General features: G+C 32.9%; 14 protein-coding genes, 1 long non-coding RNA gene and 1 pseudogene across 25 annotated transcripts; 10 read left to right on the top strand and 6 right to left on the bottom strand.

The window, feature by feature from the left end:
* The first annotated feature begins 2,765 nt into the window (after positions 1-2,765).
* LOC125423736 (uncharacterized) lies at positions 2,766-3,191 on the top strand. The gene has a single exon (XM_048478868.1). The coding sequence runs from the start codon at positions 2,766-2,768 to the stop codon at positions 3,189-3,191; it is 426 nt and encodes a 141-aa protein (XP_048334825.1).
* Positions 3,192-5,015: 1,824 nt separating this feature from the next.
* Positions 5,016-5,766, top strand: LOC125423889 (STS14 protein-like). The gene has a single exon (XM_048479669.2). It carries the CDS (start codon positions 5,060-5,062, stop codon positions 5,582-5,584), a length of 525 nt encoding a protein of 174 aa, XP_048335626.2. The 5' UTR covers positions 5,016-5,059; the 3' UTR covers positions 5,585-5,766.
* A 725-nt stretch (positions 5,767-6,491) lies between these two features.
* Positions 6,492-7,224, top strand: LOC125423845 (STS14 protein). The gene has a single exon (XM_048479435.2). The coding sequence runs from the start codon at positions 6,595-6,597 to the stop codon at positions 7,180-7,182; it is 588 nt and encodes a 195-aa protein (XP_048335392.2). The 5' UTR covers positions 6,492-6,594; the 3' UTR covers positions 7,183-7,224.
* A 799-nt stretch (positions 7,225-8,023) lies between these two features.
* On the bottom strand, positions 8,024-13,475 carry LOC107408428 (uncharacterized). Its single transcript, XM_016015821.4, has 12 exons — positions 12,831-13,475; positions 12,641-12,716; positions 11,709-11,781; positions 11,433-11,513; positions 11,223-11,339; positions 10,566-10,991; positions 10,033-10,436; positions 9,800-9,899; positions 9,626-9,685; positions 9,462-9,548; positions 9,100-9,228; positions 8,024-8,569 (listed from the first exon to the last, which is right to left on the bottom strand). Exons 2-12 carry the CDS (start codon positions 12,712-12,714, stop codon positions 8,264-8,266), a joined length of 1,857 nt encoding a protein of 618 aa, XP_015871307.3. The 5' UTR covers positions 12,715-12,716; positions 12,831-13,475; the 3' UTR covers positions 8,024-8,263.
* Positions 13,476-22,723: 9,248 nt separating this feature from the next.
* On the top strand, positions 22,724-33,907 carry LOC107424821 (histone-lysine N-methyltransferase SUVR5). Of its 7 annotated transcripts, none has more exons than XM_048478722.2 (12): positions 22,731-23,460; positions 26,136-26,684; positions 26,918-27,220; positions 27,415-27,525; positions 28,065-28,175; positions 28,862-31,666; positions 32,022-32,186; positions 32,298-32,414; positions 32,541-32,644; positions 33,193-33,330; positions 33,429-33,516; positions 33,612-33,907. In XM_048478722.2, the coding sequence occupies exons 2-12, from the start codon at positions 26,202-26,204 to the stop codon at positions 33,717-33,719; spliced, it is 4,533 nt and encodes a 1,510-aa protein (XP_048334679.2). In that variant the 5' UTR covers positions 22,731-23,460; positions 26,136-26,201; the 3' UTR covers positions 33,720-33,907. The 7 variants fall into 7 exon arrangements, with proteins under 7 accessions (XP_060674775.1, XP_048334679.2, XP_048334680.2 ...); XM_048478723.2 differs by having other exon boundaries at positions 22,733-23,460; positions 32,025-32,186; XM_048478724.2 differs by having other exon boundaries at positions 22,734-23,460; positions 26,232-26,684.
* A 138-nt stretch (positions 33,908-34,045) lies between these two features.
* On the bottom strand, positions 34,046-35,291 carry LOC107424829 (uncharacterized). The gene is made up of 2 exons (XM_016034704.4): positions 34,894-35,291; positions 34,046-34,788 (listed from the first exon to the last, which is right to left on the bottom strand). The coding sequence occupies exons 1-2, from the start codon at positions 34,982-34,984 to the stop codon at positions 34,373-34,375; spliced, it is 507 nt and encodes a 168-aa protein (XP_015890190.3). The 5' UTR covers positions 34,985-35,291; the 3' UTR covers positions 34,046-34,372.
* A 3,162-nt stretch (positions 35,292-38,453) lies between these two features.
* LOC107424853 (BTB/POZ domain-containing protein At3g50780) lies at positions 38,454-43,027 on the top strand. Its single transcript, XM_016034737.4, has 3 exons — positions 38,454-40,264; positions 41,510-42,452; positions 42,584-43,027. The coding sequence occupies exons 1-3, from the start codon at positions 39,620-39,622 to the stop codon at positions 42,676-42,678; spliced, it is 1,683 nt and encodes a 560-aa protein (XP_015890223.2). The 5' UTR covers positions 38,454-39,619; the 3' UTR covers positions 42,679-43,027.
* A 5,027-nt stretch (positions 43,028-48,054) lies between these two features.
* Positions 48,055-48,588, top strand: LOC125423792 (uncharacterized). Its single transcript, XR_007242439.2, has 2 exons — positions 48,055-48,490; positions 48,534-48,588. It is a non-coding gene; the product is annotated as an uncharacterized LOC125423792 (long non-coding RNA).
* LOC107424833 (BEL1-like homeodomain protein 2) lies at positions 48,299-55,737 on the bottom strand. 2 transcript variants are annotated; one of them, XM_048478966.2, is made up of 5 exons: positions 55,345-55,737; positions 53,532-55,011; positions 51,897-52,282; positions 51,188-51,248; positions 48,299-49,534 (listed from the first exon to the last, which is right to left on the bottom strand). In XM_048478966.2, exons 2-5 carry the CDS (start codon positions 54,948-54,950, stop codon positions 48,821-48,823), a joined length of 2,580 nt encoding a protein of 859 aa, XP_048334923.2. In that variant the 5' UTR covers positions 54,951-55,011; positions 55,345-55,737; the 3' UTR covers positions 48,299-48,820. The 2 variants fall into 2 exon arrangements, with proteins under 2 accessions (XP_048334923.2, XP_048334924.2); XM_048478967.2 differs by having other exon boundaries at positions 53,532-55,006.
* Positions 55,738-78,442: 22,705 nt separating this feature from the next.
* Positions 78,443-84,402, top strand: LOC107424849 (protein DA1-related 1-like). Its single transcript, XM_016034727.4, has 12 exons — positions 78,443-79,075; positions 80,072-80,217; positions 80,443-80,533; positions 80,975-81,221; positions 81,854-81,974; positions 82,112-82,195; positions 82,514-82,633; positions 82,825-83,037; positions 83,143-83,205; positions 83,292-83,410; positions 83,499-83,557; positions 83,670-84,402. Exons 2-12 carry the CDS (start codon positions 80,110-80,112, stop codon positions 84,005-84,007), a joined length of 1,563 nt encoding a protein of 520 aa, XP_015890213.3. The 5' UTR covers positions 78,443-79,075; positions 80,072-80,109; the 3' UTR covers positions 84,008-84,402.
* Positions 84,403-85,360: 958 nt separating this feature from the next.
* Positions 85,361-87,784, top strand: LOC107424854 (pentatricopeptide repeat-containing protein At5g66631). The gene has a single exon (XM_016034738.4). It carries the CDS (start codon positions 85,568-85,570, stop codon positions 87,518-87,520), a length of 1,953 nt encoding a protein of 650 aa, XP_015890224.2. The 5' UTR covers positions 85,361-85,567; the 3' UTR covers positions 87,521-87,784.
* Positions 87,785-88,233: 449 nt separating this feature from the next.
* On the top strand, positions 88,234-91,150 carry LOC107424856 (serine/threonine receptor-like kinase NFP). The gene has a single exon (XM_016034739.4). It carries the CDS (start codon positions 88,990-88,992, stop codon positions 90,871-90,873), a length of 1,884 nt encoding a protein of 627 aa, XP_015890225.2. The 5' UTR covers positions 88,234-88,989; the 3' UTR covers positions 90,874-91,150.
* A 739-nt stretch (positions 91,151-91,889) lies between these two features.
* On the bottom strand, positions 91,890-96,645 carry LOC107424852 (lysM domain receptor-like kinase 4). Of its 4 annotated transcripts, none has more exons than XM_016034733.4 (4): positions 96,184-96,645; positions 95,538-95,645; positions 95,369-95,439; positions 91,890-95,255 (listed from the first exon to the last, which is right to left on the bottom strand). In XM_016034733.4, the coding sequence occupies exon 4, from the start codon at positions 94,020-94,022 to the stop codon at positions 92,118-92,120; it is 1,905 nt and encodes a 634-aa protein (XP_015890219.3). In that variant the 5' UTR covers positions 94,023-95,255; positions 95,369-95,439; positions 95,538-95,645; positions 96,184-96,645; the 3' UTR covers positions 91,890-92,117. The 4 variants fall into 4 exon arrangements, with proteins under 4 accessions (XP_015890219.3, XP_060674913.1, XP_048335631.2 ...); XM_060818930.1 differs by having other exon boundaries at positions 91,890-95,186; XM_048479674.2 differs by lacking the exon at positions 95,538-95,645.
* Positions 96,646-98,248: 1,603 nt separating this feature from the next.
* LOC107424823 (probable calcium-binding protein CML41) lies at positions 98,249-99,179 on the bottom strand. Its single transcript, XM_016034698.4, has one exon. The coding sequence runs from the start codon at positions 98,937-98,939 to the stop codon at positions 98,367-98,369; it is 573 nt and encodes a 190-aa protein (XP_015890184.2). The 5' UTR covers positions 98,940-99,179; the 3' UTR covers positions 98,249-98,366.
* An 8,207-nt stretch (positions 99,180-107,386) lies between these two features.
* LOC132804460 (uncharacterized) lies at positions 107,387-111,124 on the top strand (annotated as a pseudogene).
* Positions 111,125-116,556: 5,432 nt separating this feature from the next.
* Positions 116,557-118,099, bottom strand: LOC107424818 (probable galacturonosyltransferase-like 1). Its single transcript, XM_016034689.4, has one exon. It carries the CDS (start codon positions 117,892-117,894, stop codon positions 116,815-116,817), a length of 1,080 nt encoding a protein of 359 aa, XP_015890175.1. The 5' UTR covers positions 117,895-118,099; the 3' UTR covers positions 116,557-116,814.
* Positions 118,100-121,896: the final 3,797 nt, after the last annotated feature.

Below are 121,896 nucleotides of genomic sequence, written 5' to 3'. Positions count from 1 at the left end.
ATATAGTAATTTCTATGAAAGTTCCTATCATCATTTTCAACAAATTTTTTATTGATTTGGTCCTCAAGTTGATTGAAAAGTTATAAAAGTCTTGTTTATTAATATTGAATGGATGTGGTTATTGCACATAAGAATTTCGCTTTCACATTCTCCTTTGCATAGACCCACCGGTGTATGATGGCTGTTGAGCATTATTATTAGCTATATATATATATATATATATATATATTTTTTTTTTTTTGCGGATTATTAATAGCTATGTATATACATATAGTCTTTTAATAATGCATATACCTATAAATTTTATTTTTTATTTTTTACTTTTACATATTATTTGATATAGACAGAAGCAAATTAAAACATGCAGATATCTGTAATATATACAAATTATATATATATATATATAGATATGTTTTATTATATATAAATAAAATTTTATTTGGATTTATTTTTTTAATTTCGATTAATTATACGGTTAATTAAAAGTAAGTATGTGTATATAATTACAAAAGTGTGACATATATTGATGAAGTGGGTGTGACAAAGAAGGAGAATATTGGCATTAAATAATTTAGTTAATGCTTGAGACATCCTAAACAAATGATAATTTGGTTCCTAACATGACTTATGGGATCGGAAAATATAATTATAAATGATGCCTATTAAATAATTTTAAGGGAAAAGCCATTATGCGAGCTTTCGTTTTCAATAAACAATTGCTTTTAGGAGGACATTCTTGGACGTGGATCAACACTGGCAAGAAACCTAATACATTGACGTTATACCAGAAATAAAATGTAGTTATCAACTTTTTAACATTAAGGTATTTATTTATCTTTTTATATGTGAGACATTGGGATGAGCTGCATGAGTATTATAGAAATAGAAACTATATTATTAAAATGAAAATTAACAGGTAAGGTTTTTTTGATTATAAATTAACACGTTATCTTAGTTTATGAAGAAGTATCATATTGTAAAATGGAAAACAACATTAATGATTTTATATTGAATATTTGTTTGCGGATATGATACTAGCTAGCTTGGTCTAATAAATTTATCCCAAGAAATTAATTACATGTAGTAAAATACAAGCATTGTCCATTGATGATTTTAACTTTTTTTTTTTGGGTGCTTATTTATAATATTTTTTTAAAATTATATATATATTGTCTATGCATTATTTATATATACTTTTCAATTTTCATCCGACATGGACTTTTCGCAGAAACCATATATATAAATAATATATGTGACTTGATGATTGTATCCTTATCCTTATTAATGATTGCACACAGTTTACTACCCCAAAAAAAAAATTAAAAAATAAAATAAAAAGATTACGACACAATAAAATTTTTTTGAAGTGATTACGACACAATTACAAAAAAATTTGAAGTACTCTAGTCACAAATAACATTTTTCAAAAAATAATCATTCCTTTTTTTTTTATAATTTTAATCTTAGCACCCACTAACACTGACTTTATCGCATGTTATTAGAACAATTATTTCTTCAAAAGAGACCATAAGCAGCACACTCTTAGAGGAGATTAAAATTAAACTGCGGGATAATATTAGAGTATCCTGTAAGTTTTGCCAATAAAATACTAAAATAGTCTTCTTCTTCTTTTTTTTTTTTGTTGTGTGTGTACTTGAACTGTGCACATATATATATATATATAATAGGTTAATAATTCTCTGAAATCCTACTAATGGGTGTACTTGTTTTTTTGGTGAATTTTTTGGGGTGCACTTGAACTATGATATATATATATATATATAACAGGTTAATAATTCTCTGAAATCTAATTCATTTTATATAATTACATAATAAAATCTATACGCATCAATTTTCGATTTAAACAATGAAAATGAAAAAAACTAAAAAATATGACTTTTTTTGAGCATTTTCTGTCGAATTTTCGTATCTTCACTTACTAAAAAATTAGAAGCTTATGGAACTAATATTGACGTGGTTACTTTTTAACGGCTACGTGGAGCCTATGTTATTATACCCGGTCAGTGTTACAACTTCATAGTTAATTAATTCCTTAAGTTTCAATAGTCAATGTCGTTGTTCAGGAATAATCTGTAAAAACAAATTTAATAGGAAAATAATGAAGCTAATTATTTTAATCAATTGTTGAAAAAATAGAAAGTAATAAAAAATCCAAAAGTTTCATCACAAAGTTTGAAACAATTTCTTTGGTATGTATTTCTAGGACTAAGAAGAGAGGTTTCTTCATTACCAAAAAAGGAAGAGATGGATTTCTACACACACTGGAGAAATCAAACACTCAAATACCCATAAAATCTACTTATTAAAAGGCAAAAATACAATTTTCTTTTTAAAATGAATAAGAACATTATGAAAAAACCAGACCTTAATTAATCTATTTGTTTAAATTTCGGATGAAGGTCCATGTCATATTTGGGTTTGAAAAAGGGATAACCTTTCACATGACAACTAAGCTACAATCTTAACGTACGCATTAAAACTCCTGATCGAGCTTTGAAATCGAGAATCCCCCCACAGACGACTTTCATTTTTATTTTTAATTTTTTTCTCATTAAAACATAAACAATTTCTACTAGGAAACTCAGCCAAAATAAAAACCCTATTTTTATTTTCAAATAAAATCAACAAAAAGATACCAAACCCATTCACCACCACTTCCAATACCATCCATTTCAAGAACCATCCAAAATTACAAAACCAACCCATTTGGTTTTTATTTTTTTAATTTACAGAAACAGCGAAAGATGGGTGTTTGTGCTTCCTCTCAGAACATCAATACAAGAAGATCAAGTGGAGGAGGAGGAGGAGGAGGAAGATCAGCGACCATGATGGATGATGCATCATCATCATCGAGATGCAGCAAACTGATCCACGTGGACGGTAGAGTACAAGAGCTGAAGCAGCCAATTCAAGCCAAGCACATAATATCCAACAATCCTAACTGTATTCTATGCAGCTCCGATTCCATGTCCGTGGGAGTTTGTGTGCCTCTTGTCCCTGAAGAGGAATTCCTTCAACCCGGTCAAATTTACTTTCTCTTACCACGCTTTCAAGCCAAACAGCCACTCTCCCTTCCTGACCTCTGTGCTCTTGCAATAAAGGCTAGCTCTGCTCTTTCTAATAGAACCGTCGACCTTTCCTCTATCAATTCTAAGTTCAATCTCCGTTGATGATCGGTCGGAATTTTCTCTCATAAAACTGAAATTACCAGTTCGTCCACGGTTTATTTATTTATTTATTATTATTATTTTTTCTCTTCGTGGAACGGAAGTCAACCCCATTTGTTATGGGATTTAATTTTTAATTTTTAAGGGGGGGAAAAATATATATATGTATATATATATATATATATATTTATTTGCCATTGAAATGTGTAAGCAAAATGCATGCGCAAATTTTTTAGCGATGTGGGCGGTAGGCGTTTTCCGACTTCCATCTTTTTGGCACGTATTTATATGTTGGCTAAGCCGCTTTCTTCTGTGAATTGATGACTCAGAATGTGAATATGAGGTTGTAATTTGAATATATGTAGAAAATATATGAAAATTGGACTTCTTTTTTTTTTTTAAATATGAAAATTGAAACTTTAAGGAGATTACGTGGGTGATCATCCAAATGTCCTTAATAAACTACAATTTTAGAAGCAAACTAAAACTGTGGAAGCTACCTATATCTAAGTTTTTATTTTTATTTTTTTGTGGATGATATTATTAAATTGAGGGTGAAAAAATTTTACTGGGTCAGAAAACAGTTATTTTGCAATAATATAATCAATATTTGGAGGTAATTTTCAGAACTCTAACTTAATCCATATAAAGTGTTTTCCCACAAAAAAAAAAATCTTAATCCATATAAAGAGGAGGGTGACCGGTGACGGATGACTCAATTTTGCAATAATATAATCAATATTTGGAGGTGATTTCCAGAACTCTAACTTAATCCATATAAAGTGTTTTCCCACCCAAAAAAAAAAAAAAAAAAAAAAAAAATCTTAATCCATATAAAGAGGAGGGTGACCGGTGACGGATGACTCAATTTTGCAATAATATAATCAATATTTGGAGGTGATTTTCAGAACTCTAACTTAATCCATATAAAGTGTTTTTCCACCAAAAAAAAAAAAAAAAAATCTTAATCCATATAAAGAGGAGGGTGACCGGTGACGGATGACTCAATTTAGCTATAATTTGTGCTGATTAGAGAGACACCTGGAGAGGCCCATGGACCATCCAAAATTCTTCAATGATGGGACTTTGTTGTTAGGCTACTTAGGACATAAAGAGCCCAAACTGAAAGGAACGATTTATTTTTATTTATTTATTATTATTATTTTTTTTTTTTTGAAAGAGAAGGAACGATTAATGTACCGGTTAGATCTACCCTTACCAAGTTTCCTCTAGCTCATGAAATCATCAACAACATGACTTTCAACAGAGGTATAATGAATTCTATGAACATGATCATGATCATCATCTACCAAACATGTAGAGGGAAATCTTTCAACTTCCTTGATCGAAGGTCATTGGATCTGCAACATGAAGAAGAACGCGGGCTTAAGGATTATCATCCAAAAAGGCCCATTTATTCTTTTCTACACCCAACGATGGGTCAACCCTGTTCCATGTGTAACGATTCTATTCTGTTTTTGCAAGTGATGCTCTTATACTCTGTTTTACAAGGGCAGGATCCAACAAGCCGAGCGTGTCTTCAGATTCGTCTTGCAGGTATGCCAAACTTATAAATGCACCTCACATGGGGCTAAGGCTAAGGGCTAAGCTAACTCCCTTAAAGGTCAAAAGTCAACAACCTCACGTGCATTGTTGATCTCGCGCCATCAATTTCTTTCTTTAACTAGCAAAAAAACTAGAACAGAACCCATAATGTACCTATTTCAGCACCCGTTTTGGTAAACCATTATTCCTGTCTGAGAGCCCTATATTCCCAACTCTCCTATGTTTCTCATTCTTCTCCCTATAAATTATAGACCCTTTTTCCTCAAAATCCCAATCCAGGAATTAGGATTCGATTAAACAAAAACATGGGTCATAGCTTTCCAGCACTAGTAGTGGCTGTAACCACATGTGTAATAAGTTCAGTCCATGGTGCAGCCCCTCCGAGTCCTAGTCCAGATGCAGTGGCGAGTGAGTTTCTGAATGCTCACAACCAAGCAAGAGCTACAGTGAGGGTTGGTCCCCTCAAGTGGAGCGAGCTTCTGGCCAAGGCTGCGAGCCAACTTGTGAGATACCAAAGGGACAAAGCGGTATGCCGGATGGCCAACTTGGATGGCATCGAGTTCGGTGGAAATCAGTTTTGGGGTGCTGGCGTGGTGGGGAGGTGGACGCCGCGCATGGCCGTAGATAGCTGGGTGGACAACAAGAAGTACTACAACTACGCCAAAAACTCCTGCATGCCTAACCAAAAATGCGGTACATATACGCAGGTGGTATGGAGGAATTCAACGGAGCTTGGTTGCTCTCAGGCTTGGTGCATCAAGGAAAAATCCATCCTCATCATCTGTTTCTATAATCCTCCAGGGAACTATATAGGAGAGAGACCTTATTAGACACATAACTTAATTTATTATATGTAGCTCGGTCAGAATTTAGAGCCTCTTGGTCCACTAAAATAATTATGATCCATTCTATACTTCCACATAAAATGTACTTTACCAAGTTCAAATTTTAAACCAATGCTACCGCCATTTCATATGCATTATGCAACTTATATAAATTTATATTCAATCTAGACGCGACCATATATGGAATGGTATTATGAGTTTATTGTGTCTTAAATGGCTGGGCTATCGGTTGAGACATGTTATTCGAAGTTCTAAATGATCAATATTTTTCTAACATTACGTTAACACAGCTATATGATCTAATTAGCTAATATGGTACCTTCAAATCCTAAATTTACAGAGATCCCTCAAATAGGGAACGGCTTAGTACGTGGGTGGAAAATTTCAACTTGATCCAATAACGCACTGGACCCGTAATAAGAAAGAGGAAACTGGGCCTAAAATAGAAGTTATGGTGTCAAGCCCAAATTTTCCATAAGAAGATCACATTCACACATGTCTAAGAAGGCCTGTTTAGGATTGGGTCTCTTAACTGGGTGAAAGTTGAAACACAAGTCCTCCATGTTTAACTTAAACCCACGTTCTGTTCAGTTCTGTGTTTGTCCTGTTCTAGCAGGGGACTTTCATTTTCTGTTGCGATGTTACCAAGCGTGTCCTTTATTTTTCTGTTTCGTCTTGTATCTGCCAACTTATAAATGAACCTCACATGGAAAGCCAGGCTCCGGCCCACATACAGAGGACAAACTTAATCAAATTAACTAATTAATTAATTATTAGAAAGTGGGATTTAATTTTTAGACCTTGGGAAATGGAAACAAGTTTATATATATATTTTACCACTCAATACCATGAGGATTGTGGACATCACAAATTTTTTTTTTTTATATTTAATTTTATTTTACCTACTTTTCTTTATTTTATAAGTAGCAGACAGCGAGGTAGACCAAAGTCCAAACCCGTCTGGGTAACAATTTCCTAAAGGTCCTCCTCTATATATGTTCCCCCTGCATGCACTTCATCAATTGATAATAGCATTGAAAATGGGCCGTGCCTTGGTAGGATCAGCGGTGGCTGTAGCCGTAATAAGCCTGATGATCAGCTCCGCCATCGTCCATTGCGCCATGGATCCTCCAGTTCAATCGCCAATCAATTCAGCCGCCAGGGAATTTCTGGAGGCTCACAACCAGGCAAGAGCCTCAGTAGGAGTTGGTCCTCTCAAGTGGAGCGAGACGCTTGCAAATGCCACAGGTCGAGTTGTGAGATACCAGAGAGATAAAATGGGTTGCCGTTTTGCGGAGCTGAACGATATAAAATTCGGTGCCAACCAGTTTTTCGGTGGTGGATCAAGTAGTGGATGGACGCCTCGCATGGCGGTCGATAAGTGGGTGGGAGAGAAGAAGTACTACAACTATACCAGCAACACGTGCGCGGCCAATGAGAAATGCGGCACGTACACGCAGGTGGTGTGGAGGAATTCGACGGAGTTGGGTTGCTCCCAGGCTAACTGCGTTAAAGAAATGGCCAGTCTCATCGTTTGTTTCTATAATCCTCCTGGCAACTATGTAGGAGAGAGACCTTATTAACGCACTTCTGTATGAATAAATAATTTTATGGTCCTTCTAATATCCTTGTTTCTTTTTTTTTTTTCTTGTTTTGAATAATTTTAGTGGATTTTCTTAAAAATTATATATATATATATATATATATATAGTTTAAATTAAAGAGTGAGAAGCAACATATATTGTATTATAATATGTTGAAAATTATTTGTCATTAATACTCCACCGACACCCCAAAAAAAAAACCACCGACAGATGCGATCCAATAATTTGGAATACGTTCTTGCAGAGACCGGACATGGTACACAACTGACTGCTGGTAAAATAATTGGACCCTAATCAGGATAAAAGTAATTATTTTTAGTTTTTTTGGTAATAAGGAAAAAATAATTATATTTCCTATTTATGGCACTCCCACTTATAAAATAAATTGGAATTTTGTCCTAACAAGTGCAATATATTATATCAATTACGCTTAGAGATTTTTTTTTTTTTTTTTTTGGGGTTAATGCTAGTATTAAATTATTTATTCTCCCATACGTGCAAAAATTATTATAATAATCTCTTTCTATCTTTTTTCTTTAATTTTTTAATTCAATAACAAAAAAAAAATCTTTTCTTGTAAAGAAGACGTACTACTGTGTTTCGTTTATTAGATTGATCTCTTTAGCTTCGAGATGCGATCTGTTAAAAACAATCGTCCCAACTCAAGCATGAACTCTTTCAAGTTTTGAAAGGAATTATCAGGCAAGCAAATGAATATGGTAGTTTGTAGGGAATTGTAGCTTTCAGATCAGAGATGGGGCATTACTCTAAATTTTATTTACACTAGTAAAAGCATGATTTCAACTCATTCAAAGCATTACAGCAATCACAAAAAATTGTCATAACATCCTAGGATGGAGATTACAAAATACGGATGCAAAAATGCCGCAGATTTCGCACGCACCATTCTTTTCCTATTTTACTTTTTTTTTTTTTTTCTTTTTTGTTTTCTTCTACTTTGTACAAAATGATACATAAAATCTTCTGTTATAAAAACCACAGAAACAATGCAGATAATGGAATGTGTTCAAAACAGAAGAGATCCCATGCAAAACATTTTTCACTTGACCAACTCTTTGAAGATTAGATACCGGAAAGCAAAATTATGAGGAATCCATTCGATGGTCTTGCGGGACTTCCCAGCCTGCAAACTTTTCTTAACACTTTTCCTTAGAGATTCTGGCAATGTCTGTTGGATCATCTCCAACACACCAGCAGGACATAAACCTGAATCCTTTGCAAATGACTCAACTATCTTTGGTAGAAGAATCTTCTTGTCCTTCCTTACGCCGAAGGTAGCTCTAATGTATTCTTCTTTTGCAGCTTCCAGTTCTTGTACTACTCTCTTGGGTGTGTATACACGAACCTTAAAAAGAAAAATACAAGATTCTTAAAGCTCCAGTCTCAGAAAACAAACTAAACAAAAAACACATGGTTCAATTTAATTTTTCTTTTACATAGTTAAATGTATATAATTGACGTTGAAGATTTTCTATCTCAATTATTACTGCCCACCTGCACCTTTGTAAAAACAGATTGATCAAAATTAGGAAGGTTTTTAGAATCTGGAAAACTAATGAGTTAAAATCTGTACTCCACACCATATAACATAAGCTTCTGTATAGCAGTTGACGAGTTGTAAGGATATACTCATATAGGTGTTACACAGTGCAGAGCCACATATGGATATTGGTTTGTCTACGTCATTGGTTTTGCTAGCTTGTTCAGGATTTAAACCGTAGATGCAAAAAAAAGAAGTAGTAAAATTCTGAATATTTTCAAGTTGAAACAATATCTTAATGGTTTGTTGAAAAATATTCAGTATTAGCTTGCAAGTTCAGAAGAGTATTCACAGATGAGTTCACATATATGCTGCAGGGATCAAGAATTAAGTACCGCAGGGTCAGAATGGCTTCCCGAACAGAGTGCAAAATGTAAAAGGGGTTCTGGATGGTCAATCGCATATGCTTGTCGTTCATCTCCAGTCTTGAATTTTGTTCTCGGAGAAAGCAACAAGCGAATCCACTACAAGCACAGGCAGGAGATATAAGCTAAAAAATTCAATGCATAGAAGTCTCCCTTAGTGTAGTAAAAACTTAAACAACCCAATGCATATAGAGTGTTGTGTGTATGCATGCTAGAGAGGATAGTATAGCTAATTTTCATCACTAACCCCAGTAACCAAAAAAAAAAATAAAAAGGCTTCTTTTCATATGAAATAATAACTTTTAAATGAAATTATGAGATTTTGAACCCACCTGTCCAGGACGAGACATACGACAACCTAGGATAGAACTCTGTATCGTGTCTGCACTGATTGTATGACCCCCAATATTATATGCAGCCTGCATGGTGCAAAAAACTAAGTAAACAACAATCCACTCAGTTTTCACCCCAAGTAAAACAGAAGAAACTTCCTTACCTTCAACAGTAAAAATACCCTCTTTACATTGTTTTGTGGAATGCCATAAGCCAAAAATGCCTATTAAAAAAAAAAAAAAAGAAAGAAAGAAATTAACTGCAGTTTAATCATAACCATCCAAAGGATGGAGAATCAGCATTGTAAGTTTAACAATTTGCTTGTATGAACCATTACATGCATCACCAAAGCATTGTGTACGTTGATCCAGAATGCAAGCTTCTCTTCACGTTTCAACTTCCTTGGATCAACTTCCTCTAGTCGACTAATTAGTGATCTGTAAGAGGGTTCCTTCATAATTAAACTCTAAGAATAAATAGATTGTAGTTGATGTCAAGGTAGCTTCCATAACACCCACATCAACAAGTAGATTATCTATTTAAGGAATAATACCAGTTAAAAATTGTTACCTGAAGTTTTGTAGCAAGTCCTCGATATCACCTAACTTTTGACTATCTCTATAAATCCATGGCACTTCAACCATTGTGCTGTATGGCCCACTAAACTCTTTGAGTCCTTCCACATGAAAAGGATTATCCAATCGTACATCAAAAGAAGAATTATTCCTGAAGCCTGGACTCCACATATCGCTTTGCTCCATAGGGGAAAACGCACTCATTGATGACAATGATGAATTGGGAGATGAAAGGCCATTATTTGTCAAGGGAGGGTCTGAAAGCTTGCAATATATATTTGACATGCATTTAATCATATCCTCTGAAATCCTGTTGGGTGTCTCTGGTATATGATCAGAAATGCAAGTACCAAGATGCTCTGCTAGACTAATTAAATTTGATGAAGAATTTTGAGCATACTGTGGAAAAGCAATTAAAAGTGTGCATCCGAATTAGCACATGATGTAAGACTAATCACACTTACATAGCATATGATTCTGGTTGACTCCGGAATTAGCATAAATTGTAAGATTAAGTATGGAAGTTACCTCCATCATGGATAATGGTTGGGAATGACATGCACGCAAAGCTTTAACCAAAGACTCATCCGTTGGAGTAGCTCTAGTTGAAAAAGCAGAACGCTGCGAAAGTGAGGAGTGACAACGGTGAACATTTGAATCTAAAAGCTTCTCCTCTCCTCCAATTCCATTGGATTCTTCCAATATATTTCCACGGAACTGACAACCAGATTGGACAGCTGAACTTTCCCCCTTTGATATCATATCAGGTTGGGAGATCTCAAACAACCTTCTTCTGGGGGTAGTAAGAGGTGATTTTAACCTTTCATCCTTTGATGGAGACATAGAGCATACTTGTCCATCAAATGCTTTCCGGTATAAGGAGAGAAGATATTGTTCCAAATGCACAACTTCCAGTTCTAGCACTGCAATCTCCTTGATTAGTTCTGTGGCTGGCTGGTGTCACATAAAGCAGTTTTTAAAATGGATTACAAAAGAAATAGCAGTTTCACAATATGAAAATCAAAAAGAGCCAACCCGGAGATTTACGTTAATCTTAAATTGTGACCGTGCATGAATATAAAGCACAGTAGTGAATACCAGACTCGGATTGTTAAAGCGAACATAAAACTCACGTATGCATATACAGAAAAGTCTTAAAAACAGAATCAGACAAAAAGTAGCCACCTTGGGAATGGCAGCGTCATCTGTATGATCAAGGGTTGAAGATCTATAACCCAATGCTTTTTCTAAAGCGCAGCGGACCTGAAATTGGTCTTGTAATCTTTTCTCAAGATGTAGAATCTGCATACAGGATCGTAAATGAAATTAATATGTAATTACATTGTAAATTCTATTCCTGGAATAAAGATGGACATGGACGAGTTTTGTTTATGCCTCTTGTTTCAAAGAGTCGTGCGCTTCTGCCTTAGGAGATTGCTTCTTGGTAGCAATACAGTCTTTCACCTTCCCCACATCCTGGTGCAATACAAAATCATTAACTCTCAAAATTTCTGGTCAAATTATGTTCTGAAAAGACTACTAACTTTTCATACACAGACTGTAATGAAGAATAAATATCTAACAAAGAAGAAAAGGGAAAGTTAAATATATCAATATTCTAATAGCTTGGCAAGTTCAAGAAAAAGACCAGAATGAAGTATACAAACTTACCAGTTTTGCACGGTTTGCTGCTTCCATGGAACAATCCAATTCATCTCCCCCAACTCCTTTCTTATCAGGAAAACTGCCAATGCATAAGAACGTATACAAAGAGTTAATATGTATTGACTGGAAAACACAGGATTTAATGTGTCTCATTCCATTTCTCCGTCACTTCCCAGTTAATCTGCTATCCAATAATGTTAAAGAAAAAAAAAAAGAAACACAATATATTCTCCCTCACTTTATTCGGTTACCCAAAAAAAAATAAAAATAAAAATAAAAAGGGAAAAGGAGCAAAGAAGATAACCAATGACATCAATCAGTTCTCTTAGGATTTATATTAATGTTAAAATGCTAACGGGTCCACTAGCATTCAGTTACCAAAATCTCATTCCAAGACGTTTTTTCATTACAACCCAAAAATAGAAAAAATCAAAGTGATCGTTAAACAGAACGAAGAAAAAAATATGAGGAAGTAAAGAAGAAGGAATAAAAAAAAAAAATTAAAGATATTCAAAACAAAAACTGTAAATCTCTTCCGACAAGTTAAAAAACTCCTAAACTTTTCTGGAGCTTTGAATCTCAGGAAAAAAAAAATATATATATATATATATATATATATTCAGGCTTCGCTCCAATGGCATTAAATGACTAACATCAATGTTAGCAAAAAGGAAGCTAAGTATTGTCGGGATTGTGGGCTGAGAAGAAAACGATCAAAGTTGGAGAAGGAAATACAATTGGAGATAAGCTGCCGGTGAGCATTTCCAGCTGTGAAAAACCAGGTTCCCATTTTCCCCAACAACCCATTTCAGAAGTCTTTCCGGTTCTGATACCCATCAGGTATGCAAAGAAAAAATAATGTGAGCATAATGATTGCTAGCTAACAAAATTTAATTAATTAACCCTGCAACAAAAATACATAGAAATTAAATTTGTACCTCACAGAGCGCTTGTGCTTTGGAATCACTTTCAATCCTGGCATTTTACCATCTCCACCACCTTCAAATCCCATCTCTGAAAAATTTCTCAACAAAAAAACAATAACTTCAGTAAACAAACATTTCCCAGAAAAAGGAATTGGAATAAATAAAAAAAAAAAAATGTAAAACAGAGCAAAAGAACAGTTACCAAAATAGTCCAGAACAGAACAAGTGGAGTGGTCAGATGGAAATGTTTTAAGAAACGAAATAGACCCACTAGTCTAAAAGACCAAAGGGGTTATTTGAGACTTCTAATTAGGCTTCCAAGCTTCACTTGGCTTCTTGCATTTTGCAAAAGTCAGAGCTTCCAGGAAGTAGCCATTCATTTGCTGCTAATAAAGTCTGAACAAAGCAGAGAGCTAAAAATGGTGTTGCATAAAACCGACGAATACGGCTGCAAAAAGATGCGGCTTTTGACCAGTGAGCTTCTCTTTGAAGCTAGTTTATTCTGTAAATCTACTATCTTTTGATATGGAGGGGGCTTTTTTTTTTCCTCTTTTCTTTTTTCTTTTTCTCCTTACATTAAAAGATGTAAGCCATTTCTTTCATGGGCTTTAGTTGAAGAAGAAAGTTTTTTCATAGACTAATAGTTGCAATGATAGACCCCCTAAATGTCAAAGTGTAAAAAGTAAGACAATGTTCCCTGGACCAGGAGAGATCCAAAAGGACAAATTGGAGGAAGATAAATAGTCCCTCTACTACTTGTATTGTGAAAGATATTAATATTTTAATAGCATAAACCCAAATTTCCACATTCTATTTTCTTGTTGGGAAGCAAGTGGGAGTTGGTGACCGTCCGTCCCAAACTTTGTCCCATATTGTTATGCATGGCCTGCTATAACCTTATATGTGTGCCTCCATTACACACAGCATTCATTCTTCACCTATTAGCAATTAGAGGCCAAAAAATTAATCTTATTAGATGGAAAGCAATAAGGAAATCAAGCAAACCCACTTGCAAATTATCATAAAAACTTAAGAGTTTTAAGATTTAACTTATGCAGTTTCCTATTTTCATGGGTATATAGAATTCTCGAAGTTGACACATATATGAGATTACGTACTGTCATTATCCACAATCTTCTAAGAGAAAATTTCATACAGCCATCAACTGAATTTTCCTCATGGCACGGTACATGAAAACCAGCTTTTTCAATTATTTTGCAATTGTTTCGATGGATGCGATTCACTTTCCTCGAAAATTTGTGTGTTGGTGTTGGATGATTACTGATATGATTACTTGCTGATGATATAGCATACGGAAACGACTTTGGTTCTGCTAGATTCAGAACTCTTAACCAACCAAAGTCACAAATTGGATATTGGAGCTGCACTTCTTTCAAATACAGTGAGAAGTCGGAAAAATTCAAAGCTTCATGTAAATATGTATTTTTCTTTTTTTTTTTTGGGTAATAAGCTTCTTATAAATCTTATTAATATAAAGCCAATATGTTATTATAGATTTATGTTTGTTGTTATAAATTGATATGGTAGCAAATATGGCAATGTCATATCCAACTGTTCCTAGGGTCATATGATGCCTAACCCACTTAAATATATTGATTGGGTGTGCATAACATAACATTTTTTGCTATTTTAACAACCAATTTTGACTCTCGCTGGCTACTCTAAACTACTATATAATTCTCAAGCACTCTAACTCAGATTGATGCACCTAACATATACATCTTAACCTCCACTCATTCATAAAATATATTAGCTTAGCAAAGGGGGGTTCTGTAGTTTTAGCAAAAAAGAAAAAAGTGAACAGAGTGATTTTATCATTTTGCTTGTGGTCAGTGCAAAAACTGTTAGGATTTTTAAATTTTGCTCCCATTAGATTGCCAAATTGGCACTGTGTCTTCTGAACGTTTGTAGGCCTTTTTCATTATCCTCTGTCCCTTTGTTTATGGTCTCCAAGGAGGATGATTGCAATTGGTTTTCCTTCTATATATATTGTTTTAGATGAATTTACTTAGAAAGTAAGAAAGAAAAAATGTTTGTCATGGTCTCCAAAAGGTTAAGAGCATGTCCACCTAAATTAGACAAATTTTTAGCACTAATGGAAAATGTTTTTAAGTCTAACCGTGAGGTTGCTATTTGCTAACCGATTTTTAGGTGAGAAGATGGATGAAAAGAAAAGCAAGCAGGCACACCGCTCGCTCACCTCAAAAGGGATGAAAGGTTGAGGGATAAAGGAGACATTGGATGCTTGAAAGGAAATGAGGATTTGTTAGCTTTCTCTTTGTCTAAATCACTTTTTGGGCAATTAGAGAGATACCCAAATTGTCCTTGAGTATCTGAGAGACTATTGTTTGTCACAGAATCCACAGAATAAAATAAGCTTATAGAGCTTGACCTTTTCCACAATCGAAAAGAAAATAAAAATTTTTTTAAAAAAAAAAAAAAAAAGGGATTGGCAGTGTGTGTGTTTGTGGTGAGATGGCCAGGTCTCTCTTTTTGTCGTCATATGCACCTTCTCAGAAATTAAAAATAAAGCTTCTTTTTTCACTGCACGCAGAGAAAAAGATAGAGAGAGACTTCTTTCTTTATTGAAACTTTTCATTGAGTCATTGATTAATGGTTACCTTTTTTATGTTTGAGACTGCAGAGAGGAGTCCAAAAAGCTTATCACATGAGTGTGTAGGAAAGTAATCATAGATTCTAGGATTATGAGAGTGCTTTATTTTGATGGGATTGGTCTTGCTATTGAAAAGAAGAAAAAATTATCCAAACATAGAACCATTTGTTTGACCATTTCAAACATGATTATTTTCTCTGCACTTTTCCTTCAACAAAGAATTAATATCCATAATTCACCAAAAGAAAAAGAAGTAATATCCTTATCATTGATCATTAATGGGTAAAATAATAGTACTCCCTCAAGCTAATATGGAAAAAAGACTGATTCTCCATTTTTAATCTAATGTTTGATGTCTGACTCTCCATTTGGATTGATGAACAGCTTGAATGGTTCTTTTGGATCCATCTGATATTGGTGAGGCAGAAAATTTTTAGTCCCAATAAATAAACAAATGAATCTTCTATTTTATCTTATTATCCAAGTTTTTATACAAGTCAGATGGACTGTTTCTCAATGCCAAAAAACATTAGATTACCGAGAAATATATCTAATTTATTTAACTTATTTAAGAGTATCATTTTTTTCAAATCAAACTGACAGACATCCTTCATGAAACAATGAAATTTGGGTTGTATTAATTATATTCTCTAATATTGTGGATTACAAAAAACAACATCCCTATTTCAAGGATCTATATTTACTCACAAAGTTCCATGCTAATTGATATTTTTCCAATATAAGCTGGTAGTTTTTCTATACACAAGATTAGTTTGATACCTATCTGTCTCTGGTATAAGACAAAGAAAATCCCCATTAAAAATTTTCAGATGATTAAACAATTCCAATACATTTAACACACACCTGACATTTTTCACAGTTTCTAGGTTGAAATTTAACTTGATTAAATTTACAGGATAGCTATTCGGTTAAACGAAGATATTGAAAAAATTATCAAACTTAGTGGTTCCCATAACTCGATACACAGTTCCTGCCAATATATATTTTCAAGACGTGTCAAGCACAATTTTCCAACCGATCGAGATGCTAAAAAGAAGACAAATAAGAAGTGAACTGGAAATGTATTTGAAATTCAAAAGAAGCTATACGCTCATGATATTCTGATAACTGTTTTAAGAAAGAAAAATGGAACTTTTCCACTTTTTCTTTGTGTTACATGTACGTGATCCTCGTTTTTTAGCTTTTGCCATGTTCTTGTTTGTTTTATGTGAAACAATATGTAGTGAATTTTGAATGCCATTCTTTTGAAATAACCAACTTGTTCAAATGAAATGTGTTCATATAGCTAGTGATAAACCAAAATCCCAATCTCTCTCAACAAAGTAAATCCTTAAACTAAACAAAGTTTTTTTTTCAACTTGCTAAAGCGGATTCTCTATGTGCGCTTTTAGTTGCTGGTCATGTTAATGTCTATGGCAACGTCATTTGTTCTAGCTGTACGCATATAGAAAAAGGGTATCTCTACAAATATTAGACCGAATTTAATATGTTTATTATTTTATTTGGTCTTCTTTTTTGGTAAATTATTTTATTTGGTCATGAGGTAAGTGGAAAAAAAAAAAAAAAAGTATAACTGATATGTATTATTAAAAGGGAAAAGCACTTTACAGAGTTTGGAAAAACTAGAATTTATTATAGGGAAAATGATATAGCTATAGGTTGTTTAAAAAATGTGAAGCAGAATCTATGCTTCTCGATCTGATGCTGCTGATGCATCTCTCATGAGTGGGGACTGAGTCAGTGCCTCGAGTTGGCCAAAACTAAATCCACAGAGAAAGGCAGAGAGAGAGAGAGAGAGAGATGTGACTGTGCAAGTGTGTAATGGTGGGAAACTTAGAAGGAGAAAGGGGGTTATAGGTTATAGGGGTGTGTTTGTTTGGGGTTGGGGGAAGATGAAGAATCCCAGAATCAGGACAGAAAAAGTGAACTTTCCAAAGAGATTTGGACAAGTGAGTCAATGCCAATCATAACCAGCAAAAGGCATCTCTTCCTTCCACTCTTTGTCCCCACTACCCCTCTCTCTCTCTCTCTCTCTCTCTCTTCCCCTCCTTATCAGCTCAGGAACACGAATTCTCCTACATCCTAAAAAAAAAACACCCACCACATCACTTTATTCAACAACATTGGTTAAGCAAGAACTTGAACTTCCACCACTCTTCATAGTTTATATTCAAACTCCAAATCTTACAAGTTTTTTTGCTTCCGAAAATCACCATTTGATGTTTTTCAACTCCATTTGATTGAATACTATTATTCTTCAGAAATGTTTCTTTGAGTAATATACCACATCGCTGCCACCCTCTTATCGGCTGTCCTCACCGTTTGAAGAAGTTCCAAAAAGACAAATCAGAATCTGTAAGAGTTGGGGTTTTTGGGACCACATGTTTGTGTCCTTAAAGTAGTATACTTCCTAATCAACTGAGATCTATAGGTCCTTCCATTGCGCTTAGCACCAAATTAAGGTACAACTAAATTACTAATGTTGTTTAGGAAGTGGGATTTGGTAATTGACTTGTACCAAAAACAATCTATTTGGAAAGACTCAGTAAGAAATGTCTTTATTTTTTTCTAAAATTTGGATTCTTTTTTAGAAAAGCTAGTGTGGTTTTCCATTCAAAAAGGCAAGGAAAACTTGCAAACCTGGAAAATAAAAACTCTATATAAATTTCTCCAACTAAAAGTTTTCAAGGAAAAAAAAAAAAAAAAAAAAAAGGGTAAATGGAGCACAATATTATTTTCAGCTTTCTCTTCCTTTTCCTTTGTTTTTTCCAGGTTAACAAACAGTAAAAATGCTTCTTTTTTTTTTTTTTTTTTTTTTTTTAAAATAATGACTACATTTACCCATGCATGCACTTTTTTCTGGTAAGAATCTTTTCTGCAGTTTCGATTATGGAATCTTTGGAAGATTTACCTTTCAAATTAATAAACATTTGCATTCACTGACTTCAACCCAAATTGGGAAACCTAAGTACCAAAATAAAACTGGTCAATCTTCTGTCTAAAAATGTGAAAGCTCTTTATGTGAATCTCCATTCATAGAATTTTTTAACCTTACAGAAGTGATTTGGTTCACATTTCAATTACTGTACCTTGGTGGAAAAAATTTGCAATTATCGTTACAAAGGAGGTTATATATTTATTTAAAGTTCAAAGCAAACAAGGGAAAAACCAGCTTTAGAAATTCGTTAAAGAATTCTTGAATAAAGCAGAATAAAATCTTATAACTTTCAACTCTTTTTAAGTAGATCATCTTCTATGTTTTGGTCCAACTTCTCAAAGGAAGCTAATAGAATAAAGGTTTCCACATTGTTGGTAGATGTCAAACTTCCTACTCCGGTCCGATAATAATGTTTACTACCAGATGTTCTTTTAGAAAAGTTAATTAAATTATTAATAACACTACAATAATTGTTATAATATTTGATCTAGATGGTCAAAACATTTATATGTTAATTATTGAATAAACAAAGCAACCACTCTCTAATTTATATGTTCCATAGACGGGACAATTTTGGCAGGGCAGTTAAAATGTCACATTAGAAGTTGACCTGCCATTTTAAAACCGGAAGTGAAAAAGGCCACCTAACTAAGGGAAATGAAATATATTGGGTTTTTATTGGAATTTGGGTCATTTAGCATAGCCATAGGATTTTAATCATGATTTTCTGAACGGGTTTCTTTAATTACATAAGATTATACAAGCACGTTTATCTGTTTTTTTTCTAAGAAAAAGAAAATAAATTATTATAATTTACTTTTAAAAGAAATTATCAAAGTAATGTAATTGACCAAACAAATTTCTATTTACCCAAAAAAAAAAAATATATATATATATATATATAGAACGTTTAAAAATTGTATTTGTTCAAATTAATTAAACTATATTCCTCTTCTCCTTTCTAGAGTCCTATTCAGCTAATAAACCTGTGTAGATTTGAAAATTAACTGATGAACTCTAATTGTTCAGGGACAATAAGCTTCCCTTTCTTTTCTTTCTTTCTTTCTTTCCTTTTTTTTGTTTTTTTCCCTGTATTTTTAATTATTAGTTACTTAACTTTCCTTTTAGTTGATAAGAGCACTTGGAAAACTTAAAAAAAATAAATAAATAAATAAAAATTTAAAATAAAAATTTCAAAGGGGCTACAACCATACATCAGCATATGAATGTGCAGCAATTTCTACCTTTAAGGACAAAAAAAAAATAATAATAATAATAAAAAAAAATTGCACAGGATTGCGGACCCCAAGCAATAGAATTTGGACGTGGGTCTTTTGTTGAAATAGAACCACCTTACCTTTTTTTTTTTTTTTTTTATGGTTAATGATGGAAAAACTAAATAAAATATGTCCGACCTGAATTGACATATTTTGTTTGACTTTAATAGGTTAGCAGTATTTTAGCATATTTCATGTTTTTAAACTATAGATCGCCTGGTATTTTGTAATTGCTATATTAACCTTCGAAATAAGATAGGATAAAATGGGATAATTATTGTAATGAGAAATAGTGGGGTATGTGACTGTGTTGAAAAGATTATTGCATATTTTGCATAGCATCGTCATATAAATGTTACAACGAGGATACATACGTAATAACAAGCACATATATCCAACAATGCTTATACATGCATAACCACATTTGTACATTTCTCATCAAGTCATTGTGGATGGATTTTGAGAGTAATGATTGATGATTCAAGCATAAAGCTCTTGTGCATCCAATTATCAACTATAATTGGAAATTTCCAATTGAGTATTCAAAAATTATTAACACTCTAGGATTGTTAATTTTGTAAGTAAATGAAAATTATTCATTGGAGTTGAGAAATGATGAAGTATACAACTATACTAAAAAAAAAACATTGCATGTTTTGCATAACATTGTCATAGAAATTTAATAATAGGCATATGACATAACAAGAAGTACATATGCATAATAATAATCATATATATATATAACTATATTTTTACATTTCACTGTTAAAATTTCTATTTTAAATGAAATTGTATAGAAATAGAGAAAAGAGAAATACTCCATTTATAAATTTGGTAAAGTACAAGAATGATCTTTAGTTTAATGATCTTTATCCAACTAATACCTTTTAGACTCCAACCCTCATAAAATTTTATAATTCCTTTTTATTCTTTCTTTCCTATAAAGTTTGTTTTTGCCTTCCAACAAAACTTGTTGAATTTGTTTGTTGCAGAGGCAACTGTATATACTATATAAGCGCAATGGTGTGGAGGAATGGTAGTTTTCGTTTTGTAGATAATTTCCGTAATATTTCTTTAAAATTTTCATTTTTTCAATGGATTAGGATATTTAGGGTTAAAAAAAAAAATTATAATTTTCATCGAAATATCCAATATTTCCTTGGAAAGTTTTATTCATATATTTATACATCAATTCTATCACACTTTAGTCAAAATTTTCATAACATGCGTTGATAATTCTGAAGTTTTATCATAATTTCCATAACATTTTAAAATATCCCTAAGTTAAAAATATTATTAACAATACGAGGACACAAATTGAACATAAAAGAGGTTGAACCTACATGCGAAGAGCAAAGAGAAATGATATGATAATATAAATATAATAATTACGGGGATTATTGGAATTGGTAATAAAATCTCTTTTTATTTTAAAAATTTTTTAAAGTGCTTTTTATTATGTTAAAATAAAAACACTGTTAAAGATGTTCTATCTAACTAGGACTTATTCAATTAAAATAAAAAGAAAGAACATGTTAAATATGACCTTATATCCCAAACCTCTCCCAAAAGAAAAAAAATATTCAGCCAACAAAAAAACCCTCTCGAAAAAAATTATATATATATATATATGAAAAAAATTAAAAAAATTGAGGACATGTACTAATGTAAGTGTATGTAGTTATTTACGAGGTGCATCTAGAATTACCCTTCCATCAGGCCATTTGGAGGGGTTAGGTGGGCTGTTCCCTTTTTTGTCCCAATAGAATGGTAGGTTGGGCTTTGTTTCTGGACCGGGCTTGTTTATCTCCTTAATTTTCTGAATTTTGACTTTTTTTTCTCTTTTTTGCTTACATGGAAGATTTTGGACTTCATTTATTAAGTTTGAATGTAAAACAGAAAGTATAGGTCCAAAAGGCATTAATGCCTCTATTGGTCTGGAAAGTGGTTTTTTATTTTTATTTTTTATTGTTTTTTGCTTGAATGGTCTGGAAAGTGGTTGAGAACACTAACATCCCTCCCTAAATATGAGCCACCCTTCCAGTTTCAATGGATATTATCTCATACATCGACCCATTTGAATCAAAATTAGTCAAACCTAATAAAGTGGTTTATTAGCTCCTTTGGCCCAATCTGGTCGAGTGGGTTTAATTCATTAAAATGGGTAAAATATATAAACCATTACAAGCTACTAATAGATAAAATGGGCAAACATTTTTATTATATATATTAATAATATATATTTTAGTAAAATTTTAATTAATATAGCTGTAATATTTCATTGGACCCTTAGGAGGCAACTAAAATGAAAGAAGGAAAAAGGTAGAAAAAAAAAAAATCGAAGCCATAACTTGAGAAGTAGTCTGATTGGATTATGTTAAATTTATCAATTTAAGGAAATACAGATTTTTTTACCTGGTTTAGTAGTTTCATTATTATTATTATTATTATTATGGTATTGAATTTGTTAATATTCTCGTAGCTGAAGAAGACCAGTAATTCCAAATTATTCCCATTCCTATTTTATCTGAGAATTTTATGGATGCGGTTCGTATTCGTTTTTTATTTCTTCAAGCAAAATGAAAAGTTTGATGTCCTTCTTAATATGGTATTCCAAGCTAATGAGTGGTGATCATATTGCCACTACAAATGCACGATTCCCAAAAAAAAAATTACTATTATCCATAAATCCAGTAAAACCTAAGAATAAAGTAAAATGTTTTCATAACCAATATTAGTTAATATAGATTGGGGGTTGAATTATTCAGGACAAAAGCCAAATTAAAATCATAACGTAGACATTCAACAAATACCCGCATTCAAAGGAAGAAAGCCCACTAATAATTAAAAAACAATGATAAAGACCCATATATAATTTCCAAAAAAAAAAAAAAAAGAAATCATATTTCTTTTTAATACTCGCTTATAATTTTCAAAAAGCCACAAACTCAATTTTTGAACTAAATTGCAAAAAGATCAACGGATAAAACTTTCGGTGGGCTAAAGCGAAAATGTAAAAGAAATCGATGTACACCGCGCACATCGCATCTCGATGTCTAATACTTGGAAATGAAATCCCATTAACCAAAACAAAAAAAGAAAAAAAATAAAAATAACAAAACTTGGAAATTTGAAACCAGAGGGCACGTATACAGAAAACACATTATAATAAAAACAAAAAAAATTTTAGAATTGTGTTTGGTCATAAAGCCTCGCGCCACGTTACGGAAACAGGTAGAGAAAGCGCGCTTTCTCATCCCCGAAACGAATCCGGTTAGATTTAGATTTGGATTAGAGAGAGAAAGAGTTCCATTCCACCATATAAGTTGAAAAAAAAGTTGAAAAAAAAAAAAAAAACAAAAAAACAAGTCGGTCTTCCAATTCGCAACCTCTATGGTTTAGATTTTAAGATTTGTAGTAGATCCCCTTTTATTAGGTCTTTTTCTTTTTAATTTATTTTTTTTAAATTTTCTTTCCCACAAAACCCAAACCAACCATAGCCAGCCAGACCACTTCTTCAAAATCGTACCCCACTATCGTCTTTTTGCTATCTATCTAAATATTTATCCCACATCTTCAAATCCTCATCATCTAATCCTATTTGGTCAATTTTCTTTTTCATTTTTTTTTTTTTTTTTTTGGACCCGGGACCTGCCCACCTCCCTCAATCCCCACCAGCAAAAAAAAAAACACAAAGGGGGTCACAGAAAAACACACATCTTTTACATCTGTGTTACTAGCCTAGCATGGAAGATTGAGGGAGACAAATAACTCCTAAGCTACCCAACCCAAAAAAATAAAATAAAACCATATTCAAATTACCCACCAACCCAATCAAAACCCACCCATAAAATTTCACCACCCCTTTTTTCTTTTCTCACCCTTTGAAAAAAAAAAAAAAAAAGAAATTAAAAAAAAAAAAGGTGATCTTCGTCTAAAACTCTCCCCCATTCTTTATAAGGTACATTACTATCATTTCTCTTCGTATCTATGTATCTCTGTAATTTGGCTTTGAGGCATAACCTTGTTTGTATGTATGTCACATTTTTATTTTTTTAATTTAATTTTTTTTTTCAGTTGCAGTCAATTTTTTTGCTGACCTAGCTCACCCCCTTCCATATTATTAACATATTCGAAAAAACAATATACATACATGTACTGAAAAAAATAACAATAGTAATAACAAGGACAAGGTGAACGCTCTTCGATTCCAACTTTTAATTGGTCTTTTATTAGGGATTTCCTGGCATTTATGTTGTATATTTGGTACATAATTTTTTTAAGAGTTTGTGTTTTGTTTAATTCAATTTTTTCTGGGTGAACTTGTTTGTTGCATGTCCACGATCCGCCGTACATGGGGTTTTCTATGCTGTGGATAAATATACACCAATTAATGCTGATAGTATAGGGTTTTAACGAGTCTTTATGCTGGGTTTAGTAAATTAGGGCTTTTTTCCCCTCAGATGTTATTCCTAATCTGTGCAGTTGCATATTATGGGTTTATTGGTTATAACTAAGATACGATTTGGGGAATTTGTTAGGTCATTTGGAGATTTCCTTTTTTTCCTTGAAAATGTCATTTGGAGAACGTCGAAGTATATATATATTTTTTAGAGCCAATTCAAAAATGAAGTTTTATTGGCTGTTGATTGACAGTCACAATGGTTCTGATACAGACGTTTCCTATTCTGGGTTTTAACCTTATGGAATGCTTTTTGAGTTAAATTGTTTCCGTTGTTTGTTATTAGTTTTCCTGTTTTAAGGCAAACATTTCCCGGCTTTGATCTTCTTTCATGTATGTCCAATATATATATATATATATATATTATTTTTCTTGAAACCAAATATAATTTTTTTAGGAGCAAAGAGTCCTATAGTAGTATCTTAATTTTTGCTTACTTTCTTTTATATTATTTATATATACGTATATATTGTTTCCGTAGTTTTATTTATTTGTTTATTAAAAAAATATTAAGGAGAAGGAATAATATATAAAAAGAATTATCTGCCTGAAGGATACTTATACTATTGTGTGTGCTTATGGCGATTATTGATAAGCTAACAGTTATAGTAAAATCTAAGCTTTACAAACAGTGAATGTATGTAAAATTTGTGAGTTAATATTATTATTATTATAATAATAATAATAATAATAATAATAATAATGTTTTAGTCTGCAGATGCAAAGCATCTAATAATTGAAATTTTGCATTTGATTAATAAAATATAATTAGTAAATGCTTATGGCACTTAAATCTTTTAATCTTACTATGGTAATATGTCACAATATAATAGTTTTCTTGGTGCAAAAATACCAAGAATCCAATAGCTGTATTTTGCAGCTAACTGATAGTTAATTATAAACAAATGCATATGTCACTTGAATCTTCTAAGCATACAACTTACCATGGTAAATTTGTTACAGTCGAAGGTTTGTGGCTTAGTTCTGTTGAAAAGATGATAGCTTTCTGTGGCAAATGCTTCAACATTGTTGAAGTGGAGGAACAAACAAAAGCGAGGAGAAAATAGAGATAGTTTTTTAGGTAAATAACCTGTTATGTGGCAAACAGCACAAATATCAATAATTTACTAGGAGGGTTATTTGGGAAATCCTTTTTTGGTACATCATTTAGGAAATCCTTAAGACAGTGAAATCTTGCTTTTCTATTGAGTTTGAACTGCCTTGATACTTTTTTCACTTTTAAAATGATGATTCTGCTTTTTCCCCTGATTTATCCGGAAGGATTTAAGCTAAAAAATACAGGTGATGCAAGATGGAAACAATCTCTGAAAACTTATCAAAGAAGAGGAAAACTAGATTCTAAAGCCCAAATTTTAATTTGGCATGATCTAGGACAAGATGGGCTTATTTGGGACCTTTAAGGATCTTACTAGCTTTAATTTAGTTTAGTTTCCTATTTTAATTAGAGTCTCTTATTATTTTAGTTTACTTAAGTTTTTAGGAAATTTTATTATTTAGTTTCCTTATTTAACTAGGTTTCCTATTATTTTAGCTTCCTAATTTTGTTATAAATAGGGATTTTGGTAACTCTTTTAGTGAAGTTGATTAATAATACAAGTATTTTCTGAGGGTTATTTCTCTGGTTTTGTGTGATGCAAAACAAACTTAGGTGTGATACCTAGGGATTTTAGGAGTGATTTCTAAAATTGTTCTAGTGTGATACTAGAGCCTACTTTTTGATTTTCAGTTTTCTTTCCTTCCCCACCTGTCCTACATCAGTTTGGTATCAGAGCCAGGTTTGTCTGTATCAACAGGTCACTTAACGACTATTTTAACATAGGTTATGATGCTAAATAATACCACAGGTGACACTAGTTTACAGACTTTGAAGTAAACTAGTACATTGTTAAACAAAATTATGATTGTTAGGCACTTGCTTAAGATGGTTGGAAATTTAGAAGTATACAACCTTTTAAAGGGGAATTTTTTTAGAGTTATATGTTTGTTTATATTTTATACTTTTGGCAATTCAAAGATGCAAATGGCTCAGTTACCATTTCCTCGTTCAATTTAGAATTTAGTATATATCTGATTCCATGTTTGGCTTCTCACTTTATTTTAGTATGTTCTATATTCTTTTTTTGACTTCATGAGTTTGCGCTTTTCTTGAACAGAGAGGTGAATAGGGAAATAATTATTACATTCACATCATATGGCATTACAATTTTAAGTATAAAGTCATGGAAGTGCTTCCTTGTTCTGGTGTTCAGTATGTTGGAGAATCAGATTGCCCTCAGCAGAGTTCAGGGAAAGATTTTGTTTATGATGGAGAATCTAACTGTATCGAAAATGGAAAACAAACTCAATTGGCAGAAAATAAAGCAGATGATGGATTGCTAAATATGGAAATACCTCAATTAGAAAGAGAAGGTGGAGCTGAAGTGACAGTTGATGGATTGCCATCTACAGAAGGAAACTGCAATGGAGCTTCTCATGATAGTCAGGTGGAGGGCCAAAGGTTATCTTGTGGGTCACATGGATACGAAGATGATGATGCAAGTGCACAGAATTACTGCACAGAATCTTCATTAGCCTCTGAGAACTGTCATCTTATTGTAGATACCATTGAAAGTGAATTGCCAAACAACAATAGGGATGGAGAGTCATCTCTCATAGAGCCCACATGGCTAGAAGGTGATGAATCTGTGGCGCTGTGGGTCAAGGTACTGTTTGTTTCATTCTCTTTTCATTTTGTTTTCGTAATTTTCTGTCAAAATGTTACACTATCTTTAGGATTTTTCTTTTATTTTTTCTTTGCCTTTAGAGGATATTCATCACGTACCATATATTTTTCTAGTCTTATAATTTTTACCACGAGTGATATGGTGGCAGTGCAGATGATTATATGTGCTGATTTTGTTTTCATTTTCACCTTTCACTATTTCTCCAAGTATAGTGGAGAGGGAAGTGGCAGGCAGGGATCAGATGTGCAAGGGCTGACTGGCCATTATCAACTTTGAAAGCAAAACCAACTCATGACAGGAAGAAGTATTTTGTTATATTTTTTCCACACACAAGGAATTATTCTTGGGCAGATACGCTACTTGTTCGATCAATCAATGAATATCCGCAGCCTATTGCATATAAAACACATAAAATTGGTCTTAAAATGGTAAAAGATTTGACAGTGGCAAGGCGATTTATTATGCAAAAGCTAGCTGTTGGTATGCTGAATATTGTTGACCAATTTCATACTGAGGTATGTGATTTGATGCTCACTTCTCTCAAATGGAGCTTTTACTCTTTATTGGTGTGTTTCTTCTCTTTATTGGTGTGTTTCTTTGTCTTGTATGGTTTTTGTTTTGTTCGTTGTTTGTTCCCCTTTTTTTTTTAATTTTTTTTTCTTTATTATTCTCTTTATTGCTTACTAAAGATCTGCTTAAACTTGTGTAGGCTTTGGTAGAGAGTGCTCGTGATGTGTTGGTCTGGAAGGAGTTTGCAATGGAGGCTTCTCGCTGTAATGGTTATTCTGATCTTGGAAGGATGCTTCTGAAGCTTCAGAGTGTAAACTCCTACCCTTGGTGATACTGCTAGTAGTAGTTAGTGAAATTTTTTAGTTGTTGTTTTCTGTATTTAACATGATTTGAGCCCTTCTCTTTGTCTGTAGTTAGCGAATTTATTCGTTGTTGTTTTCTGTATTTAACATGATTTGAGCCCTTCTCTTTGTCCAAGCTATCTTATGACTAGTGAAACTATGATAATTGCTATAAATTTTATTTATTTATTTATTTATTTTTGAGTTATGCTTTAGAAAAACTGGTTTTCCTAATTGTGTCTTTTACCTGTACTAGTTCGATCTTGTTGGAACCTCATTTGCTTGATTGCTGACAGTGGCATGTCTAATGTACTATATAGCATTGAGTCCATGTATTTAGTGGTTATATCCATTCTATTTGACTTATTCTAAATAAAAGCGGTACTTTTCAGTTCATGATTTGATATTATGCTTAAACTCGAATTATTTTGCTTGTTCTTCATAAGTTGAGAATTTCCTCTATGTTTTTAGGGTCTTGGTATTGAAGAATGTAGTTTTTCCTTTACAGATGATATTACAACGCTATATAAATTGTGACTGGCTAAAGAATTCATATCAGTCTTGGGTACAACATTGTCAGAGTGCACATAGTGCTGAGTCCATTGAAATGCTGAAGGAGGTACACTTTACAATTTAGCTGCTTATTCATGCACTGTTTTTATATTTTTATTTTTTTGATAGGAAACATTACTTTATTGAAAAACATTACAAAAATTTAAGAGGATTAGAAGATGTCTTACATAGTCGAAAACTAAACTAACATCCTACATCATATCCATCCATTTCAACAAAATCAAAGAAATTGGAATATTTATAAACTCATTGTAAAGAAGCCTGAAACTTGATAAGATCCCGTGATTCTCACATCTTGATTCCTTTCTCCTAAAATCCTACAATTTCTTTCCAGCCTTTCATTCATTCACTACAATATATACTGCTTTAAGATAATGAGTTGTCATAGATGGGCTAACCATGAGTTCTAGAAAGGGACAAGTTTTGCATGTCCCTGGAAAATTAGACATCACATAGTATTTTATCCTTGTATGGTATTGTTCTCGATGGGGTGTAGTATTTTGATCTGCTAGATCTACTGTAAATTGTGGAGGAGCTGGTGCACTTTAATCACCTAGTTAGAAGTTACTGCTATTTCTTGCGACTTTAGATTTGGAATGAAACTAATCCATCATACTTACTATGGTGAATAGAAACAACTCCTAAATAGAAACATTTTGATTTGAAAAAATCTTAACATTGAATGATTTGCTCAAGCTTTTGGTTAATGATGTCTTCCTTTCTTTGCTTCAGGAGTTATATGATTCGATTCTCTGGAATGAAGTCCACTCTCTCAGAGATGCACCTGTCCAGCCCACATTGGGTTCTGAGTGGAAAACCTGGAAACATGAAGTTATGAAGTGGTTTTCAACCTCAAATCCCATGACCAATGGTGGAGAATCACAGCAACAGAGTAATGATAGTCCATTAACTGCAAGTCCCCAAGTTAGCAGGAAAAGGCCCAAGCTTGAAGTTCGTCGTGCTGAGACACATGCTTCCCAGGTGGAAAGTAGGGGTTCAGATCAATCTGTAACCCTTGAAATTGATTCTGGATTTTTTAATAATGTAGACATTGTACATACTAGTAAATTAGCATCAGAACCTCATAAAGAGGAAGATTTTAAAGAGGTGGCGGCACCAACGAAGTTGCCTGGTGATATGGCTGATAAATGGAATGGAATTGTAGTTGAAGATCAAAATGCTGGGTTCAACCAAAGTAAAGATATTGAATTGACACCTGTCAATGAAGTGACTGCTAGACCTTTGGATTCAGGAAATAAGAATCGGCAGTGTATTGCTTATATTGAATCTAAGGGAAGGCAATGTGTCAGGTGGGCTAACGATGGTGATGTTTACTGTTGTGTGCATTTATCCTCCCGTTTCATAGGCAACTCTGCAAGAGCCGAAGGGATTCTCTCTAATGACACACCTATGTGTGAAGGGACAACTGTTCTTGGTACTAGATGTAAGCATCGATCTCTACATGGATCCTCATTTTGTAAGAAACACAGGCCCAAGAATGAAACTAAGAAAATATCAAATTTTTCAGAGAATACGCCTAAGAGAAAGTATGAAGAGGATGCTCCTAGTTTAGAAACCTCAAATTGCAAAGAGATTGTGTTAGTGGGAGATATAGGAAGCCCACTCCAAGTGGATCCTCTTGCAGTCGTGGAAGGTGATACCCATGGAAGAAGCAGCTTAGTTGAGCATACTGCTACAGATTGTAATAGCTCAGAGCCCCTGCACTGCATAGGCTCCTGCTTACCTGAAAACAACAATCCTTGTCTGGAAAGTCCAAAGCGTCATTCTTTATACTGTGAAAAGCACTTACCAAGCTGGCTTAAACGTGCAAGGAATGGCAAGAGTAGGATAGTATCAAAAGAAGTGTTTGTAGATCTTCTGAGGGACTGCCACTCACAGGAGCAAAAGTGTCATTTACATCAGGCATGTGAGCTTTTCTACAGGCTCTTTAAAAGTATTTTATCCTTAAGAAACCCAGTACCTAAGGAAGTTCAATTTCAGTGGGCTCTATCTGAAGCTTCCAAAAATTTTAATGTTGGAGAGTTCTTTATGAAGTTAGTTTGCAGCGAAAAGGAGAGACTCAGAAGGATCTGGGGCTTCAGTGCAGATGAAGACACACAAATTTCCTCTGTCATGGAAGAACCAGCTTTGTTGCCATTGGTGGTTGATGGTAGCCATGATGATGAAAAAGCAATTAAGTGCAAAATTTGCTCAGAGGAGTTTTTGGATGACCAAGCACTTGGCAACCACTGGATGGACAATCATAAAAAGGAAGCACAATGGCTATTTAGAGGTTATGCCTGTGCAATCTGTCTTGATTCTTTTACTAATAAGAAAGTACTTGAAACTCATGTACAGGAGAGACATCATGTGCAATTTGTTGAACAGTGTATGCTTCTTCAGTGTATTCCTTGTGGCAGCCATTTTGGGAATACTGAAGAATTATGGTTGCATGTGGTCTCAGCACATCCTGTTGATTTCAGGCTTTCAAAGGCAACTCAACAGGCTCTGTCTACTGGTGATGAATCTCCTCCAAAGCTTGAGCTGTACAATTCAGCTTCTCTGGATAATAACTCTGAGAATACAAATGGTTTCCGAAAGTTTATTTGCAGGTTTTGTGGGTTGAAGTTCGATTTACTTCCTGATCTTGGTCGACACCATCAAGCTGCTCATATGGGAGCAGGCTTGGTCAGTTCTCGACCTCCAAAGAGGGGGATACGGTATTATGCTTATAGATTAAAATCTGGGAGGCTTAGCCGTCCTAGATTTAAAAAAAGTCTGGCAGCTGCATCATTAAGGATCAGGAACAGGGCAACTGCTACTATTAAAAAACGAATCCAAGCATCAAAGTCACTTAGCACTGCGGGGATAAGCATGCTTTCTCATGTAACTGAGGCAGAAAATCTTGGTAGCTTGGTGGAATCTCAATGCTCAGCTGTGGCAAAGATTTTGTTCTCTGAGATACAGAAAACAAAACCTCGGCCAAACAACCTTGATATTATATCTACTGCACGCTCCACCTGCTGCAAAGTCAGTCTTAAAGCCTCACTAGAGGAAAAATATGGAGTATTGCCAGAGCGTTTGTATCTGAAGGCAGCCAGGCTCTGCAGTGAGCATAACATCCGAGTAGATTGGCACCAAGATGGGTTCATTTGTCCTAAAGGATGCAAGGCATTCAAGGATCCACTTTTGTTGTCTCCCTTGAGACCTCTTCCAAGTGGTTTTCTGGGCCATAGATCTGAATGTTCAGCAGATCCTCTGGATGACAAGTGGGAGATGGATGAGTGCCACTATATCATTGATTCACACTACTTGAGACCAAGATTCATGCATAATGCCTTTGTACTGTGTGATGATATAAGCTTTGGACAGGAATTGGTTCCAGTGGCGTGTGTAGCAGATGATGATCTTGTGGATTCTGATCCCCACCTTGCAGCTAGTTGTGAGGTTCAAAATTCTAGACATTCCAAGCCTTGGGAGAGTTTTACCTATGTTACAAAACCGTTGCTTGATCAATCCCTTGCTCTTGATACAGAGGTATGTTTATAGGACTAGTAGTTTTTTGTCTAATATACCATCCAGTTTGGATCTTGACCTTCATCTGTATCTTGTATCCTATGCTGTCCTTTGTTTTTACCTAACCCCCATATATTATTGTGGTAAAATTAAATCTATTTTTCCCTCGCTAGTGCACATTTCCATGAATTACATCTTCCCATGCTATATCTCCACTTTTCACCCCTTCCTGCACAAGTGCATATTTCCATAAAAACCTAGGTATATGTTTCTGTATTCATAAATGATTAAAATGTCTAACTATGACATATATTGTTTATATTATTTCTTTTTCTTTCCTTTTTGAACTTTTTTGTCTTTTCCCTCCTTTTATCAGCAGAGTTTGCAGTTGGGTTGTGCCTGTCCACAGCTAAGGTGCTGTCCTGAAACATGTGATCATGTATACCTTTTTGATAATGACTATGAAGATGCAAAAGACATTTTTGGGAAACCCATGCGCGGTAGGTTCCCATATGATGATAAAGGACGGATCATCTTGGAGGTAAGTTATATCTAGCGTCACCTGCCGTTTGCATCCCTATTATTTATCATCACATATGGTGATTATTTGTTAATGACTGGCAATTTAACTCGTTTCTCACCAACTATGCAGGAAGGCTACCTTGTTTATGAGTGTAATGATAGGTGTAGCTGCAGTAAAAACTGCCCAAATAGGGTTTTGCAGAATGGAGTTAGAGTGAAACTGGAAATCTATAGAACAGAAAAAAAGGTAAATCTTTCAGTCTCCCTCTCTCTCTCTCTCTTTCTCTCTCTCTCTCTCTCTCTCTCTCTCTCTCTCTGTGTCTCTGTGCAGCACTTTGCAGTATTCTTCTTGATCTCTCTATATTGGTTTTAGGGATGGGCTGTCAGGGCAGGTGAAGCCATTCTACGGGGCACATTTGTGTGTGAGTACATTGGCGAGGTTTTAGATGAGCAGGAAGCTAACAAGAGGCGCAAAAGGTATTGGTTTTCAGTTTCTCATGAATAGATTGTCTTACTTTTTAATTTTAATTTTTTATTTTTGCTTTCCTGCTTTCCTATTTTCTGATTTTGTTGTAAATTACACGAAGCTTCCTTGAGCACAAGGAATAATGGGGGCATTGTTGTTTTCGCAATATCCAAGCTTTTTGAAAGATTTCTTTAACTTTCATATAAAAAAATAAGTATGTAGATTAGTGTTGTTATATTTTTATGTAATAACTAATCTTAGAACCTGTACAAGCATGAGATTTCTTCATGAAATACCAGAAGCATCATTTTAAGCTTGCACTTAGAAGTGAAAATCTCATATCCAGCATTTAATCTTTTCCTAAAGCCCAGTATGATAGGACATCCTACTGTAATTTCTAAATATAGGAGGGATGTTATATTACCTGGACTAGGCATCTGGATTTGTCTGTTTTTCAAAATATATATCCATACCATGTCCTGTAGACATAGATATTGCATATGATGAAATAAAGGGTCCATGTAAGCTGTACTAAAGTTTGAGCCCTTTTGATCATCAGATATGGCACAGAAGGTTGCAGCTATTTATATGAGATCGACGCTCATATTAACGATATGAGCAGATTGATTGAAGGACAGGCCCGATATGTAATCGATGCCACAAAGTACGGAAATGTTTCACGGTTCATCAATCATAGGTGAGAAAACAATTGTCAAAACTCCTATTTATTTGGACTTAATTTCTTTGTGATCTTCCTTTTTGTTTTTTACTCTTGAAATGTGTCATTCTTCTTAGCTGCTCGCCGAATCTTGAGAATCACCAAGTTCTAGTGGAAAGCATGGATTTTCAGCATGCGCATATCGGTTTGTATGCAAATCGAGATGTAGGCACTCTCTTATCTCCTAAGGCTTAGTACTATTTTTTGTTAGACGATTACATTTTTGTGATTTATTTTACACTATTTATTTATATGAGCAGATAGCTTTGGGAGAAGAACTAACGTACGACTATCGATATGAGCTGCTGCCTGGAGAAGGATATCCATGCCACTGTGAAGCTTCCACATGCCGTGGCCGCCTTTATTAAAACTTTTGATCATATTTGACAAATCAGCATTTCGTTAAAGTTTTCATTGTTAATGTGGGGAGGGCCAGTTAGATTAGGGTAAAAAAATAAATATTTTATATATTTATTTGTTTTCAAAATTTGTTTTATTTTTTATATGAAACAAGTTAATTTTTTTTCCGTTGAAAAAAATACAAATTTTGGTTGCATTTGGTAAATATTTCGTGTATATATATATGTACATTTTTTTAAAAATTACAAATTGAATATAACATGATGGGTTGTTACTAATTTTAGAAAAATGTTTGAAATTTTTTTTCAATCGAATCATATAGAACTTCAAAGTCCAAAATATTTGAAGAAGATAGAATTTTCGAGATTGATGTTTTGTAGTAGCAAATGATACAAGATTCAATGTTCCTATAGTTCGGTCATTACGTGATTTTCTTACATTTGATGGTTTATTCTCACGATCAAAATTTCATTTCACCATTGTTTACCACAAAGAAGACAAAGGGAAGGCCATAGCTGAAACCCACCAAGATTAACATTCCTGTTTAAATCACAAATCCCCAATGATTATTCTACCCACCCAAAAAAATAAAAAAATAAAAAATTCCACAATCATTAACCAAACAATAACAAAAAAATTGAAGTCATTTAGATTGAAACTCCTAAAAAAAAATTATAAATAATAAAAAAAAATTTAAAAAAAAGGCAGGCACGTCAGGTTCAGGGACTATGTATGTTAATAGCATGGACTTACCAAATTCAACATATTTTGTTGGAAACTTATTGTTAATTCTGTGCATGAAAACTCTTGGGGAGGATGAAGTTATTAGATGCAAAATCATGGAGAGGACAACCAACCCACTTCCTACTTTTTCCCTTATGACTCTCTCGCTTAAATCTAGAGACCAAAACCCAGATATGCTGTTCATAAAATCTTCAACTACGACCTTTATGAACAAATATATTCCAAGCCAGAGTGATATTGCAGCGACATGGCTGATTGTTGAGGAGGGAATGATCCAGTTCAGAAGATTAACAACGAAAGCACCAGCATACAGGGGAAACCAAAAGTACCAATCTTCAAGCAATCAAGGGGGGAAAAAAAAAATTTAGAAGTTTTTAGCTTAGCGGTTGATTAAAATGATGCAATAAAAATGAAAAGGGGTGGTGAAATAAAGAGTACCAGGATCGTTTAACTGTACCGATGCAGAGTAAGCAAATAGGGTAGCCATTAGTAGACAACACAAGCTATATAGCTTCTTGGGTGCTGCCATTTTCTGCTCTTCCAAGAGTTACAGAAATGGAGGTCGTTTTAGTGTGCAACTGAGCAGTTTCCTTCTTTCTTTTTCTATTTTTGTATCCGAATCTGATTATTGTAGTGGAAGGATTGGATTTGTTACAGTCAACGGCTTCTAGAAGCTCTGAAAAATTTTGATCTGTCTAATTCTTTGCATATCATTAGTCCCTAGTACAATTTGCTCCGTTTAATTCTTGTTTGATCTTGAATTCTTTATTGGCAAGAGGATTCAGATCCTCTCCCATTTCAATTGGAAAATGGAGATTATGTGAATCTCTTTCTGAGGGGTTTGGAAATAAAGTTTGCAGATCACATTTGTTTATTATTTTTTTAGGTCCCAAGTTGATCAACAAAAGTAGCATTTCAAAGCTGATTTGCCATGTCATAAATGGAATTCTGAACTTAAAAAAAAAAAAAAAAGTTTCATAATTCTAAAGATTTTTTATTTTATTTTTAAAAATTTTTGATAGTGGGAAAGTTGTATATTATTGTTATTGATTATCCAAATAGATTAGATGGATGACCAAATCAGCAATTCCTGGAATTTACCCTCTACGCCTACTTTTCTTTGCTTAAGTTATACTTTTAGTTGGGTGTGGAGGGAGAGGGCCACTCTGTCACACCGATAACTGAATTGAGATTAAAAAAAAAAAAAAAAAAAAAATTGAGTGAGGCATGGAGGCAGATAGAGCATAGGCACATGGGGCAGTGGCCACTTTCCTTTTGTTTTTGTTTTTGTTTTGTTGTTGTTGTTGTTTTTTTTTTTTTTTTTTTTTTTTTTTTTGTTTTGGTTGTCCTCATGGACAGTGGGTTTGGAGTGACATCAAATATATATATTATAATAAGAATAATATTATTAGATCGATTTTTGTTCTATAGTAAAAATAATATTATTACATCGATCTAATAGGAAAATGTCGTAAGATAATCCAGATTATGGCTTACCAATTGAAAATAAAGTTTGAGACATACATGCCAATATTTCTAATCTACTTTGGCAGTTCTGCTCCATACATTATGTTATGTCACATGCATGGAAGAGGGTCAGTACCAGTCAATATTATTGTTAACCAAAAACATGATTGTCTTCTTTTTGAAGTCATGGGTTTTAGTCTTCTTTGTCTCCTTGTTTTTAGTGGTCCATCACTTTGTTAGCGAGGCTCAGTTGAGGCTTAAGATTTAAGACCATAAATAGTAACTATTTCAAATTCAAGTTTCTTTTTGTTCATGGTGTTATAAACTTCTTCTTCAAGAACACCAAAAAGGGCAATTATGTCAGATAATTAAGGAAACAAAATAAGGGTTTTGAAGCCTGCTGAAAATGATCCACATAGTTTGAATTATAAGGTTTTGACCAATATGTAGAAAAATTGTTAGGATTTTCAAAGGTAACTGTTGGAAAATCATTCATCCATGTCTGCCCTCCACTCCCTAATTATGAGTTCAGTTCTTGGCTGTTATATATGATTGGAAGCATGAGCTTACATCTTCATTGGCTTAGACTAAAGTCTTTGGCTTATCACGTAAGGTTTCTAATAATAAGAAGAGCTCAACTCATCAACCAAAAATGTATATTTATAAAAACCCAAAACAAATTTTATATCTATGTTCAACTTGTAAATGTAAATGAAAATAAAATATAATATAATAAGGTCATCAATCAAAGAGAAAATGAAAGACAAATGTGACCTAAAATCATCCAAAAAAGAAAAGAGAAAAGAAAACATCTGAAGTCAAACACAAAGCCAAATCTACCACACAACATAGATGATCACGAATATAATATCCCATCACAATGGTAAACTTTAGGTTAAACAACCAGGTCATAAAATACTGAGGGCAATTAAGATAATGATTTAAAAAAAATATATATCAAAGATTATGAAATATTGAGAGCAATGAAGAAACGCTGAGGAAATAAACTCCTTAACCTCCACAAATCACGTGGGAAGAGAAAGAGATGCGGTGGTGGGCCAAGTTTACAGCAAGGCCATTTGCCGTGGCCCATGGGTTTTCTTTTTGGCATTGATTAATGTAAACGTGTCCTTCATTCTATGCCCCTCTGTTTCTAGCTATGATTCGGAAGAAGCTCTATTATTGCACTTGAACCAGTCACAGTTGAGACGGTCCACTCTACAGTTTCTAATAATGCACCCAACAGAGAAAAAAAAAAAAAAAAAAATCCTAAAAAGAAATAAAAAGAGGCAAGTCAAAAAGCGCTCTCAAAAACCATTTAGATATTTGGCCTGCTTACCAATTCATACTTCTGTGAAATTGTGCCCCTTTGATGGAGATGTTGTCCACTCTTTTGCTAAAGCAAACAGAAACCAACAAAGAAACAAAAGAGGAGGAAAGAAAGATTTCATGCATGTTATTCCTTTGGAGAAGAACTTGAATGGCTCAGCTTCCTCCAAATTTTTGTATTGAAAATGGAGGGGACCCACTTAAAAGTTTGATTAAGATTGGAATTGGATTTATGAGAGGCAAATTATAGCATTGATGAGAATCAAGTGGGTTATATTTTATCGTCAAATATTCTTTTGTAATAAAATAGTTTTACTTGGACAACCAAACCGACCCTGGGACCAGCTTTGAAATCTTTATGGTCTTGCTTTGCCTTTGGAATATAAATAAAGCTTTGATTTTGGTGAAGCTGCTTATATCTTCATCTAAATCTTTACACTCCATTTTTTGTGTATTTGATTTATGAACCACCTCATCTCTCCCTCCATAATTAAATGAATAGTTAAAAAGGAAAATAAAAAATAAAAAAGCTTGGAGTGCAGTAGAAGCAATTCTAATCTTTTCCCTAGGAAGGACATAAATAATAACATTAAAAAATGTAGAATTTCAAGATGCAATGGTCATGGTCATGGCACGGTTCCATCAAGTAGCTGTAGAGCCATGTTGTGAAGTTTTCAGCTTATTTTTTTCAGAAAAAAAAAAAGAAGTTTTCAGCTTATTTCTATTACTTTATTTTATTCATTTGTATATATATATATAATACACATTTTTATTTAACTATTGTTTCACATATCCACCAATTGGAGTACGTGGCACTCTCTTTTTATTTATTTATTTATGTTTTTTTTGTGCCAATACGACGAGGAATTAAATATAGTTGTTTATTACCAAACCGTTAATTGTGAGGGTATTATTGTATTATTAAATCAACTTAGCTTTCCATGTCTATTCCAAGTCAACAATTAAAGACTTAAATTGGAATATTTTTAAGTTTGGGAAAAAAGGAAGGGGAAAAAAAATAAAAAATAAAAAAAACAAAACATGCAAGAACTTCATACATCGATCCAAATACGTACATATCCATCACCATCATTGCACAATATGGGAAGGTCGCTTTAAAGCCTAGAAAATCTAGCAACGGTCCCAACAAACAGCAATAACATAAAAAGAAAGTTTACCCAAAAACAAAATTGAAAAAAAAAAAAAAAAAAAACAAAGGAATTTGAAACAAAAAAAAAAAAAAAAATTGATGAGAGACAAGCCGAAATAAGGCGTGCCTGTTTGATAACTGAGAAAAAGTTTATCAGGAGGAAAGAGAATATTTTCAGAAGCAAAAGAACATGCAAATTCTTAGACCCACAAAACATATAATCATCGAAAGCATGGATGGACAAAAACTGGTAAAGTAGAAACACAGCCCATGAGCCATCAGACGCTTTAATTTTAAATTTAAAATTTTTAAATTTCATTTATTTATTTATTTTCTTTCTATTATTTTTTTAAAGTGGGTGTCTTGTGGGTGGGTTTCCTTTACTTTTACAAATTAAAGCGGCACTGGTACTAATAATTTCTTCCCTGTTACTCTCTGTTCACTGGTTCCCTTGATGCTTGACACCGGAGCACCCATTCAATCATTTTCGGGGCACTCGTGGGCTTAAAAAATATGAGATAAGCAGATGGGTTTTTTTGTGGAGCTCTCAGTCTCAGATTACTCAGTTTTTAGTGAGTTTGTTTTATTTTAACTGTTTTTGTTTTCAAGTTCTTGAGTTGGGTATATAGAATATCCTTTGTGTTTTTTTTTCTTTGCTTGTTTGTCATGTTTTTTTCTTGGAATTTATTTTGTGGGCTTTTGTCTGGGTCTTGATCTGTTAGTTTGGATATGGAGGAGACAAGAAGAATTCTTATTTTGCTTTTGAATGCCTTTTGAGGCTTTGCATAGAAATTTTTTCTTGCAGTCTCTCTGCAACTGTTTTCTTATGTATCTTTCTGCTATTCTTTCCAGCTTTAGTCTACCTATTCCACCCCTAGCTTAGAGAGAATTTGTTGGCTGGGCTGGTAATTAATTATTGTTCCTTTGTGGAATTCTATATATTTTGGAGAATGTACTTTCTCAAAATTTAGGGTTACTGGAATACATCTCGAAAGCTCAGCTTGTGACATTTTATTTTATGTTCATAAGGAAATAAAGTTGTATTGGAGTGGAAGCTTCTGCTTTCAAAACAGAACACCATACTTTTTCCAAATTTCTGTATCTTCTGTAATTTTCGAAGGAAAGAATTTTTAGTGCAGAATATATCCTTAAAAAGGGTCCACAGAAGTTGTTTTATGTTGCGTCTTGTTTGAAGAACGCAAGAAGCTCTTGTCAATCATGGCTGAAATTAGGCTTACAAGGGTAGAACAAGGCCAAACCAAGATTAGAAATGTCCCAATTGCTGTAACCCCAGAAGGTTTCTGGTGTTGTCCTTCTCCTGTTGTGTTTCAAAAGACCCTTAAATCGCAGAACACCCTGAACAAGCCCAAGCCCTCCTCTCCACCACCCAAGACCACTCCCCAAAAGAAACACACCCCATTAAGTGAGAGAAGGACAACCTTTACTCCATCAAGATCAGGAGTTATTTCCGATGGTCAACGGCCATTTCACACTGAGACCACTGAGGTACCTGCTCTTAGTGCACCCGTGGTTACAGAGAGAGCACCAAAACCAAAAGTTGATGCTTTGCCAAGGAAGGTAGCAATTGAGTTTGGTGAGCCTGGAACCAGTGATATGAAGGTGATTTTAATTGGAAGGCAAGGATTTTGTGTGAAGTTGAGTGTTCATAAGAATGTCCTCATAGAGCATAGCAGTTTCTTTGCTGATAAACTATCTGACGAGCAGTCTAGTTTATCCTGCCTGGAAATTGATGATTGTGAGGATGTTGAAATATATGTTGAGACTGTGGGGCTGATGTATTGCAAAGAAATGAAGCAAAGGCTGATGAAGCAAAGTGTCTCGCGTGTACTCCGCATTCTCAAGGTGAATAATGTAACTTTGTGATCAATTTATGTAATAGTTTATCTCCTTTGACTGCTGCATATATATAATTTCGTTTAGATTATGCATATCTGATGAGACATCTCCTATTATTATTTCAATTATTGTTTCATTGTTATGGTGTAGTCAAGTAGTTCTTTTCTATTATTGTTCATGCATTTCTGAATGTGAGAGTATAACCTATATTACGTTTCTTGGTAACTTCTATAGCAAATACCATCATCACTGTCTCAAATTTTTTTCTTTTGTTCATTTAAATTTGCTACTTGTTTTTACAGTAGGAATTACATATAATCAGGTTCACATTGTAGTGGAAAGAGAGTCTTGAAGCCTTGAGAAGATATCTGCTGTTTGTTCTTGTGTAGGGGAGTAATTCTCATTTAATGGGCAAGTTATTTATGAAATTTTTAGTAAAATGTTCGGTGCCCTTCAACTTAAAGATCGTTGTTTCTCAATGGGAGAGAAATGATGTTTGTCAATTATGACATTTCTAATAGGTTAGTTGATTGCAGAATATCTCTATGGCTGTGTTATATTTAGTTGATGCAAGCTGCAATTTATGCAATATGTAGGTTGGTCATGGCCTTTTTAGATGCAATCAGCAATAATTAAATCCCTTTTTTTGTTCCTTTTTATTTGTTTTATACAAAGAAAGAACATAACAATAAATTTTAATGGAGGAGAAAAAAAAAAAAAAAACGTTAAGTGTTACTTAATTCTACCTGGGATTTCCTGTATTTTCTTTATTATTTTTTAATTTTTAGCACAAACAGTCCCTACTGTTTTTTATGCTTGGAGGAGTTATTATGTTATTCCTACTAATGTTACATTTTACAATTAGTTCATGATACTTTTCCTTGAAGTTTATAGATGCAATGGTTGGGTAGAAGATTGATGAATTTCCTTTAAAATTTTATTCTGATTTTAATTTGTAATTTCATCTGCCATGTACCATCATATTGGAGCTTTTGGCTGCTGCATTTCCTGTTTGCTGATTGGCAATATTGCCACTAAATTATGTAGTTCTCAGTAGGAAAGTGGGGCTTTCTAAAGTTTGGAATTGACTTTGGATTAATTTTATGCAGTGAGAATTGGTCCTTTACTTTTTTCCTAGTTAGAATTGTAAGCTTCACTATGATCTTGAAAATATAGTTTGGTTGAGTAGGCCTCCTATATCCTGTATATGTATCCTATCTCTGCTTTCTACATAATTGCAGTTATTTACAGGTTGCAGAACTATTTGGCTTCAACTCATGCATTCACTCATCTTTAGAATACCTGGAAGCAGTCCCATGGGTTGGGGAAGAAGAAGAAGAGAAAGTAATCTCATCAATCCTAAGACTCCAAGGTGAAGGTATTGGTGTTACCCCGGTATTGAAGCGTGTCTCTTCAGACATTGTCAAACCCACTAAAGATACACTTTCTGAAATAATTGAACTTGTTCTTAAAAGCAATGAGGACAGAAGCCGGCGCGAAATGAAATCCGTTGTGCTAAAGCTCCTGAGGGAAAACAATGGTCTTCCAAGCTATGCAGGTTCTGTGGACATCTGCAATGAAACAATATATGGCTCATGCAGAAGTTGCTTGAATTCATTGTTGTCTCTTTTCAAGCAGGCTGCTGAACCAGATTTTGCTGATAAGCCCATGGACAGTAAAGATCCTGTGGTGAAGCAAATAGCTCTACAGTCTGATAATCTCTCATGGTTGCTTGAGATCTTAGCTGATAGGCAAGCAGCAGATGAATTTGCAGTATTATGGGCTAACCAGCAAGAACTAACAGTCCTACATGCAAAGCTGCCTTTAGTTTCTCGTTACCATGTCAGCTGTATTACGGCGAGACTGTTTGTTGGAATTGGAAGAGGGGAGCTGCTGCCATCAAAGGATACCCGTCAATTGTTGTTGCAGACGTGGTTACAGCCATTGATCAATGACTACAGCTGGTTACAACATGGGTGTAGATCATTTGATCGGAAGGTTGTGGAAGAAGGAATCGGTAGGACAATACTCACTCTGCCTCTAGAGGACCAGCAGAGTATTTTACTTTCTTGGTTGGGTAACTTTCTGAAGGCTGGTGATAACTGCCCAAACCTTCAGAGAGCCTTTGAAGTCTGGTGGCGCCGTACTTTTGTTAGACCATATGTCGAAGCACAAAGAAACTTGCTCCAGTCAGGTAAACTAAATGACTGCAGATCATAGTAGAAGTAAAGAAGTTATTACTGAAAAAAAGAGCGAGAGTAATAGTAATAATACTAATAATAGTAGTAATAAGTATGCAAATCTAATGGATGTTGTATTCCACAGTGCGTGAGGTTCACTGCAACATAAATGATCATGATCAGAGTAAACAAAGTGAAGAGAGTGTGTTGGATGGAGTATTTCCTTTTTCTGAGAGCTGACATGGTAAAGCCAAAAAAAAAAAAAAAAAAAGAATATATTGACCTGGTTTAGGTGAACTTTCTTCAAGTTGGATGCAATATTTCGTGTAAGAAACTGCTTTTGGATTAACGAATGTGGATTGTTTGCTTAATGTATAGAGTTTCTTGACAAGTGAGTTTGTTTGCAATGTACGAATACCATTGATGTGCTTCTTCTTCTCTTTATTTAAAGTGCTTGTATCTTCGGCCTGGGCCGGCCCAACTTTATTTGTGGCCCTATATGAGAAGGAAAAAATGGGCCTTTAAATTATATATGGTTTTTCTATATGAATAATATTTAAGTCAAGATATTAACAATGATATTATTTTATTTTCTATGTTTTAATTATGGTGAGAATGCATGTTTTTTGCCTGAAGATGACCTGCCTTAAAAAAGTAATCTATTGAATTGCTACTTTAGTTTCTTACTGTCAGACCAGACTTAGAGCTTAATTAGCATCACAAATGTTCTGATAAACAATTATGGGAGCTTGATTAGCGGGAAAAATAAAAAATAAAATAGAAAAGCCTATGACAGAACTTTGTTTGGAAATGGGCTTCAATAACAGATAAAGGAAGCGAGATTAAGGTCCAATCCCAAATGGGAAACACATGTGCTGGGCCTAAAAGAAAATGCACGCCTAATATTTGTAAGAAGAGTCGGTTGAAATTTCTTGTCGCCTTCAAATAAATGCTCGGTTTGGGTATCAGAATATTGTCACAGATGGAGTTAGTTTTGGTCATGGGACAGAAAAATAGCTGCTACCATCAACAAAGAGGTGTCTTTATTGTGGGTTCATGGACATATGTACCACACAAGAAAAATCCATCTTTTACATGCAAAGATCTGCATCTGCCTCTGCCCTCTCTGCCTCTGCTCCAGTCAGTCCCTCTCATTTTGTGTCCTGTCCCACTAAAAACAGAAATAAAATAATTTCAAAGTTACAATCTGATTCTAATATTTCACAGAATATTTCTTTCACATTTTCATACGTTTCATATCTGCTAATGTTTGATGCTAACACATTTTTCGAATATTTGACATATTTAAGATGAGATGAGAGAAAGAGCATTCTGGTACTTCTTAAATGTGTCTGTAGATTATCATACATATGGAATTGACTCTTCATATGCAATAAATCTCAAGTTGAGAGTGGTAGGACTAGTTTGTGACAATAATTCTCATTAATTCGATCTGCAGGTAAAAAAAAATTTGGAAAAATATACAACAATCTTTTCAACATTTATGAACTTCCTACTATCCATTTCTTTATTTCATTGTCTATGAAATTTATGTACTGCTATAACTGGTGTCTAGTAAAGATGTAGTATCTGATAATGGGGGAAAAAAGAAAAAAAAAAAAAGAAGAAGGTGTTTTGGTAACAAAATTACGAAAGGAAAGTTTCAAGGGTTTGACATCCAAGGCTTCTTTAAATTTATGATCTTGGAACAGTTACTATTGCCAAAAAGGTTTTCTGATGGCTTTCGTTTTCCCAGTTTCATCTAGCTAATTTCCTTATTCTCAATTTGTTTATTTATTTATTTTTAATTTTTTTGGGTAATTTATTGGTCCATTACTTACTCTTGTTACAGAAGTACACGTGTGTGCACGTGATATGAGACACAGAGTTATCCAATTCAAACATATTTTTTGCAGCTACATGGAGAGACTGTTCTTAGATGGGAAAAGTTTGGTTTGCATGGTATTTATTACTATTGAAAGATATTTTATAAAAATTTCAGTCTATATATTTCTATTTCCCTATGTATTGACTGAGTCTCTGGAAACTTCTAACCCATGAAAGATTGAATAAATTAATGAATTTTCCATTAATTCCTTTCTATCTAGATCATCGTGTTCATCAGAGGATTAAAATGCCCAGTGGTCCTTATAAATTTCTCGATCAAGATTTGAATGAGGCTCCATGATTCACACCCACCTTCACCGGCCCTTGATGCGGAGGTGGGGTCGGGTTCTAGACTTCTAGTTCTAGCCCATCTCATCAGTGAGAGCCCAGAAAGAAAAACTGAAAAAAAAAAAAAAAAAAAAACTCTTGCAAAAGGGTAACAATTTTAGCATATAATATGATTTAAATTTCAGACGCACATATATTACATATATGGTCCGATAGCCATAAAATTTAGTAAAAAGGAAAACAGAGAATTTTTTATATTATTCGAGTTCAAGTCCTCCTCCAAAGTCCAGACCAATCAAACTGACTTAAGTTCGATGGTCCAAAGGCCAAACCCCACTCAATTTCCTGATGTAAAGGGGTCCATAGTACAATACAAAGCATCTGGTTGGTATAGATGGTCTTTTGGATGGGTACCTATCTATCATTGTAGCTAGCTAAAACAAAAAAAGATTAAAAAAAAAATTAGAAGAAAAAAATGTGGGGTCCATTAATTACCAAGTTGATAAAATAATATATGTATATATATATATATATATCCTGCAGATTGTGAATTGGGGGTACAATGGGTATGGATGGAAAAGGAGGGTCGTTGTTCAATTAAAAAGTTTTTAAAGGACCCCCTCGAATAAATATTTCGTCAGTTTGTTCACGTTGATTTGTAATTTATGAGGCCAAACAAGACAAACAAACCATTCTGGAGTGTGAAATCCCTATCGGATTGAGCATCACAGATGGGCATTGGACGGAGCTCTCTCTCTCTCTCTCTCTCTCTTTCTCGGTCCAGGCCAGGTGTCATTGCACAGTAGTGTCTCAGACAAGGACACCCACCCGAAAGCTACATTTATATCCGCATTAAATAAGATTGAATAAATTTTTTTGAATATTTAAATTAAAAATGGGGGTATCTCTTTCTATTTTGCAGCTTCTTCATAAGCCCTTGTAAGCTTCAGGTCTCTCTCCCCCTTTTTTTTTTTTTTTTTTGGGTGATTTTTCCTTCTTTTCTTTTTACCCATTGAGATTTCTGTTACACCAAGGAGGTAAATTGTGCCGTCAAAGATTACATTTTGCATGGAAAATCTCAGCATTACTTTATTGGTCTTAACTTAGAAACCCTAACAACTAGAAGACCTAGAAGGAAAGTGCACACACATATACTGCGTTACAAGGAAAAAGAAAGAATTCCCTTAAAACATATACCCTCAAGCTTGACTTTAAGGGTAGAGAGTTACAAAGTTTTAATGGAATAGTTTGTTGTTTTATTTGTGATATATATTTCTCAAGAGTCAAGACCCAGATCCATCAAAGAGAGCTAGTGATATGTATATTTGTACATCTGAAAAGTAGAGCCGCTTTTTTAACCAGAAGAATATAAACAAACAAATCTGAAAGCGACACTTCTTTTCACCTAGAAATATGAAAGGGAAAGACTGATGAGCTCTATGGACTTTTATGGCTTTTCTTGAAGCTGTAGATCTAAGGCGTTATAGTCTCAAATTAATTACTGCCGCATTGTATATCATATAGATATATACATATATGTATGTCAAAAGACAAATATCATTTCTTACATGAACTTATGATTATATACATACAAATATACATACATTCATAAATACATACATATATATATATACACATAAAACCTTGAGCTCGACAGCGCTCAACTTGATTGTTGCAGCAGAACAACTTGGTTTAAATATCCAACCCAAGGAAGCAATATATATTGTTTTGGGTCAATTTTGTTTTGTTTCTCAAAGGAAAAGCAACATGTTAGGTAAGAAGTACTTGTTGCTTTGCATACTATTGATTGGGTTTCAAGGAATCGATATGGTATTGGTTTTCTGGTAATTAACAAAACTAAACCTACCCGACTTTACCAATCTTCCGAGGCTTGCTGGTCAGACTACATAAAATTGACTGGTTAGTATTAAGTGTATATATGAACCATTACCTTGCAGTAGTTGCACCATCCACTATAAAAGCCTAAAGCGCACAATTTATTTTATGCACTTATATTGTTGAATTCGCTTTTGCTATCTCCTTTTTACCAAACGCACGTTTCTTCTCAACCTAAGTAAAAATATGCAATTACTAAAATATTTATATCTTCGGTTTTGTTAATGTACAGGCATTATATATTTTGCTACTTAATATATATTACGTTAATTTCTATATGCGAGCGTAGAAATTAGCTAATTTTGCTTTTGTTAACTAAATTTTGATTAGATCTTCCACAAAAAGTCTGCCTGGTGTTCCACGAGGTGCACATATATAATCATTGCTGCGTTGATGATTCTGGGCATAACAATGCATCCTAAATATTATTATCTACTCTAAATTAGTATTAATGATTGTGATTGATTGTGAACTAGTACTTAATAATTCCCCATGTCCCAATTCTACGCTTATAATAGCTCTCGGCTAAAATTAATTGTGGAAAACTGATAATACAAGGATCATCCTTAGATATTGATATATTCTAATAGAAAAATAATTATAAGGATAACATTTCGCTTCGGCGAACTACAGAATTGAAGATTGATTTAGTTACGTCAATTATGTATGCATATATATTGCAGATAAATGATGACTATATGATCATGTAATAATATGAATAAGATGCTCTACCAGACTTCTTTCTAATTTCATAATTCCAGACCTCATCAAGTTGTTGATGATAACGATACAAAGAAAGTAATAGAACTGCATAGGCGCTATTTCCTTTTCAATCTACAATAATTTAGAATGTATGATGTGAAATTAATGGCTCTTTAAAGGATGAGTGTCAAGATTTTGTTGCCCTGATTAACTGTTGTGTTTGGCTAACCTAAACCATCTTTTGCTCATAGACACTAATCATTAGCATACCTTTGAATATTAAGAAATTTAAATTTAATTGAATAATTAGGAATGTTTCAAGAACATATACGAATGGTTAAACATACAAGATAGGAATTTATATATATATATATATATATATATTACATATACTTAGGTCAATTATCATAAATAATTGATGTAAGAGGGTGTTCGTTGAGTACTTTTGCCGTTTGGTATCTGATTACTTGTCAATATCATCAATACCAGGGTTCCTTGAGGTTCGTAACAAGTAGCAACTACTTTGCAATGGATGTAATTGCGATAAGGTTTTTTAGAAAGGATAAAACTTCTCGTTCCATTTTAATTTTGGAGAATAGTATTCTTATAGAATAATTTGAGAATCACCATAGAAATCTTCTTAGGCAAATGGAACTTTTTGATCGCCAATTGTTCTTTTCGATTCTTTCACACACACGTGATGTATAAAGTAGTATATAATTATTTGTACATTTTTTAAAAATTTTATTCAAAATAGTGTATAGGCTTACGACCAACAAGGGCTTCCGTAAATTCTAGTAAATCAGCTTAAATTTCGGAACAAATTAAGACTATTCGCTTTTATCTCTCCTTTCCAAAAATTAACAACAAAATTTTTGATGGAAACTAAACATTTTTGTAAGATTAAAAAAAAAAAGTCCTTTTAATTTAGGCAGGTTAGAGGTGTGGAGTTGGGATGCGTTAAATTCAAATTAAGTTGACTGTCTATTTACAATTTCCACCACCTTTAACAATCAATTAATAAATCAATCATGCATTGTTGAGCTTTTCGTTTAATTTCATACTCAAAATCATAGTCACAAAAATGTGAAAATAAATTTAAAACCCATCTCTAGGGCTTTTCATTTATTAAAATTAACATAAATAAGATAATTTAATCAACATCATCCCCTCACCCATTTTAGATTAAATCTAAAAACTTTCTTTCTCTCTCTACTCTCCCCCCATATCTGTCTAAAAATATAATCTTCATATTATTCTAGTAAATACTCCTATTAAGGTACAATACCCTATCCTTTCAAAAAAAAAAAAAAAAAAAAAAGGTACAATACCCTAGAGTACACAGAAGCAAAAGATAAAGATGTGCAAAAATACAATCTACTATACAATTACAATATTAGACCCATCAAGCTAGATAGCTAACTTAATGCTACGTTTTCGGTAATGTATTTTTTTTTTTCATTTTTTTTTTATATGTAGAATAAAAAGTTAAAAAAAAAAGTGAAAAAGAAAAAAAAAATAAAGAAAATTTTTTAAAAAAGAGTTTTTTTTTTCTTTTTTTGATTTTTTAATCTTAAGCTAAATATAATAGAAGTTCTAATATAATTTATCAGCCCCCATAGTCTCTCACAGAGAAAGAAGAAGTCTTCTCGGGCATGTTCCCGGCATGTCGTAGCCCTAGAGTGAGCGACACATCACCAGCAGTGGTCCCAAAGGTAATGAGGGTAGACCCTACACTGTCGGCATTACCCGAGGTGGTCCCGTAATCAGCTGCAACGATGCTGCCACGGCGACACGTGTCATCGGGAAGAACCCTATGGTGGTGGTGGTGGTGGTGGCGAAGATCAGAGGAGGAATCGAAACACTGGTGGGGGAGAGGAGTCGGCACGACCACCTCAGAGGCGGTGGTGTTGGACATAACGGTGTTGGAGGAGGAGTGCTGGTTGTTTGCTTGGTTTTCCGAGAAGGGTTGCCTATTGATTGCGAGAAGTGAAGGGTCGCTATCGGGAGCATTGAAATCGGATCTTTTGCCTGTTGGCGTAGTTGTTGTTGGTGCTGCTGCTGCTGTAGTCGGTGCTCCTGCTGGTGGTGCTGCTGCTGATGCTGATGCTGATGCTGATGCTGTTGTTGTTGATGGTGGTGTGGCAGATGTCGATGTGGGCATTGGAGTTTGTGCTGCGTGGCCACTGCTGCTGCTTTGGACGTTCCTAATTTCCCTTTCTCTTTCATCTGGCATGTCTTCTTCTTTGGTTTCTTGTTGGTACATCTCCTCCACCATGGGTTTCCACAATCGAACCCTGGCATTTATGAACCAGTTTGATACCTAACAAAAAGAAAACAGAAACAAATTCATACACATTAATTTTTAAGATTAATCATCACTCTATCTATCTCTCTTAATAACTAATTATAATAATAACAACCACCATTGCATTAATTTGAACCCTGTTAAGGATTAGGACCATCATTTAATTCCATGTAATGCTACAAGTAATGATATAATTATTTCGTGGACTGAGCAGAAGTTAATGAACCATGCAATTTATTTCTAGTCTTTTCAAGGGAAATGATTTTTATGGGCAGCCTTCGATCGACCTATATAAGCTCTTTATAATTTAGACATCATGATTGCTATGCGAGCAGACTAATTTAGCCTATATATGCCAGAAAGCCATCTGGACACTAGGATGGAATTATATATATGATCCTTAACTATTTTTTTCTTCCATGTTGAAGTAAATGTTCCTCATTATTGTTTCTGCCATATATTCTGAATATATAATTCTCCTTGAAAAATAATGAACTACTCATCTAAATTTCTTCTGAACAAGTATAAGCATGTTCAATGTAGAAATTTAATTTTTCTTTTTTTTTTTTGGAAGAAATATAGAGATTTAATTAAGTGTTATATATTGTTACACTTACTATGCATATCCAAATAGTTCAATGAAATTTTAGCCAAAAAAATATTTAATGAAATTGCATGCTTTGAATATATTTATTTATATTACTATATGTATTTGACATAAGTATTAGTATCTATATATATATATATATATTTAAATTTTGTTAAGGTAGTCAACCAACTAAATAATGTGTTCGAAAGGACTAATGATTTCTTTATTTATACTCATTAGAATATGAATTTTATCACTTGGTTATGATAATAAAATAACAAAGGAAATAATAATTGTTAGGTAATAAATTTTCCTAATTATCATTTTCAAAAAGAAGAATGCAAATTAAGCAAAGAGTAAAATATTGTTGAATGAAACTAATGAAACAGTAGACGAGGCTGCATGAACACGTAATGGCATACTGTCAAACAGTAAAACAAGCTTTATATACATGAAACGTTTTTAAATAAAGACAGCCTAAATAGCTTCAGCAAAAAAAAAAAAAAGACAGCCTAAATAGAAAAGTACGCAAATTAATATTGAGCCTTTATGGTTTCTATCGTGTGGTTGGAAGATCTCATTTGATAAGAGAGAGAGAGAGAGAGAGGAGAGAGAATGAAAGCTGCAAACTCTCATGTCTCATCTCTCCTATGTACTTGGTGCACTGCTCTTTTATTGTCTGTGGGGTTTCCTTTCTCTAAAGATCAGAATTTATGTCAAGGCTCCTAATAGAATCCAAAGACCAAAGTAAAGTTGTAGAAAGAAGTAGGAAGGAGAACACATTGTCTTTCTCTAAAAGAACCACTGAAAATCAAACTTAAAACCATGCAACAAGTTCATCTGAACCTACTGCTGGTCCCTTTGCTTCACTTGCAATATATGGTGTTTTAAAATATCCATTTTCTCTTTAAAATATCCATTTTCTCTCTTCTCCTTTTTAAAGATGTGGGATTAGTTTAAATGCACATTTACAATACAGGCAAAAAGGGCACATCATTGTATATGTATTGCTATGTAAGGAAAGAAAAGGAGTAGAGACTAAAGACTAGAGAATAGAGAGTAGGGAGGCGAGGACTAACCTGATTTCTGGATAAACCAGTCTGTCGTGCTAACAGATGCTTATCTGCATCGCTCGGGTACCTGAGAAAGAGACCAGAAAATGACATCAAAGTCCTTGCCTAAAACCGTATAAAGAGACATGAAGCTTTCTGTACCCCCAGATGGGATTGAACCTTTCTCTTTCTCTTGCTTTCTCTGCATGGGCGTGAGAATCTAAGAGAAGAAAGAAAGATCATACATCCACTACTAGAGTAGCTCTCTAGGTGTACCTTCAAGCAAAAGCAGACTACTACTGTACCGCTTACTCGCTGCTACATATATCTCATCTCTCTCTCTCTCTCTCTCTCTCTCTCTTTCTCTCTTAAGACTCAAATATACACAATGTGTTATCTTAAAGAGTGAAACAAAAATTGTAGTTTAATTAATGAAGCTCTTTTTCACAGCTTTTGACTGACGTCGAGACAACATCCAAGGACACTGTCCCTATTACTATTTTTTCTCTTTTATGCACTAATCGTAAAGAGCTTTTCGTTAACTAATTACAATAAAGTAACATTTATATAATGCGTACTACATATGCTTTTTTTTTTTTTTAAAATAATAATTTAGACATTATGTAAAAAACTGATATTCTTTTTTGTTCTTTTAAATAATAATAAAATAATATTAATAATAATGATACTAATAATGCAACAAAAAAAATTGCAGTGCAAAAGGCAGCCAACGTACGGATGAAGAAAATGCTCAAAAAGCCAGGCACGCAAAATGTTGACAGAACGTTCAGGCAAGCCTCTCTGTGGTCTCCAAGCTTCTTGTTCCATCATCCCCATTTGATGGAATGCTCTTTGCTGCCTCAGACTTTGTTCCAGCATTTTCAACCTCGGCGTTTCTCCTTTCGTTATTCCTGAGCTCCCTGCTCCGTCTTTCTCTCCCAGCAACTCACAGCTGTGCTTCAGCTGCGCCGATATCGCGTCTTTCAGACACCGGAAATGCCGCGACATCGCCTTCTGCGCTAGCGCTGTGTATGGAACCGCTGCTCCGAAACCCATCACCAGATCGAATGAATTCACCACCATTTGCATTTGTTCGCAGTAGTGATTATATCTCCGGTCCACCTGCAAGGCCAACCATATTATTATATGTATTTATTTTGTTTATTTTGATATTGTCACGATTTTCATGCTAAATAATTAACAAATTAAATTAGTGTAAAGAATTCCAAGTGGGTTCTTTTTTTCTTTTTATGTGTAATTTTATTTTAGAAATTTAATTATATGATTATGATTTGTGAATATATATAATCTTTTTATAAAAATTTCGAGGTGGTTACGCTCACCCACCCCAAAGGAAAAAGAGAGAGAGGAAGTAACAAAAAGAAATTTAAGTAACACGTCAATGGAAAAATAAAAGATACCAACTGATAGAAAGTCCATGTCAAGTGATATATATTAGAGAAGTGATTTAAAATTTATAGAAAAAGGACAACGATAGAGAGGGTGATTAAGAAGCCGCAATTGACAAAAGAAAAAATAGAAAGCAAAAATTAAAAACATGGGATGAGAAAGTGACAGCCATATATATATATATATACGACTAATGGAGTCGGAGAAAGAGAGATAAAAAGAGAGGTTATGTTGCTCTTAAAAAGAAACCCAAAATTGTAGAAAGAATTCGTGAATCCATGGCCTGGTACAGCGAAATGATTGTTAATTGAAAGTGGCAAGTAAAAATACCCATCTAATTTTTTTCTTTTTTTACCCCAGGCAATATAGAAAAAAAAAGAAAAAGAAAACAAGGACTCTCCACTGGTCAACTATGAAATATTATGAATGGGTTTCCTGGAATATTACTAGGTTGGGTATTGAAATCTCTTATAAACAATGGTACTCATAGCTGCTTGCTACGTAATATGGTGATGGCTAATTTTGTATACAAAGAAAATTGAAATCCATCTTCTCAATCAAAAAGATCATCCAATCTTAGCGAAAACTCATTCTTCTAATAGTACTCCCTCACATTTTTTACCAAACGTCAACTCGTACCCAATGTACAACCGAAACACTCCACCCTCCACTTCCACCAATTAATAAACAATCTTCAAAAATAAATTAATTAAAAAAACAAATTTGTATAATCAAAGCGTACCAACTTGGTCCTGTATAACCAACCCTATTGCCGGCTTTTCCCTAGATGAATGTGTAATTTTTTTAATTGACTACACAAGTCGCCGGAATTTTGTTCCGATGGTTTTGTATATAAAAAAAAGAAAAAAAGAAGAAGATTTAAAAAAAAAAAAAAAACAGTAGGCGTTTGACTCTTGAAGGAGAGAGAGGGATGAGAGAGAGAGAGAGAGAGATTACATGCCTCATCAAGCATGGATAATAGTTTGACCTTCCTTCTTTGATGCTCAATTCTATCAGCGGCTGACAGAGGAGGAACATCCTTTGACGAAGACGAAGAGCCTCCGCCGCCGCCGCCGCCACTACTACCTGGATTAGAACTAGGGTTTGTGTTGCTATTGTTGTTGTTGTTGTTGTTGTTCCTAGTGAATTTGTTCTTCTTGAACTGACCTCTACCAACACTGCAAAACTCTTCTAACAACTCCTGGGCTGCTTTCACATGCTTTGAATTCCTCAACACATTCACAACTCCTAACGACGAACCGAATCCCACATGAACCTGATGATGATTCTGACCCAATCCTCCTCCTCCTCCTTGCAAATGCAAATTCTTGTACGGATACTGAGCCGAACCCCCACCACCACCACCTCCTGCTTGATTGTAATACAATAAACCTCCCTCTCCGATTCTCAATTCCTCGGCTTTGGCGGCTTCCAAGTGTTGGAGAGACGAAGACAACGACAATGAAAGTCCTTGCCCTTCGACAACTCCACCGATTTCACTAGGGTTATTGAGTTGGGCAGCACTTGTAGCTCCTTCATGGCCAGTGTGATCCGGAACCCATGTATATTGACCGAAAGCCCCTCCTCCACCTGGTCCTCCAGATGCGGTGAAACCTGGAAGAGAAGTGGATGGATTAGGAAGAAGCATGTGGAGAGTAGAGGAGGTTGCAGCAGCAGCAGCAGGTGGAGGAGGTGAAGGCGATCTCGGCTGTGGATTCATTAGAAAAAGCTGCATGGCAGCAGCTGAGTCCGCATTAATACTTGGAATCTGATGGTGATGATGATGATGATGCTGCTGCTGCTGAGCTCCTATACTGTCACGGCTATTCTGATGATTCTTTGTATCTCCCAAGGGTCCGAGTAGCCCTCCCACCATGCCTTGTCGACTGCTTCCGTACCATTCGGCGGTCGCTGCAGCAGACTGTTGCTGCTGCTGCTGCTGCGGCGGTCTCGGCGACCGGAAACTGGGAGCCATCGGTTGTTCCAATAATTCTGCGGCCGTGGTAGCACTTTGTGGGAAATTGAACATCTCCGATAACATCCCGGCAGTTTCGTACACCGGTAAGCCTCCGGATTCTTCTTCATCTATACCGACTAATGGCAGAGGCGGCGGCTCGAAGCCTTGCACTCGAAGCTTCTCCCTGCGGATCTGCTGTGCTATGTGGTGTTGATGTTGTTGGTGCTGGTCATGGTGGTGGTGGGTCACCGCTGCTGCTGCCGATCTCTCGAAGCCGTTCGAGAAGCTGAAGATGCTTTGGTGGTAATCGTGGGACATAGAATTCGCAGAATTCGACTTGTTTGACACTGAAATTGAATGGTAACTCTTTGATGAGTTTGAGAGAATTGGCTCGACTATTGGTTGTTGTGTTGCTATTCCCATATCAAGCTCTTCTTCTTCATCATCATCTTCTTTGTTTTCCCACACCTTCCTTAAACCTTTACTGTGTAGAATTCAGAATCGATCGATCAGACACAAGCACAAATAAGCACCACCCATCGTGTAATTTGAGTCATCCATCAAAATTGTCCCAAAAAAAAAAAAAAAAAACACACACACACACACACACACACTCTTATCAGTATACACAATAAAGATATAACAATAGAAGTAGAAAAAATAAAGTATGAGATGGGTCTTTGTTGGTTTTGCTTTTTTGAAATTTTCTTCTTCTTTTCTTTCCTTTTTTTTATTTTGGGTTTAATTTGCCTTTATCATTTTCAGCTTTGTTCATCATTTATATAATTATATATACATATATATAAATATATTATACCTCTTGGAGTTGCAGAGTATGAAAGGATGTAAAGCTCTCAGACATCGTTTTCCCTTCTGTGGTATTGAAAGCTTCTTGAATTCTTTCTTTTCTCTCTCTCTGTGTTGTCGCTCTGTCTGTCGTCTCTTTCTTTCTCTTTCTCTCCTTTTCTTTCTCTTTGTTGCTCTTTGCAGTGAGTGTTTTTTTTTTTTTTTTTTCTTTTTTTTTTGCAAAGAGAGATAGAAATGGAAGTTGCAAATTATAAAATAAAAATGGAGGCTTTGAGAGGGCACTGATATCTCTCTCAAAGCAAACGCACCCGAAAGGGAGAAAAAAGAGAGAGAGAGAGAGAGAGAAGAGGTCGCTATTCTTCTTCTTCTTCTACTTCTTCACCATTATTTTATATCTAATTTAATTTGATTCTTCCATATATAACGAATAAAAGAATTTTATAAGAAATACACGAAGAAAAAACCAAAAGAAAAATAAAAGGGCAAAAAAGAAAAAAAGAAAAAACCTTTATTTTTTTTATATCTTTCGTGAATGACCGTAATGACCTTGTGTATATCCTCATAAATTGAGAGTAGTTTAGTCCACGTAGATATCAAAGTCACCCGTGTAAAATCTTTATATTTTTCCAACAGCAAAAAAAATTAGTATTAGTATTATTATTATGGACAAAAATAGTTTTGATTCAGTGTGAAATGACGGAATTGCCATTTTCGAATGTCGGCTATTATTGTCATTTTATGTTGAAGGCTTTGGAAACCAACGCAAACTACGGAATAAAATAAAGATAAGGTCAGTACAAAGTCATCTCAATGATCCAAACTACCACCGTCCCCTGCTGTACGTAAAAGACCATGATACCCATGCCAATCATTATAAGAAACACGAAATAATGTTAGTTGGTAAGGGTTATTTGGGAAAATACAAAATGGGTTCGAAATGCATTAATAAACCCAACCATAGAAAAGAGAGATGGAGAAACAGAGCCGAAGAGCGATTTTTATTAAAAAGGAAAGCCCACAAGTAAAAGATGGGTGGCACGTGCGAAGGGTTGGGCTCAGGACAAGTTTGGTTTGTGTGGGAGATATAAGGTCTGAAAGCCACATATAACCGCTTTATGGTTTGGCAATGTCAAGATGGGCATGTTCCCCTTACCCTTTAGGTATGTCCACAATTTGATTTTTACAGATGTTTTTTGTGCTTTTGTTTTTTTTTTTAAATAGTTTTTACCATGACATTAAAATATAACACACGTGTGAGTATAACCATATATATATATATATATATATCAATAATCTTACACCACCAAACTATTCATCCAATTTATTTATTAAATAATATGAATTAAGATATATATATATATATATATTTAAATGAATTAAGATATTATTGATTGATATATTTATACAACTTAAAAATAAATTAAAAAATTTTTAAATTGATAAATAAATAAATTAAATATTATTAAATTATTTGATAAATATTTTGAAAACTCTAGCATTTAGATATATATTTATATGTATTGGAATATTAATATTGGATGGTTAAATTTGAATTCAATATCTGTATAATATAACTTTTTAATAATTTCTTTCCAGAAAAAAAAAAGAAAAAAAAGAAAGACTTTTTAGTAGTTTGTTCTAATTTTGTATGTTAATTAGTCGAATCACATGCTACGATTATCCTGCACAAGTACCAGCAGATGGGATTCTACAATATTCGTTATGCGGAAGAAACAGTTCTTATTTTCTTTCACATTTATTTTGGATTTTTATAGATCATTATTACTTTTTGTATGGTTGTATTAATTCTGAATTTTGATATGCTATCTAGTTCTGATAATTCTTTTTTTTGCCTTCACATAAAATAAACGAGTAGATTTTGACATGCAAGATTTTGTTACATTCTCTATAATATTGCATTAATCGATTTCTGACAAATCAAAATTGCTCAATGAATGGTAAGAGACAACATTATTTTCCATTCACATATATAAAATTTGAATTCTGATATTGTTAATTCATATTATAGAAAATTACAAAGAGATGATGAGAAAGATTTGAAACGTGGAAATAATGAGATATATATATATCATGAACAATTTGTTGGTAACTAGAAAACTAACAAATTTTGCTATCATCAATTCAAGATATGTATCTGGAATTAATTATCGATAGGCAAGGTTTTGGATTCGAATAATCTTTAAATAAATACACATGTTTAATGTTTCATTGTTGAACTAATTGTATTTCAATTTATATAATATAATCCTAAAAATGAAAACAAATATCACAGAAATTGTTATCGGCTTGAGCTCATGCAGGAGAATTTTTTTATTTTTTATTTTATTTTTTTCACTATGATTTTTTGTTCTTTTATAATTTAATTTCTTAAAGCACCAACCTTGTAATCTTTAAATTAAATATCAGAGCTTTCATGGGGGCCGAGAGGGAGGAGGAATTTGTTTGTCGGCGTTATCTGCAAGTTTGCTAAAAACTGTTTGATAAAGAAGTGTAATTAAGAATGGTTATTTTGAATATGTTTCCAAATTGGGTGCTAAAGGAATATTGATTTCATATAACTCTCTTTCAAAAGAAAACAAAGTTAATTAATTGACAAGCAAGCTATTAAGCAAGCCATGTGAATTTTTCAGCCCTTGCAGCTTTTTATTTTTATTTTTATTTTTTTGTTTGTTCATGGAAATCATGCAGGACGTACCATTACAGGCTTGTTTCTTTTTATTTAGTAATTACCAAATTCTCATTAGATTCTAAATTCCATGATTAGCTTGAGTACTCTTGATCATGCAAATTTGTTTTTGAGGTCCGTAAAGATACACTTCAAAGCTAATTATTAAAATATATATAATGGAAATATACAAATTTTTAACAGCTTAATTATGAGAGTTCTTTATAGATCTAGTCTTGATTTACTTGTATTATTACTTAAATTAATTTAAAAAGAATTAATTCAAGAAAAATAAGATGGTGAAACTTGAATATCAAAATGACTGAAAAATCTTTATCCTTGCAGGGGAGCATGTGAAGCTAGATGTACTATTTATTAATCATTAAATATGGGGTTTGTAGATTATCTTCAATGAATTGCATTGCATGGGGTATATATATCTGCATAGATATAGTTATGACCCAATAACGTTTGTCTCATTTTCAAAATAGAAATAACAACATTTATGCATTAGCTCTTAGGACAAGACTTACACACTACAACGTACTTACATAATTTTTTTATTTTTGAATAAAAACATATTTAATTGAGATTCGATCGATGCTCTTTATCTTTAAGTGTTAGCATCTATCACGTCAGTATTAGAAACTCCTGGAATCTTTTTTCTAATGTAAAAGATGTTGTCCTTTTAAATGTCGAAAGCATATAAGAACAATCTAGTACGGGTTGTCTAGTTATTTTATAGCTGTTATTATTCACTATTATTTTTCATTTATGTCAGGTTTAATTCAATTTTTGGTTAATTGAAATTGAATATTTTGGCTTTCAAAAACCCATCTTTTCTTTCGTTTTTACATTTGTCCCAAATAATATTAAAGAAAATTAGTTTTCCATTTACTTGCTTTGATGGCAACATGAAATAATATTTTCAAAAATCCAACTATAGATATACATTGATGATTGGGGTTTAAACGCAATTAAACACTCAATTTGCCTTCTTCTTTTTTTTTTAATCCATTTGGGATATCCAAGATGACAATAATCATTAGTGATAATTGACAAGATTTGAAGATACAATCTCCCTTCCACAAAAAAAAAAAAAAAAGAAAAAGAAAAAAAAAATTGGCTTCATTAATATTTGAGTTTCTATTGTTTAACTTGTATTATCAATGAACTAGCACTATTTAATGTCATATTAATTCATTTCTTATATTGAGTACTTTTTAGTACCGTATTGAAATGTTGTAATTAGCTGATTAGCTAAAATTAAATGTTAAGGGGACTCACCAGGTGGAAACAAAAATCTTAATTATTGTTTATTATTAATATGCCTTTTTTATCTTATAACAAAAATCATATAAGATATAAATGTATCAACGTACGAAAATATTTGTATATATGCAAAATATAAGAAGGCAAGCAACCCCAAAAATATACAGAAGATAGATATAGCTGTTAAAAACCACTACCACAAAAACTAATATGCAAAAATTTGTCATATATTCTTGCAAGTAGGATGAATAAACCATGCCCTCAAGTCACTATCCCAAGGTATAATTATAATAATATTTATTTATTATTGGAATTAATTACATACGTTTCAAAATTTTCTACAAGTGGGTTTTGCTTTCTTGAAATGCAAGAAGGATATAATTAAAAAATAGATGTAAAATTTAAATGAATAAAGAAATCGCCAAGATTGGAATTAATTGTTCTCTTTCTTACAACATTTTGAGGCTACTCAACATTCATTGAGACAAAGATTAAAAACTTTCTTTCCAACTGCAAACCAGATTGATAATTGACAGCCCAACTTTCTTGTTTCACCCATCTGTCGTCTTTTGGGGTGAAGTCACGTGAATCCCACCCTCCCCTTCACACGTTTGCAAGACCCACAACACCCATCATTGGAAACAATAAAAAAAAAAGAAAAAAAAAAAAAAGGAAATATCCAACCCTAATTACCTCATCTGCCTCTCACGTGCGAAAGTAGGCTTTGCACGTGTCCAAGTTATCTTGAATTTTTTTTCTTATTTTTTCTTTACCCCTTTTTTATTTATTTATTTTTTTTCCCATTTAAATTCCAACGTGTACACTTTGTCCTCTCCTTAAGTTTCTTTTAAGTTTTAAAGTTCACGTTCTCTAGGTTGTATATAGAAGTTGGGAGAGAAAATAGGAACCACCCCTTGTACAGGTGGTTGTGGGGTGATATAAAACGATTAGGTTTTTAGTTAACTTTAGCCTTGGCTTTGTCTTTTGCCTTTTTTATAATATCTTTTTTTTTTTTTTTTTTCCCCTCATGGTTTCGATTTTATTTCAAGCAACAACCTCTCTCTCCTTCTCTAGAGGAGTACCTCATCTTCTTTCTCACCTAAGTTGGTTTAATGGGACGGAGAAAAGGCAGCATCAATTGATAATCTCCTTCAGCTGAAATAATGTACACTTCCATGTTCTGATATTAAAACTTTGATCATCTTAAAATGGGGACCAAAAAAGTGTATAAAATGTGAATCACATTTCTCGATGGCGGCGTCTCTCCGAAATATCCCATAAAACACAAGTTCATCATTCCGAACTTAATAATTGTGAGTTGTGATAATGTGCAGAGTACTGGGGGTTCCGAAACTGCCAATGAATCTGCAACAAGTTGATCGATCATCTTCACATCCATATCATTCGTACTACAACATGATAATTCGAAGACAATGTGATGGATGCGAATTGTCACAAATATTATAATATACTTTCTCTCTTTCTCTCTCAATTACTCACATTTTCTTTGCTGAGTACCCATATGTGCATCACATTAACTGGCTTGTCCACAATAATGCATGTCATGTGATTTGATTGAAATTTGTGAGTTTTCTTTCGAGATTACAAAAGATTGATTGTAATGTATGCTTTCGCACTTTGGACGTTGTGGTGTAGACATTATTAGGAAGGCGAAAGCAGTTGTTAGGGCTTTATGTAGATGACAACTACTCTACAAAATTATGGTTAATAGTAAAGTAATTACATATTCTTGCTCAGAGACGTTGCTTCGTTTCGAATATATAGCACAAAATTGGTTACAATCATCACAGAAAAATTATTTGTGCATGTCTCATTATGATAACCAAGATCACCTACCATATTTTATGGTACCTGAATTATACGCAAACAAGTTATATGAACAAGTATTGTGATTAATGTTATTGTCGTAAAAATATGTATATAAAAGATTTCATAATTCACATATTAATAATTTAAGTTTTTAAAATAAATAGTAATTCAATTTGATATCAAAATTAAAAAATCAAATTAAGTCCTAAAAAAAGCATACTTATATGTAAGAAAAAATGCTGTAGAAAAATTTGAAAAAAGCAAAAAATGATGACCCCATTTCCCAATATTTTGAGCTTTTGATTGAAGTAATAATTTAACTACCAATCAACCAATAGTTAAAAAACAACATCATCTCTTGGACTCATCTAATCATTGTAATTTAATTATTTGTTGTTATTATTTTTTTGTGATAATAATATGATGACCAAAATAATTTTATAAACACTACTTGTGGTTATGAAGGAAAGTTAATAAATGGTCCAAAATCACTTAACCACTATGCATAATTAATTGCATAACCCTTCGAAAGTCTCTATTAAAATTAAGTCTTAATCAACTAGCTTGTGAGATGTGTACGACACCTAATACGCACAATCACTAGATTAATCGTTAATGTAATTTGATACCAAATCATTCATGCTAAATGTGTGGTATTTCGATTTCGTAGAAGGGCTACAAATATGTTAATTATATATTCTAAGAAAATAATTAATTTTCCACTACTTAATTCAAAAATCTTATTAACATGACTTGAACAAAGACATGTATACATATGAATCTTATGATCAAAACACCGTACACAGTATTCTTCCTTCTTTGGTTGCATGAACGATAATTATTAATATTTTAATGAACTAAATATAGTATAAGATTTTAATATATTGGACATGAATGTAGTGTATACTTTATATTAAAAACCTACTAACATAATAAGTTTTAAAGTAATCTAATTACTTAATTAAATTTTTTATTTTAAATTATTAATTGAGATAGACAATAATAGTTGATTTTCAACACATTTCCATCCTGTATTATGTATATATCCCTAATATATAATATAACTCTAAATCAAACCATCAATGGTACTTTTAAGGGAATAAAATTATATTATTTAAAAATATAATGCATGCCTTTGAGTTCATCAAGCAGGTAATAATAATTTCTTCCTTAAGGTCGTGACAAGTAGAAAAGGGGGACAGGTTGAGGAGTTGTGGTCACAAACATGACGTTACAAGTAGCGCAGCAGCATTATTTGATTGTGTAAATCAGAATAAATTATTGTTACCAAAACAAAGAGCTAAGTTTCTGCTTGTAAGCTCCATAAAACAATGGTACCCTGTGGGTTTATGAGGAGGAGGGTTTGTCGGTGGTACTGGTACCAAAAGACGAGGCTGTATAATGTTCATCTAGGCTTCGACGTTGACACTATACATAGGGCTAGATATATGTATATGTTATATTGATTATCATATTGATTTCTTTAATTGCTCTTTTGCTACTGTTTTTATGCTTCCTGTTAATGCAAAACAGCTCAAAGAAACTTCTTGAAATCATTGTGTGGTTCTTGATCTTTTACCTATACAAGAACAATTTGTAAGTACTATTGTCTCAACTATTTTAATCAGAAAAATGTTTGTATCCTAAAAAGAAGCTTTATTTTTTTCCCCTAATTTGCTAAATGTCTCAATTATTTTTTCCTTTAAAAAAAAAAAAAAAAAAAAAAAACCATCTCAATCGTAATGCAGACATTGTATGCTAATATCTCTACACCTTTAATAACTTAGTTCCAAACTAATCAATCAGAGAAAGCAACTCCACTGTCTAAAATATTAATTCCTAGCCAAAATATGCCCTTCCATTTTGCACATTTACAGCAACTCAAAATGAATTGGAAAACGAGTGATATGTGTCATCCGTCATTGTTTTATATCATTGTAAATTGTGAATCTGGATGGTGACATTACGGTCCACAAAGCTATCTAGCCATTTAGATCTGAAAATCATAACCAAAAATTGCTACAACTAATTGTCAAGGACATCAATTATCACCCGTATGTACATGTATTTATCAAAATAGTAGTACACGTTGCTTCATATGCATTTGCTCCATGCCAACAAAGGAGCTCATGACTGATATGGATGGTGCATCTATGATCGATTAGTCCATGGATATGATTAATTATAACTTTTTTAATAGAATTTACTGAACTCTAATATTTTACAAAACCTACATTCGCAAGTAATGCATGTCGAACTTATATATATTATGCGGAGAGATAATGTATATACAATTTTGTCTTTCCACCATTTATTAATTCTTATTTACCACTAATTAATCACATCATCACCTTTGTTAATTCAAGGACAACTGTATAAAGGACACTGTTGGATATTCGATGGACTTGAAGTTGCCAGGAAGGTGTGAGATGAATGGCTCCAATCTGACATTCGGTTTTTGAGCAAGGGAATATATAAATAAATAGATTTGGTTTATTTTTGTCACATGTATATTATTATGCAATAATACAAATGACCACTCTGTTTTCACGTCGACAAACTGAATTTATACTTCCTATATAAAAAGCAGTTTTAGAAATTATATATATATATATATATATATAATGTATATTAAATTTATATATATAGAATCCAGGAAGCCTAGTACATACCAAGTCGATCCAACTTAGATTCCATAAGGTTTGGCTTATTTTGCCAGAGAGAGGAAGCTGCAGTTGATAATTAATTTCAGTCTAAGCTGCAGTACCGCTAGCTCAATTTTCTTATGATTTCTAGGAGCCTTGTAAATTATGGAAACTCTCGTCAGAGAAAAAGTGATATATGCAATCTTCAAAAAGCAAAAAGACAACCTATGGAAATAGAGCAAAGGCAATTGTCGCATATAACATGTCATATATTGGCCCATGTGCTTTTAATTCGTAAGGAGATAGCTTTAAATGCGATGAGCCTTTCTTTACAGTTATTATTTCTTCTCAATTGTGTCCTCATTAATGTTTTTAAATAAAAAATATACATAATATCTACCTTGTTATGTCGGTATCAATAAAGAATTGAAATAATTAATATTAGAATAAAAAATTATTAAAATAGTGAATTATTAATATTTAATAATAATGACTTCAAAATCTTTTTATAGGTGACATAGTATTTATAACAGTATTTCTTGTTCTAACATGTGATATGATGCATTGCAAAAAGAAAAAAAGAAAAAAATGATATGTGATGTATTTAGAAAAAAGAATTAGATCATTTTAATTGACAGATTTAATTAGAAAAAGACATGCATGCAAGTTCAGTGCCGTTATGTATCTTATTAATTTGTAATTTTAACAATTAAATTACAATTTGTAATTAACACTTGTTAACAAAACTGTATAAGAAGGATGTAAATTTCTGAAAAGTATACTCCCTACGCGGAGCAATGGGATATTATGGTTTCAAGTGAATCCAAAAGATCCAAAACCAAATTTCTCAGAAGTTCGAACAGAAAAAGGGAAAAATAAAAAATAAAAAATAAAAATAAAAAAGGGATCGCGTATTGAAATAGACTATTTAAATAGTTCCCATAAAATACAGTATATATGTCCCGGTCGATAGCCAGTACTGAATTTAATAATTAGTCAACAAGATAACTTTAAAATTTTCAAGTGAAGCTGCATATTAAATAATTGTAGAATTTTCTCATATTCATGATTTTCATTTTTTGGTTACCCTCTCTAATTTGTTTTGCAATGCAAGTGCCTAATAAATCCTAAAGAATCCATTTTTTTAAAGCCTGAATTGATTTGACTATATATATTAAAAAATACTCTGGATTAAAAAATACATCTCCATGGTCGCTTTATTAAATTAAACAAAGTAAAGCAAATTAGAAAATAACCAAAATATAATAATGTTATTAGAATCGAAGAAGACCGCCAATGTCTAATATATATATATATATATATATATATATATATATATATATGTATATATGTTGAATATTCCAATGGATTAGGATGGTAGAAAGTTTTGAATTGTCAGTATTATTATTGATATACATGTAGCTGATGAAGATTAGCGCATGAAAGTATACTCTGTGATTTGGCACTCATATAGTACTCAAAAATGAGAAACAAAGAGTCCAGGCATATATATATATATATATATGAAGAAAAAAAAATTAAAGAAGAAAAAAAGAAAGTTGATGTATAGATAAGAAGAAAGAATTACAGGGAGGTGGAAAAGAGAAAGAAAGAAAGAAAAGAAAAGAGATGGTAAAGTACAGAGATAGATGTACGAGGAAGCGTCAACGCCAAATTGTAACTGTCTCTTTTGCCCAATTAAGAGTTGTGGAAAAGGAAATGATCGATTTAGAAATTAAATTTCTCTCTCTTTCTCTCTCTAGCTAAATGACTAAAATGTAATGGTATATATAATGGTAATAGAAATTAGAAGCCCGCGACTGATATTAATATGGCGACAGACCACTCAAATTGAATGGTCCCTCGCCTTCTATTTGTCCTTTTGATGCCAATCAAATTATTCCTTTCCTTTTCCGGATGCTTCCCCTATTTTTCCTCTTACTTTTTTGCATTTCCACACTTATTTCCATCATTACTATTTCTTTCTTGTTAATTTATTGGGATTTTATTACTTTTCTTCTTCTTCTTCTTCTTCTTCTTCTTCTTCTTCTTCTTTTCTTTATTTTTTTTAATTACTTTGCAGACACACTTTCAACAGAAATCGTTATTTTCAAGCTGTAAATATTTGTTTTTGTTTTTTTTGTTTTTTCAATTACTGTGGCTAATAATATGGTGATATTTCATTGATTTATTTTATATTAACCATTTCATTTAAGAATTAATTTATTTGTATTTAAATTATATAGATATATCAAATAATAATATATTGATACATGTTATTTGATATATTAATTTGTTAAATATTTTGAAGTTAATAATATTAAAATTATCAAAATATTTAGTAAATTTGTTTATTAAATTATACATGTCAATATGTTATTAGTAAGGATATTCATATAATTTAAATATGAATAAATAAACTTTTAAATCAATAATTGAATAAAAAAATAAAACCATTAAATATGGAAATTTGTTTATTTTAAAAAACAAACTCCAAAATATAAATCTATTTAAAATTTAATTTCACAGGACAACAATCAAATATACCAATTGTACTATTACAATCATCAATTTATTTATTAATATTTTTAGATACCAATGGATATGATGATATGATAGATCATCTTAAATGGTAAATATGGATTATTATATATGTGGAAGATAAATTAACAATATTGATATGCAAATAGTATTTATGTACACTTAAATTAAAAAGCTATTCTTCAATATTGTTAATGTGCAAAAATGATATTGATGACTATTATTGATTATTAATTAATTACATAATTTATCAACTTTTCTTCTAAAAAATATTTTTTAAAGAAAATTTTGGTTCTTATGAAAAATAGAGAATGTCTAAAAGAACCTTTAGACTAAATAATTACCCTAGTAATGTCTAAATCACATCAATTTGACATTTAAAATAGATATTTACCACTGAAAAATAATTCTTTAAAAAAAATATATTGTTATTATTGCTTATATATCATGTTTCTTATCACAATCCATATCTTTATTAAAAATGCTCTTAGTGATGGACAAATTAAATGAATCGATACATAAATAATATATATTTTTCTATTATTAATTGGGAGAGTTTATCCAAAATAAAAAAAGTAATGTCTTTCTCAAGCAAATAACATAGTTACACACAGATTAATAAACAAATCGGTATTTCTAATATTATAGATATTATAGGAAAGAATATCTTCATGTAGATTTAGAGTAATATATTCATCTGCAAATTCGGAATTTATTCATTCCCATTTTAAAGAATGCTAATTAGCATGTATCTGTAGTCGTTGTGATCACTTTTATATTATTATCATGGTAATAATAATTCATTTGATTAATATTTATTACTATTATTAGTTGATAGAGAATTGCAATATTTTGTTGCCAATCCAAAGACCTTGTGGAGTCAACTATGAACAAGATATAGTTTGTTAAAGTCAGCAAAATGTTAATTAATTATTGGTGACGGTTCAATTTAAGCAAACAATATTATAATATATATAGATATTTATATCTATATATATATATATATGATATTATTAAAAATATAAGCCACTATATATATATATATATTTATATTTATATAAATGATATTATTAAAAATATAAGCCACTATATAATTTTAAAAAACGCGACTAAAAAACAAAATTTGTTTCAATTATTTTAGTTTTCTGATTGTGACCGAATACAATAATATATACAACTGCATAAACGAAGGAGTTCGAAATTTCAAAAATAATGGTTAAAGCTTGGGAATGATGATAAGACTGATATCCAAAGAAGGAGAGAGATTAATTGTAAATCGATAATTAACTTAACAACACGATAATAGGTTATAGTATTTCTGTTTGTCCTTAGTAAAAAAATTCTACAACTTTGATGGTTAAAAGACAAAATTGCTTAGCATAATGTGAGTCAATCACAAAATATTAATTGATGGAAACCTTTTCACCTCAGCATGGGGCTACTCAGTTCACTGGATTTCATAGGTCTCCAATGTGGGAAGCGATTGTGATTCATAGTATATAATGAATCTTACAGACACTAACTAAAATCTAAATAATTCTATTAATACAACAATATTATTCTTGATATTATTATATTAATTTCTCACCGAACTCAAATAGCAATATCTTATCGGACGATTTCCTTCCTTCTCTATCTATTTTCAGTTTCCTCTTCTTCTTCTTCTTCTTCTTCTTCTTCTTTTTTTTTTTTTTGTTTTTTTTTTTTTTGAGGTGGCTCTCAAATCTTATCTGATCTTTATGTTCTATGTGGATCTTAATCAATGTTTTTGTTTCTGGCATGAGACTTAAGCCCATGGGGGCAAGAAATTTCGATGAAACCTAGCTACGTTAAAATGGAATAAAGTATCAATTGGAAATTGAGAAAAAGGGTCATATGATTACATGGAGGTGTTCAGTTCAAGCAAGTTAATTAATGCTGTAATCAAAGATAGTAATCATATCAAAATGATAATAACTGAGATATATATTAATCACATTAATTAATGTGACCAACAACTTAGAAACTCCATGCCCTCTTGCGTCTATTTATAAACTTACCAGACAAGATATATAAACAATTTCTTTTATATAATTGGTCTGCAACATGATTAAAAAAAAGAAAAAAAAAGAAAAGAAATATATATATATATATATTTGAATCGATGCTGATGATTTTTTCCAAAAATGTTTAATCACACTGAACTTATATATTATTTCTTGTTTGTACATGAAATATTTAAAAATATATGGGCGAGTAAGCCATACCTAATGATGTTATACTCTAACCAATCATTTTCCCCAAATGAGGTTTTCTCTAAATACTAAATGTTAAGCAACCAAAAAAACTTACATATTTTTCGCTTAAAAATTAAGCCTCGTGACTCACTCACTCCACCAAACCCTAGTATTTTTAATGATTTCAGTTTCTTCTCCCATTGGTCCAAGAAGTTGAAATCCATGTAGATTATTAGAAAATCATTAGAATAATACCAACAATCCATTATAATAATACCAAAGTTGTTGTCTATTTCAAAGGTGCCATTCATGTCACACTCCAAGCCATTCAAGATTTGTGTTTATTTTAGAGAAAAAAACAAGGTAATAGTATTTAGAGAAAACACATAAGCAACATAAGAAATATTGCTCTTCCTATGAGGACAGGTCAGAGATATATTAGTCACCTTTTATGGTCCTAAAAAGTTTTTTTTTTTTTTTTTTTCCATGGCATGAAAACCAAATAATATTCAAAGCGTTAGTAGATTTTATATACTAAAATAATAGATCAAGATCATCTTATATTATAATATACTATGATTGTGGACTAAGTAAAACAATTGCACTCTAAAACTTTAGTAGAAAAAAATATATTGCAGATGGGGACACCTTCTAGACCTCCCTTTTTCCACTTTCCGAGTCACCCGAGATAAAACTTTCTTGTATCTATACATGCGTCACTTTTTTAACAAAGATTAGAGACTCCAATTATATTGAACAGAGTTGAGGTATATAAAACTTGGATGTCATAATTTTGGCCTACATACCTATATAACCTAAATTCGCTTTTAAAATACATAATTATGTATAAAATAGATTAAACTTTTCATGATTTAAACCTAGTGACCATTGTGACAGACCCAAGTGGAAAAGTCCAAATTAAGGCTTGTGGGCATCACTCTTGACTTTAGATACCTCTTACCATGGTTAGCAATCAAAGATTCTAATTAGATAAAACAAAATAAAAAATTAAGTTAATCATACACAAAAAAAGAGCCACCGAGACCGAATCTTAATTTTTGATGGGTGGATGTTCTTGGGGCTCGAGATCCAAACAGCTATGTCCTTCTCAAGTGGGTCACTTTCTTCTCAGATGATTACATTAACTAAGGGACCAACATTCTCATGGTATGCCTCCACCCTTTTGGAGATAATTTTACACCCTTTTCCTTTTTCCCTTTACTTTCCCATTTTAATTTTTCACATGTTTGATTTGGGGGATTAAATAAAAAAAAAATGAAAACCGAGCAATAAATTAGTTACCGAGATTTAAATTAAATTTAGAAAAAATAAAAAAGTGCTAAATAAAAAAAAAATTATATATACAAAAGTGAAAGGCATTAAAAATTATGGGTGGCGAGCCTTGGGGTCTGGAGTGGAGGGCCTTGTAGGGTCGGTCCCATGTAGAAAACGACTTGAAATTATTGAAAGCATAGCACTTCTGAAACAAAATGGGATTGCTGATTTTTTGAAGGGGCATATCTATAAGGTGGTCCTGTTGTAGTCGAATAAGGGGGTCCACGTGGCACGGCCGGCAAAGGGTGGCCATGGCCACGTGGGAGAGGTGGTCCAAAGCTACTTAGCCGTGTCCAAAATTCAACACGTGTTGATAAAAGATAGGTGACAGCCTGTATACCAAGAGCATGGGTCTTTTTTTTTTTTTTTTTTTTTAACAGTAAGTAATTTCAATTCTTTTTTCTTTTAAGAGGAAAAGTGGGCATATGAGAGTTTTGCAGCCTTCCAGGATGGCTAGTATTTTTGGGTAAAGACTAAAGACACTCCAAATAATACTTCTTTTTTGAGTCCCTTCCTCTTGGGTTTTTTCAACTTCGTTTTTCCCAACTTGCACATTTCCACTACCATTCTCTTTCTCTCTTTCTTTTCTTTTTTTTTTTTTTAATTTTTTTCCCGCATTTTTTATTCATTGTCAATTTTCAGACTTTCTCCATCACTTAAATTATCTCCAGGCTTTCATGTGAAAACATCGACCAAAAAATTGTAGGTCCACCACAAACTTATAAATAAAATCCTAAAAATCTCAAAAAGCTTCCCCTATTCATGGTAGTGACGAAAAAAGTGACCAAGCTGAAAATGGTCATGGTTATGGATGTTATAGAGTATAAATTGAGATTTGTGGACAATGGATCCTAGGCCCAAAGTCAAACTTATGAGAGGGAAAAAAGTTGGCCTTCACTATTTAAAAGCTGAGCCTCTGATTGAGGTCATGGCCCAGTTCTAGAATGAAATTACATATAGGCTTTGTAGGCTGGTGGGCCACTCTTTCTTTGTTCCTGTTAGCTCTGACATACTCATTACGGGGTATTTATCTGGGGTCCACTTTTTCACAGTTACATGTTTAACTTTCAAAAATCAAACTTAAAACAATATAATCTATCTTTTTTTTTTTTTAACCCTTGAAATAGGTTTGTCGTTAAAAAGTTAGTTTATGTCTTATTTGTGTTGGTATTACGTCTAATTTGTGTTAATTTCAACCATTGATCTATGAATTTATATGCATTTAAAGTTTATTAAAAATATATCTTAGTAAGTTAATGAGGTACTGACAAGTGACAACCCTCTGACACGTTCTATACATTTTTTAAAATATTTAATAAAATATAGCTATAGTGCTATCATTGAGTTACACGACAAGAAATATTTCAATCGGAAAACGGAATAAAATTGCGACAGCTCATGCCATAAAAGGTTTTGTCCAAAATAAGGACAATTTTATAATACTAATTGATCTCAAAAAATTTCATTCATGAAAAGCAAGATTATGATGATGATTATTATTAATATTATTATTGTTGTCATATAAAAGGCCCACCTGTAATTGGCCCAAATATTTTCTTCCTTGCTAGCCCATATACGTCAGGAGGTTCCTGCTACTATTACAATCTATTACAATGAAGGCCCATGCAATGCACCGAATAGAACCTTGGAGATATAAAATATGAAAAATAAAAGGGAAATATATCAGAAGACCTAAAATGAAGAAAGGCTTCCATATTGAATGTCATCTGCTAATTTGGACACATATATTTTTGGTACAAATAATGAATTCCTTTTATAAAGTTAATTACTTAAATTCTATTTATTAATTTGATTTTTTTAGTTTATTATTAGCTGTAGAGTTATCGAATTTGTTTATTAAATTTTAGTATAACAACAACATTATGCTATATATATATATATATATATATATATGTATGTATTAATGGAAACAACATTATGACGTTATTTTATTGTATTGGGTCTCATCTGTATTTACATTACCTAAAAATTGGCAAAAGAATATGTTAGTTAATAATTAATATTTGTTACGAAGTCATTAAAATTTTAAGCTTAACCATCAAACTTGATGTTTCTCAGCACAAAACAATGTACCAAAGGTCCAAAACATATGCAGTTGAATGGCTTTTAAAAGATCTCAAGGAATCCTAGTTATATCTAGCTGTGAGAATACAAGCAAAAAAAAGGTATTTAGAATATAAATTGGTTGTTTGCTTTCTATTCACCTCGGAAAAAACAAACATAAACACGAAAGAGAAAATCATAAATACGATTATTTGCACATTAAAGAATTCGATCAAGAACAACGTTTAAAATGCAAGAGGCAATTAAAGAAGCTGAAACAGTGAGAAGCAGTAAATGAACGGGGCTTGATTTTGGTCTTCAACTTGTGCTGGTTCTTCTTCATGCACCACTTTTTGGTTTTGTCTTTAAGAGTCAATTTACAAGCAATGGGATAGCTTCCGATATACATCTGCCTGCAAGCATAGCTTTCGGGCTTTTCAGAGTTTTGAGTGGAGAAACGACTAGAGATAGAGCTTTCGGTTTCCTTGTTCAAACTACATAGTTTTATCAAGTACTTTGCTGCTTCTTCATCCCGTTTAGACATTCTCGTCTCTGCTTCTTTGCCACGCAATGCAACTAGAGTTGAGTTGGTGCACCTTTTCTTCGATTTTAATTTGATTTGCTTGTCAAAATTTGTTTCTCTTTTTTTATTATTCACGGAATTAATGATTATTGTTACTGGGTTATCCCAAAAAAACTATTCACGGCTTCATGGTAGATAAAAAAAGCTAAGGGGGCTATATATATAGGTCAAATCCTTCTCCTAAAAGGATACTGTATTTATTTTACTTGAACTATAAAAAGGAAAAGTGTTTGAAATTTAGAAAAAAAAAAACCGAAGTTCAATAATCAGCAATAAAGTTGAGTAGGTTCCTCTTCAATATCAAAGTAGAAAACTTTAGACCAATTGCTTGAAATTCAACCATATCCTAGTCAGAGGGGACTCCAACCACTAGTGAAGTAAAGATGTTCATTCCTACCACAACTCTTAGTAATACTTATTTAATTTGTAGCAAACATGTAAATTTGTGTAACATGCTACACATAAAATGTCACAACATTTCTTTTTTTTTAATTGACATTTTAAAATATAATATAATATATAAAAGAACCAAAGACATATTTTTGGGCTAAAAATACTAATGATTTGGGTCGGTCCAGGACTTACTAAATTCGTCTGAAAGTCCAACTAGTTGGGGAAATTTCAGCCCATTTTTATGAAAGGCAGTCATGCTAAACTGAAATTGCCTTGGGCTGAACATGGAAATTAGGTTCCTCAGATGGCCCAAAAAGTAAAAAGATGCAATCGTTCAAAATGCTACCCGGTCTAAATGTGCAATTGGGCTGAATATAATGATTATTAAGCTCTCATATTTTGTTTGCAGCAATAAGTTTGCTCGAACTTGTAAAGTTTTAGAATTCATTGCCTAACATTGTGTCTACTCGTTTATTATTTTTTTTTAAAAAAAAATTGGAATTTAAGGCCGCCCTACTCGTTTCAAAATTAAAATCGTAAAAAGGTTGAACATTTAATTTTTTAAATTTATTTTTATCATTAATTTTTTTACAAAATTAAATATTTATAGCATTTAAAATTAAACATATCAAATTTTTTCATCATTAAATTATTAACTATTCTCAAACATCTGTATCTGTTTTAAGGGTAATTTATACATTTGATTTTAAAAATTTTCAATTCTACATCTTATATGATTGGATTTTTCTTCACTCTCTAACCATCAACTTTCAATTATTTTTCACATCTTTCGGTACATAAAAAGAAAAAAAAAATCACTTTGTTTATTTGTATGAATAATGAATGTATTTGATTTACCAAAACAAATAAATAAACGAGTGTATTTGTTTTTTTTTAACAAAGTAAAAGTATATTGCTATATATGGGTAGGCGCCAACTAAATTAAATAGACCAAGCCAACCGAATTGAGCAGTTCCATTCAATTTGATTTTTTGTTTATGAATTATTTTTAATCCAAACCTGAACTGATCATATTAAAAAACAAAAAAAATCAAAGTTATATATTATATTTAGATTATTTAATTAAATATATTAATAATATTAATTTCAAATTATTATAAATAATAAAATATTTAAGCTCATCAAATCGAACCGAACTAGTTTGGTTTGATTTACTTTTCCTTCACGGTTCGGTTTTGTTGAGTTTACAAAGGGGGGGGGGGGGGGGGGTAACCGTAAAAATGAGAACCCAAAAAAATAAGTTTTAATTCTTATCAAATTATCAAAACAAATAGTTCTTTTTTTAATAAAAAAATGAGAAACCGAAAAAATAACATTTATTTTTTTCATATTAATATTTTTTTTTTATAGATGATATGACATTTGTACATATTATAGTATAATTACCTAATAAAGGTTATTATGATCTTTTGATATTTAAAATTTTTTTTTTCCTATTGAAGGTAGTTTTTCTTAAGAAAAAAAAGGAAAAAAGAATAAGGAGTGATAAATATAAGTTTTTCATCCTTCCAATTTTTTATTCTCTTTTTTTTCTATTTTTTTATTTTTTATTGAATATTTTTATTTGTGTCTACAAAAATACAAATTTGAATAATAGAAATAAAAAATTTTAGATAGTTTATAATTATATAAATTGTTCCAAAAAAAATTAAAAGATATTTTGTTTGGTCCCAAAATATTTGCAATTTGAGCCAGCAAAGGACTCTGTCTACTGGTCTAAAAAAATCTAATTAGTTGAGTAACGATAGGTCCATTTTCTGGAATGCAGAATGGGCTTTGGTTGAGCATAAGGGTTTTGAACTTAGACCTAAAAAGCCGGTATACAGCTGGCCTGCAAATGTCAAATTTAATATCATTCTTTACCACTGAATGGTGACCACTGAATGGTGATAGAATTTTGGTTATGTTTTTTTTTTTTTTTTTTTTTTTTGGTTGATGAATAATGAAAATTGTTGATTATACAGCTGAAACAAATTGACAAAAGAAGGTAGGCGAAGGAAGAATGACACTTGAGTACTTGCAAAAGGCCAAAGCAAAAAGAGAGAGAAAATGCTGGCGCTTAAGACAATAAACTTGTTTGTTGGTTTGTAATGCTAAACATTAATTAATGGTGCTGTTAGGCCGTCGTTAGGTGCAATGTTGGGTGCTTTTTTACTTTTTATTTTTTTGAATTATTTTTATTTTATATATATATGTATAAAATACATGATTTTTTTTTTTTTTAATAAATGTTGGGTGCTATTACCAAAACTGATTCTCATCTTTTCTTTTCCATATCCTCTCTCTCTCTCTCTCTCTCTCTCTCTCTCTCTCTCTCTCTCTCTCTCTCTCTCTCTCTGTATTCGTCGTGGTGGTGGGTCATGCTTCCCTTCCCTTATCTAGTTTCCAATACTTTGCTCATAATATTCCTCATATTACCCACACATCATAACTTCAAAATTTGGTTAATGAAAATCTATAAATAAGAGTATATATGATTCACTTTTATTTTATATTTTGGGTACCCTTTATATTCCCAAGTCACAATCTACTATTTGTAGTCTACATATGAAGGGACAAGGGGAAAAGCAAAAGTCATAAAAACCAAAACAATTACATCGACCAATTTGGCATACATACTATTTTATTGCATATCCAATTCAAATTCAACAGCTTCTAACATGGGCTCTACATCATGCTTATGCCTCTTTAAAAGTAAGTGGAAGATAGCAGGTACATGCCTCCATCACCTGCACCTATTTTTTACCTTATGATGATACCCATATATGAAAATTTAACCTCACCACTATACACACATGTATAACTGCTTTTTTATACAATTATGATTATTTCATGGACATCATCAAGGATATATATATATGTATGCATTTTCCATTTTTGCAAATGAATTCTTCGGGATGAGGATTAAGTATCCACATGTGTATTTTGTAGCAGCGGGATGTACAATGGCACCGAAAGTAACTATATCTTGTACCAGTAGTATGCGTAAATATATAGGAATTGATGTGGAAAATGAGTGGTATTGCATGGGTATTAATTGCTACACCTTAAATATTACATATTTAATAACAAAATAACTTCAGCACCTCATAACCTTATAGTCAAACTGCATGTGGCGATTAAGAAAAGAGCTTTGGAATTTTCTATTATTGTCTTTAAAAGAGACTTGTGCAAAAGATGCAGGGGACGACATAATATGGATGATCCGAGGAGGCGTAGGGTCAGTCCTTCTTAATAAGAAAGCAACCAAAAGATTCCAATGGTTGTAGTGTTTTAAGGTAAAAATGATTTTGTCACATAACTATTTCCACAGGATAATGATGTCTACTTTTGTTTGTAAAAAGGAATAATTTTTAGATAAATTTCTTTTAAACTCGTTAAATTTTATTATAATTATATTTATAATTTTAACTTAAAAATTAATAAATAAGTTTTGAATATACCTTTTCAAAAATATGAATCCAATTATAATTAAAATAAAATAAAAAAGATTTAAATGAAATTTTTTCCATAATTTTATCCCCTAATGTAGCTTTACCGCTGAATACCTGAATCCCTCAATTCCCCATGCGCGTATATGCAATAGCTGTAATAATTAGTTTTCATTTGTTTATTTTTATAAACAAACAAAATCCCAGAGATTAGGCACAGCCACTCAGCCAGTAGTATTTGAATCGAAACTGGCGCTGATAATTTTGTGGGGACTTAGAGGATGGAAAATCAGAAAATGCCATGAAGTAATGGACAAACGAATAATTGTTTGATCCGTATATATATATATATATATATATGTATTTTATATCCTTCTTATATATAAAGGAGAAACTAACATAGGAAAACTTTTATAATGTTTAAATTTAAGTTTGGAAATATATAGAAGTGCAAATAAGCCGAATTGAACTGAGTATTTGCATTTTTAAACTTGTCTTACATATTTTTAAAAACGTCTAAATTTGATTCAAGTTCACAAAATTTTAAAATTACTTGTTTAAATTTGACTCATTCATTTATAAAAAATTAGTAATTAGCTCAATTTTGTTTGTTACATCATAAAAATTTAAATATTGAATATTTGTTTTTTAATATAAAATATATAACATTAATAATAATTATTAAATGTTATTTTAAAGTTAATTTAATTATATAAAGTTTATAAATTTAATATATAAAGAATATTGTATATGTATTATAAATACATATATATGTATAATATAATTTTTATATAAATACATATAAATAATAAATTTAAATTATTTATAAACTATTTATGAGTTTAATTTATTATTTAAAATTAACTCGCAAATTTCATTTTTTGTTTAACTTATTTTGTTTACAAATTGAATTTGAACGAGTACAAATTAAACTAAATTAGAGCCAATTTTAAATTGCTGGAGCGTATTTACAACTTAACAAATTAAGAGTGAAGATTATAGATGTAGCTAATATAGAAAACTTCATTCCTGTTCCAATTTGTTCATCGAATTTACTTGGCTATCCTCACTTTGCCTGATTAACTATGTATAGTAAGTAATTCTATAAAAATAAAAATAAAAAAGAAAAATCTCTTCATAGTAATTAATAACAATAATAATAATGTCACCAATGATTGAATCCATGCTTGTGAAGGCAACTTTTAATTTTTAATTTTTAAGACATCAGCATCTAACAGCTTCCGAGTTCAGAGAGAGAATTTATTTCTTATAAAAAAAAAAAAAACAGTTTAGAATATTTTCAAACAAAACCATTAATTACCTAATCAAATTTATTTTCGGCCAGCCATTAATGATCAGTTGATGACGATCAACTTGTTTTTTTAAAATATTACTTTCTTGTGTTACTGGAATAATATTAGTAGTCTAAATAGTCAACCCCACAAGACTTACCCACGATTTGATGAATAGAGAATTTTGCAAATTTAGTCCGACTGCTAAATTTGACCCGCTTAATTCTATTCTGTTTCAGCACAATTGGGAGTGCATAATCCAAATTACATGTACCAGATTCAATGTTCCTTGTTTTTTTTTTTTTTTTTGGGTTAAATAATAGCAGATTCAGTGTTTTCTCCTTTCCCTTCCTTGTGAGATGAAATTAAAATGATATATTCAATTTAAATTTTAATAAATTTAAAATAAATTATAAATTTTTAAAATTTAATAAATTATTATAAAATTTTATAAAAAATTTATAAGAATTTAATAAAATTTTGAATAAATTAATTGAATATATTTAAATTTTAATAAATTTTATAAAAATATATTAAAAATTTAAATTAAATATTATTAAATTTATATAGATTTTTTTAAAATTTAGATCGGGTAAACCACCCGAAATAATTTATCGTATACATCTGATCAGAGAAAAAATATATATAATATTTGGATGAGGTCTTTGGTGGTCATTTTATTCGGTAATTAGCTCGTTGGTAGTCATGAATTCCGGGTATGTGGCGGAACGACATTCGTTTGGATGGGGAAAAAAATTTCTTATTTTGAGTCCCAAAATTGGAAAAAGGAAAAAATAAAAAATAAAAAATAAAAAAAAAGAGAGGGACTTTGAGTCAGTGGTGACTGGACCCTGCAAGTTTATGGAGGATCGGATATCTCTCTCTCTCCTGCCTCATGACACTTTGTCAACCAGAAAGCTTCATGGGGTTTTTGACTTTTAGTGAAAGAGTGGTGGAAAATTGGTCGAGGACCCACTTGCAAAAGCAGAAAATGTTAGAATTGAATTCTTCAATACAAATTCCAAGCTGGGTCTGATTCTCCCTATCTTCATACCGTCCTTTTGGTGGTTTTAAGGAAGGTTGATAGAATCGCTGATCCAAGTTCTAAAAAGTTTCTACTGTTTTGGGTTCATTTCTAGTTTTTTCCTTTTGGGGCTTGGATTTGCGTACGATCCAAGTCCTCTTTCTAGGGTATTCTTTTCTTTTTTCTTTTATATTCTCTCTACCAAAAATGCTTGCTTGACTTTCTTCATTAAAAAGGAACCCAAAAAAAAAAAAAAGGCTGAGTGATTTTCAGGGCTAAAATCTTTTTTGGATATGGAGGTGGATATATTTTTCTTGTTTGGTGAATATGCATCCATGGAAATTGGTAATTTTATCTGATCTTGGAGGCCTCAGATTCTACTCTCTGCAGAATCTTCATCTGCTGCAGGTGGGGTTCCTGACACTTGGCTTTATTTATCTCCTGCTTAATTTCATTACCATCTATCACAAATCATATCCTGAAATTATCCAATTTATAGACTGCGTTGGCTTTCTTTCTTTATCATTACTCGATGATGCAGTTCTGTCTTTTCTTCTTTCATGTTTTTATCCTTACTTGGGTGGGGGTTGTTGTTTAGTATTGATTTTTTCAAGCAGTTTGAATTGGCATACTAATTGAGTTTTAGATGTTTTATGCTAATTTGTATTGCTTATTTGTTTTTTCACTTTTTTTTTTTTTTTTTTGGTTCTCTTTTGTCTGTCAGAGTAGGACGAACTATTTATTTATTTATTTATTTTTTGGATTTAATTAGTACATGCAAGATGCAACATGTTAGATTAATAAGGTTTATCGATAATTTTAGTATGTTCTAAGTATATTAGAGAGTCTTTTCTGCTCTCTCCTTTAAGCTGAAATTGGCTTTCTGAGAATGAATATTATTAGGCCATGATGCACTTCCCTTCCAATTTTTAAACTTTTTCATTTTTCTTCTTTCATTATTTGTCTCCCTCATTTCCATGGGATTTTTATAGGACTGCAGCCTCAAAACTGGTAAGGTGTTTCAGTTTGTAAATACCTATTGAATTGAGGCAAGTGTTGGTATGTTTTATTTTCCATTATTGCTTTACCATGTTTTCTTCTTAAGTTCTGTTGGTTATTATTGTGATAGTAAACTGACAGTTATTGCCAACTCTTTGTTCTCTGTAGCTAGATAGTGGTGTAGATACTGATGTTACTTGCCATATTTTTCCTTCCCTGACTTGTTCTTGATTAGTGTACTTTACCGTTTTACATACTCTAAAAGTTTTACCGTGTATTAGAATTTAACTACTTTTTGGAGTGGTCAAGGTTCAATGTATTGGACATACAAGATGATCTGAAGCACCTGAATCATTTACTTTTAACATTATATTTCTCTTGCCTAAATAAGTTACTTGGGTGCAGGAAAAAGTTTGTCAACCTAGAGGCAGACATTTCACATTATGGGTTGGCTGACCAAGATTTTTAAAGGTTCTAGCCATAAATTCTCTGAAGGGCGATATCATGGAAGATATGAAGATGGAGTACGGAATGAGCCTCATAATTCAGGGGTACTTTCTCTTCTATCTATTTACAATTCTCTTCTTGCTATTGCTTATCTTTGTTTGTTGGGTTTAGCTAGCTAAATGGAGTAATTCTAGTTACTTATCAGTTATCAAAAGTTAAATATTGAACAAGTGTTGGTTCTCTGAGATCCTATTATTCACTTACTGAGTTTGCTATATCTTGAATTGTATACTTTGTTAATTTTATGTTATTGGTAAACTGGTGTGCAGGATGAATTGTCAGCTTTTGGCGACGAAGATATTGATTATGCTATTGCACTTTCCCTTTCAGAGGTAGATCAAAAAGGGAAAAAACCAATTGGTAAGTTGCATTGCTATAAGCAATTTGGTAACATTTGTTCCAAATTTTAGCCTATCATCCAAGAAGGTTCTCATGAATTATAATTTGTCTGATGACTCAATTTTGGGATTCTTCAAAATAACATACTGGGGAGACTCAATGAATTCAGCAATTTCCTCTACGATTCTACTTTGCACCAAAACGGAAAAATAAAAATAAAGATTAACTGTTTTTCCTTTAGTATTGCTTTATTTCAGGTTGCTGGTAACTTAATAAGAAAAAGAAATGACTTCTTGCAAGTTTTAACTGACATTGACACCTCTTATAAAGCTTAGTTTATATCTTTATATGAAATAGGTGCATTGTCATTAAATTTTCAGATGTCATTATCAATATTCTAGGAGTTACATGCTGTAGAAATAAAGTTTGATATACTCTTTAACTTTTTTCTTTATTATTTAGATCACGAATCTGAGTCTGAATCAGAAGATGATGAACAACTTGCTAAAGTTGATCAAGAGGATAGTGAACAACTTGCCAAAGTTCAACCAGAGGAAGATGATGAACAACTTTCCAAACTTCAATTGGAGGAAGAGGATGAACAGCTTGCCAAGGCTCTTCAAGAAAGTTTGAACGTGGATTCTCCTCCTCGATATGATCATGGCAATATATTTCAACCGCCTCCTTTCTTCCAACCATCTGGGTACAGGTAAATGTGGTCATTTGTGAATAGGTTCTTGTGAGATTTCAGGAGTTAAGTGAGTGAGCTTCTATAGTTATCTGGATTTGATGGATTTGATGCAATAATGTACAATGTGCATTATTAGATTTGAAATGTATAATGGATTTGATGGTTATTCTTTAAAGGTTTCTTGGATATCAAAGCTGAAAGATGAATTTCATGGAATTGAGACATGGAGATCTTGCATCAAGTGTCCTTAACGGAAAATAGAAACTTTAAATATAAATTTTATTGATATGAATTTGGTTTTCAAGAAAGTCCGCAACTTGCATCTTCGTGATAGCCAACTGCTTACTTGGATTCTTCTTTATTTGGATAAAATGTGGGCTTGGAAATTGATACTAGAATTAGCATCTGATTACCAGTTTAAAAGGCCATTAGTCCGGAGATGCTTTTGTCAATATTTTAAGCCTGCATCTCTTTGCTGACCAATGAGATAAGTATAGTGTATATGTCCATTATGATCCTGAAGGATTTGGAGGTGTTTCATATGTAATATGGTGGTGAATTTACATGCAGGAGATTTACATATGATAGTACCAGTTGAAAATAGAAATCAAATAAAACCTAATGGTGTGGTTGTAAAAAATTGTTTGCAGGGTCTGTGCTGGCTGCAATGATCCGATTGGCCATGGACGATATTTGAGTTGCATGGGTGCCGTCTGGCATCCAGACTGTTTTCGCTGTCATGCCTGCAACAAACCAATTACTGATTACGAGGTCCAAATCCATTTGTATATTGTCTGCTATTTGACTTTAAATCATTGGAAAATTATCCTCGATCTTGATGGGTTGGGTTTGTAATTGTCATGTAAATTGTATTCTTGGATCTATTTAACATCTCCTTCCTGTGACAGTTTTCTATGTCTGGCAATCATCCTTACCACAAATCCTGCTATAAGGAGCAACATCACCCAAGATGTGATGTTTGCAGCAGTTTTGTAAGTTTCTTGTCTGTTTAGTTCTTTAGTTATACATTTTTTTGGTTTCGGTTTTTTATTCCCTAAGATCTCGTGGTAAATTCCTCAATTTCCTGAAAGAAAGGGTAGTTCGTGGGGGTTAAGATAATTGGGTGGTGGGAACCTTTTACTACTTGGATTCAGATATCCTAAAGAAAAAGTTGTTGCTGAACTAAATAAATATTGGCAGCTTCTTCACTTCCTAGTATTTATTTATAAAGAATGAGGTATTCCTTCTCTCGATTTTCCTCTCTGTACCTGTAACTATTCTCTGTCTTGTTTGTTTGTTCTTTTTTCCAGATTCCAACGAATTCAGCAGGGCTGATTGAGTACAGAGCACATCCTTTTTGGATGCAAAAGTATTGTCCCTCCCATGAGCGTGATGGAACTCCTAGGTGTTGTAGCTGTGAAAGAATGGAGGTGAGTTACCATGGTCCCTAGGTGTTGTAGATGTGAAGAACAAAAGTATTGTACATTTTTTTTATTTTTTTGTTCTCTCTCTCTCTCTCTCTCTCTCTCTAACCACTATCATGATATTCTTAGATAGCTTTCAAATAAATTATGTGGATCTCAGTTTTTTAGTCGTAATAATTGCCTTCCAATCCATGCAGCCAAGGGACACAAGGTATTTATTACTTGATGATGGGCGGAAGCTATGTCTTGAGTGTTTGGACTCTGCGATCATGGACACTCATGAATGCCAACCACTTTACCTTGAAATACAAGAATTTTATGAAGGTTTAAATATGAAAGTGGAGCAGCAAATTCCAATGCTCTTGGTCGAGAGACAAGCTTTGAATGAGGCCATGGAGGGAGAAAAGAATGCAAGTGCCATTGCATTGTAGCTTTATCATGTTGAGTGTGCGTTCATTTCGTTTCATTTTTGTTGACCGAATGTTATTAAATTGCTTTTCATCCATTGTGGGCAGGGTCATCATCATATGCCTGAAACAAGAGGACTTTGCTTGTCAGAAGAACAGACTGTTACCACTGTAAGAATTTTTTCCCAAAATTTTTGCGTTAAAGCTGTCTGTTTATATGCTAAAGGCTGTGTTCATATTATTTACTTTGCTAACAGATTTTAAGGAGGCCAAGGATTGGGGCAGGTTACCGCATTATTGACATGATTACAGAGCCTTATAGGCTGATCCGTAAATGTGAAGTGACAGCAATTCTTGTTTTGTATGGGCTTCCTAGGTATTGTTTTACCATCTTGCATGCTCAGAAATCATGCTTCCTCATTAAGTTATTTGGATGTTATGGTCTAAAACTTCTATGAGCACAGGTTATTGACAGGATCGATTCTGGCTCACGAGATGATGCATGCATGGCTCAGGCTTAAAGGTGTTTTTTCCCTTTGTCCTCTGATATATTATATATATATATATATATATATATATATATAACATTTTTCGAACATTTTCTAGTTTATAAACAATAATTTTGTGTTTGACAGGTTATACCAATCTTAGCCCCGAGGTTGAAGAAGGTATATGCCAAGTCTTGGCGCATATGTGGTTGGATTCTGAGATATATTCTGGGTCTGGAAATGATATTGCCTCATCGTCATCCTCATCTTCCTCCTCATCCCCATCCTCATCCACTTCAACATCATCGAAGAAAGGTAAACGGTCCGACTTTGAGAAGAAACTGGGTGAATTCTTCAAGCACCAGATTGAGTCGGATACATCCTCGGCTTACGGAGAAGGGTTCAGATTAGGTAACCAAGCAATGCTCAAGTATGGTTTAAAGAGAACCCTCGAACATATTCGACTGACCGGAAGCTTTCCCTAGTGATATTACCAGTCTTTGCTGCTCCAGGGGAAATCATTATCAGCGCCATAGACCCATAATATTAGTTGCATAGAACTAAAATCCATAAAAAAAAAAAAAATAATAATAATAATATAATAATAACAACAACAATAATAATAATACATCATAAAATAAAAACAAGAAATGAAAATTCTCATTTCGTGTGAATCAAAGTAATGTCTTTATAAACTGCCTACGTCGCTATACTATAGCACATTTACATAAACATTATAGCTGTTTGGAAGGAATCGTGTATACAATGATATTGTAATGATAAGTACCCACTGTACAAATACCTCAGTGCCGGTGGTACACCTTGTAAACTCTGTTTTTCCGTCTATCGCAGTTTTCAAAAGAAGAGTTTATATATAATACACACATCTTGATTGGCTGGGATCGTACGGTCTTTTTCCGAAATTAAGTGTTTTTTTTTTGGAGGATTAATTGGGCTGGTCTGGTATTTCTCAAGTTGGGCTACCGACTCTAGTCTAGCCCAATAATATTTGAGATATTTCACCTTTTTTAAAAAAAAAAAAAATTCATTAACATCTTTTTAATTTTATTTTAATTATAATTAGATTTATGCTTTTCATAGTTCATATTTAAAATTTATTTATCAATTTTTTTAGCTAATTTTATATTTAAAATTTATAAATATAATTATGGCGAAAGCAAAAAAAATTTAAATGAAAATTTACCATAATAAATTAATTTTACATTGATATATTATAAAAATTACTTGATCATTTTTCTTATAGGTCTTTATGTTTATTTATTTCATTCGGAATCTTTATAATATGTAGAGTTTAATATTTTTATTTTTTTGAAAAATTATATTTGTATTTTTTAATACTTTTACTAATTTATTTGAAAAAGAATATTTCTCTTTTAAAAAAAAAATTATAAAATTTTAAGTTTCTTTCCAAAATTAGGGATGAAAAATGTTATAAACTTTGGATGTTATAAAATTTTCCCAATGAAACTTTACCATTCCTTAGTGATAAAAAAAAAAAAAAACTATTTATGTTTGGTATGTATACAATTTTGTAATTATTATATTATCTAATATCACAATTAGAATTGATGATCATATATATTATTATTTTTTTTTAGTGATTTTTCAAATCATAAATAACAACTTTTATTACCGTTTATCGCTCACGTAATCCTAAATATATCGATAAATCATCAGAAAGCTCGCATATAGTATCAAATTCCAAAATGTTAATATAAGATGATAATCAGGTTGGAAGTGGCCTTTACGATTTACATATGCATGATACAAAAGAAAGAAGGTGCACCGGCCAACCGTGCGCTGCTTCACACACACGGATTACCCCATTCCGCTTTTGGTTTTGGACAAGTCCTGTTTAATGTCCAAACCCATGCTAAACGTTGTTTGACTTCGATGCTATAAGAAGCTGTGTGGTTGGTTCGTTATTGTTGTTATGCACACACCAGGGGTTTGATATGCTGAATGTGTGCGACTGCCAAATTCCATACCAAGATATCATGGCCCTTACTATCAGTGCACAGTAAATGGTGGTAATAATGCAATTTAAGCGACTCCTTCGTAGAATAAACCAGACAACCATCACCACCGGCCTTAATCACCAAACTCGCTATTATGCCCGCGACCCATTTCCCAACAAGGTCTCTCACTACCTCTATCGAGCAAAACTCATCGATTCAATTCGTCTTGCGCTCCGTTCCAACCCTCCCACCTCTCTTTCCCCTCTCTTGAACGATCGTCTTCTCGACACTTTCGTCGTCACTCACGCGCTCCGATCGGCTCCCTCTGCTGATGCAGCTCTCTCTGCCATTGAAGTCCTTGAGACACTCCCGGATTTTTCGCATACCCAAAATACTTTCCATGCACTGGCCACGGTCCTCGCCAAGTCCCGGCGAAATGGGGAACTCAAATCCTTGATTGACGCCGTTCATGTTGGAAGGTTGCGGAATATTCGTGTCAGCTTCATGAACCTCATGCAGTGGTATGCCACCGCCGGAGACATTGAGTCGGTCTTTCGGGTGTGGGATGAGTACAGAGTTGCCAATGGTAAAGTGTGCACCGAGTCATATAACATTATCATGCGCCTCCATGTAGAAATGGGTAAGGACTCCGAGGCCGTGAAGATTTTCCGGAGGTTGATTAATGAAGGGGCAATTCCCAATAGCAGAACTTACACGATAATGATCGAACACCTTGTGAAATCTGGAAAGCTGTATGCTGCACTGGAGGTGTTCAATGTATTGCCTCTGATGAGGGTCAAGCGGACTTTGAATCAGTTTTCGGTTTTGGTTGAAGGATTTATTGGTATCAGACAATTTGATGTTGTTCAGACTTTACTTAAGGAAATGCAGGTTGATGGGATATTGCCAGGCCGAGCTATGCGTTTGGCGCTGGAACGAATGCAGGAGGAGGGTTTTCTGCAAGAGACTGAGGAATTTCTGAGAGAAATGATGCCGGATGAGAGAATCAAGAGTATAGAGTTTTGTGTTGATAACAGCGATGAGGAACAGGACGATGTTATTCATTCAAGTGGAGGAGATGTTGATCGGATTGAGTTGAAACCATGGTTAGACCCCAGAGCATTAACCAGTGCCTTGAAAAACTGGAACCCTGAAGAGGTATCAGCATTGGAAGATGCAAAATTTGTGTGGACAACTCGGTTAGCTTGCAAGATTCTTAGGAATTTTAATTCACCAGAGACAGCTTGGAAATTCTTCTGTTGGGTTGCTTACCAACCAGGATTCACTCATGACATTTACACGGTACAGAGAATGATGGCTGTTTTAGCACGCCATGGTCATGCTGAGTTAATCGATAAACTCTTATCCAAAGTAAGGAAGGAAGGAATGAGATTGCCCTTCTGCACTATCAGATTGATTATTGACTTATATGGCATTTCAAAGAATGCCGAAGCTGCTTTAAAGGTTTTTCGTGATGATAGAAATCTATGCGAGCCCATTTCTAAATTTAATATGATGCTATTGTATTCATCTCTTTTACGGACACTAACCAAGTGTAGGAGAAACACAGATGCCTTGGATATACTTGATGAGATGATTTTACAAGGGATTTTCCCTGATATCCAGACATTTTCTGGGTTGATGCATCATTTCGCACAAAATGGAGACATTAAAACTGTTCAGAGACTCTTTGGAATGGTTAGGCAGAGTGGACTTGAGCCTGATGCTTATATGTTTAAAGTTTTAATCCAAGCTTATTGCAAATGTGGGAGAGCAGCACTTGCATGGAGAGTTTTTGAAGACTTGAAGAATTTAAAGTTGATGCCTGATGCTGGAACGAAAGAGTTGCTTGTAAAGAGTCTTTGGAAGGAAGGCAAGCGAAGAGAGGCTGCTGCTGTGGAAGAGAGCTGTGAGGAAATAAATGATGTCCTTCCACTTACATTGCGGGGTCACATATGGACGGTTAGCTCTGCAGATCTCACAAACGTTTTTAACATTTATTCAAATAGCTTTACTTAAATGGAGGTTGGTAGAGTTTCTACTGGATGTTGAAATAGTTAATGATCTGTTTCATGGTGAACACTTCAAGACTTAAGATAGAAGCTTAAGAGAATGATTTTTGATGCCAACAAAATCAAGTTTATGTCCTTATTCAGCTTATCATAAATGGATTACATGCAAGAGACAAAGGGGTAGTCACCAAAATTTTTATAGTTGTCGTTGTTCGTTGTTTCTTATAGGTGGTTTATTATTGGCTTTTTGTAGTCAAGTACTACACCTCTAGCTCGTTCGCTCATGCATTCTATGTTAAATAATTAAGCAAAGCAGGCGTTAAGTACAACTCTCGGGAGGTTTGTGATTTGGGATAGAGACAATTGCCCTTCAATTATAGTCCATTCTCCAATTTGACTCATTCCCAGACAGAAGAAATTGAGGAAGACTGGAAAGGAGAAAACGAAGTCTAACCATTAGGTCAATGCCCTATTTACTTTTGCAAGGCATTTTTTGGTTGTACTTTTGTCACTGCAAGTCTAATTGTTGTTTCTAGAAAATACAATTATATAACCAAAGAAATATAACCTAGAAGCTTGTTTCTGTACATTACACACACACACACACACGCACACACACACACACACACACATATATATATATATATATATGTGAGAGAATGGTTTCTTCTTGACTGGTTCCAAACCTGGGTGGAGGTTCATCCTGTCTCTCTCAGCCACCTTGACTAATCATCTGATTTGATTGCGTCGTTGGAGTTCATAACCCTTTGTTTCTGGGATGCTTATATGTTTGTTGGTTTGATCTTGACTTTAGGTCGAGAATGAAAAAGATGTTTTGAGCACGCCAGCTTATGAGTAATTTAGGGGCCTGCATGTAACGAATTTGTGGCAGCGGAAGACATACTCTTTATTGGTGACTATCCTTTTATAAGGTCCTACCCTTCAGATATTATTATAACTTAATGCCTCTGGTACAGGAACTATCAGAATATGCTATTTTCTTGCATTTAACAATTCCAGTGGAGCCATGTTTGCTCATTGACATTTCTATTTAAAATTGCTAGGACGGACATCTTTTTCTTGCCGTCCCAACTTGGGTTTTAATTTAAAAATACTTCAATGCTTACAAAGGATTCATTATTAAGGGGGAATTTTAGAGTTTGGTTGTATTTTGGGGTGTGAACATATTTCGCATAGTGGTATAAAAGGTACACTATCCACATTTTATATAATTTCTCAAAGGAGTAGAGAACTAAGGACGAAACGTCATCCAGAATAAACCAATAAACAAAAGGTCCCCCTAGATATTTATTATAACTCTTATTTTATTTTAGATTGAAAGCTCCTTTGGATGTTGTTTACTTTTTCCATCAACTTTTAGTTATATTTTGCAATAAACTTCCTTTCATTGATCTCGCATGATCTTTGAGCCTACTTCAGAGCCTAAAACTATCGATAACCAATAGGCTCATAGCAATGGCAATATCCTTTCTCTTCCCGCAGACTCCTTTTCTCCTAGTTCTGTTCTTTACGACCCAAATTTCAGCTCAATCTTCGCCACCACCACCACCTGCGATGGCCACAAACTTTTCATGCTCTGCGGATTCACCACCATCATGTGGAACATATGTGGCCTACTTTGCGAAGCCTTCAAACTTTATGAGTCTGGATAACATATCTGATCTATTTATGGTGAGTCGTCTGTCTATTGCAAAGGCAAGTAACCTAATCTCCGAGTACACGAAGCTGGTTGCAGGTCAACTCTTGCTCATACCTATCAGCTGCGGTTGCACTGGAAACCGATACTTCGCCAACATCACCTATCAGATCAAGAAGGATGACAGCTTCTATTCAGTTTCAACAGGAGAATTCCAGAGGCTGACCGAGTGGCATGTAGTGGAGGATTTGAACCCAACTCTGAATGCAACCTTCTTGCAAATTGGTGTTGAAGTAGTATTTCCATTGTTCTGTAGATGCCCCTCCAAGACTCTTTCAGAAAATGGTTTGAAACATCTTATTACTTATATTTGGCAATCCAAGGATGACATATTGAGTGTGAGTGCCAAGTTTAATGCCTCCCCTGATGACATAATGGCTGAAAATCGTTATCACAACTTTAGCACTGCAGTGGGTTTTCCTGTGTTAATCCCCGTGTCCCAATTGCCTGCTCTCTCTCAACCTCATCCTCCTCGAGATAGTAACAAGTTGAAACGTCGATGGATTCTTATCACAGCTATATGTTCAGCAGGAGCTATCCTTGTTTTCCTTTTGGCTACTGTCCTTGTTTATGCTAATGGTTCACATGCGAGGAAGACAAGAAATAGGCCGATATTATATTGGAATTCTTCCTCTGTCGCAAGCACTGATCTGATTCTTCCAAAGAAAGAAGTTATGAAGGTCAAAGATGTTGAACTTAAGATCAAACAGGATAAACTTCTTCCTGGAGTTTCAGGCTATTTAGGCAAACCAATTATGTATGAGATTAAGACTATCATGGAGGCCACAATGAATTTCAATGAACACTATAAGATTGGAGGATCAGCATACAGGGCCATTATCGATGGGAAAGTTTTAGCAGTGAAGATAGCCAAGGAAGATGTTGCAGAGGAACTGAAGATTTTACAGAAAGTAAATCATGCAAATTTAGTGAACTTAATGGGAATATCGTCCAACATCGATGGAAATCACTTCTTGGTATATGAATATGCTGAGAATGGATCACTTGATAAATGGTTGCACCTCAAATCTTCAACCGGTTCGACCTCTGCCTCATTTCTTTCATGGAGTCAGAGATTAAACATAGCACTAGATGTTGCCAATGGTCTGCAATACATGCACGAACACACTCAACCAAGCATTGTTCACCGTGATATAAGAACCCGTAACATTCTTCTTGATTCCAAGCTTAAGGCTAAGATAGCGAATTTCTCCATGGCTAGACCAACCTCGGACGAAGCTATGCAAAAAGTGGATGTTTTTGGTTTTGGGGTTGTTCTTTTGGAGCTACTTTCGGGAAGGAAATCCATGGAGACAAAAGAAAATGGTGAGGTTTTAATGTTGTGGAAGGAAGCAAGGTCGGTTTTTGAAGCTGAAGAGAGGGGAGAAGAGGGGTTAAAAGAATGGATGGATCCAAACTTGGCTAGCTTCTACCCCATTGATGGAGCTCTGAGCTTGACTAGCTTGGCAAGGGCTTGCACAGTGGAAAAGCCATCAGCAAGGCCAAGCATGGGGGAAATTGTGTTTAACCTCTCTGTTCTTCTTGCTCAGTCATCTTCTTCTGAGACATTCGAGGGGTCATGGGCTTCGACTGTAGAAACTGAAGAAGTTGTTCATGTTATAAGTCCAATCACAGCCCGCTGATTATATTGTAGATATTAGAGTCTACACAGCTCCAAATAGGTCCACTGAGTCAATAGATATTCATTTATGATATACTAAATTAAACCTGATAATTATAGTTTGCTTGTGCTGAATAGAGAGGTGGTTTGTGTGTATAGTTTTTCAGCTATATTGCATTTTAAATTTCCATTGGAAAATGGTATTTTTCATTGCTATGCCTTGCTCATATGACAGTTAAATTCAATGATATTTTTCAGATACTTGGAATGAAAACTTAGGATGTGAATGATTTACCTTGAAGATGGAAACCATGGTTGCCAAGATATTAGCTTGGGGATTTTCTTCTGTCTTAGAGTGAGACATAAGAAAAGGAAATTGGAAGATTCTCTTTTCTATTAAATAATTCATAACTAAAAAGTTAGAGTTGGATTTTTTGTTTGTTTAACCATATTTTTCTTCTCCTTTCTTGATAAGTTCTGCTTGAGGGAATTTTTTTTTTTTTTTCTTTCCCTAATAAATTCATCACTGATTATATATAGATAGGTAAGTGGTGAAAGTTCCAGCCTTTTTATATTTACAGGTTTTCCGTCCATTCTTGAATCATTCAGGAAAACAAAATCCTTGTTTATCTTAGTTAATAGCTCCGTACTAAAAATAATGATCATCTTGATCATCATCCATTTTTTACCAAGTAGCCATTTTTAGAGAATCCATCAAATTTTCTGCTAATAAAATAGCCATATCTGTTGTTCTTCGGCGAATTACATAAAGGATGGCTTGACGAAAGTAGTCTTTTTTATTATTATTATTATTATCATCATCATCATTATATAGCTTACTTGAAATGTAATAGATTATCAAATTAATTTTCATTTTGCCTCCTTAAGGCACATCTTTGATCGTTTATTTTCCCCTGTTTTAGCAAACAATTTCTCAGTGGCGTCCATCAATACTTCAAATTAATAGACTTCCATCAAGGACTAAGTAATGACCATAAGTATTAGACTAATTAACATAAAGTTAATCCAGCACCAAGATGAATAAGAATTGTATGATTTTATTTGCTATACTTCTGAGAAACTTCAAAAGATTTAAGGTTGCTATATTATATAATTTCAGAACATTTTACATAATAAATGATATAAATATGATGATCAAGAAATAGGAGACGGAGAGAACAAATGATACTAAAATTAAATACTTTGAGAGATTCTTTCACTTTCAATATCATCAAGGAAGCTCCAACAGAAAACTTTTTGGTAGCATCACACATTCGACAATTCCCATGCCATTGAATTGTTCATGGTTCGTGAGAGTAACTGCACAATCTCATCCATGGCAGGGCGAACAGCTGGATTTTTCTCTAAGCAATTATCAATCAACTTGACCAAAAACTTGGCTAGCTCTGAAGGATATCTTTCCTGCAAAGAAGGGTCCATGAAGTTCCTCCAACTCTCTTGTCCATCTTCATCCTTAAGCACTGCATTCAACACATCAGATAAGTGCTTGTTCTCCTCATATAACACTGCAACCTCTTTCCCAGTGAGTGTCTCCAGCATGAGAACCCCAAATGCATACACATCGAGCTTCGTTGAGACCAAACCATGTTCCAAATACTCCGGAGCCATGTAACCTATGGTTCCAACAATGTGCTTTGTCAAGGAAAAATGGTCTTCCTGACCTTCAGCTGACCTCGCCATACCAAAGTTTGCAATCTTTGCCCTGAAATCAGTGTCCAAAAGGATATTGCTGCTCTTTATATCCTTGTGGACATGGGAAGGAGTAGTGTAGCTATGAAGATAATTGAGCCCTGTGGCCACATCTAACAAAATCTGAATTCTCTGTCCCCAATCGAGAAACTTTCCATCATTGATGTCATAATAGATCCAGTCACTCAAAGGTCCATTTGCAGCATACTCATAAACAAGATACCAATAACCATCACTGAAACAAACTCCAGAAAGACGAATCAGATTGGAATGGTTGATCTTGTGCAATAAATTTATCTCTTTTGAAACATCTCCATCCATTTTCTTGATGGCTGCGGAGTCCCCATTGATGGTTCCGCAGTAAACAGATCCCTTAATCCAATTACTAGTGCTGAAATTGTTGGTTGCATTCTGTAGTTCCTGAAATCTGTAAGTTTTGAGGGATAGAGCAATGTCAGCAGATATACTATCCAAGAAATCCTTGGATTCTTGGTCTGTCTTCTTTTCTTGTGGTTTTTCAAATGCCCCAAAGCTTTCCGAAACAGTAATGGAATCTGTTTTCTTCTTACTTCTTCGGAAGACCCTGCAATAAAAAACAATGCCGAGTACCAATATTAAAGCACTTCCTCCAAGAGCCCCAATAAGGGCATAAAGCCATGTTTTACTTGAGCTCTTATTGGAGGTGGAGGTAGGGGTGGGAGGCGGCGGTGGAGACAACGGTGGAGGCGGTGGCTCTATGGTTTGAGAAACCGATGGTGGGTTTTCAAGAGGAACCAAAAATGTGGTAAAGGGATTGATGTTAGTATTAGGAAGGCTATTAGCTTCAGAAGTTAGCTTAGTATCTGCACCAAACCTTTGGCTAATTAGTGAAACTTCATCACCTTCAGCGACCAAATAACTCATTAGATATTTGATACCCAAATCACTTTGGTTCTTTGTTGGACAAGCACATCTAAGAGGAGCATTGAGCCTTGCACCAATACTTAGATTCGAAGAAGTCAAACCTGGGTTTTGATTTGCAATAGCCTGGCAGGTTGTGAGGCCTTGCAAGGTGTTATTGGAAATAAACAAATATCCTGCAGCTTCCTTGATAACATAAGATGTGTTTCTTTGATAGTACTCACCGGAACGGGAGCAGTTGACCGGAACAATCACCAATCTGTTTGTATCAAACGTTTCTGTCTCGGAAACTTCATTAATTTCAGAGAGCTGAGATGGGTCGGAAGCCAAGAGATCAGATATGGCAGAAACATTGTTGTAAGGAGGGTTGGATCTGAATGTAAGGTATGTTTGGCAACTCGTGTTTACTCCATTGTACTCGTATCCAAAAACAGCAGGTGTGATATCCGGATTATTACAATCTGTAATGGCTTGTCCAACATAAAGCTGCTGAGCTGAAGTAAAACAAGGGCTACATAACATGGAGAGAATGACAACGGTTATGAAACTGAGCAAACCCATTTTTGCTTGAAAAATCTGAATTGAAAGAGGTTATGGCAAAATTTTACAAGTTTGGCAATGGATATTGAAATTGGCCATAAATTATTAATGGAAACAGGGGCGAAATCAGAAGGTTGCTTGTTTGACCATATTTCCTTCGTGGTCATGGTTTGACTTGCATAATTTTTCTCTGTCCTCGTTTGAACAAAAGTCAAACATGGCTTCCTTAAACTCCTATCGAAATTTCATTGCACCTTAACAAAGAAACTTTGTCCAAGTCAAGACTTTTAACAATTTAAAATTAAACCTGTGCTGGTTCAGGCTTTTAACTTAGCATCCGGGGGCCAAAAATTAGGTTTGTGTGCACGTCAACTGGAAAAAGGTTCATCAAACAAATATGAACTATGTAACCAAGTAGAAAAGCTCCAATGACTAGAGCCTAGAGAGGTAATGATCCTGTGCTATAAGTCTTTTCATTATTCACCAAAATATTTCTTCCGGATCGTAAGCCCCTCATTAACGCGACAAAGTTGTTGGCAATAATTCTAAATTATAGAACGTGAGAGTGTCCAGTGACAACCTTACAAGGGGCCCCACAACTCTGCACGTTCCATCCTAGCGGCATAAGCGCTATCAGCTTAGCAGAACAAAACAACGCCAACGAACAACTTTTTGGCCCCCGATTCCCTATCGATGAGACTACTCTTCAATGTGTAGGCCAAGGATTTAGCAGCTTCTAGCTATTATCAGCATTTGAGGTTCTTGCACTTTTGTCCCGACATTGTAATCTTTCAGTGCTAAAAAGTAATTTAGAGAATCAAATGTCAAGTTATATAACTCTCTCTCTCTCTCTCTCTCTCTCTCATGTGGATACTACGCAGAGAATACCGGAATAAGACTAGGGACTAAGAAATTGATGCACAGTAAGAAACTGGTCAAGAAAATTCATTCTCATTCTTGTATATTGAAGCACTAGAAAGATACAATCAGCCACAAACCGATAGAATGTTACTTTCTTCTACCAAGATTCCAAGCATATATACAATATTGTGAAGTAGATGAGAAAGGCTATACAGAGACAGTAAGTAAAACCATGACAAGTGAATTCACAATGAATATTTCTTGCAATTCCTTGAAGCTTTGTGACGATGAGTGAAACTATGATTATGAGACAGAAGATGCTACCTGCAATACTAACACGCAGTCCATTGGCAAGCCAATCAGGTATGATGACAAATAGGATGAACCGCGAAACTGTAAATATGGTTAATACAAAACCATTAAAACGAAATCTAAATTGGCAATGCAAAAAGAATACAGCGCATAAATGATAAATTCACTAGCTATGGTCAAGAAGATGTACTGACATGGAAAAGTTTGCGGATAGAAGAGGTTAGCTGCAACAGCAAGAAAGGAAATCCAATAACCAAATTGCCCTCTGCGTACTTAGATTAGTTAGTTTAATGAATTGAATAGGAAAAAAAAAAATGGAGATGAAAATAACGCAAGGAAAATGTACTGAAAATTGGCAAGCACCTTAAAATTTCAAAGAAAACATTGGGAAAACTTGTAAAGAGAAACAATACTAGAAGGGTAGTTTGCGTAGGTGATCCGTTCCCTGTTCGGTTCAGAATCAACAACAACCTATAGGATGATATCAAAATAAAGATACAATACAAACCAAATTAGTTTCAAGAGAATGATAAATAAATGGCGAACCAACATTAGAATATCAAAAGCCACTTAAAAATATGTAAGCTATCCTGTAAATCAACCTGAAGACAAAACAAACATATCTATTATTCTAAAAATCAGCATTAAGTTACTTTGTTTCTTAAGTGTACTTGAGGCCACAATAGAAAAGTGACCTTTATAGAGAAAATTCCCTTCTAAGCAGAGAATTTCCCATGAATTAATCAAATTTCGATAAAATGACCTCCATCCAGCAGACAAACAGTGCTGGATAATTGTCTAGCCAAGCAAACCAGACCCAGATTATCTATTAATGCAGGTATCTAACCAAGCGAATTAACCAATCAAAAACTCAAATAACCAGAAAAATCTCCCCCAAAAAAATGAAATCTGAAGATGTGAGTAGAATACCGTATAGACTGAAAGGCTCCAAAATGAATATATGGGAGTGTATAAAGTAAGAAAGTAATGAAATTGGGAAGTGACTCACAAGGCAAAGACGGTTCCACCCCATTGAAAACTGTTACGAGCCTTGCTGCTTCTGAATCCAGCTTCTGATGCAGAGGCGATGGTGTCAGCGATCAACTTAGCCAACCCAATTTCCATATTTTGATGATCTTTTTTCTTTTTTTAATTATTATTATTTTCCTCTGTTTTACTAATAACCCATGATGTGTTCTCCTCCTTCATGAAGATGCTTCGTACCCGCTCAATAGAAATTTTCTTTTTGTTTTTCAGATTATAAAATTCCTCAAACCAGCACTTTGAGACACTTACTTTTTGACTTTGCCATCTGCGTTTCTGTGTTCCCTGAATAACGAATCAATGCGATTCCATGTTGGCAAAACACGATTGCTTGATATTAGCTCAGGAAACTTTTTTTTTGAGTAGCCTAGTCGTTTCACTTCCACATACTATCTCTTACACGTGTCATTTAGGACAATCGTTCGATCTAATCAAACTCCTTAATTTTACAACACTTTTCGATTGGACCTTCGGACATCTTCTTTTCATCATCAGTTCAGTTTGAAATTTCTCGATCCGTGTAATGAACGACTCAAATTCTTTGACGAAGGATTATTTATTTATTTCTTTGACTAATTCGATCTTGGGCCCCTATACATATTAAAAGGCCCAGCTGAGGCTGTCCCCCGCGAATTATACATATTTTATTTTGCTAAAATATATTAAAAACTCTGTAGTTTCAATCAAAATTTACTTTGTAATGTAATTCCCTCACAATGATCCACATTTTAGATCAACCTCCATTCTTGATATGAGCCTACTCGCACATCGATATATAGTGATATCAAATCTTTTCTTCATAAAAAGAAAGAAAGTAGGAAAAAAAAAAAATCTAATCTTTTAAGGAAGAAAATTAGCTAAATAAATAAACAAACGCTTACATACATATATTTAACGACAAAAATTGAGCTGGAATGCAGATCTTGCGAGCGCCTTTATCTTATATATAATTTCAGTTTGTTGTCAAAAAAATATATGTTATTATTATTATTTTCTATTAATAGGATTATTTGATTAAGAGATATCGTATATATAAAAGAGTATGGATATTATCAATGGTTATTCCCATAAGGACTTATACAATCATAAGATAATTTGATGCAAGTGCATTATGGAATACATGATGAGCTTATATTAGATTCTAAACTAGTTTCTTTAATAAAAATTCACTATAAATTCGTAAGATTTATTTATGATTTAATCGAATTTAATTCAAAAGTATAAGTTTAACTAAATGGATAAATTCTAAAAACAACCTGGATGATTAATAAAAATAATTGTACACCTTTTAATAGTTGCAATTTTTAAAAATACAGTTACTCATCTTAAATCATAATTTAAGTGTTTTCTATATTGATTTTTAATTATATAGTAAAAAAGTATATGATTAATTTATTAACCATTAATTATTTTGATGAAAACATCGGCACTATAATTCTAAAAATTTCGTAGAGCAAATTCACTTTGTCTATATATATACTCTTATCTTTGCTCGCTAATGAATTCCCCGCTATTCGTAGCACTCTCTGTTTTGAGCTTATTTGAAAAGTAAACTGGGTTTTATGAAGGTACAGTGAGTTATATTTGAAAGCTCACGGCTTCGAAGGCGATGTGAATCTACTTGATCTCTTTTGCCATTAAAAGTTTACATTAATAATGATTTTTTTTCTCTATCTTTGCCTTGCATCCTCACAACTTGCTTCAGCTTTAGGCGTGTCATAGGTGGCACCATGGGGCTCTCTCCCTATACAAGATGAATATATGCTGTTTCCAACATCGCATTCTTAATTCTCCAAAACATAAACTCTTCATATATAGTACACAAAATACGACAGTGGAATATTAAAAATATACAAACATATGGCCATTTTTTTCATGAGAATAAAGATATTAAATAGCGCTTAAGGAGAAGCATCGAAGCAAAAGCCACATGAGCTTTAGTTGCAAATATTCCAATTGCTATATATGCAACAAAACCATGCCTTTACATGGTTGCGGTTCAACTAATTAATAATTATTATGCTCAGAGGTACATTTGCATTTGGCTTCTTTCATTCATAAAATTAGGATTTACAAGCCATGAGTGCCATTTAATATATAAATTGACATTTTAGGTCCACATATATCAAACATAATTAATGAAATTAATTAAGCCATCATTTGGTGAAACTCGTTAAAATCAACCACTCCATTGCCATCGGTGTCGAAAACTTGAATCATGGCCACACATTCGTCGTATGATTTGGTGTCACCGAGACGACTCAACATCCTTTGCAAGCTTTTTGGTGTTATGCAACCCTTTTCCAATTCAAACATCTCGAAGGCCTCCTTTAGATCTTGGTTTCCTGCAGAATCCTTCTTCATCAGCTTTAGAAAGTCTTGGAAATCGATTAAACTGTCACCGTCCGCATCAAGCTCTTTGATCACCTCCTCAGCCTCTTCATGAGACATGTACTCCCCGACTGATCCGAAATATGACCTTAGTTCCAAAGCCGATATTTTACCATCTCCATTCCCATCAAAATGACGAAAAACTTCTCTCAGCTGATGATCGTCTTCTCTGTTGCTGTTAGCTCTAGGTGATATAGGAGAGCTAGGGGAACTTACTGTGGAACTGGATTTCGATTGACGACGATGGCCATTGAAACTTAGCTTAAGACTCTTGTTGGCAAACCATTTAGAGGATTTGGAAACTTTATGATCAATATTTACAGTTTCCATTGATGATTGGTGGAAACAAATAATTTTTGTTCAAGTATTAGAAGGAAGATGTAACAACTTATATAGAGACTCTTATACCATTTGACGCTTTGTATCAAGAGAATAATGCCATCGGGACTTGCTATGAAATTGCCAATATTTACGCAACATTTTAGGTGGAAGGAAAGTGCTTGGCAATTTCCTAAAAGGTTCCAAAAATTGACTCCACTGTATGTTAAATAATAGAATTTAATATTATAGTCAATGTCTCGTCAGAACACCTTAAGAATTCTTTTTTAAAATCTTATCTATATATCTTTTAAGAGATTAATATTTAAAAATACATTTAGGATTTATACTTGTAAAGTTTATTTTGTAATATTTCGTTAAATTTAAATAAAATTTTAAATATATTTTTAAATTTCAACTTTTAAAGACGTACAAAATTATTAAATAAAATTTTAATCATGAAAAATCCATTAAAATATCTGAAAAGAAACTAACTGACTAAATAAGTACTATCACAAATACTAAAATTTTATTTGTTAAGTGATGTAGTAGTATATTAGTGATGTACAAACAATTATACCATAAATTTATGAAAAATAAACCTAATAACATGTTGTCATAGCATTTAATAATTTAATCCTATAGCATTATGTGAATTAACATATATTTATAGACAGTATATGTACTCAAATTCGACAATATGTTTTCAATATACTATTATTAAAGATTAAATAAGTAATTCAAACTTAAAATCATTGTACTATTTATTATTAAATTATCCGGCATCTAATATATTAAAACATTAAAAAAAATACATATATTCTATAAAACTACAGAATACCGCTCATAGTATTTTGAAAGTTGAGTGAATTATAAATTAGAAAGTCTTTAAAAAAAAACTTTTGCATAAATTTGAAAATAAGAAGGCAGAGAGGCATAAACAAGTCATTCGTTTGAAAAAGTTGGCTTTTCCCATGGAGAAAGGATTAAAAAGGGGAATGGCTTCTCGCAAAACAAGGGAAAAAAAAAAAATGACAGAATGCCCTGAAAGGCCAACACTTCGATTTCTTTACAAGAATTTAATCATTAATTTTACATGTTAGCGAGTAGCTAATATATATTATAATTCAGTTAAATGTTTTGGTGGCTAAAATAGAGTGGTTCAGAAACTCTTCCAAGGACCCAAGTCGGCACAGTAGGTGCAGGACTACACAAGTGGCCCAACTAGCGGCCTCAATGAATCACGCACCTACATGTTATACACGCAATATGATCTCCATTAAGTAAAGGAAAACAGAAAAACAAAACAGGCATGATCATTGTCAACACGATTATTAATATATGTGTGGACTAATTTTGACAAAGGAAATAAAAATTGCATGGAAAAAAATGCTTCGTTTAATTTTGACCTCCATTTGGAAAGTAACAAAATTTAAAAAAAATTTAATTTCGGATTTTATTTTTTTAGAATTAATTTTTCTTATATTATTATTTAATAAAAAAATAAAAAAATTAAAATGTATAAGTAATTAAATTTAATATTATAAAATAAATAAAAAATATTATATTTTTAAAAAATCCTAAAATTACTTTTGATGAAATTATTAAAATAATATTTTTATGAATGGAAATAATTTTTTTACATATTTTTATTTTTATTTTTTTCATATAAGTAAGAATATAATTCTTTTAACTCATTCATTTCTATTTCAAAATATCTATTTCTCTCATTTTTTAAGAAAATTAGATTTTCACAAATTCTATTATTATTTAGATGAGGTCGGTAGCCCAAACCCTAACTTAATACTTCCGATTAATTAAAATGCACTGTTAAAAAATTTGATTGATAAAAATAATTAACAAGGAAAACTATATTTTTCATATATTATATTATATTTATTAAAAAAAAAAATGAGCCCACCTCTGACCAAATATACATCTATGCTAACATTTTTTTTTCTTTTTTTTTTGCTGTCCCTTAGGCCCCCCCTCCTCCAATGACTCTAGCAACGGAGCTCAGCCACTTCGTCACATCTATGCTAATTATATATAAAGCACATAGAATATATATATATGCATTTATGCCTCTACTGCTACTTACGAATAACTTTTGAGCACAACGAGCAAGTGGCAAGCCTCGCAAACAACGAACCCCAGATGTCGTCGGATTCAAATTAGCTTTTGGCGGTCCATTTTTCATTGATGCAACCAATTAATATTCAATGGAAACACGAAGACCACTTTCTACTCCTTCGGTTTCTCTTCCATATCTATTTCCTTTTTATGCTGTTAGTTAATTGCTACATATATATATGTGCTAACGACTTCAGGTTCATGATGAGCTGGAGCTAATGTGGATCTTCCCCCTTCTAAATCAAAGCTTAATTACCGTTTTAGATGGTTTGTTTGGAAGTTTAGTAATTATTCCGTGAGTCCTACATATTAAATGAGGTCCTTTTTCAGAACAGGTCGATGGAGGGGAATTGCAACGAAATTGCGTTGGCAGAGAAAAACTGCACGCTTTGTGCAACTTTTCTTGGTACAAAGGAAAGTGCATGGCAGTTTCCAAGTGACCCATATAGCATAATTTATTGTGTTTTTTTTTATATATAAAAAAAAAAAAACTTTTTGATTTCATATCTGGAATTCATAATTTCTAGACATAAATTTAAATGGCTTATTAAATGATCTAATCTCATTTAACTTAAAAAAAAAAAACATTTTTTTGAGAATTGAAATGCTTGATTTCCCTTGAAAGTTATGTATAAAGAACATAACATATTTATCAAAAGAAAAAGTGTAGCATTAAATAAAAATTTTTAAAAAATTTGAAAATCTCTAGTAGAAAGATCACACCACATTAGTCATATAAGGAAACAATAATTAATACACTATCCAATCGCTATATTTATCCTACAGCATAACTTGTCTTGGATTGATTTTGAATGGTTAATTATACCACTTATATGATACAATATTTACATCAAAGTCTTTTGTACCACGCTCCAACTTCAAGTCCTATCGATATAATATATTACCAAAAGCTCCTATCGATACTAAAATGTAAAACTCCATCTAATATTTTTTTCATTAATTTTAAATAAGTGTTGGACAGTAATATCAAACAGAACTTTTTTATTTTCTTTTTTCTAATATTGAAAATGGAAAGTTCCAACTTGAAATTTTTACCCCAAGGAACAATGAGCTACGGAAGGTTGCATCAAGATGCAATAGATCATGGGCTTAATGCATCAGTAAAACAGAAGCCAGTGGGTTGGCCCTCTGTTAAAAGGAGCCCAAAAGTCTAAAACAAGACTTTCGGTTTGCTGAGCCAATGGGCCAATTAAATAAATGGTCAACATACAAAAGCCTAATTGTCTGAAACATCATCTGACTGTTAATGACGAAATGCACCCCCAACCCCCGCCCCCCAACAAAGTAAAAAAAAAAACAATGACCTTAGAGTAGCCCTGCTGACCAAAAAGGCATAATTAATTAAATAATTTAAGGATAGATTAAAGCAGAATCTTCTTGAACTTGTAATTTGTAAAGAACATTTAAAAAAAAAACAAAAAAAAACTGATATTATCGAACAAGAAAACGACGGAAATTATTCGATGAGTGAAGGAAGCAGACGATACATGTATTAAAATGATCCATTACTTGAAAGGGGTTCCAGTCAATAAAAAAAAAAAAGATTAGATATTTTTTCAAAGGAGAGTTTATAGTGAATCCGGTCTTATGTTGAAATCGGTAATAATAATTTATATAAAGTGTGTAAATGATCCATAAATGGGAAATGTTAGAGCATCTCCAGCAATACTCTTTAATTTGAAAAGAATATGTAAAAATAAAGAATAGAAGTTATAAAACTACTTCACAACACTTTTTAAATTTGTTTTTATTTTGCATGCCAAAATGCAAGATAACAATATCGTGTAGAAAATGTAAGAATTTTTTTTTTATTTTAATTAACAAAATTTTTGATAGTGATAGTGGTGCATAAGAAAATGTAATATAATAATAAATGCATTATAAATTTAATTTTAAAAAAGTGAATTTAACTCTCTATATTTAAATAATCAAATTTATTATTTACTTTAATTTGTGAAAATAAATGCTTAGTTGAGACTTTACAATAAAGAACATATTAGAGATGTTCTTAAACCATAAAATGAGCAACATTTCATACTTTAAAATACTACTTATTTTTTGTTTAGAATTATATATTTATGAATTATGTTTCACATTTTATGGACCATTGTTACTAGTTTTCATGGACGGAGACAGAAAATGACCAATAGAAGGGCCAATATATATTTTTTCAAAAAAATAAATTTATTGATTAATATTATCCAATTAATATTAAATATTTATCATTTTTATATGTTAAATTAAATACTATAATATATGAAGAGCAAAAAAAAAGGTGTTATCCCCAAGAAAAAATGTTAATTGAACTTAAAAAAAACAAAAATCGGATCTTTTATCTCTTTTTTTTGTTTTTATTTAATAAAAAACTTACATGTAGATATATTTTATTTCCAAATATGTATTATTGCTAAAAGTATTATTTAGTAATTGATCAATATCATGATATATACGTATTTGAAAGATCAATATCATGATATATACGTATTTGAAAGATCAATATCATTTCTTTGACAAAATTGAAATATCAATATCACGATATTAAAGAATATAAAATTATTCTAAATAATATTATGTAACCCACAAAAATTTATATTGAAAATCAAGAGCATAAAAAGACAAAAATATAAATATTTCCAATTTAATAAATAGTTATGATATAAATGTAGATTACTATCAAAATTTACATTAAAGTTACTAAATTATCTAAATAAAAAACTAAATTATTTAAATAAAAAACTTGTCATTAGATTATTTTAACCTTTTTGTGTAAAATTAATTAAATTTTCGGGAAAATATTAAAACTATATATATATGTAATTAAAAATCTTCAAAAACCTTAGGAGGGTCATGCCCCGCCAGGCCATAAGCTACTATCCATGCCTTAGCTGGTTTTATCGAAGCTACCTATGCCTTAGCTAGTTTTAAGACTGATCTAACCACAGAATTTTCCTTTTTCTGAACGTGGGAAAAGATATATATATATATATATATTATCTATTATCTGTATATAAACTATTTTCCAAGATCACCCTTAATAATTAATTTGCTAAATTTTAGACTGACATTTATTTATATCACATTCAAAGAGTAATTCGCCGCATGGCAAATTTTTTTATTTTTTCGGGGTGTCAACGACTTATGCATTATTGAGAGAATTAAATTGAAGTAAAAAATGTGTTCAACATTTTGATTTTTAAATTAAATTAAGCTGTAGTGTAACTAACGTTGCCGTTCATTTTGTGTTGTCACCTTAAAAGGGAAAAAGATCCAAAGTTCATGCATTCACGCCGTCTATTATTGAAATGCTGTCATAGCCAGTCCACAGTGGAAATATATATATATATATTATATAATATATATAATTTTTTTATTTATTATTATTATTATTATTATTATTTTTTACAGAAGTTATGTTAACCGAAGATTAAGCCAAGGGAGGGTACACTCAAGGGGAGATGGATAAGATGGTAGAAAGCCGACGGATTTGATTTTTGATAAATTCATTCCATATGCTGAACATGAAAAAGATGATAGAGACAATCACACGGTAATAGACTAGGCAGTATATAAGTTCTTACATTGTTATAAAATTATAGCCGTTAATGATTGACAGTTCCTAAAACCTGAGACGAACACAATTAGGAGCCCATTTTTTTAAATTACCAAAAAAATAAGAGGTGTGTACTTTTCAATATCAATATTAACAGAAATCCAAGTCGCAGCCAGCCAGTAGTACATCACTAGAGTTTTGCAGATCAAGGTACATACATACATCATTAGGCCATTTTCAACCGATTACTATTTATTTAACCGTCTATGTTTGCTAAGTGAGATTGTTTGTCTCTTTTGAATAATATCGAACTTGGCCAGCAAATTGTCTGGTTCGCAATTCGAAGTTTAAAAATGCTTTAATTGTGTAAACAATGGAAAGAGAACCCATTATTTCTTCGCCAATTGCATGCGGACACAACCTTTAGGTATGGATTTTTCCACTACTTGAAATTGGCTTTTATTTCGCATGTATGCCTTTTTACCCAATTATTTTTGTTTTGTTGTTGGAACTTTTCAAGTTAACGAATAGCCATCCATTTATGTTTGGAATAACCTTGCAAAAGCTAGCAAAAAGCAACTTGCGGATTCAATTAGTATCTTTTCTGTTTGGCATGACAAGAGAAAAGAAAATGATATATAAAAGAATATTTCAAATGGATGAAGAAAACGATTTTTAGTTTTTGTATTTTATTTTCTTTTCTACCAAAATTTGTATAATATACCAATCTCAAAAATTAATTAATGATAGTCAAATGGATCTGTTTTAATTGACAAGTTATTTACAGAAAAATTATTATAAATGATAAAAAATATTAATTAATAATAATTAAAGTTTATTTGCATTTAAATTTTAAACTAACCACAAAGTTAAAATAGCCAAAAAAAATAAACATCAAATTAAATAGAATTTTAAATTTTATTAGTTTTTCTTTTATATTTATAATTATTTAATATATCTTAAAAATTATAACTATTATTAATTATCACTTGATAAGTAAAATATACATATTCAGATAAAAACAACAACTATGTTAGCAAAAGATGTCTAAAAGAAACTATTTTTTAATTTTAACTTTCAAATGGTGAATTTTTATTTGCACTGTATGGAGCGTACATTGGGGTGCGGTATGGAAAAGCATGGGATCAAGGGGAAAGATAATGCGTAACACACGTGAGGCTGAAAACATCATATGAAAGGGCCTGTGTACCACATATTACCTCTGCTTACAATATCACCCACCCAGAAAAAGACAGTCAACTTTCATGTTTGTTTTGCATTTGATTCATTAATTTTAAGGTCTCGTTGTTTGCTTCGTAGATTTTAATAAACTCTCATCCTCCAAAACCTTCTTCACCAAAAAAACTCAAGGCAACTTAAGAGAGAGAGAGAATGCAATAGTTTTATTTTGTAAAGCAAAACAAGGCTTGCGTGAGGTGGATAGAGAAATATTTTAGAGACTGTCTTTGCGACATCAACGATGAGTTATCTTTTGGTTTTGGGCTGATAGGCTTAGTGTGTTGATGGGTGGCGGAGATCAATATCAAGATATTAAAGAATATAAAATTATTCTAAATAATATTATGTAACCCACAAAAATTTATATTGAAAATCAAAAGCATAAAAAGACAAAAATATAAATACTGCCAATTTAATAAATAGATATGATATAAATGTAGATTACTATCAAAAATTACATTAAAGTTACTAAATTATCTAAATAAAAAACTTATAATTAGATTATTTTAACCTTTTTTTTGTGTTGTTTGGGGGGGGGGGGGGGGGGGGGGGGGGGGGCGGGGCGCGCAAAGTATCTTTTGTGTAAAATTAATTAAAATTTTCTGGAAAATATTAAAACTATATATATGTAATTAAAAACCTTCAAAAACCTTAGGAGTGTCATGCACCCCCAGGCCATAAGCCACTACCCATGCCTTAGCTGGTTTTATCTAAGCTACCTATGCCTTAGCTAGTTTTATCATAAGACTGATCTAACCACAGAATTTTCCTTTTTCTGAACGTGGGAAAAGATATGGATTTTTTTTCTATATTATCTATTATCTGTATATAAACTATTTTCCTAGATCACCCTTAATAATTAATTTGCTAAATTTTAGACTGACCTTTATTTATATCACATTCAAAGAGTAATTCGCCGCATGGCAAATTTTTTTATTTTTTTTTTGAGGGGTCAACGACTTATGCATCAGTGAGAGAATTAAATTGAAGTAAGAAATGTGTTCACATTTTGATTTTTAAATTAAATTAAGCTGTAGTGTAGCTAACGTTGCCGTTCATTTTGTGTTGTCATCTTAAAAGGGAAAAAAATCCAAAGTTCATGCATTCACGCTGTCTATAATTGAAAGCCGTCTATTATTGAATGCTGTCATAGCCAGTCCACAGTGGAAATATATTTATATGTTTATTTATTTATTTTTTTAATACAAAAGTTATGTTAAGCGAAGATTAAGATAAGGGGCGGGTACATTTTAATATCAATATTAATAGAAATCCAAGTCGCAGCCAGTAGTATATCACTAGAGGTGTGTAGATCAAGGTACGTACATACATCATTAGGCCATTTTCAACGAATTACTATTGATTTAACCATATATGTTTGCTAAGTGAGATTGTTTGTCTCTTTTGAATAGTATTGAACTTGGCCAGCAAATTGTCTGGTTTGCAATTCGAAGTTTAAAAATGCTTTAATTGTGTAAACAATGGAAAGAGAACCCATTATTTCTTCGCCAATTGCATGAGGACACAACCTTTATGTAATGATCAAGCTGGGTTTGCGTTTGTTGTTAGAGACTGGAAGGGGGAGGTCATTTTCTGTGACTCTAAACGTATTCGATGTGGATCCCCTGTAGAGGCTGTGGTGAAAGCTTTATCGTGGGCAGCTGAAGTAGCTGAGAGAAGGAATTGGAAAGCCCTTTACTGGTCTTCAGATTGTCTAGAAGCTGTGATTGCTATCCTATCCTTGGAAGAACCTATGGTGTGGGAAACAAGATATGACATTATCTTCCTTAGATCTATTTTTGAGAAGTAGAACTGGTGTTTGTCTTGGAACGCCATAAATTCTAATAGAGTGGTTGACTTGTTGGCCAAGAAAGCCCTTCAGACAGGATCCTCTTTTATTTTGTTTGACTGTAACTATGGTTCTTTTCCTAGGGATATTTCAGGCTTGATAGCCACTGATGCCCTTGGAAGTAACTGCTTTCTGTAATCCTTTCCCTTGTTGGGAGGTGCTTTTGTGCCTTGTGCAATGAAATATCTTTATTTACCAAAAAAAAACCTTTAGTTATGTATTTTTCGACTACTTGAAATTGGCTTTTATTTCGCATGTATGCCTTTTTACCCAATTATTTTTGTTTTGTTGTTGGAACTTTTCAAGGTAATGAATAGCCATCCATGTTTTTTTGGAATAGTAATCTCAAAAATTAATTAATGATAGTCAAATGGATGTGATTTAATTGATAAGTTATTTACAAAAAAATTATTATAAATAATAAAAAATATTAATTAATAATAATTAAAGTTTATTCGCATTTAAACTAACCACAAAAGTAAAATAGCAAAAAAAAAATACATTAAATTAAATACAATTTTAAATTTTATTAGCTTTTCTTTTATATTTATAATTATTTAATATATCTTAAAAATTATAAATATTATTAACTATCACTTGATAAGTAAAATATACATATTTAGATAAAAACAACAACTATGTTAGCAAAAGATGTCTAAAAGAAACTTTTTTTTTTTTTTTTAACTTTCTAATAGTGAATTTTTATTTGCAATGTATGGATTTTTTTTATTTTTTTTTTCAATATATTCGTAAAACAAAGGGATCATCTGGACCGTACACTGGGGTGGGGCATGGAAAAGCATGAGATGAAGGGGAAGAAAATGCGTAACACACGTGAGGCTGAGAACATCATATGAAAGAGCAGTTGTACCACATAGTACCTCTGCTTACAATATTATCACCCACCCAGAAAAAGAGAGTAAACTTTCATGTTTGTTTTGCATTTGATTCATTAATTTTAAGGTCTCGTTGTTTGCTACGTAGATTTTAATAAACTCTCATCCTCCAAAACCTTCTTCATCAAGAAACTCAAGGCAACTAGAGAGAGAGAGAGAGAGAGAGAGAGAGAGAGAATGCAATAGTTTTATTTTGTAGAGCAAAACAAGGCGTGCGTGAGGTGGATAGAGAAATATTTTAAAGACTGTCTTTGCAACATCAACGATGAGTTATCTTTTGGTTTTGGGTTGATAAGCTTAGTGTGTTGAGGGGTGGCGGAGATTCCACAAATTGTAACCAACTTCCACACAAAGTCCAGCAATGGAGTCTCTCTTGCTTTTCTTCTCCCTTGTGTTGCCAGGTGGGTATGCTTTTCTTTTATAACTCTTCCAAGTTCTTCCATCTACTAAACCAGAAAAACTTTTGAGTTTAATATAAATATATATTGCTTTTGCAGTGACATATTCACTTTGTTGGGTTGTCTTCTGGAACCAGCAACGGTGAGTGTGAGGCTACATAAAACTAAAATAAAGGCCAAAGCTTTGTTGTTTGCTAGTCCGGTGGTCCAGAGACCGACCTGAGATTGGGTGGCTCTGTTTCGGCCACCATACAAAAGATAAAAAATTAAAAGTTTCCCAATTTTTTAATACAAAAATGTCAATTAATTTTCCTTTTGGGCAGCAATTGGTTTTATGTTTGATATTTTATGCTTTGGATGCAGCTGCCAACCCAGTACCATGCGGCTCTGGTAAATTTCCTTTCTTGGCTCTTCTTTATATGTATGTTCTGTGTCTCAGCTGCATTGGCTACCCTACCGATTCATAAACAGTACCTTAATCTCTTGGCACTTTTATTAAAAGGTGAAACTTGAGATTGGGTATTACGTTGGGCCCGACGTTCAAGTACGACATGTAGTGTCGGCCCAGTCCATTGCTACAAAAGGGTGTGGTTTGTAAGTTTTGTAATCTTAATTTTACTGTTTTGGGCCCAAGCTTGTAACGAATACCGATGTTTTCCTGTTGGCACAGCTCTACACAATTAGTACGGTCGTGTTGGTACTTCTGAGCGTTTACTACGGCCTTATATGTAAAAGGTGGAAATGCCAGCAAATTACTGACAGCCAAGTGGTACAGACTTCAATCAAATAGTTATGTTTTAATAAACTAAATATTCTTGCTTATAATTTTGTACAAAACGTTGCCTAGTTAAAGAATTATATATAACTTTATCATATAATTCAGAATCAGGAAGATAAACAACCCATTGAAGCCGGTTGATCCAGGCACACCAATACCAAGTGCTTCTGCTCAAAAGTTCTACTACATGTATGTGCATATTGTTCTTCTACTTCCATTCAATTCTACAATTAACTTGTTATTTTGCATGGTGTCATATATATGAATACGATTGGAAAAAAATGATAACAATAATAAAAATAATTTGCCCCTACATAGCAATGCTGGGGCCGAAGTACTATACGTGGGAGTTACTGGAAAGAAGCACTTGAATGTAAGATTAATTGGGGATCAATGCTTGTACGAATACTGTGGCTATTTTCTTTTGCTTCAAAAATTAGAGTTCTCAGTTGAAAATTGCGGGTATGTATATTGAGAGTAGTAAAGCTTATTGACAATGTTTGGGATGGATGATGACTGCTATATAAATGGGCGGTCGGCTCCCTCAGATATGGTTAAACGTAAGCAGTAATTTGTCTAAAAGTTTATTAAGATATTCAAATCAGGTTATGTGTCATCATTAATGCAACCACAGTTCTAATTATTAACTATGTAATTGCGCTCATTTTGGACAGATTAAACGAGGAATTGTGGAGGTGATATTCCTTTTACCATTTTCTTGTGTTTGGACAAATATAATATTTATATATAATTGAAAAGTAATTTGAACTTAAATTATGAATTCATGCCCAATTCATTTTGCATTTATAGTTTGACACATTTTGTTTTGACTCATTCAGGGCTTAAATCCTCTCATTTTCATCTTTGCACAGGTAGCGAACGCAACTTATGTGGGAAGGTTCTCTATCTCTCTCTCTCTCTCTCTTCCAAACTTGACTATTTTACAAGTACGAATTAAAATCTCTAAATCTTGTTTATTAATTTGAATGCAGTATACTTGGAAGATCAACAGCATGGGAAAAAAAAAAAAAAAACCCAAGCTAATTTGCCATGGCTGCTGGATGTTATAATCTTCGTGGCACTTATTTGTATACTTTATTTTTGCTATTCCTAATTTTGGGGGCCAAAGTTATTAACATACACAATGCTTTGTTTTTTGTAAACAATATGGTGGATTAGTAAACGTTAACCAACATGATTAAAGATCATACTGCAGTACATATATTACAGATATATCCGAAAAAGGACTACAAGTAGCAGAGTACGCTATGGAGATTACATAGAAACAAACAAAGCCCTGGTTCTTGATTCCCCATTGTATTTTGACAATTAATTTGAGTTGCGTATTTTCATAGTATTAGATTTTAATGTTTCTTTTTTGTGGTTATCCTAAGTTAGAACTTGACAAAAGTTTGTGAGAGCAATTTCCAAGGTACCGTTTGTTGATGGTGCTGATCATTTTCCTTAGCGATTGTGAGAATCCAGTTGATTAATCTTGCGCTCTATGATGTAAAAATTGATTTTCAAGATAATTTGACATATCTATATATATATATAATCTTTTTCCTTTTTTTTTTTTTGGATATATTGGTAAAAGATAGAGATAGAAAATAAAAATAAAAAATACTGTCACATGGTCGCAGAAGGGGGACACGAGTGGATTTTAAGAAAAAGATATTAATTAGCCTTGAATTACATAGTTTGGGAAAAAGTTGTAATTACATGCTTCATTTGAATAGTTTTGATTTAGTGATTAAAAAAAGTATAATTGATAAGAAAATCATACCACATCAAATTTTCATAAATAAGGTTTTATACGAGTTTAATGCTTAAAGAATAAGTGACATTATAATTGATTAGCAAAAGAAAAAGAAAAAGGAAAAGGAAAAAAAAAAAAAAACAAAACAAAAAAGATAGTGCAGTAATAAAACATTTCACTTGTAAAACACTATTTTCTTCTTTTCTTTTTTTATAAAAAATATTTTATTTTATGAAATAATATCAGGTTGCAAAATAAAATAACCAAATTTTCCCAAAAACAAAAATCATATAAAGTTTGTAATTATAATTTTTTTAAAAAAAATTAAAAGCCAAAAAATTGTGGATAAAAAGAAACAAGCTCATGGACTGGGCATGGAATTTTGTTAAGCCGGATCCAGAACGGAAACAAAAATAGGACCCTACAAAAAGGGTGCAACTTACTGGGCTAGCAGAATTAAAATTTCGCAGTGCCAAACAAGTGGAGAAATGGACAGATTTTATTTATTTATTATTATTATTATTTTTTTTTTTAGGGGTGGGCGTGTTGGCTGTACATATCGAGTTAGGTTGTATTCCCAAACCTTACCCTATTAATTAAAATGGGACAGAAAAATAATATGGAATAGAACTCATTATTTGATCAATCATGAAGTTTTGATGAATAATTGATTGTTGGTTCCCGATGCATGCAATTGGCAAATATCTAGTTGGGTTTGCTTGGACTATACTCTTTTAAATCCAAAACATAGACGAGTATTAAAATCATATTCAATCTTAGATACCAAGTATTTACAAAAAGGTGGGGAGGCATGTGAGCTTATAGCAACATTAAATTTTTACAAAATTTTATATATACATAATATATGACTTGTTATGACCCCATGATGATACTTCCTATTTTATATGAGAAGCTTAGACATTAAATATTAGAAAAATTGAATGGCGAAAAAGAAATACAATAAATCTTGTAAAATGAAATACGCAAGCTTTGCTTTTGTTTGCTTAAATCGCAATATTTGCCTGAAACCTTATTAATGTCTTAAAACTTTCTATTAGAACTTTTCCTTTTTCAAGAAATTAATTAGGTACATGTTCATAAGTTAAACTGAAATTTCCTCATCACTCACTAGACTAGCTATAGACAGCTACTATTTTTTGCTCTTTTTGTTTTTATTTCTTGTGTCAATTATACGCCTACTTGGATGGGATGCATAATTTCTATGTCACATTCAATTGTCTAAATCCAATCTCTCTCTCTCTCTCTCTCTCTCTCTCTCTCTCTCTCTCTCTCTCTCTCTCTCTCTCTCTGGTAGTTGAAGCAAAGCTTTATTAATTATAATGTAACGTATAATGCATGAGGCATAAAAGAGAAACTCCATTTTCAGTTAGATCATCAACTGTCAATCAATTAATCAACGCTCGATTTTCATGAGGACCCCAACATCAAGAAATTGCATCTCGATCTAATCTCAAAAAAACCCACTCCAATCCAACACAAACGCTTTGCCACTCTTGCCCTATATACACCCACTTTTATAGATATGGAGTCCGTCTATGTAACCTATTGTGATCACATTTCTTTTTGGTATTATTTCCTTTTAATTCTGTCCCTTTTGTCCCACTTACATTTGCCTCTCGGCAGTGCAAATATCAGAAAAGATACTGCAACGGATTGGAATGTCAAAACAAAAGGTACGTAAAAAACTGAAAAGAATATGCCCACTGCCAAGTCCCAGCCCTGTTTAGAATTATTTGTTTAATTTACTTTGCTGATTAACTTTCTGTCTTTTGCTGTATATATTATATAAAACGCCAAGTTTTCTAATAATTTTAACTTTTTATGCTCTTCGTTCTCTTTCGTTTTTTTCTGTTTTTTTTTTTTTTTTTTAACCAAAATATACAAAAACAAAATTTGGAATTTGACCATCTAAAATTATTGATAATGTGAACAAAACCATATTGCAAGTCACATTTCCCATGCTAGATCTTGCTTTAGATCTGCGAAAGCTTTTCTTGACGTTGACTAATTTAGAGAAATTAAACCCACCAGATTCAATGATTAATTTATGTTTGAAAAGTTAATCCAAACCCAAATTTTTAATCCCCATGAAGTTGACCTTTTTAACTCCCATTGCTGCAATTTATAGGATCAGAGATCTGTGCCTGACTTCCCGCAAGAAGAGTTACTGGATTGTCGGTATAATGAATTCCCATCACCACGAGAGCCTCAGATTTCTCCAAGAATTAAGAAAATCTAATTATGCTCCCATGGCATTAAAAAGCTTTGGAAAAAAAATTTGCGGAAAAAGTTCTCCCTAATTAATTAATATTGGTCGACACTAATCCAAAGTTAATTACTGGGAAACTAATGGAATTTGATTAATTAACATGTTAATTTCTTGAGCAAAACCTTATATTGCCATTTTCTACATATGGCAAATATACATTCAATTTTTTCTCTTTGATTAAAAAACTAAATATCCTTAGTTATAATTTCCTAGTGTTTATAAAATATTTTTTTTAATACATAAATAATAGAAATTAACCAAATAATAATAAAAGTTAATAGTTTGAGTACAGAGACTGCAGCGGCTCACTGTTTTTTCATAACCATGTGGGCAGGGTAGAAGCCACCGACAAACTTCCACGTTTCAACTTCGATAAATAAATTGGTTCTGCCCGAAATCTAGTTCCTCCTTCAATTATTGACTCGGGCGAGAAAAAAACAGATAGGGTGGAGAGAATGCGTCTATGGATTTATATTTACACATATATATATATATATATATATTAGAAGAAATGTGCTTGCACTTACACAGAATATGCTTGAACCCACGACCTGATTACCTATAGTTTTCTTCGAAACAACTGGGAGGTCATATACATATGTGAAACCATGTTCATCTCTCAAGAAAATAAATTATTTGAACTCAATAAAATTATATTAAAGCCATTAATTACAAGGGAAATAATCAATAATTTTAAATTGACGTAACAATTTTTAATTTAGACCAGATTGGGTCACCTTGCTCCTCGAAAACAGGGTAGTCAATTAAAAAGATTTTCCATCTATGTATACTAATTACTGAATCTGTAAGTAAGCTGAAAAGGATGTAAAGAAAATTGGTTAAATTTCTTTTGATTCCATAAATATTATTGAACGAATTAAAATAAGTAAATTAAACCTACATGTGCCTTAGGCCATGGAGGTAAACTTGTGTTTAATCTCGTATGTAAAAAGAGGCCATGGAGGTAAACTTGTGTTTAATCTCGTATGTAAAAAGGCCTTTCTGAAAGCTTATAGACTTTGTAATTCAATCTAATTTCTGTAATTATTTATGGGGAAAATAAATTTGTTATAATCAATGTTAGTTATCCTTCTCAAGATGGTCCAGTTCTCAAATTTGCTCACTCCCCTTAGTAATTCCTGGGTCATTTAACTTAAAAATAGCAATGAATCCAGAAAAGAAAGAAAGAAAGAGAGAGTTAATGTGCAAAATAACAATTATGAAAATAACATTAAAAAAAAAAAAAAACACAAGATAGCTAGTCACTTTTCATTTGTATAAAGAATTTTCTCTGAAATAGAAAGAAAATACTATTTTGAAAGAAATACTAAAATGAAATAGAAAAGTAGCATATATCAGAATTCTATTCTACTCTCTCCAATAGATCGAGACCAATTTGTATGAAATTATTTTTTTTTAAATAAATAACAAAAACAATCTCCTACTAGCTAGTTTCATAGACCTCAAATCAATAGTTTTGTATTATACGTCATGGCAGCATAAGGCATGCAATATTAGAGTTTGTCAAGACTTAAATTATAACTTCTAAATGCAAATGTAATAAATGATCGATCAATTTTTCTCAAATAAAATCCTAGTCCGCGTTCTATATGAAATTAATTGTGAAATGACTACATCCTCATATCATACATCGCAATAGCACCTATGCAATAAAAGAGTGTTGACGAACTTTACTATCTTCAGGCCAAGAATTTAATATTCATGTCAAAAATTGAAGGACATGAATATAGATGGAAACTTAATCTGGACCTACTATTTAATTCCATGCAATTGCAATTTGCCAATACATCGTCTTTGAAACGTGAGGAATACGGTAGAGCTATGTTATGTAGAAATATCCTCGGCAAATGCAGTGAATTTCGTGGTCCCAACTCCCAAGTGTAAACAAATAACCAATGGCTTTTAAGTTGATTTTGGTTTAGTACTTGTGTGCTTCAGCGAAGGTAGCTGATTTTCCTGACACTATTCAAAGACGTTTGCCACCTTTAGAAATTCATAAAATGTATCTGCCACATTTCCAATTGCACATCATTTGAACCTTCTTTATTAATTATAGTCACTCACCACCCTCCCCCGCCGGCCCCACATATCTTTATTGTTTCAAAAAACAATTAAAAGCGATTAGTATTTGGCTTTTATTTAAAGAACAATTTAAAGCATCAAAAATTCCAACCAACTTCAGCATTTTCCGAGCTCCTAATTTTCACATTACATCTATAAAACGTAGAGTATCTATGTGTAATATAATTATTTACATCTTGGTTGCATGCAAGCAGAGTACCTTGCATATGTTGAAAAAGTGCCCGAGTCTTTTTAAATGCTTCTTTAAACCAACCCCTTATTTTAAATACGTATAACACGGTTTTGGCTGTGGATGTATCTTATTAATTATTACTCCCGAAAAAAGAGAAATTTGAAATTACTTTCTAAATATGTGCAGTGCTCTTCAAAAAGAACAGCTGCACGCAGATACACCAAACACGGTCAAAAAGAAAAAGAAATTAAACAGAATAAAGAAAAAGATTTTTGAATTAATTAACTCCAGAACGAGATTTCGACCCGAAGTCATTCTAGTGGTTCCTTCTGATCCTAGAAAACATATTTATTAATTTTTCTCTTCGTTTTCACAAGTCACAACCACTGCAACTCCATATTGTTCACTATTCTTTTGGAACAAATACTGAATTCCAAAATAAATAAGATCAAGCAAAATATATTGTAAAGTTCTATTTCAACTGCTGCAATATATTATTATATAATGTACAAACGACCTCATGTTTTTAATTTCTATCTTTCTCAGTCATCTGAAAGACAAAAAGAAGGGATCGTTAAGCCATAGATCACTCTCCCCTGCTTCATGGTGTTTGTCAACCCAAAAACCTTTAATTTTCGGGATCGGAAAAAAAAGAAAAAATTAAAGAAACCAAAAATTATTTATACACTTAATTAGAATTTAAGACTCAAGAGAAAAGGGCGTTTGTAATAGATCATAAGGAGCCCAAAGAGCATCCAAGGGACAAGGCCGGTTGGCATCGAGGCGTGCCCAGGGCTTCCCTTTGCCGCTCCAGTGCAACAAACTCACCGGACCCGAATGCAAATTACGACAAAGCCCTCTGAAATTGTCACCTCCGAGGCCGTGCTGGTTCCATCTGTGATCCACCGGAGCTATGTTGCCGGCGAATACCAGCAGGAACGGAGGCAGCGAGCCCAGCTCGTAGATCCGCATTCTCTTCTGCAGCTCCATCCACTCCACGATTTTCGTCGTGTAGTCACCTGCTCTCCACCTCTCCAAATCGATCACCATCACTCCCGTATTGAAATAGCACGCTTTTCGACCAGAGAATGTCAGCGACAGCGTCGGGTTCGACCAAAACGACGGCGTGAAATACGAAGTAAAGTTGGCATTGCAGTACTCAGGCGCCGCTAGCACCGCTTTATCGCCCAGCGGAGTGGCGGCGAGCTTCGAAATGTCGTCGACGAGGACTAGGTCCGAGTCCAGGTAGACCACGCGGTGGACGCATTGTGGGAGCACTTCCGCCAGGTAGTTCCGAGCGTAGTTGAGCGGGCAGTCCAGAGCGGCGCGAATGGAGGTCGATATGAGTCCCGACACCGCCAAATCGTCAAAGGGATAGATTTGGAATTTCAGGTAAGGAAACGAGATGGAGATTGTCTGTCGGAGTGCTACGGCGTCGGCGGAGGACGACGAGACGAAGTGGAACCTGATATTTTCAGGGCAAGAAGAATGCTGAAGGACGGAGAGAATGGCGGCCATCGAGCCACGGAGGTAGGCTGCGTCGAGAGTCATGGCGACATGGACAGCTTTATAGGAGCACATGCCGTTGACGTCGTCGGCGGCGGTGGAGTTAGTGGTTAAGGAAGGGCATTCCGGTGAGTTGTAGAATTTCGGGGCTTCTTTAAATCGTTGAGTGGTTGCGGCGGCGGCGGCGACGGCATTACTGAGAAGGAAGAGGAAGAAGAGGCAGAGAAGGTGATTTGGTGGTGAAGAAGAAGAAGAAGAAAAAAGTTTAGGCATGATAATGGTGGGTTTGATTGGAGAGATCCGGAAAAAGATAAAGAGAGGAGTTGTGGGCTTTCTCTCTTAAAACTTTTATTTTGAACGAGAGAGAGAGAGAGAGACTATGGAGACGACACTTCTACGGCTTGTGCGTGGCTTTGAACCCACGTTGTTGGTTCAAAGGCAGCTTCATGGATAGCCAAGTCAAAGGTCTTCAAGTATGTTCTCCTCGCTAACTAACAAATTTTATTTAATTATATAGTGACCAAAAACCAAAATATATATATTTTTTATATTTCCATTCTAAACCTTACTATTTATTTAATTGTTTTAACAAATTTCCAATGGCAAGAAATATCCGTTAAGATTTTTCATTTAGGACACCAAATTATTTGCTGGGCATGAAATGAAAGTGAAAATTTTACTCTTGGTAAAATACTTAATTGTTCTGAAACAGGTACTCTTCTTATTTATATGGCAATATAAGTTGAGTAATTTATCCCTTAAGCATAAAGTATTTTGGTTACTTTTTTAATTATTAGGTGTATAGATCAAGGTGACTATTGAATGGGACACACATGCACAGTCCTTGATGCTGAGCTCTAAGCTGGACTGCAATTTTAAGCAAAATTTCAAAATCCAATTAAGAGCCAATCTTATACTTTAATTATAAAATAAGTAACTCTCACACTCAGAAGGTCTAGTTGAGCCATCTATCTCAGGGAAAACTTCCGATTTAGCATCTGTGCTTGCGAGTTGAACTTGATACAGTATGTAAACATAAACGACAACTTTCGATTTGAAAGAAATCTGGATCAAAAAGAAGAAAATACTTAGAAATTTTTTTTATTTGTTTTTGGTTTTCGAAATAAGAAAAGAAATGTATTTTAGTTACATCACAAAATTAGGCTTCCATGGTATCGGCATCAAATGGTGTGTATTAAATTATAAAAATATCAGTAATTAATGTGGGCTCACCGGCCTCAACTGAGAGTGACGTTGATTTTTCAATTTCTTGACTAAATATATCAATAAGTGAATCACATAAATTGAAGAAAAAAATAATACCCAACTTCTATTTCATTCCAAACTCGGTGAATATGAATTAAATTTTGGAGCCGAATTTTGTGGCCAAAAGATGTATGTCGGAAACAGTTAATGCCAAGCTCAATGGTTATTTTCATTCATTATGAAGCTGAGGGTAATTATGTAATCTGAGGACCCAAGATTTGTGTGTATCTAGTATTAGCCACCTGGTCAGATTGTAGTTTGTACGGTCTGATCTTTATATTTTGCTTGGACCTGGAAGGGACTGTAATAGAATTAACTAGAACAAGCACCTTGCCACGTACCAGATTGAATGGGACCTGGACTGTGCCACGTGGACATGGGTTTTAATGGTGTAGGAGGAAAGTATGGTTTTGCTTTTGAACTTGGAAAGGGACGGCCAATAGCAATATCATAACCAAAATATATCTTTTACCTTAATACAATTTTACGCAATAAAGAAAAAATTTCAAAAATTAAAAAGAATAACAAAAAAAATATTTAAATTTATTGCTTAATTAAAATGGAAAAGAAAATTTAATGAGCAATGATTTCATTATCACAGTTGTCCTAATTAATTATAATATAATTATTTATAATATTAGAGAAAAAATAATTAATTCTCATTTTGTTTTCCTTAAAAATTAAACATATAAAAAAAGGGAAATGAATAAAGAAAAAGGCTGAAGAGGACCCGCCTGTCTCATGGGTTTTCCCAATATATTGCACATTATTTAACACTTGTCATCAGCCTACGAGATTAGCTTGGCTTATTCCATCAACATCACCCATCTGTTTATTAAATTATTGATAAGCTCTTGTTGAGTACAGCGGCTGAAATTTAAGCTTTTTGCTTGTAGAATTTTCTTAAATCGACTTCTTTAAAATAATTTAAAAAATCTGATATTTTTATCAATAAATATTTATTGATCATTGTTAAACATTTTAATTTTTTGCCCCAAAAAAAACCTTTAACCATAAAAAAAAAAAAGTTTTGGGTGAAAAAAAAAAGGTACCAAACAGATGCTAAAATAGCCTTACTAAAAGGTGAATTCAGTTCTTGATTTTTATCGATGTTTATAGATTTAATCAATATCTTAGATTAATCACATCTTCAATTATGTCCTTGATTAAATGCTGACCATTATAAGAGCATTATAAATGAATTTGATTATAAATTTCGAAAAATTCAACATTTTAAAAACGTAGAAATGACAATAATCCATCATATGTTAAGAGCAATGCTTTAGTAACTAAAATTTCATAGAAATTCTATATTAAATTAAGAAAATACCTTTTTATGTATCTTCAAATATCAAGATAAGAAAAATCTTCAAAAGTGTAAACGCTATAAACATAAATAACTATACATATAATATTTACCAAAAAGAATCAAAGCCATATGCTGCTCAAATTAACATATGCAAGGGATAGAAAAACACAATAGTCCATTTAATTGGTAAAAAAACAGGACCTACTACTAGTAATCATTGATCATGAGCATGTGCAACTCACATGCACTGTGTAATTTGTTTGCTTTTGTTCGATAAAAGGTGTGAGAATACTTCCCTCCTTCCATTATTAGGATTTGTTTGGCGCTCTCTTTTTAATATTAGACTGAAACATGTGCCACACATGACAAACTTCCCAAAGCTCTTCCCCAATTATTATCAAGCTGACTCCACACATTTGCTTCTTCTGGTCCTTCAATTTGTTTTTTTTTTTTTTTTCCCTACTTTTACAAACACCGTCTTAATCATGTTGAACTAATTTAAGCTGTCCCATCTTATTAGTACTAAGAAAACGAAAAAAGAAAAGTTACTGCATGGAGATTCTATAAGAGAGCTACACCGTTGGTCCATTCACATTTTGATTCTTTTATTTTTTTAAAAATTTTTGGATTTTAATGTTTTGGTCCTTTTTAAGATTTTGAAGTCATTGTTTTCATACGGAATGGTACACAGCGTGGGTGAGAGAGACGCATTAGTTGGTGAGAATCACCGACAGGAGAGAGATTGGGGACATAGAGACGGCCCAAAAAGTCAGCCAAATGAGGCGAGCTCGTTTGTCTGTCAGCGAGTGATTTAAATAGCAGTGTAGAAGTAGCCGTACAGTGACCTAAACGCGTCTATTGGGTCAGAGATTCAGAGCTGATCAGAATCCTCGTGCCCATCCTAGCAGCTTTGTTGAAAAAACTGCATTTTTCGTTAGTCTTCTATTCTGTTTCCGCGTTTCAATTTTTCAGGTCATTATACATTATAGCTGTCCTTTTTTTTTTCTTTTTTCTTTTTTTTCTTTTTCCTTCTCATTGGTTGAAAAATGTATAATATATAAATTAATTTCCCTTTCTTTTATCCTTTTATATACAGACATACACATATATAATTTATAGGACTACGGACTACCATCCTAAAAATTTTGTGGAATTTGACACATTTTTACAAGAAGTTTAAGTTCGATATTAAATTTTGCTTAAATTCTTATTTGTACGGTTTGTCAAAATTATTTAAAATAATCGAGGATCAAAAGGTGCAATCGTAAATGGATAAGCATAATAAAAATATATGATAAAAAGATAAAAATATATATTAAAAAAGTTAATTTAATTTATATTATGTTCAAATAAAAACCATTTAATTTATTCAGTAAGTTGATAAGTAGCACGGACATATCCAATATTCTTGGCAGGAAAGAAATTTGAGTCTTATTTATCATCATGAGAAAGTTTCTCAATAATTTTTTTCTTCATCAATTTTATTGCATTTTTAACAACTGAAAGAGCCAGAGATCACAATATTCCAAGACTCAAAAGTCAATTGGGAAATGGAAGGCGTACACAAAAATTAGTAAAAGGTGGCTTTCAATTAGAATTTTTATTGTTTTATTGGATGAATAACCGTCATATTAACCTTTTATTTGACACCAGCTTCGATCCCTAATTTGCATTGTGAAGTGTGGCATATATGCTTTGTG

This window comes from Ziziphus jujuba, chromosome 7, assembly GCF_031755915.1.
Source record: "Ziziphus jujuba cultivar Dongzao chromosome 7, ASM3175591v1".
In the NCBI taxonomy this organism is placed as follows: Eukaryota; Viridiplantae; Streptophyta; class Magnoliopsida; order Rosales; family Rhamnaceae; genus Ziziphus; species Ziziphus jujuba.
The sequence above is the reverse complement of the archived record's forward strand: the minus strand, read 5'-3'. Positions and strand labels throughout refer to the sequence as shown.

Coding starts and splice junctions, on each gene's coding strand:
- LOC125423736 (XM_048478868.1), top strand. CDS start 2,766: ATGGGTGTTTGTGCTTCCTCTCAGAACATCAATACAAGAAGATCAAGT.
- LOC125423889 (XM_048479669.2), top strand. CDS start 5,060: ATGGGTCATAGCTTTCCAGCACTAGTAGTGGCTGTAACCACATGTGTA.
- LOC125423845 (XM_048479435.2), top strand. CDS start 6,595: ATGTTCCCCCTGCATGCACTTCATCAATTGATAATAGCATTGAAAATG.
- LOC107408428 (XM_016015821.4), bottom strand. CDS start 12,714: ATGGGATTTGAAGGTGGTGGAGATGGTAAAATGCCAGGATTGAAAGTG. Junction 11,782..12,640: donor AAGCACAAGCGCTCTGTGAG/GTACAAATTTAA, acceptor ATGCATTGGCAG/TTTTCCTGATAAGAAAGGAG. Junction 11,514..11,708: donor CAGCAAACCGTGCAAAACTG/GTAAGTTTGTAT, acceptor GTATTGCACCAG/GATGTGGGGAAGGTGAAAGA.
- LOC107424821 (XM_048478722.2), top strand. CDS start 26,202: ATGGAAGTGCTTCCTTGTTCTGGTGTTCAGTATGTTGGAGAATCAGAT. Junction 26,685..26,917: donor CTGTGGCGCTGTGGGTCAAG/GTACTGTTTGTT, acceptor CTCCAAGTATAG/TGGAGAGGGAAGTGGCAGGC. Junction 32,415..32,540: donor TCTATAGAACAGAAAAAAAG/GTAAATCTTTCA, acceptor TATTGGTTTTAG/GGATGGGCTGTCAGGGCAGG.
- LOC107424829 (XM_016034704.4), bottom strand. CDS start 34,984: ATGGCAGCACCCAAGAAGCTATATAGCTTGTGTTGTCTACTAATGGCT. Junction 34,789..34,893: donor GGTACAGTTAAACGATCCTG/GTACTCTTTATT, acceptor GATTGCTTGAAG/ATTGGTACTTTTGGTTTCCC.
- LOC107424853 (XM_016034737.4), top strand. CDS start 39,620: ATGGCTGAAATTAGGCTTACAAGGGTAGAACAAGGCCAAACCAAGATT. Junction 40,265..41,509: donor GTGTACTCCGCATTCTCAAG/GTGAATAATGTA, acceptor AGTTATTTACAG/GTTGCAGAACTATTTGGCTT. Junction 42,453..42,583: donor AAGAAACTTGCTCCAGTCAG/GTAAACTAAATG, acceptor TGTATTCCACAG/TGCGTGAGGTTCACTGCAAC.
- LOC107424833 (XM_048478966.2), bottom strand. CDS start 54,950: ATGGGAATAGCAACACAACAACCAATAGTCGAGCCAATTCTCTCAAAC. Junction 52,283..53,531: donor TATTATCCATGCTTGATGAG/GCATGTAATCTC, acceptor TTGGCCTTGCAG/GTGGACCGGAGATATAATCA. Junction 51,249..51,896: donor TTTGAGCATTTTCTTCATCC/GTACGTTGGCTG, acceptor TCTCTTTCTCAG/GTACCCGAGCGATGCAGATA.
- LOC107424849 (XM_016034727.4), top strand. CDS start 80,110: ATGGGTTGGCTGACCAAGATTTTTAAAGGTTCTAGCCATAAATTCTCT. Junction 80,218..80,442: donor ATGAGCCTCATAATTCAGGG/GTACTTTCTCTT, acceptor ACTGGTGTGCAG/GATGAATTGTCAGCTTTTGG. Junction 83,038..83,142: donor CCATGGAGGGAGAAAAGAAT/GCAAGTGCCATT, acceptor CATTGTGGGCAG/GGTCATCATCATATGCCTGA.
- LOC107424854 (XM_016034738.4), top strand. CDS start 85,568: ATGGTGGTAATAATGCAATTTAAGCGACTCCTTCGTAGAATAAACCAG.
- LOC107424856 (XM_016034739.4), top strand. CDS start 88,990: ATGGCAATATCCTTTCTCTTCCCGCAGACTCCTTTTCTCCTAGTTCTG.
- LOC107424852 (XM_016034733.4), bottom strand. CDS start 94,022: ATGGGTTTGCTCAGTTTCATAACCGTTGTCATTCTCTCCATGTTATGT.
- LOC107424823 (XM_016034698.4), bottom strand. CDS start 98,939: ATGGAAACTGTAAATATTGATCATAAAGTTTCCAAATCCTCTAAATGG.
- LOC107424818 (XM_016034689.4), bottom strand. CDS start 117,894: ATGCCTAAACTTTTTTCTTCTTCTTCTTCTTCACCACCAAATCACCTT.